Consider the following 144,179-nt stretch of genomic DNA (forward strand, 5'->3'; position numbering starts at 1 on the left):
ATCCGCGTCGGTACTGACCTGTTTGTAAAACTTAGTTGGGAGTGGGCCGGTGTTCTGTCAGATTTTTCACCCCATCAGAAATTGGAACTTTGCTGTTGTATGAATGCGCATAACGTTACAAATGGCTGCAAATGCAGTGATTCCAAAATAAACAGCAAAAAATTTCATTAAAGAGAGTGTACGATACAGTGTTTCACAAAAGTGAGTACACCCTTCACATTTCTGCAGATATCTGAGTATATCTTTTCATGGGGCAACACTGACAAAATGACACTTTGACACAATGAAAAGTAGTTTGTGTACAGCTTACATAATATTAATTTAGTTAATTTATTTTCCCCTAAAAATAACTCAAAATATAGCCGTTAATATCTAAAGACCTGGCAACAAAAGTGAGTATACCCGTTTGAAAAAATGTACATCCCTAAATGTCCAAATTGAGGACTGCTTGTCATTTTCCCTGCAAAATGTCATGTGACTTGTTACAGAAGTCCTGTCAGCATTGCTGCAGCGACTGAAGAGGTGGGGGTTCAGCCTGTTAGTGCTCACTCTACATCAAATTGGTGTGCATGGCTGTCACCCCAGGAGGAAGCCTCTTCTGAAGATGGTACACAAGAAAGCCCGCCCGTCTCATCAGACCATAGGACATGGTTCCAGTAATCCATGTGCTTTGTTCACATGTCTTCAGCAAACTGTTTGCGGGCTTTCTTGTGTCTAGAAGCTCCTTTTGTCTCTTGAGCATTTTTGTTGTTGTTCATTTCAGACTCAAGTGTTCCTGGTTTAACAAAATCATATTATATTCCCTTGAACCACCAGTAGCATTAGTAACACTCCACATTTGACTTTAAGTTTCAAAACATTTAAGAGTAGAGTCTTTGGAATGCATACCTAATGCATTTATGTAGTATACTTGTTTCGTTGTGATTGGACATGATTGGGTTTTCTCAAACAACCACAACTGTTGAAATGTGAGTCACAGATGTTTGTGTCAGATTTTAGTCATAAATCATCAGCATAGAGTTGCTATAGCGAGTGAATGTGTGTGTTAATCAGAGGACAATCAGAACACTCAGGTCTCCTTTAATTGACAGCCCTACATTTCTATGCTTAATTCCTACTGTGCAATTAATGATTGCAATAAGATGCCTAGCTATCCTGCCTCACAAATACAATGTTCAGGTATTCACCGTAACAGCCCTGTATTCATTTAACACATTGTCTGTCCGTATTACTTCACTCATGTGGAATGGAGTGATTGCTCTTAGTTATGTTTTTTTAACCTCATCGGAAATAAAACCCTGATAGCATCATTAAGATTTTATTATATATATTTTTTGTTTTATATTTAATAGGGAAAGTGCACATTAATGAACATCTATTTAGACACATCGAAAAGAAGGAAATATGCCGGATTATAACAAAAATGCTACTTAAATCCATAGTCCCTAAGCAGGTAACGGAAGAGAAAGACACAACAAGTCAGAAAACACAAGAACACACAAGAAAAGAAAGAACACAAGAAAACACAGGAACAAAAGCTAGAAAAGAAAGAACAAATTTCATCATATTGCATATTTTATCAATCGAATTCTCTTAAAAGTGAATTCCTTGCAAATCAACCTAATAATGTGTCCAGCGAGTATTTTTTCTGTCAGTGTTGCAGTAGCCTTTTAGTCAGTTTCCAAATTTTTGCACTGTACACACAATAAACCCATTCGTTTAATATTGCACAAACAATGCAAAATAAGATTTCACAATAGGAAAATATAGATTATAACATGTACTACACCTATTACGTTGTACATATACTGTATTAAAATGTGTATTTACCTTCATTTACTTATATGATGATTATCAAGACATGATAATTAAAACATTTTACAAAAAAAATCATATAAGGTTGGCAAGAAAAGAATGCCTAAATTAAACTTATGGCACTTTTTATCATTGTTTTTCTTCACTTTTTTTTCCCCTCTACCGACCTATATTAATTCTAAAATCGCTGATGGAGCACTTTGTGAAGACATTTGACAAGATAAAAGCAATATGAACCTTCACCTTGTAAACAAGAGCAATCAATAGTGGCACAATTCCATTTTATGTAACCAGCTGTCAGCAATACTGTGCACTGGTTTTGAACTGTGTTACTTAGAACTTGGGCCATGTCCTTGGTCATATTACACGAAATCTGATCTGCGCCCCTTTTTACAAAATTTTGCCAAGGGTCTAGCATTTATTTCGATTCACTTTTTTTTTAGGGCGACGTTTTAGGGAATGCATAAGTTGTGCTAGTTCTAAATTCTCCCTCTGCGTGCAAACTTAACCACACTGTGGCAAAGCAAATGTATTCCAGCACAAGGCTAGCTTTTCCATCTGAAACAGATGTGGCTAAGATGATTGGTAGTCTTTTTTTGTATTACATAAGACTGAAAATCCAAAACAAACTCTTCTCTTTGCTGCCTGATCATGGGCAAACTTAGTAGAATGTTTTGTTTCTTTCAATAGTCAGCCACTTTGACCCGAATTATATAATGTATCCTTAAACTTTGGCTTATACAAATATATTATCATCAGGGCCATCTCGGTTGTATAACCTGAAATGTTAGGCACATCTGTTTGTTGACAAACAAATACTTGGGACTGGGAAGTATTTTACACGAATTGAATGAATGCATTTTCAAAGTGCAGACAAGACTCTTTATGTTTTTGTGATCACTTTAGCTTCTTTGTGGGAGTACAGTGGCTATAGCTAGAAGAATCATCTCTTGAGGCTAGATAAAATACTGGTACTCTTTACACAGTATGTGGTATTGGTTTTAAAAGGAACCAAATTTGTTAAGGTTTTCCCTATTCATTTTCATAGTATACTGGCTCGAGGCCAATAGTAGCTCTTCCAATACCATAAAACTAATGAACCAAACTTGCAAACTTTCTTGTTGGACACAAACGGAAACTTTTCACTTAGGTTGTATACCAATACAGACATGCAGTCATGAAGTTCACATATTTTTCTCCCAATTGGTGTGTAGTCAATTATGCAAGCACTCTTATACTTAATTGGGTAAGCTTATCAACTGTTCAAGAAGATTGGTGGACAAAAAAATTAATTTAGGTATCGCTATATTTGCCTGTTCCGCCATTTGTGAATAGACTTCTTTCTGTTATGTGTAGGATGAAGTAAAACCTGACAAATGGGTGAAAAGTGGTCGCTTGCAACAGATATGGCTGTTCTAAAAACCATAGATGTCACTATCAGTTGATGAGAGAGCTCCTATAGATATTGCGCCACGGGTTCCCGTATGGGGCTGTGCCAGGCAGAGAGTCGTGGCAGCTTTTAATCTGAACTCAAACACACGCTGTGTTCTAACGCCAGATTTGGGTGGAAACAGGACAAAGGTTTTAGTGCATACAAGCAGGCAGGAGTGTCTCAAGAGTGAATTGGTCGAGGATTCAAGGTAAATATTATATAAAATAGCACCATGCATGCACTTTGAAACGCTGTGGAAAAAAGTTAAATGAATGGAAAACATTTGCGTATTTTTAGCTTGAAATATTTACGTAAAATAACTGAAGGATGCCCGTTTTTTTTTTTTTTTGGTTGTTTTTTTTTTTTGTTGCTTTTTTTTAACCAAGAATCTAGACTGTTTTACTTTCATATCTATAGAAATTCCAGGATTTCGGCATTTATTTAGAAGACTTTTTAACCGTAAAACTCTTTGTTTTGTGATGGCTGCCAGGTTGGATTTTGCATCCATACACAACAGTGTAATTTTATGTTCAAATAATCAGGTCATTTTCGGTCAACTGCCTGTTTATTGGCAAAAAAAAACAATTAGTAATTTAGACATTTATGCATCCTGTTAGAGGCAGGAATTTGAGCACTACTTGTTTTGGGGTGCAAAGGGTTAATGAGTGTGTGTGCATGGGGTGGGTGTGTCACTGTCACTCTGTCAACTGATTAATACCACCTGTGACTACATGGGAAAGTTTGATTGAGGTAGAAAGAGAGGAGGCAGGGTGCCAATTTTCTGTTGACCGCTAACGCCAGCATTGCATTTAGTATTCCATCCCATCGTATTAGATTCGCTCTATACGCTAATATTTGATAGTTTATGTTCGGTTCAACTTCACTTTAAGTTTGACACGATCACGGTGACGGTGCACACTATTGCGATACAGCGTATACGAACGTGTCACTAGTTCAGCTTAAGCGGACGTGAAAGTGACAAATTTAAAAGTAGTAATGTGACCAAAGTTTATTATACACGCGATCATATTAAGGAATTAGACAAATGGAAGCCATCGGATGACCGACCCAGCCTCACCCGAGTCGTCGTGGATGCAGCGCGTCAGACAGAGCCCCGCTCTCCTCTCTATGTGAGTAATTGGACACTCACACAATATTGTCAACAGAAAACGGTGCTTACCTATTAGCGCGGAAACTTCGTTGGATTGCCACTCGCAAAATAATGGACCACGCTGGATGTTGACTGTGAGTAAATGAAAAAGATTGACTGAGCGCAGCGCAACCCATGGTATGTGGAAGTCTTTTTATTCATACTGTGAACATTCACATGCTTGGACACAGTTGATTAATAATAGTGACATATTGGATGTCTTTGGATGCCGTGGTCGCTGTGACGTCATCTTGATCTCCCGTTAACTGACGAAGTGCGTGTGTGTGCGCGCTCATTAACTAGGTGACAATTGGTGTCAAGAGTTGCGTTAACGAGGGCTCATAAATTTCTTCTGCAACTTTGTGTGCATCGTTTGCTGGGTTTCAAAATGAATGGATCAATGCCTGGTTCAGTTGTGAATGAATCAAAGTCAGAATCAAATGAAACAAAAACTAATGAAGCTGTGAAAAGGAAAGTCATTCTCACTGAAAAGGCTTTAATGTGTAAAATGGAAAAGCTTCAAAAGGAACGCCAAACAAAGGTGAATAAAATGAAGAGTTACATTATTGCTCTTAAAGAGCTAATGGAGAATGATGACAACGCATCACAAGTCCAAACTCAGTTAGACATCTTGATGCCATTGCACGACGATGCAATAATGCTGCATGAGTCACTAATGGAAATAATCCCTGATGCTGAAAAAGAAAAACAAACAGCATGGTTTTCAAGTATTAATAAATATAACAAAAGGTTTATTGAAGATGTGAAACAATGGCTGTGTGGAATTAAGAAGCAAGTTGCAAAGCATGCGTCAAATGAAATGGACCCAGATGACATTCAGCTGAATGACAGCATTTCAAATGTGGGAAATAAAAAATATGGATCAAAATCTGGGAGTTCAACTTCTGGCTCTTCAATTTCCTCTTCTCGGGTCAAAGCAGAAGCGGACATGGCTGCTCTTCTCGCGCGTCAAAGATTGCTCAAACAAAAACAAGAGTTGGATCAGCAAGAAGAGGAAATAAAGAAAAGGAAAGAGAGACTTGAGCTTGAAATGGAGATAGCAGCAGCTCAGGCAAAGATGGATGTCTTAAAAGTCTCAGGAAGCTGTGTTAAGGGCAGCAGAAGCAAACAATCAGATGGTATGGAATCCTACTTTGCCAGAGGGGCTCTTGCTGCTGTCAACGCTCAGTTGGATTCTGTTGTGCCTGGTGGCCATGTACGGTGTGACAGTCTGATTTCATCCAAGTCACACAAAATAAAATTACAGAGGGCAGTTCCTGTTGATGGTGGTCCTCAAACAGTCCAGCAGATACCATTTGTATATCCAGTGGCTCCGGAGGTCCAAAATCTTGTGGCAGCTTCTCAATCTGCAGCCAGACCACACGTTCATATGCCATCCGGTGACGATAGTCAAAATTTATTGTCCGTAATGGCAAAACAAAATGAAATATCTGCTCTGCTGGTACGACAACATAACACCTCTCATTTGCCGAAAAGAGAGATCCAAGTATTTGATGGAGATCCTCTTCATTACCACACCTTTATGAGAGATTTTGAGCATGCTGTTGAAGAGAGGACAGGAGATGCTCGGGATTGCTTGCACTTCCTTTCACAATACACAAGAGGAGAACCACGAGAGCTTGTTCGAAGTTGTCAACGAATGCCTCCAGATAGAGGATACCAAACAGCAAAAGAATTGCTTGAAAAACATTTTGGGAATGAACAAAAGATAGCTTCAGCTTATATGGATAAGGTACTTGCATGGCCAATGGTTAAGGCAGAGGATACCAAAGCTCTCCAAGCTTATGGTCTTTTCTTGAGAGGATGCTGTAATGCTATGGATGACATACAATATATGGATGAGCTTAACATGCCTGCAAATATGCTGCTGATGATTAAGAAGTTACCATACAAGCTCAGAGACAAATGGAGGTCAGTAGTTTGTGACATTCAAGAGACCTGTCAACGGCGAGTAACTTTCTCTGACATTGTAAGTTTCATAGAGCGCCAAGTGAAAATCAGTACAGACCCTGTATTTGGCGATATACAGGATACTTCAAAGACAAGTCAAGTCAGATACAGCATCAAGGATACCAATCGTCAAATACGAAATAAAGGAAGCAGTTTTGCAACCACGACAGCAATAGGTGATTACAAGACTCAAGTGAAAAGGCAAGAAACCCCATTGGGAAAAAGAACCTGCATATATTGCAAAGCCCAACATGCATTGGAGTTTTGTCCCCAACTAGAGAAAAAGCCACATAAAGACAAAATAACTTTTTTGAGAGAACATGGAGTCTGCTTTGGTTGTCTAGCAGTAGGCCACCGAAGTAAGGACTGCAGACGGCTCCTATCTTGCAAAACGTGTGGAGCTAATCACCCTAGCTTGCTTCATATTCCCACAAAGACTAAAGACCAAAATACAGATGGAGCAAGTGCAGAAGACTCATTCGTTCCAGTGGACAGCTCTCCAGTGCTGGTACAAAGCAGTGGTCTCACTGGGGCCGGCGACCATGACTGCAAGCTTCCCATTGTGCCTGTCAAGATAAAGTCAAAACGGGGGCAGAAGATTGTTGAAACATTTGCCTTTTTAGACCAAGGTAGCTCCAGCTCCTTTTGCACGACAAACCTCATTAACAGACTGAATGTGTCAGGAACAGCGATAAAAATTCTCCTGAGGACTATGGGTCAAGAAAAACTTGTGAAAAGTCGAGTCGTAACAGATTTGGAAGTAGCTGGCCTAGAAGGTGACCTGTACTGTGATTTGCCAGATGTTTTTACACAGGAAAAAATGCCTGTATCCAGAGACAACATCCCACAAGAGCAGGATTTGGAGAGGTGGCAATATTTGCAAGGATTACATTTGCCTCAAATTGATGCAGACGTTGAATTGTTGATCGGCTTGAATGCACCAAAAGCTTTGGAACCAGTGAAAGTGATTCCTAGTGAAAATGGAGGCCCATTTGCTGTGCAGACGTTGTTGGGTTGGACTGTAAATGGACCAATATCAGGTGAAACTGATTTAGAGCAAACTAGCATCACGGTTAACCGCATATCTGTTTTGAAATTGGATGAACTGTGGAAGCAGCAGTTTCAAGTGGACTTCCCTGAATGCACGTATGATGAGCAAATGGGCCCATCAAGGGAAGATGGCCAATTTATGCAACTGGTCGAAAGTACGGTTAAGCTGGAGGATGGTCACTACACCATTGGTTTGCCTCTGAAGAGAAGAAATGTGCCAATGCCGGACAATCGTACATTAGCAATTCAACGAATTTCGAGTCTCCAAAAAAGGTTCCAAAAGGACGCCAAGTTCCACACAGACTATGCCACCTTCATGCATAGTATTATCTCCAGCGGTTATGCTGAGAAAATCCCTACTATTGAACTGACATGCAAACCTGGCAGAACATGGTATATTCCACATCATGGTGTATACCACCCACAGAAGAACAAGATCAGAGTGGTGTTTGATTGTGCTGCATCATTCCAAGGAATATCGCTAAACTCAGAGTTATTGCAGGGACCTGACCTTACTAGCTCTTTAGTAGGCGTTATCACCAGATTTAGAAAAGAACTGGTAGTTTTGATGGCAGATATTGAAGCCATGTACCACCAGGTAAGAGTACCACCAGAGGACTGCGACCTACTAAGATTCCTTTGGTGGCCAAGTGGTGATTTCAGGCAACCTCTTGAGGAGTACAGAATGTGTGTCCATCTATTCGGAGCAACCTCCTCACCAAGCTGTGCTAATTTTGCTCTGCAGAGGTGTGCGAAGGACAACAGCAACTCCTTCAGTCAATCGGTGGTGGACACCATTTTGCACAACTTCTATGTGGATGACTGTCTCGTGTCAATTCCGTCAGAACACGAAGCCATTGCTCTTTACCATGATCTTCGAGCTATTTGTGCTAAAGGTGGCTTTCAGCTAAAGAAGTGGATGAGTAACAGCAGAAATGTCCTTTCTAATATTCCTGAAGAAGAGAGAGCAACGGGTATAAAAGAGATGGATTTGGACCATGGTATATTTCCAGTTGAGAGAGTACTGGGTGTGCAGTGGTGAGCACAGTCAGATGTGTTCAAGTTCAAAATTTCAATTCACAATCGACCTTTGACCCGTAGAGGGATTTTGTCAGTGATCAGCTCTATTTATGATCCACTAGGAGTGCTTGTCCCCGTTGTGTTAAGAGCGAAGCTGATCTTGCAAGACCTCTGTAGGAAAGGCATTGGGTGGGACGATGTCATACCCACAGCCAGTGCATTGGAATGGACAAACTGGATGCAGGATCTCCACATGCTGGAAGAGTTCAATATCAGAAGATGCTTTAAGCCAGATGACTTTGGTAGCATAGCGTCTGCCCAGTTACATCATTTTGCAGATGCTAGTGAAGCTGCTTATGGAACTGCTACTTATCTGTTGTTGCGTAACGACGTTGGAAGGCTGTGTAGCACCCTCGTAATGGGAAAGGCAAGGGTGGCTCCTTTAAAACCAGTTACCATTCCCAGACTGGAGTTAACAGCAGCAGTACTGGCATCACGCATGGACAGGTTATGGAGAAAGGAGATGCGAATGACATTGCTTGACTCTATTTTCTGGACTGATAGCACGTCAGTGTTAAAGTATGTGAAAAATGAAACCACCAGATTTAAGACATTTGTGGCAAATAGAGTGTCCGACATCCTGAAAGCATCCTACGCATCTCAATGGAAATATGTAAGCACTTCATTAAATCCAGCAGATATAGCATCCAGAGGACTTGGAATGAAGTGTTTCCTAAAGAATGAACAATGGTTGTGTGGCCCACAATTCCTGATGGCAGATGAACAATGGCCCACAAACCAAGACTGCATAGAAGAGCTCTTGGAGCACAATGATCCTGAACTCAAAATGAACATCTCTGTTAACATTGTTACAGCAGCAGAAGTTGATTCAATTTCTCGCTTGATTGACCGGTCCTCATCATGGAACCATCTGAGAAGGGTGATGAGTTGGATTTTAAGATTCAGACAAAGGCTCTTAAGTCTCATGAAGAAGAGGAAGGAGATCAATGTACTGCTGCGGGACTGGAAAAAGGATGAGCAAGAACAGAACGAGATCATGAATAAAGAACTGCAGCATGTCAAAGACTTGTTCCAAGTGTCCCTCAGTGTAGAGGACATCCAAGAGGCAGAACTAAAAATAATTGAACTATGTCAAAGAAAAGGATTTCCAGAGGAGTTTTCAAGTCTCCAAAAGCATCAGTCTGTGAAACAAACAAGTCATATACACAGACTTAATCCAAAACTTGATAATGGCATTTTAAGAGTTGGTGGAAGACTCAGCTGGGCAGCAATGCCTGAAGAAGCAAAGCATCCAGCCATATTGACCAAGGATATTCATATCTCTGATCTAATCTTACGACATGTACACAAGGAAGTTGGTCATGGTGGTAGAACCCACATGTTGGCTAAACTACGACAGAAATATTGGATCATTGGGGCCGGTATGGCTATACGCAAGATTCTGGCTAAATGCGTCGTTTGTCGACGTGTTTTGGCTGTGCCAGCTAGCCAACAAATGGCGGACCTACCACGGAACAGGATTTCCCCTGATGAACCACCATTCACCTCTGTGGGAGTTGATTGTTTCGGTCCATTTGAGGTAAAACGTGGAAGATCCAAAGTTAAAAGATATGGCGTGATATTCACCTGCTTAGCTCTTAGAGCGGTCCATATTGAAGTGGCTGCATCGTTGGAAACGGACTCTTTTATCAACACCCTACGTCGCTTTATATCACGAAGAGGCCAAGTCAAAGAGCTCTGCTCAGACAATGGAACAAACTTTGTGGGCGCTGATAGAGAGTTGAAAAGAGCGTTGGAACTATGGAATCAGTCTCAGATCCATGATGAACTCCTGCAGAAAGGTATCAAGTGGAAATTCAATCCTCCAGCCGGGTCCCATCATGGCGGAGCTTGGGAGAGATTAATTCGATCTATCAGGAAAGTCCTCAACTCAACATTGAGAGAGCAGGCTCTGGATGATGACGCTCTTCACACCGTGCTGTGTGAAGTGGAAGCCATTCTTAACAGCAGGCCATTAACGAAAGCATCACCAGATACCAATGACTTAGAGGCCTTGACTCCAAACCATCTCCTGCTACTTAAAGGCCAGCCATCTTTTCCTCCTGGTGTTTTTCAAAAAGAGGACTTGTATGCTGTGCGTACATGGCGACAAGTACAATACATGTCAGACTTGTTCTGGAAGAGGTGGACGAAGGAGTACCTCCCACAGCTTCAAGAACGTCACAAGTGGAATACAATCAAGCGGAATTTCATTCCTGGAGACATTGTGCTCATTGTAGATGATTCTGCACCTCGCAACTCATGGATCATGGGCAGAGTTGTCAAGACTGTTCAAGATAGGAAAGGACTTGTTCGACAAGTCAAGATTAAGACCAAGACTAACTATCTGGACAGGCCTGTCACAAAAATTTGTCTCCTGCAAGAATCTGAAGTAACCTGATGATTCCGTGCTGACATAATTGATTCATCTTATGGCATTGACTTTGATTTACTAGGCTCCATGAATTATGGAACCTCAAGCCTAGTGATTTTAAGAGCACGTGATGATCCCCTTTGCTTACGGGCACTGATGGAGTATTGTATTTTAGAAAAAACAAAATGAGAAAAAAATATGGTGTTAATATTGCATGCGTTTTGTATTCAATTTGGTCTATGCCTCTATTATAGTTCAGTAATTATTATGTTAATAATTAGGGGCCGGAATGTTAGAGGCAGGAATTTGAGCACTACTTGTTTTGGGGTGCAAAGGGTTAATGAGTGTGTGTGCATGGGGTGGGTGTGTCACTGTCACTCTGTCAACTGATTAATACCACCTGTGACTACATGGGAAAGTTTGATTGAGGTAGAAAGAGAGGAGGCAGGGTGCCAATTTTCTGTTGACCGCTAACGCCAGCATTGCATTTAGTATTCCATCCCATCGTATTAGATTCGCTCTATACGCTAATATTTGATAGTTTATGTTCGGTTCAACTTCACTTTAAGTTTGACACGATCACGGTGACGGTGCACACTATTGCGATACAGCGTATACGAACGTGTCACTAGTTCAGCTTAAGCGGACGTGAAAGTGACAAATTTAAAAGTAGTAATGTGACCAAAGTTTATTATACACGCGATCATATTAAGGAATTAGACAAATGGAAGCCATCGGATGACCGACCCAGCCTCACCCGAGTCGTCGTGGATGCAGCGCGTCAGACAGAGCCCCGCTCTCCTCTCTATGTGAGTAATTGGACACTCACACATCCTAACAAAAAACACAAATTCGACTTTTACTTATTTATTTTATGTAACATTACAATCTAAGAATGACGAGGGCCAGATAGTCTGCAAAAGGTGCTGAGGCAATAATGACATTGGAATTTAACCTAAATAAGTTGTGATTCTATATACAAAAATGCAAAATTTGCTTTTGTTGAGTAAAATTAAGATAATTCCGCATGCTCTCCTCAAGTTTTAAGTTTCTGATGTGAAAACGGAGTGATTTATTAGCTGTTGGAAACGTATGTCAAAATTGCACCAAAAAAAAAAAAAAAGTCGCTATTTCTGGGAAAAACTTTATATCATAAATTAAATATTGCTATTGATCCTGAAATTATTGGCGATTATCTCTGCATTTGGTGATTTTTGTGTATCTAGCGTAAAATCTGAGAATTTTATAACTATTTCAAGTATTGTTATACTTTCCCGTCAACTTACAGTGAAGTCTAAGTACCGGTATAAACCCAAAGGGACAGAAAAAAATATATAGAATTAATGATAATCAGGTACAGAAAGACGTTTGCTCAAAGTATTGAATCACAAATTTCTTGACCTTAGATTATGAAAAAATATATATCCAAACAAAAAAATGGTACCTCTTTTGAGCTCAGACATGTATTGCTGTGTTGACTATGATGTCAGTTATGCGCACGCGCACAGACACTGATAGACTTGAACAAAAGTGCATGGGACAATGGGTTTTACTGACATTAAAAGGAATCCGGGTTGCTTGCATTTCCTTGGCTAAAGTAGTACCAATATTATTACCGGTAATACTGTATGTCTGCCCGTTCTAAGCACGGCCATTCTTATTGTATGTTTTTATTTTAAACTAGATTCTTTCTGCTTGAATGCACTTACCAGTATATGAATGTGTTGTCCCATGAAATTTTTGCTTGAAAATGGTTATGAGTCATACTTTTAATACATTTCTGGTAAGTTTTTAACATACAAAATGCACAACCCCTCAGTTGTTCCTTGCAACAAATAACCCATCCTTTCACTTATAAAAGTTAAAATTTCAATAAAGGAACAAAATAACATTGTTTTTGTGGGTCTTTGATCTTTGGAAGTTGTGTTTGTCAAAGTCTGCTGTGAAGTCTCTGCTCAGTGTCTCGGATGGATGACAGTCTTGTGTAGGAAAGCCACAACATATTAAGTTACACATCAGCTGCATTGACTGGCTGCCAATATGTCTGAGGAAAAATGCTCCTCGGACAAGTTACTAAGATTGCAATCTACTGGAATCAGCATTACTTCACTATAATTATGGCCACCTTGCTTCTCACACTGGAATTAACGACTGGTTTTGGAAGTTGTTTTCATCAAAACTGTCTAACTCTATCAGATTGTGAAATGTGTCTACATATTATGAAAAGCTATGAACTTTGTTTTTATTAAAGCTGATTCTTCTGAAGATTGGAGGCCCATGGCCTTGTGCGTCACCCTGCCTGTATTTTATCCATCACATGCTTTTTATTGTTCGACACACTGGTGGCAAACAAAGTTGTTTGCAAATCCACATTTTCCAAACATGTCACAGTGGCGTTCCTACTTCCAGGAATGCAAGGTTTGTTATGCCTTGATGGATATTGTGAATGTCATGAACCGTTGAACAGATCATTTGATTTCACAGAGGCTCAACAGCACAAAGTAAAGTCAGTATACAAAGTTTTTTAAATATTAGCACCCAAGACTCTTTGATTTTGGGAACAGCACAAGAGCTGGTGGGAAAATTGATTGGCTACACTTAATTTTCATCGCCCCTTGGATGAAAAAAAAAAAAATTATTAAGGTAATGAGCTCCAAAGCTGCGTTCAGACCAGACACGTTTTCTTAATTTTCATCGCCCCTTAGATGAAAAAAATAAGTTAAACTAATGACCTCCAAAACTGCGTTCAGACCAGACACGTTTTCTTAATTTTCATCGCCCCTTAGATGAAAAAAATAAGTTAAGCTAATGAGCTCCAAATCTGCGTTCAGACCAGACACGTTTTTTCCTCGTCGCACAATTAATTGCTATACAAAGTCAATACAATCGCGAGTTTTAGTGCTACAGACAGCCTCGCGACAGGTGACATGCGTGGCGCGATGTCGCCAGTTTGACCCGTAATGTCGCGCATTCAAATTTCGCGCTGCCGATAGATGGCCGAGTTGAGCTGAATCGCTATCCTACAAGAACGAAGTCATACATTGTAATATGACGAGATTAAAGCCGTAATATTACAAAAAGTCCCATATTGTAAAATTAAATGATTAAAATTGTAGTATTACGACACTGAAGTCATGTTGTTGCTTATTTTAATGCTACGTGAAGTAGAAGTTTTTGGGTTTCACAGGCTGAGACATCAAAGTTTTTATCAACACTAATCTACTTTTGGAATAATTAGGTGAAAATAGTAAAATTATGAGATTAAAGTCATTATTTTACATATATGTTATGTGAACCGGAGATAGTCAGGGCTACGTGGACTTCAACTTTTGTTGACATAAAAGTCTGTGTGAATGCTGAACAGCATTAGGTAATGAAATAAATGTGTACAATCTCAACATATTTTAACACAATGCTGTCCAGTACAGATTAGGTCAGTTTGACTGTCATGTCTTGTCAAGACCTATACCACGATCACACTAAAGTGTTCTAATTCAATTTTATTCATGTAATTTATGATGTGGTGAGCACAACCCAATTTTAATAGGATTTTTCACATTACACCGCAGACGATACTTTTTAAACCTACTGCGCAATCGTAAAAGAAATGTCAACAACAACATGGGTCAAATTAAGACAAACAGACAGTATAAGTAAACATATGGTTTATTGCAAATGTGCAGTTGTATCCAAAGAGTGTAACAAACAAATGTTTTCCGGATACTGTACAGCTATAATACCATTATCTTTACAAAACACAAGGTTTTAGAACTAACTCAAACACAACTTATCCCTGTGAATTTTAAACACATGGTCCTGGTAGTTGGCTCCTCTTTCTGCTGTTGTGATTAAACAAATTAAAAAAAAAAAAAAAAAAAAAAAAAAAAAAAAAAAAAAAAAAAAGGAAAGGAAAATAAAATCTTTGGTAGCTTGAGAAAAATAAAACCGCATAAGCAGAGCTCTTAGAAATGCGTTTCTCTCTTGTACTACATACAGGCACTGTTGTCATGCCATCGTTATTAAAATGGCAAAAGAGCAACAAAATAGCAGATGGATTGAAAACATCTGAAATACCACTGCTTGCCTTGCCTTCAGTGTCAGGAAAACAATCTCAGAAAAGCATTTACTTTACAAAACAACCGATTTTGTCAAATAACAAACAACAAGAAATACGGAATAGGGCAGGTGAATTACCCCCATTGGCAGCAAGCCCCAAGTGCAGATAATACAAGTTATTAATCACAACAGAATATGAATCAGTCCACCAACTCAATTACATTGCTCTAAGCTTGACCTCTGCTCATCTTGTTGATTACTTTTGTTAATGTGCGTCAACAGATAATACACAGAGGATAAGTCCATGTTAATGTGCAGCTGGGAATCCTTGACACTTGCATTTGGGTATCCAACTGATCCACGAGATGGGGGGCTCACTGCTTGTCAAAAAATCTCACGCGGGCCAACAGGAAGTAGCCTCACTTGCGCTCACACGTTCCAAATTAGCACCGGCAGGAACAGCCCAATCGAGATCAAAAGGACAATCACTGGGTAACTCTGAAAGCATCGCTCATTTGTATCCGGTGGGTCTGCTCTTTATTCTTAACGCTCATTTTCTACAAGACAATACAGCGCAGAATTGGACGGGATGAGAGAATAGTTCGACACAGCGCTGGTCTGAAGTTTTGTGCTTATCAGAGTCATGTGTTTGTCCCATCGGGCATTTACGGACAAAATGCCAAGCCCTCAGCGCCACTATGGTTTTTCAGCGGCAGTAATTCTGTAGCGCAAAAAAAGCATGGAGGTCAATTGCTGAAAAGGGACAGTGGCTCTGCCCGCCCCAAGGCAGAGCCACTTACACAGCAGAGCCTGTATTGCGACTGCAGGTCTGCTGCTCTGACATCACCTGGACGCTCTGATTGTCCAGTGGGAGCAGAACATCTGTGGGGATTCGAGACTGGAACTTCTCTAGCTGCTCCGGACTTGCCAGGTTCTTCAACAGGTAGTTTTCCCTCTCCAACTGGTCGTTTTTTTCCGCCAGCTCTTTGATCTGCTCCTTGAGAATTTCGACTTCCTCCCGCACAGCGTACATCAGGTGGTTCTTGACCAGGTCCTGTAATGTTGACGGGAGAGAAGTGTATTAGTTTACTTTGTTAATCCATCATCTGCAGCTACATCATGTGCAGTTAGGAGCATGAGACTGATGCTACAAAAGCAGTGCTCCAGACTGCTATGGGAGGCCGTTTGAGAAGTAAATCATACTTGCTTTCGCATGTAACATCATCCTCTCACACATGCACAACTATACTGTTACACTTACACTACTATTCTCTCTCACACTTAGTAGTATAGTCTGTCACAAACAGTACTATACTCTGTCACTCACACTAGTATACTCTCTCACACATAGTAGTATAGTCTCTTATTCACACTACTATACTCTCACATATTACTATACTCGCACACACACACACTAGTATAGTCTCTCACACACACTACTATAATATCTCACACTCACTACTATACTCCCTCACATATAATAGTTTCGTCTCTCACACATAGTAATATAGTTTCTCACGAGCACTAGTATAGTCTCTCACACACTCTAGTATAGTCTCTCACACACACTTCACTATACTCGCTCACACGTTGTAGTACAGTCTCTCACATGTAATAGTATAGTCTCATACACTGACAATTATACTGTGCACAATTAGGAAGGAAGATGATTTAAACACCCCTTAAAGATTACAGCCCTAAAAAGACCCCTTTTCCCAAAGTTCAAGTTGTTTGGGGACATTTAAATCAATGAAAAATTATTATTATAACTGTGCGTATACAAGACTATAGTTGTATGTGTACGAGACTATAATAGTGGGTGTGAGAGACTATAGGTGTGTATGTGAGCGAGTATGATTGAAACGGAACTGAGTTTGATTGAAACGGAACTGAGTTTGATTTCTCAGTTTCTGATTGGTCGTCTCAGAAGGGAGGTGATATTTCCTCATGACCCGCCAAAAATCTGTCCATCTTACCTGACCAAGATGGATGGTCGGGAGAAATTAAATGAGGCCATCAGCTTATTGAATGGCATTTTAAACTCTCCAACTGCTGTGACAACGAAGTCAGAAATGCTGAACCAAAGTCGCCAGCCATCCACGCCTGCCTGATCTAATGCGGCCATTCAAGAGGAAATGCAACAACTTTTCCGAGCTGGAAGCAGTTCATCGACTCGCGCCACAGGCACTTCCTCAAGAGCGAGTGCTAGCATGAGCCAAGTAATGGGACCACGGTACGAAACTCGGCGCATCTTTGCTGGACGGTCTTTGTGGAAAAGGTAAATTCTTTAAGATTCATTAAAAAACAAACGAATTAGCAGCTGGTTAGTTTTTCTTATTGTGCGTGGTGTTTAGATAGCGGTGAGATGTACAGTATGTGAATAGTACGTGACCGATTAGAATGACCATTGCATATGGTGTTCGGCCCAATAATATTAGAAGTGGGTTTTGCACGTGTCGCTCTTGTTTCCTGCTGTCCACAAATATTAATTTACACACAGTTGATGGTCGCATTTAGTCTGGTCAGACTAGTCGGATAGAAGGCACGTAAAGTTGTTTTGTTGCGTAGCGCAAATGTACTGAGTGAATTTAAAGTAGTTTACCGCGAAACAGAGGAGCTTTGCTCCAGTTTAACAAATGTTGGTGCAAAAACTACCTCAAAGAATAACAAGCTCTCAAAGTACAATATTTTTGTCTTCGCTGTATGATGGTAAATGTCCAAACCTTGTTTAAAAAGTTAGGGACACCAGCAAATATTGAGATTTACATAGTAAACTTAATATATGCTTGCTTTCAGATTGGAAATATACTGATTTGATTTAGAAAAAAAAAAAGTTAATTTGTGTCATCTCTTGGTCATGTTGCATTGACTCCTAAACCATATAATAGGTCTATATTAATTGGGTTATACAGTATTAGTAAAATGAGTGATGTAAACCATGAGTAGTTACTTTTAACACTCTTGATCATAAATAAATTGCAGCCCAAGAAAATGTGTATTGCAGGCAAAGATATTCATGGAGGAGTGGTCCTTTAAATGTCTTTTTAATTTTTAGGCCTTCTGCCCCAAATCATCCTACCTTCAACAAGGATGTCATTCTTGTACCAAATTCATCATGGGATCATGTTCTCAAACATAAAACAAAAAGAAGGCTTCACGAAGGTGGATATATATTAAGTGCCTTTGAAATTAGGAAAACATGGGACTACAGGACGGTTATCGCAGAGATAAGGGAGGCCTTCAAAGACAAAATTCCAGAGGATGTCAGGTAGTATAACTCATATTTTATTGTATGTTTATAGTTCATTTAATATTAAGGGTTTTCTTAGGTATGTTGAAATCACAGTGGCCTAATCTTAGAGCAATGTTACACTGATATTGTTAAGGATCGCGGAAGTGGTGGGGGATCCCAACGCAGACAACAGGGAACGTGAGTGGGGAGATGACAAGTTTATTGAACACACGATGATTACTCAGACGGAAGGAGGAGTTGTTGCAAGTTGAAGCCAACGTGAGATGTCGGCGGCTGTCGGCTTGAGCGGGTCAGAAGATAAGCTGAGGTATCCGACGAGGGGCGCGCTGATCAGGTCCTGGAAGCGAGACAAAGAGGTCATGAGCCGAGAGTCAAAATCAATGTGTACAATAGGGGTGCGGGATACAACTGACTGAGAAGAAAGACAAGTTGATCTGGCGACGTGGTGGTGCGTCCGCTGGGCTTTTAAAGCTGGCTGATTGTAACTGCTCACAGCTGCGGCCACTCCACCCGTCTGACCTGTAATTAGGAAGGAGGGGCAGAGGCCCTAACAGGACCCCCCCTCCCACGGGCGCCACCTGGCGACCGACGGAGAGCATCGGGATGGGCGCGGTGGAAATCCCGGATGAGGGCCCGAGACAGCACCCACCGGGACGGGACCCAGGAGCGCTCCTCAGGACCATAGCCCTCCCAGTCCACGAGGTACTGAAGCCCCCTGCCGCGGCGGCGGACGTCCAACAGCCGCCTCACTTGGTACGCAGGGCCCCCATCTACCGACAGAGGAGGAGGAGGGGGCGGAACAGGGGGGGACAAAGGACACGAGGAAACAGGTTTGACCTGGGAGACGTGGAATGTGGGATGGACGCGGAAATGCCGAGGGAGCCTGAGACGTACGGCTGCCGGGTTCACCACCTTAACAATCTCATATGGGCCCACAAAACGGGGGGTGAGTTTAGCCGTACCCGACTTCACCGGTAGAGACTTTGACGCGAGCCAAACCTTCTGGCCCACAGTGTAGACTGGCGCTGCTGTGCGGCGACGGTTAGACTGGGTGCAGGAATCCTGTGAGGCACGTAGAAGTGCAGTGCGAGCCGTGTTCCAGACCTGGGAGCACCGGTTGACATGAGCCTGGACCGAGGGCACGGCGATGTCCTGTTCCTGTGTGGGGAACAACGGGGGCTGGTAGCCAAGGGAGCAGAGGAACGGGGACATACCGGATGAGGTATGGAAGGGAGTTGTGAGCGTACTCAATCCATGGCAAATGGTCGCTCCAGGAGGCAGGATCGGCCTGCGTGGTGCATCGGAGGGCAGCTTCTAGTTGTTGGTTGGTGCGCTCGCACTGTCCATTTGACTGTGGATGATAACCGGAGGAAAGACTCACCTCAATGCCCAATGCTGAGCAAAAGGCCTTCCACACCTGGGAGGTGAACTGCGGTCCCCGGTCTGAAACTATATCTGCTGGAATGCCATGCAGACGGAGGACGTTTCGTGTGAGGAGGTCAGCAGTCTCTGAGGCGGTAGGAAGCTTGCGGAGAGGAATGAAGTGGGCTGCTTTGGAAAACCTGTCTACCACTGTGAGGATTACCGTGTTGCCTTTGGACGACGGGAGACCGGTTACAAAGTCCAGGGCGATGTGCGACCAAGGGCGGCTCGGGATGGGTAATGGGCGTAGGAGTCCAGCGCTGGGTCTGGTTGTCGTCTTGCTACGGGCGCAGACAGTGCATGCAAGGACGAACGCTCGGGTGTCTGTTGCCATGGTGGGCCACCAAAACCGCTGGCGTAGCACCGCCAGTGTTCTCCTAATGCCAGGATGACAAAACAAGCGTGAAGAATGCGCCCAGTCCAGTACCTGTGAACAAAGGTCTGGAGGCACAAAGAGGTTTGGCTGGTCCCCCTCACGAGGGTCTGGGTGTGCTCCGTGCGCTTCTTTAACTTTAGCCTCGATTTCCCACTCGACCGAGGCGAGGAAGCAGGTTGGCGGGAAGATAGTCGGAGGTTCTTCTTGGGACTGGTTCTTTTGGAATTGCCGGGACAGGGCGTCTGGTTTTGTGTTCTTGGAACCTGGAATATAGGACAAGGTGAAATTGAACCGGGAAAAATACAAGGCCCACCGTGCTTGACGTGGGTTGAGGCCTTTGGCGGATTTTAGGTACTCTAGGTTTTTATGATCAGTGAGTACGACAAACGGTAATGATGCCCCCTCCAGGTGATGGCGCCATTCCTCCAGGGCCAGCTTCACCGCAAGGAGCTCCCTATCGCCAATGGTGTAATTACGTTCGGCGGGAGACAGCCTACGGGAGAAGAAGGCGCAAGGATGCACCTTGCCGTCGGCCCCGCGCTGGGACAGCACAGCACCAACTCCTACCTCAGAGGCATCCACTTCCACTATGAATTGAAGTGCTGGGTCAGGATTGGCTAACACAGGAGCTGAGGTGAAACGGGTCTTGAGTTCATGAAAAGCCATACTGGCAGAGTGAGACCAGCGGAATGGTGTGGCTGTGGAAGTGAGGGCAGTGAGAGGAGCAGCAATCCGACTGTAGTTACGAATGAACCGACGGTAGTAATTTGCAAAGTCCAAGAAGCGCTGGAGCTGTTTACGGTCTGTGGGAAGAGGCCAATCCTGAACCGCTGAGACCTTAGCTGGGTCCATGCGTAACTGGCCTTTGCCGATTATGTAGCCGAGAAAGGTGGTTTCGGGGACGTGGAATTCGCATTTTTCTGCCTTTACGAAGAGTTTATTCTCGAGTAGACGCTGGAGCACCTGGCGGACATGACGCTCGTGATCGAGTTGGGTGTTAGAGTAGACCAGGATGTCATCTAGGTAGACTACCACAAACTGATTGATCATGTCACCGAGAACATCATTCACAAGGTTCTGGAAGATCGCGGGGGCGTTAGTGAGACCAAATGGCATGACTAGGTATTCGTAGTGACCTAGGGGTGTGTTAAACGCAGTCTTCCACTCATCCCCCTCTCGAATGCGGACAAGATGGTAGGCGCTGCGGAGATCGAGTTTGGAGAATACAGTGGCCCCCTGGAGGGGGGTAAAGGCGGAATCGAGGAGCGGTAGAGGATATTTATTCTTTACAGTGATATCGTTCAGGGATCGGTAATCGATGCAGGGACGTAAGCCGCCATCTTTTTTCGGCACGAAGAAGAACCCCGCACCCACCGGAGAAGAGGACGGCCGTATAACTCCTGTTGCCAGGGATTCCTTGATGTACTGTTCCATCGCCTCCCTCTCAGGTTGAGAGATGGAAAACAGGCGCCCCCTGGGGAGGGCTGCTCCTGGTAGGAGGTCGATAGCGCAGTCGTATGGGCGGTGTGGAGGGAGCGAAGCTGCGTGCTCCTTACTGAAGACCTGTCCGAGATCATGGTAACACTCGGGTACCGCGGAGAGGTCTGGTTGTTCAACTTTCCAGACAGGGCAGGACGGTGTCAGGGAGGATTTGAGACAGTGTGCATGGCAATACGGGCTCCAGGCGGTTATTTTGGGGTGGGACCAGTCAATGGACGGATTGTGTCTCTTCAACCACGGCAGCCCAAGGACGAGGGGGGTTCGAGGGCTCTTGAAAATGAGGAAAGAGCTCACCTCCTGGTGATTACCTGATGTGAGGAGGTTGATGGCTTCCGTCTGATGAGTCACCTGGAACAGGACTCGGCCGTCCAAAGCGGTGGTATGTAAAGGAGCCGAGAGAAGGTGTGTCACAAGCCCCAATTGATGGACCAGTTCCCCATCGATGAAGTTCTCATCTGAGCCACAGTCCACCAAGGCGGTGACTGTGCGTGACTGGCTCTTCCAGGAGAGGGTAGCTGAGAGTTGAAGTCGGCGAGAGGGAATATTATTCATATGGCTCATGAGTCGCCCCTCGACTACTGGTGAGTCAGTTGGTCTTTCCGGGCGTATTGGGCAATCGCGAAGGAAATGTCCCCCAGTTCCACAGTAGATGCATAATCTGCTATTGAATCTTCGCTGACGTTCTCCAGGTGTTAGTCTGGTTCGGCCCAGTTGCATGGGCTCCGGGTTGTCAGCAGGAGGTGCGTTTGCGCGCACACACGCAGTGCTGGGTGCCTGGCCGAGAGGCGGAAACGGCTGGGGGGAAGAGACACGGGCGTGAGGAGGCTCCCGACGCTGTCGCTGGCGTTCCCGAATCCGATTGTCCAATTTGATCGACAGCTCGATCAAACGATCCAGCGAGAGGGAATCATCTTGTGTGGCCAGTTCGTCTTTGAGAGACTCGCTGAGAGCACGCGTAAACACTTCCTGTAGAGCCTGGTCATTAAAACGGCTTTCAGCCGCCAGTGTTCGGAATTCAATGGCAAACTCGGCGACGCTCCGGGCTCCCTGGCGTACCGACATGAGTCGCTTAGCAGCTTCCTTGCCACGAACGGGGTGGTCGAAAACTTTCTTCATTTCCTCGGTGAACTCGACGTAGGAATTACACACGGGGGAATCCTGCTCCCAGACAGAGGAAGCCCATTCCAAAGCTACACCACGAAGGCAGCCTATCAGATAGGCTATTCTCGCCTTTTCATCCCGGTAAGTAGACGGCTGTTGTTCAAATACCAAGCTACATTGCACGAGAAATGCCCGGCAGGTTCCGAGGTCGCCGCTATAGGGAGCCGGGGCGGGAACGAAAGGCTCGCGGAGATCGGCTGTGGCGGGAGGAAAGTTTGGTGACAGGCGTGTGCGTGGTTCGACCGGGCGATCCGGTTGAGGGAGCGGCGTAAGCCGTGCCTGCACTGTTTGGAGTGTGTGCCCGATATTCGTTACCATTTCGTAGAGGTGCTGGATGGCTTGATGGTGTCCGTCCAGCCATGCGGGCGGGAAGCTGGCGTTGTCCGCGGGATCCATTTGGCCAGATCAAACTGTTAAGGATCGCGGAAGTGGTGGGGGATCCCAACGCAGACAACAGGGAACGTGAGTGGGGAGATGACAAGTTTATTGAACACACGATGATTACTCAGACGGAAGGAGGAGTTGTTGCAAGTTGAAGCCAACGTGAGATGTCGGCGGCTGTCGGCTTGAGCGGGTCAGAAGATAAGCTGAGGTATCCGACGAGGGGCGCGCTGATCAGGTCCTGGAAGCGAGACAAAGAGGTCATGAGCCGAGAGTCAAAATCAATGTGTACAATAGGGGTGCGGGATACAACTGACTGAGAAGAAAGACAAGTTGATCTGGCGACGTGGTGGTGCGTCCGCTGGGCTTTTAAAGCTGGCTGATTGTAACTGCTCACAGCTGCGGCCACTCCACCCGTCTGACCTGTAATTAGGAAGGAGGGGCAGAGGCCCTAACAGATATTCTTTTTCTAATCCTAGTCCATGGGTGTTTATCAAGGCATACACAATTACACATATATATATATACACTCTAAAAAATGATTCATGAGGCTAGTTGGTATGACTTGAAAACATGAGTTTTTTCAACATAAAAATGACTTTTTTTTTACTATTCATTGTTTTTTTAAGTTAGTAACTTCTTTTATGGAGTTAATCAAAATTAAATATTAAGAAAGACGTATTAACTTAAAAGTATACAGTATTGTTTTTGAATAAGCTTTTCTGCTTTCACGTAACAAAGGGAAAGATTAAGTGAGTGAAATTTAATTTCTATTCCATTATTAAGTTGGTGCAACTTCCTAAATTCCCATCACATGTGCATATTACCACGGGAAAAGAATTGGCCATTTTCTGCCTTCCAATATTTGCAGTCAGAAAGAAAATGAAAACAGATTTCATTACCATGCATCAAGCAGCATACTCAAAAAATTACAAAAATGTTTACAACATTTAAATAAATTATCTTAAAACAGGAGTTACTTTTCAATCACTCTATATTGTTTGTACATTTGCAAACATTTTGTTGTACACTTGTTTTGCACTGTGTGTTGTTGTGCCATATCTGTGTATCAAAGTACTGGAAGTACACTTTTCGTTTATACCTGCACCTGAAATGAACTGTTGACAATGTTTAGGATGTTTATATTGGTTTTGCTCTGCACTTTCATTTTGTCCATTCTTTTGAGTTTTGAAATATATATTTTTTTCCAAATAAAACTGGAGTTGCCATGTCCAATTTATTTCAGAAAAACAAGTTACTCTTAGGCGGCACGGTGGCTGAGTGGTTAGCACATCCGCCTCACAGTTCTGAGATCAAGGGTTCAATCCCAGGCTTCGGCCTTCCTGTGTGGAGTTTGCATGGTCTCCCTGTGCCTGTGTGGGTTTCCTCCGGGAACTCCGGTTTCCTCCCACATCCCAAAAACATGCATGGTAGGCTGATTGAGCACTCTAAATTGTCCGTAGGTATGAGTGTGCCTGAATGGTTGTATGTCTCCTTGTGCCCTGTGATTGGCAACCAGTTCAGGGTGTCCACTGCCTACTGCCCATAGTTAGCTGAGATAGTCTCCAGCACCTCCGCGACTCTCGTGAGGAAAAAGTGGCATGGAAAATGAATGAGTTGCTCTTACTCAATAAATTTAAGTACCATTTTGCATCAACTTTTGAGTTGAGAAATTAAAATGAAGGAGTTATAGCAACCTAAATGAAGTAGTTTTATTTCTTATTAATGCTATAAAAATTGAGTTGGTTCAACACAATAAAGCTTGTGGAGGACAATAAATAATGATGGTTCAACTATACTAATTGAGTTAGTCCAGTTAGAAAATTTATAAGGGAAGTACTCAATCATTGCTTAGCTGAATTTACTTAAAAAATTAAATGCAAATTGTTACAACAATTTTTTTAAGTAGAGCCAGTGGATTTTTTTTTAGAGTGTAGAAGCACAAATAACATCACACATACCTTGGACTCATCACCATACGACCTAATTCTTGCTAGAATGTTGAGGGACACCACACCACAAGTGCCTATTGATTTGTTTGTAGTGTACACCCATCCAGTCTTCTTTATGTCTGTTTAGTCTACTAGGAAAGTTATAGGTTGATTGTTATTGATTTGCTTTCAACTTTAATTGCTTTATTTCTTGTTTGTAACTGTTTCAGTGTCGAACTTTTGATGGCATGCGGAAACAGACTGGTGTCGCCAAAATTGCGTGATGGCCAGGAACTAAGTGGCTTTATAATTCACAAGGTATTCAAATCGAAGGCAGTGTACATCAGGCCATCAAACGAGCTGGGATTTCCGGTAAGCATTTGATAAATAAAGTGACAGTGTTTCTATCCAAACTGGATCATACAGTTGGATTAACGTGTAGATGTTTTTTCTATGTTATATTTTAGTTTGACAGTGCAGATTCAGAAGACAGTTCTGTGGAGGTTCATGACACATCAGCATCTAGTGACCACAATTCTATTACTGCCAGTCAAACCAATTGCATGATGACAAGAGCAAGGGTAAGCAAAACTTACACAGAATAATTTTAAGTATCTTTTCACAAGGGGCTCCAACTAAACCTGCCCGCTCCACCACAGCAAGCATCCAGTGCTGCCACAGCCCCAGCTAACGAGCACTTTGCACCACAGCAACCGTTCAGTGCTGCCACAGCCCCAGCTAACCAACACGCTGCATCACAGCAAGTGATGACGATTACTGACCTGGAAAGTGATGCCACAGTGAACCAGACTCCAGCTAGCAATGACAACTATGCTGCCTACCTTTCAATTGTGGGGTCCATCTCTAGCCCTTCTTCTGAAGATGAAGAACTAAACCATGCTATTTTGGCCAGTCTTCAGAGTGTTGTGTAAGTAAATTGTCAGTATGACATGTTTAAGTAAACTCATTGCAGATAAACAGTCACTCTTCTGTTGTGAATCAGACAGATCTATGCCTCATTTCCCAAAGTATCTAAAATTTAGGACGATATTTGCTCATTAACATCCAACTACAATAACAGCAGTCACCAGAGCTCCTGACTAGAAAAAACATCACAGTTTGTAAGCTAAGCCCTGTGGTTCTGTGGAGGGGCTCAATACCTCAAGTAATTTGGTAATAAAGCAACGTGTTCATCTGATTTCTAGGCACCTAGATAAATCATCTGCTCATACTAGGTTACCGTATTTTTTCGGACTATAAATCACATTTTTGGGAGAAATGTACTTGATAAAATACAACACATAGAACAGATGTGTCATCTTGAAAGGCAATTTAAAACAAAAATACAATAGAGAACAACACGCTGCATAGGTGCACAGTATGATAATGTTACAGGATGCATGAACAGCGAAATGCGAACATGGCTGGTATGTTAACGTAACATAGCTATTAAGAGTTAATCAGATAACTATAGCTTAAAGAAGATGCTAACAGGTTTACCAATCCATCAGTGTCACTCCAAAATACATAAATAACATGTGAAATGATTTAACAATGTGTTAATAATTTCACACATAAGTCACTCCAGAGTATAAATTGCACCCTCAGCCAAACTATGGGGGGAAAAAAAACTGTGACTTATAGTCCGAAAATTACGGTAATTTGAAATGCCCTCCGGCAAAAATAAATTAAAAAAATGTTTTTTCAGGTGCTTAAATACCACGGTGAGATGTAAACCTGCTAACTCACTTCCCCATTTTAAGATACTTTGTGGAAATATACACAAATAAACGTGTAAACCCTGGATTTCCCCCCCCCCTTTTTTATATCAACACAAATCATTTTATGGTTGAGTATTGCCAGTTGTGAGAGGATAATGCATTGTCTGTGAAATATAATTTTAAAATATAATTTTAATGTAATTTTCATCTTTCTCAACAGGGAATCTGAGCATGCAAACACTAAATCACCACAGGACTTCTTAATCTTGCATCCCAAATTGACAGTACCCAAAGATGCAAGTTCAACATTAATAGGTCCTACGTACTGGATGGCGCTCTGTGGGGCTTCAGACGGCTGTCCTATAATCCGATGTACCAGATGTGCATCAAGCTTTCAGATGATTTTGGAGTGAGTGAAGAGGCTGTGGACCTTGGTGGCCCTAGGAGAGAATTTCTACGGTTGACCATAGAAGCCTTAGCAAGGTCACCTATGTTTGAAGGAAGAGATGGCAAACTGAACTTGGCCTTGGATAGTGCAGGTATTTGCTTTACTCAATGTAAATGTATTGTTTTTTTCTTTTATGGTGCTCAAATTTAGTCATATGTTGTTGGCCATCAACATGTGCTCTTTTTCAGCTTTAAGAGAAGATCGATACTTTTTTGCCGGCCAAGCCATTGCTGTCAGTCTGGTCCACGGTGGTCCTCCACCTGGATTCATTGCACCAACGCTTTACTCTTGCATAGTGGGGGGCAGTTCCTCAGCAAAGCCTGTCTTGCAAGACATTGCTGATGCAGACCTCTATGAGAAGGTTAAAGCGGTAAATATTCAACAGTGTCTAAACCTGCATACTAAAATAATGATACAGCTGATTCAACACCTCCGTTTTGTTTTGAAATGGCAAAGGGGTGTTGCTGATGTATCATACATATTATGTTTTTTGTCTGACACATCATGCATCAATTAATTGTTTCTCTTCTTTTGTATGGTATTTTTAGGTGTCTCAATGTACCTCTTTACATGACCTTTTAAATGCTACAGAGCCTCTGCAAGATTACATGGCAAATGCTGGGTGTCTAAGGCCATTGAGAGGCATTGAAGACAGAGACCTCTTGGTTTGTGATATCCTCATGTTTCAGGTGGTCCACAGAGTCAGTGAGGCATTTGAAAGGTTTGTGTTACAATTGTTAACAAGCCAGATTTGTGAAATAGGTTTACATTTGTAACAGCTTTAAATAAGTTTTTTTAAAAAACAATGAATTCCCTTGAACATGTACTAGATATTTTTATTTGTTTTAACCAACAAGGCACTGTAACGTCAGTTGACTGTCTTCAAATGAAGTGTAAGTGTAACTAAAAGAAAGTGTTTAAAGACTCAAGTTAACTCTTAGCACTACAAAATAACCCGCTGAAGTATGCACACTATAACTACTGTACAGTATTTAACTTCTGACACCCCACAAATACAAAACCACATTTCAAACAATAATAAGTTAACAACTATTTTTGTAGTTCTTCTAAAAAAAGGTAGCTAAGTTGTTCATCACAACTTTACTGGTTTTGAAATTATGTTTCGCAATTCTGAAGATTTTACATTCCCAAGGACATATAACATATTTCAAATGTCAAAGATATTCCCCAGATTTCTCTCTAATTTCTTCTGGCACGTTTGATATTGTAGCTCTTATTTTGTATTAGTGAAATCATCCCTCCCCACTTGCTTGCGTAAAAATATTTAAAAACAATTCAATCCAATCGGAAACAATTGTTTTTCTCATGTGTCTCATTTTTATAGATTCAAGGAGGGGCTGAAGACACTTGGTGTTCTTGAGGCAATCAGAAAGCATCCAGACAGTTTTAGACCCTTGATGTGTCATGAACCTTCCCCACTCACTGCTGACCTAATGGATCAGCTTTTCCACATCCGGTTGTCTGCAGTAGGAAGCAACAAGAGACAGGCAGAGGAACGTGTTGTTCCATTTTGGAGGGATTACCTACAGGATGTTGAAGGTAACCACTGTATTTCATGTAGATATGGGTACCTCTCAAGTTTTTGTTTGTATAGAAATTGTACAAATACTGGTTTCGGAAAAGGTATTTGTAGACACTTACTTACAGTACATTAATTATCATCAGAAGAAGTTGGATTTGTCATCAACCTATGTACAGTGGGGAGAACAAGTATTTGATACACTGTCAATGGCAGTGTATCAAATACTTGTTCTCCCCGCTGTATGTCTCAGTACCTTCTATACAGCCCATATGTAATTTCTTATTCCTTATATTGTATTTTTTTCATGTTTTCCTTGGTGCCTTTTTACAATTTCATCCCTTTGAATTGTGTTGTTTCATATGCAATCTTAAAAAAATCACATCTTTAATTTCTTTCTTGTGAGTCTTTTTATATGGTACTTAAACTTTGCTTAAACTATGCTGTTTGTTTTGTTTTCTGTGTTAGAGCAAGCAGGACCATCAAAGCTTGATATAATCCCAGCCTTTGCAACAGGAGCAAATACCATCCCTCCAGTTGGCTTTTCCCCTCAGCCGTCACTTGAGTTCCTGCATGATCAGTCCATCAGCCCTAGATGTCGTTTGCCCATGGCAAACACCTGCATCAACTGCCTTAAGTTGCCACTGGTTGACACATATGAAGAGTTCATAGAAAGTATTGACTTTGCATTGGGAAACACACAAGGTTTTGGCACAGAATAAGTTGCATTACTAGAAAAAAAGTAGAAAAAAGGCTGTCATTTGTTGTTGTTTGCCCAAACATTCAATGTTTCAAACGGTTTAGTTGATTTACTTGGATTTTACTGTTCACAAAGAAAATTCACCAGGCCGAGAAATAAATCAATACCATGGTTGTCATCATTACTCAATGGGCCGACTGCAATTTGAATTCTGTTCATTAATGTTTGATTGACAATAAAGTCATTTTGTGGAACAGTATTATGGTTGTTAGTTTTTATCTGTTCTAGGGTATATTCATTTGTTTCGATGGCATCACTTCCTGCAAAAATGTCCTGAATTGCACCATCTCCAGCACTGTTAAGGACCCCTCTCTGCCACAGTTGGAGAGGTGTTTGTCCTCCTTGTGTTGCCAATCCATGGTAGTTCCACTGATTTTGCAATTCTGCAACTGCCCTTTGAATTCTTGGCAAATAGATGTAGTGTAGACAAAATAAGTGGAGTTCATCTGTGGAATCCAATATTCCCTCATTTTCCATGAAGGCAAAGAGATTACTGAAGTGGTAGGAGACAACTCTATTTAGTTCAGCCCACAACCGTTCTATTCGCTGATTGTGGACACTGCGTCCTGTTATAACACTGCCTCTGTTTAACCCAGCATGTATCGGGCAACTTCTGTGTTCTCCGTGCCATTGTCACAGCGTACTCTTAACGGAAGGCCAAAGCGCTGTACACCAGTGCGGAACAGTTCCAGTACACTTGATGCCCTGTTGTTGTTTAGGCACTGCAAGTATATAATCGTCCGACTGAAGCCGTCAACACATCCATGGAACACCATTCTCCACCTCACTAGTTTATGGTTGCCATCTATATGCCTATGGAGACAAAAGTTATATATTTAATTCTGTGTTCAACAGACCATCTGTGTAGGGCAGTGGTGTGATCAATTTTTTTTTTCCCCAGCACTTTGTCCATACAATGTTGAGGTACTTGAACTTCTTTTATTGCATGAATTTTATATTCGTTCATACTTATATTCCACTACTCTTTGGAGACAAATACATTATTCATACCTTTCACCATATTACTCTGGGTGGCACGGTGGCAGTGTAAGTCTGCCACAAAGTTCCAAGATCAGGGGTTCAATCCTGGACACTGGCCCTTCTGTTTGGAGTTTGCATATTCTCCCCATGTCTTCATGGATTTTCTCCAGGTGTTATGTTTTTCCCCAGCACATTGTCCATACAATGTTGAGGTACTTGAACTTCTTTTATTACATGAATTTTATATTCGTTCATACTTATATTCCACTACTCTTTGGAGACAAATACATTATTCATACCTTTCACCATATTACTCTGGGTGGCACGGTGGCAGTGTAAGTCTGCCACAAAGTTCCAAGATCAGGGGTTCAATCCTGGACACTGGCCCTTCTGTTTGGAGTTTGCATATTCTCCCCATGTCTTCATGGATTTTCTCCAGGTGTTATGTTTTTCTCCATCATTCAAAAAAAAAAAAAAAACCCTAACGTGCATGCTAAGCTGTTTGAGTACTCCAAATCACACAGGGCGGAAAACCAAAAGTGTTTTTTGCCATGTGGCAAATTTTTTTATTGTCATGTGGCATTTTTTTTGTTTTTGTTTTGTTTTGCCATGTGGCAATTACATGGCAAAAAAATTTAGCCACATGGAAAATACCACTTTTGGTTCTCGCTGTCTCCCCCAAATCGTCCCTAGGTGTCAGTGTGTGCGGTAACGCTTGTCTGTCTCCTTGTGCTATGCGATTGGCTGGCAACCAATTCAGGGTGTACCCTGCCTACTACCCGTAGTTAGCTGGGATATGTTTAAGATAAGCAGCATGGAAAATGAATGAATATTATTCTGACACAATACTGTAGTTACTTAACATAATTATATTCTACAACTATTACTTATGCCACCATAAATACTGTAATACAATATCACTGCTTTACAATAACTTCTTCCAACACTACTGTAACGACACATTTAAAAAGTGTGTCTATTATTTAGGCTTAATTTGAACTTAATGTTAAATAACTCACCATAATTGATTGGGACTTTGAACATTATAAATTCTTCGGCGAATTGCCCGTCGGTGACGGAGGGCCCGTCCAATTGGGTCCAGTTGTTGCAGGCAGCGTCTCACACGGTAACGTTGTACTCTGATGCTGCGCGATCGAAGGCTTCCTAGCACATACCGCTCTCCTGCATTTGGGGTGGTTTGAAGGATCCCATGAACAATGTCAGTCAAGGCCTCATCAGACATTACTGTATAAGTCAGGGGTCCAATATTAAGTTGCTGCTTGTGGTTATACAGTGTCCTCCTACTGATTCCAAAGCATACAGCTATCCTTTGCCAACTCATTCCAAGGGACAAAAAGTAGGCAATTTGTTCTTGACATATGCTGTATTGAGGGCCGCCAGGATGACTGGTTCTTATTGTTGGTGGTACTCTTGAAGTAAACAAATTCCTTTGCCCAATTTCTACTGATCGAGAGATTTCATATGAATATAAGATAGAGCAAAAACATGCATACAGTGCCTCTAGTGCATCCAAAGTTCCTTGGTTGTTCCTCTGTTCTAAATGCTGACTAACTGAGAGAAAAATTGAAATTGTCCTTGTATATCCATTGAGCTCACCAAATAACCTCTCCAAAATCATGCTGTCATGTCCCACACTGTCAGTTTCTCTTACAATACTCTGAACACACCTCATTGTTTCAGTGAAAAAAATTGTAATGTTCTCCTCGTTGCCCTTTACTTCCAAAAAATAATGACTATGAAAAAGTAGGTAAATAAGTGTAAAAATCATGGTTACTTTCAAAGTTGGCACTTCCAGATTTAAATGCTATTCCGCCGCTTGAGTTTTGCTGGTCTTCATTTGTAGGGTTTTAAGCCTTGAAAGAGTATTGAAATCAACTTCCTGTTAGAGCAAACTCACTTCCTGTTTAGTTATGCATCAGTATATGAAACTATACTACAATGTGTAAGAGAGTATAGTAGTAGAGTGTGTGAGAGACTATGCTACTACGTGTGAGAAAGTATAGTAGTGTGTGTGAGAGACTATGCTACAATGTGTGATAGAATATAGTAGTGTCTGTGAATGACTATGGTGCTACGTGTGAGAGAGTATGATCGTGTGTGTGAGAGAGTATAGTAATGTGGGTGAAGGAGTATAGTAATGTGTTTGAGACTAAAGTATTGTGTGTGAGAGAGAGTATACTACTACGTGTGAAAGGGTTTAGGAGTCTGTGTGAGAGAGTATAGTTGTGTGTGTGTAAGACTATACTACTGTGTGTGAGAGAATATAGTTATGCGTGTGTTAGAGAGCATATACTAGTGTATGTAAGAGACTATACTAGTTTATATGAAAGACTATACTACTATGTGTGAGAGGGTATCGTAGTGTTTGTGAGATAGTATATTAGTGTGTGTGAGAGAGAATATTAGTGTGTGTGTGAGTATAGTTGTGCATGTGAAAGCAAGTATGATAGTGTGTGTGTGAGTATAGTTGTGCATGCAAGAGCAAGTATGATTTATTTCTCAAACGGGCTCCCATAGACTGCCCCTAAAATTTGACAAAGTGAAAGTCAGCTTGTTTCAATTTGCTATCTACTCATGTATGCACGGCCAGTAAATTAGCTATATACAGTGGGGAGAACAAGTATTTGATACACTTCCAATGGGAAACCATTGGCAGCCAAATGGTTTCCCATTGGCAGTGTATCAAATACTTGTTCTCCCCACTGTATGTTGTTGTTGCTGTTATCATTAAATACGCCACAAAAAAGGAGGGCTTTTAAAGTATTATTGAGTGAAAATGTTTTCAGAGAATTAACTGCCAATATCTTCAACTCACATGATGAATCCACAACAGAAATAGGAAAAACATTTCTAGAAAATTCCATGTGCGCAGTTTGGGCGAATTAAAGTACTATGTTTTGTAATGTTAAAGGGAAAAAGCCTAAACTAAAAGGTCTGAAAAACTTTGCAACTTTATATCACATTAAATATATTTAAAATACAGTGGTACCTCTACATACGAATTTAATTCGTTCCAGGACCTTGTTTGTAAGTCGAAATGGTCGTATGTCGAGCAGGATTTTCCCATAGGAATACATTATAATTCCATTAATTCGTTCCAAAGCCTAAAAACATATACTAAATTCTTAATAAATACTGCTGGCACTGTTACAAATGGCAATTAAACATAGAAAAACAAATAAGTTATAAATAAATCATTCAGAATAATATAATAATAAGAAGAATAATTAATAATTATTCCTGTAAATAATGTAACGAATCGGATTCTAATATGGCGGACACTTTTTACTGTCCCTGAACGCACCGCGAAGTGAGATAGGTCGGTGCGGTAGAGATAATACTTTCGTTTTCTTGAGAGCAGTCAACTGCTTAAGACAATGGGCGTTTTGTGTTGGATAAGTTCTTAAATTAATGATAAAAACGTGACGAAGCTGGCGATTTCCTTGGCAATGTTACCACAATGATAATTTTCACCTTAACTTATAAATAGTGGCGAACGGTGGTCGGAAGAGGACCACGGAGCTGTATTGTTGAGCCAGTTCAGGCTTTTTACTGTCCCTGAACGCACCGCGAAGTGAGATAGGTCGGTGCGGTAGAGATAATACTTTCGTTTTCTTGAGAGCAGTCAACTGCTTAATGGGCGTTTTGTGTTGGATAAGTTCTTAAATAAATGATAAAAACGTGACGAAGCTGGCGATTTCCTTGGCAATGTTACCACAATGATAATTTTCACCTTAACTTATAAATAGTGGCGAACGGTGGTCGGAAGAGGACCACGGAGCTGTATTGTTGAGCCAGTTCAGGGACACGCACCCCAAGCTCATATTTTTCTATAACTTGCATCCTCATTTCAAAGGTAAGCATCACTTTTTTCCTTGTTTCTCCAACTGTATCAACTTTTTTTGAAAACTGTGTTGATTTCTCACACAAGAAAATCCACCGTGCGTTCGTTTGCAGTGCTGTCATGTCGTCGTATTTCGAGCAACTCGTCGGATGTAGAAACAAATGGCGGCTCAAATTTTACGTCGGATGTCGAAAAGATCGTGTGTCGAAGTGATCGTATGTAGAGGTACCACTGTACATTTTTTTTCTTATCGTTTGGCATTTTGTTATATTTGCGTGTGTGTTTTACTGTAAGCTTACCATTGCCTGCTCTATCTTGTTGTCAATAGCCACCACGCTAGCACCAGAGGCACTGCAAGAGAAAAAAAGAAAAAACGTTAATCTCCTTTTAAAACAACATATTTGTAGACTTACAAGAATACAAAAATACATTTATACAGCACAACTGCTAAATGCACAGAGGGATGCAGCACAAAGGGGAAAAACCTGCAACAACTGAAAGCTCTTTGATCAGTTCTTTTTTCTTTGATGTAACGGTCACACATTGTGGCCTACTTGGCCGCATCCTTCTTTCAACTATACAAAATGCAGATAAAAACGCATTCCTTGCAGGGATTTAGGACGTATTTCGGATGAAATTATTAACTTTGTTGCACGACTACTAAGACTAATCGTCACTGGTTCAAACACAGAAATATTTGAAATGGCTAACACCCTCTGACTTAATAGTTCGACGGGATGAATTTTACCTATTGTCAAGTTTGACCGACACAACATCTCCTCCGAGTAGCGAGGAGAAGAAAGATATGGAGAGGTTGTGCAGCTGGTAGACGGCAACCTCCATTGACGATTTAGCAAACATCTCCGTGCTCATAGTCAGTCCCAAACTCGTTTGAAAAATGCTACTGTCTCGCTAACACTACTGACTCTCAGCCAACATGTCTACAGCTTGTCCTTAAAGCGTCACAAAGAACAACTGAGAACACAAACATGTCACAAATTTTACCTTACGCACACGTCTGATTTTATATTTATTGAGCAATAGTCTGTAACATGTATTTCTTACATTTTTTTGATGCATTTAAATGTATTATAAAAGATATGTCTGAATTTTGGGGCACTTCAATCGATTACGATCTCCATGTTTTGCAACGTGACGCTTTGTTTTGATTAACCTGCGCATGTCAGACGGCAGTTGTCAAACGTCCTTTCGGAATAAAGGCAGACACATGTAAACGCTGGATCGGAATAGATGAAGTGACATGTACCTAAAGAATACATGACAAGGGGTATTTGAACTCATGTCCAATCAGTTGCCAAACGGCATTGTTCCACCATGGGTCCCGATTCTCGAGCTTCGTGTCTTGTGCCCCCCTTGCCCCAAAATTCAAACTCGGCCTATGCGTAGACAGGGATATGACGTCAATGGTGTCAACTTACATAAGCGTCAATGGAATCCAAGTACATTGGCATCAATAGAATGAACAAACATGAAGAAATGCCATTGGAAATTAATGGGAAGTTTGGACGTCAATGGCATCACCCTCCATAAGCGGCAATGCAATCGGGGACATTTGGGAGACACGTCCTTTTTGTATCTAGTCATTTTCTGTTGATTTGGGGGGGGGGGGGGGGGGGGGGGGGGGGGAATTCCAATTGAAAATGGAGACTCGATTGTAACAATAGGAACCATTGTTATTTGGGTTTGAGTTCCCCGAGAGACAGATATAGTTGACGGACACAGGAAGTCTGTGTTGTGTTACGTTTGTTATGGTCCGAGTTGCGGAGCTGCAATAAACGTTAACGTGAAAATGCTTGGTGTAAAGAAATCAAAGCCATTAATGTGTCATCATCTTGCATGTGTAATGTTTCAGCTAGTAATGTTCAACAGGGGTTATACAAAATGTTTTATTTTCTTACAGACCTTTGAAGGAATTTAGTCCTCCCAGCCCAAACCGCACGGGGAGGCCGGCAACAGAACGGAGATGTGCTCCGCCACTCGACGCCCCCGAGCGGAGCCAGGCCAGGAGGAAGCTAAACTCCGCGCGTTCCTGTGTTAACGCTTTGCACACTGACTCCATGTTTCAAAAGCTTGAAGAACACTCGCCGAAAACAGGTTGACAATTTATTCGTCGACAATGGTCAAAAAACAAGGCAAAAACAGACGACGGAGGGACAATTCTGGATCCAAAACAAGGCTACATGTTTCCGAGCAGAAGAAATCTGTCTTATCTCAGTGTCCAGTCTTTTTGAAGTCTTTGCTGACGTGGGTCTTGTCGAAGGCGTTTCTGGGCGTTGCTTTTTGATCTTCCCCTTGTTGGCCGGTTTGAGGCGGCTTAGGTTCATGCGCGGATTGGGACGCACGCTATCAACTTTGCTGTCCGGGCTGGTTGTGCTTGTTTTAGGACAAAGCGCTTTGTCCTTGGAGTTTGCTGGGAGAGCAGATTTGCCAGAGTTGGTGCGTCACTCCTGTGATAAGACGGCATTGTGTATCTCTTCTATTTCTTCTCATTAAACTATCGTGTGCTGTTTATTTTATATTAGTAGTGTAGTCCTACCGTAAATATGAAAATGATACTATTTCCTGATTAATTATATTGCGTGTGTTAGACTAATGCAAACAGTTAGACGGTGCCTACGAAAACCTGTACCATATGTGTTAGACTATATATGTGTTAGACTAATGCAGACAATTATATGGTGTGTGCGATGACGATATCGTTTCCCCTTCAATCCCCCTCACGAGCCCCGACAGGGGATCGAAAAAACATGGATGTGGCCTTCGAACTTAGCTTTGTCAAGTGGTGGAAGAAATGTAGCAATTGATGAGCAGTTTAAACAGGGATGTGCGAAATTTGTCCCCCTCAGGACTCCTGTTAAGTACTCTTTAAAACAATATGATACCGCCTCAAAGGGTTAATCCTTGGTTGTCTTCGGTCCCGTGGCTATAGGCATCAGCTCACAGTGCCCTCTTTGTACAGGTGCATTGAGACCGATTTTTCATGATCAAATAGACGGGCTACCCATCAGGTTATTCCTGTTGCTAGGAAAAATGAGATATACATACAGTTAAATTAAATTAATTTAAAAATAAAGTTAATCTTTAGTTAAGAAAAATGAGAGACACACTAAGCTAAATTTGGTCCATTGAATAACAACCTTTAAATCAGGAAAAGTGAGAACCGTACTGAGTTAAATTTTGGTCCAGTAAATTAAAATTTAAGTGCCCCTCTTTTCACTTCCGTAACGTTAGGGTCAACCACCACCTGTAGTAAGAGGGAACTGTGCGCAGCCCTGAAGAAAAAGGAATGCAACAGTGTGTCAAACATCTCAGAACAGCTTTTAAATGAAGAAAAACAACAGCACTGCCAAACTACTACATCTACAAACATAACAGCAAAAAACATTCCCCCATTGACTAGAGAATGGTGGAAAAGCGGTACTGTACAAAAACGGAATGTTGCAATACAGAAAAACTTGGACACCATGAACTCGAAACTCGAAATAAACGTCTTCACCCCTTACCAGTTGTTGAAAATGATGGACACAGACGCCTGTAGGCAAACTTTATTCCACCCCAATTAAAGAAAAACTTTATTCCGCCCCATTCACCAAAAAATGAATAAATATCCTAATCAAAAGTATATAAAAATAATAAAAGTTATATTCTCCACCCCAAATGACAAATATGGCTAAAGGCTAAAGAATAAAAACTGGGACTTAAAAATGGCACAAATCTACCGAGTACTATGATTTAGAACCTAACGAAAAAATAGTAGTCTTTGAACAAAAATCCCAAGAACAAAAATGAATCTATGGTGATTGTGGAAATGTAAAACAATCCAGTGAACTTATATGACATGTGTCGTGGAATTACAAAACCCAAATGTGACTGCAGAAGATCGAAAAAATGTGACAGAAAAAATAAACCCCACTACATAAACAATGTGTATTCCCACCACCTACCAACAACGTCAGGGGCACCTTTCCACACCACATTTCTAACAGCAACATCCGCATGTGAAATCAATAAAAGGGAAAAAGGAAAGAAAATACAAACCTTTTAGCGAAAAATAATATTAAACAAGAACAAATCAACAAGAGCACTATAGCGACAGGGACCATGACACTAAACCTATTTATTTCCATAATCAATTGTCGCTTCCTAGGACATGGGTCGAATGGGAATTTATTTATTTTCTCCCAGTCCGGATCCGTCATGGTTGTCCCCCCCCCGAGTGGATCCTAGTGTAGCTGTAATCTGTTCAACTCAAAAGAATACAGAGCCTCCAACATATTTTAAAACACTCCCTAATTAAAGCATAGAACGACTTTGCCTTTGTGTAGAACACAAACAATGAGTTTAAGGTGTCTAAAATATAATGCGGTACCTACAGGAAAGTTAATCATTAGAAAGTGAAAATAAAATAATAAAAGTAAAGAATCTTAATCAAATACATCTGGGACTATGTGGTGTACTTAAAATATGTCACGTACTCACATGTTTTAGTTTTTTCCTAATGCTTGTCGAGACGTCCGAGGCACGGTAATCTCTCTAACATTTAAATACTTTCTCAAACTCAAAAAGACCAGAAAACATTCACCTCGACGAAACACAGCATCGTCAGCTGGGGTGAGTATAAAACCGTGGGGACAGTCGTGACGGCTGTCCCTTGGCGATGAACCATTATTTTGTGAGCACCTGTTCTCACACAACCACCAGCTCATGGCTCGTGCGGTACCGCAGTCACAGCCCTGAGGGAATAGGTGGGGTCTGGAATCAAACCTTTGATCCTCCAACCATTGGCGATCCCTTCTCCCACCCGCGCAACCGGTGGTCCGTGTGCCGGTGCGATGGCTCCGCTTGTCACACCCAGCTCCAGCTCTGCTAGCGTTCAGGGTGAATGTCTTCCCATCCTGTCAACATACACATCTGGTGTTTCAGGGGATCGATAAATAGAAATAAGGATAAACTCAAGAATAGCCGATTTGTCATACTTACTTATCATAACTGGGCCTATTTGTAACCTTACCACCTGAAACGTCCCAACAGCACCCGTCTCAAAACTCCAACATGTGATGTGGTAGATTATTATCCTTAAACCTTGAAATCTTTTGGGAAAAAATGTGGTCAGGGAAAACTTTAGATCGTTGTAATGGCCTCTGCGTGCTCCTAAAATGTGTCGTGCTATTAAAGCAATGTGTCAAACTCCATATATCTAAATGAGATTATGAATAGTATTATGTTTATAATAATTTACTGTTTGTTGGGCCTAAGAACTGTATGTTTAGAGTTGAACAGACTGTACAAGTCAATAAAAATTTACAGTTGTCCGCATCCATATTAACTTTCAGTAATAATGTTGGTGTTATCTTGACCCACTTAACTCAAAGTGCATAATGAATACCCAGTACATGTTCCCAATTTACATCAACTTGTGTGATCCCCCAATTATCTAGACCAAATCAAAAACTATCCCCTATGGTGGTCTAAATGCCATTATTTGAGATTCTAACTCTTCTTTTTTTTTATTTTTATTTTTTTTTACCAATAAGCTTTATAAATAATATTGATCGTCAACAACCCTAGTCACAAGGAATCATTTTGTTGAAAGATGGGAGTTAAACATTCATTACTACGGTGTGTGGTTGTCTACTACACGTTTAAACTGTTCAATGGTTACCAATGCAACAATCAACACAAAAACATTTATATGTCTTATTATTTCCAGTTTACAAACCCCTCATGTCCAATTCAGATCCAAAACAAAGCCACTTAGCAATAATTAAAATATTTATGTCTTGGAAGGTGATGCCTTTTCCTTTGTTCTTTATGTCTTTCAAAATATGTATCTTTCTCCCTTTTTGTGAAACAATTAGGTCCCCCGAAAATAATTGCAAAATAACAAACCAGTGAATAGGATCAATAGAATAAAGGCAAGCCAACCAGTTTGACTTTTTATAAAAATGGAAAAAGAATAGAAATAAATAAATAGAATTTTTAGAAAAATTCTAAAAAAAAAAAAAAAGAAAAATACAGTTAGCACAGACATGGAACTACACAACACTTTCCACTCCTCCTTTTTTTTTTTTTTTTTTTTGGAAAGATTATTCAAGTCCTTAAAGATAAAAAATCTGTTCCATAAAGGTGTCCAAAGGAATGGAAAAATATCACATGAGAGTAATTCATCAAAAGATCAAAAACGAAAATCAAAAATTAAAACATAAAAATTGTCTTATACTGGGGAAATTGTATTTATAGGCAGTAGACTTGGAAAGGTATTCTGAAATTAAATTAACTCATCTCTAGATTCTGTCTCATTATCGTTGTATCGTTCGAGTATTATTCTTAACTTTTAACATAAGCCATTTCCCCAGCATAATAATTTGCATTTGGCACGATGCCCATGTTTGTTTACGTTCTCAAATTTAATTCCTCCCCTCTTATGTAATTTGTTAATTCGATTTCTACTGTGGTCTTTCTCTTAAAAAAAAAAATGGTTGCTAATTTCCCCTATAATTTCAAAGCAACAAAATTTACCTACATTGGTCTTGTCTTTTCATCCCAGATCATGAAATTGGTGAAAATGTCTTATTCCCCTTTTTTTAAATTTTATTTTATTCATTTCTTGATTTCTTTTTTGCAAGGATAGCCCAATTCTATCCGCAGGTGACCCAAAAGATTATATTTTAGTGAAATCTGGCATTTTCAAGTCTTTTTTTTAAAAACCTAAATCCACTTTTACATTGTCCCGTATATCAAAATTAACACATATAGGAGATTCTCCCTCCGCATTCTTCTGGGAGTCAATAGTGGCTAGGGAAGGACTGTCTTACCTATTGTTTTACCAAAACAACCAGAGACTTGAGCTTGAGATGACCCACTTTAAAACTTTGCTCTTTCCTAAACTTTAACCCTTTAGGCAAGGCATCTCAAACTTAAATTAGCTTCTATAGACTCCAAATTAAACGGAACTACAAAATAACTCCAAAATCAGTTTTACGAAAGTGCAAAAGGAAAAGAAAATATACTAAATTAAATTATTTCCTTCAAGGGTCAACAATGAAAAGCAAATATCCAAGTTAAAATAAAAATAAAAACTAATAAGACTTACTATTTATCTCATTCTGGGAACGTTATCTCCGATGTAAATTTGGAATCGTGATAAGTGTTATGAAAAAACCATTTGCTTTTTTTTTTTTTTTTTTTTTTTTTTTCAAAGATGTTCTAGTTACTTTAAGGGGTGTTATGAATGTCAATTAGCTCAAATATTTACAATTCTTATATTGCATTGTTACATGTTTTATAGTCGCACCCTATTTGATAATTTGTCAATTAACTTTGGTCATGGCCTGTCTCGACAAAGTTGGCCACATATTTCCTACTCTATTTTCATAACAGCAAAAATTAGTTCAATTTTAATTGTCTTCTTATATCAAAACTAAAATCAATAAAGTTATCCTGTTGTTCTTTGGATCCCAGCTGAATTCACGACAGCCAATTCTATCAACATGTGATCCAAAAGTGACACTTTCCCCATATTCATCATGCTCGAATCCCCTAAAAATTAAATTTCAAACTATTCGTTATACTAGAAGCGAGCCATGATATCAATTCCCCGCTACTAATTTTAAGGTGTTCTTTGCTTGTTCGGTTTGCATGTTTGTTATTCTAATAATTGTAAGTTCGTGGTTGAGCGCATCACTTTAATATTCTTTTGTTTCTCTACATTCTTTTGTGAATAAAAAACATCTTGTTAGAAAAAGCTTTTTATTTTTTATTTTTTTTAATCTATAACTTTACCAAACATCCAGGGACTTCAGCCCTCCTTGCTCTGCTTGGCCTGAACAAGAGCAAGAGGGGCCTCCCGCCCATCGGCCCGCGCACCTCATTTTGAACACTGTGTTCCTTTTCTAATCAGATCTACTGATTTTTGGGAATTTTTTACATGTTGTCCCTCTTTGGCTCCCACTTTTATCTTAAATTGTTAAACAAGGACTGGAAAATTCCCAGCTTCAATTCTAGCCTCCCCTTATAATCAATTTTGGCAAAAAACCCAGCGGATGCCGTCAAGGACCCCATGTTGCAAATAGGGGCCACCGCCAGCCCGCACTCCTTATCTTGAACACAGTGTTCTTTTCTAATCAGATTGCCCAACTCCAGGCGCCATGCCAACGGCTGTCTCCCAGAACATTAGCAGGGGCGCTTCCTATTTTTTCGGCTTCATTTCAAACAACACTAAGCAAAACAAAACGTCCACTTACTTTAACAAGAGACGACACGACACCATAGCAACTTAAAGGGCAACTGAAGACCTTTCCGGATTTTGGTGTAATTTTATGAATATAAACTTGGGACAAGTTCGTCAAAACAACCATGACATTATCAACACGTAATTGTAAGGATAATTTGCGTTTTTTTATTTTTTTTGCACTCCGTTAATGGTCCCTTCGCAAACCCGGAAGTGTGACGTAGGCAACAGAAGACTACTCACAGCTAACATAGCAGCAACAACGATGTCAGTGATATTTCCACCTAAGGTAACCATTCAGGATCGCTCTTTCGTGACGCTACCGATGGCAAAGGCTCCCAGGAAAGATGAACTACAATTAATCCCTACATGTTTGAACCTGAGGCGTCAGATGACGGCGATTTACTTTACACAGCAGATGGCGTCTGCTGCAGGGGCTTGTTTGAGTCCGACACAGGACAAATGGAACCACTCCATTGAACAAATTTTCTTTGTCAAACGATCCAAGAAGAGAGGTGGTGACCAATCGGGATGTGTTGTCAGCAGGTTTTCCTAGGAACACAACAGGTAGGTGAGTCGTAGTAGGCGAGCATTGCTACCGAGGCAGATTTACACAACGGTGTAAAAAAACAAAAACGTATTGAAACCAAAAGTGGATAAAGCGTTCAACTTACAAGAGTAGATAGAGATGACAGGAACACACTCTCATTCCAGCAGAAATATGATCATAGATGCTTTTCCGACGAACCGCTGCAATCCAGCCATCCGTCGTACCTTCGTGATCTGATATTTGGTCCTCCATGCAGGAAAACGGTGAAAAGTGAGTCCATTTTTCCTAACCCCTTTTTTTGTCGTAGGAGACGCCGTTGCACCCGGTAACGCAACAATAAGCACCCATATTTTCTTTCTAAAACACCGAAAGAGTTAGCTTAGCACTACCACACGTTACAATCCGCATTGACTCTGCCGGCCCGGAAGTGAATCATATTGCCAGCATGGAGGCGCGTCCAAACAATGACGTAGTACGTCCCATTCCCTATTGACAGCTCGACACTTCTCGAACGGGAGAGTGAGTGGTAAGTCCAGCATCGTGATTTTTTTATTAGAATGCGATTACATGGTTGTATATTTTTCCATGCTCTACACATAGCTAAAACTGGATATTAGGTAATGGGACAGCTCCTACCGACCTAAATATGATAAAGCTAGCCCAAATGTGGCTAAATGAATGCTCTACACATAGCTAAAACTGGATATTAGGTAATGGGACAGCTCCTACCGATCTAAATATGATAAAGCTAGCCCAAATGTGGCTAAATGAATGCTCTACACATAGCTAAAACTGGATTTTAGGTAATGGGACGGCTCCTACCGATCTAAATATGATAAAGCTAGCCCAAATGTGGCTAAATGAATGATATGTTATTGATATTTCAAAATAAATGACAAAACCATTTTATTTTCCAGGTGTTGCTGTAAACCGTCAAGTAATTACCCTTCCAAGAGTATGCCTGTGTCATCAGGAGATCCCAGACGTGAGAGCCAAACTTGCGGAGGCTGAAGCACTGACAGGGGCATGAATTTCATTAAAAAAATAAAACCATAAATTGTTAACAACATTGACACATTTTGTTGACTGTTTAATGTATTCTATTGGTGTATAATATATTGTAATTATATTACATTCTGACAAAATATTCAAAAGGCCGCAATAATAAATGATACCAGGTTTATGTTGAATCAGCATTAGCTTTCGTTGTCAGATTGTGACACAACATGTTATACCAAGCACACAACGGCACACATCAAAGAGCATAATTTTAGTAAGCAACACAAAGTTAGGATAGCAACGGACTAGCGCAACATTGAAAAATGATAATGGCAGTGGGAAATATGTATTTACTCTTTTCTGTAGCATGAAGTGTTCTCTATACAAAGATAATGCATTATCATTAAAATATGAAGGTAACTTGATTTTTCTTTTAAAAAATGTGTACTGTATATATGACTAGTTTATGATTTCATGTCATCAAAATTTGCTACATTTATTTCTCCTAAATCATCGTCATCTGATGTCGCAGACGGAAGAAATTCAGCATCTGGCAGGCCTCATAGGATCTCTTCAGTCGTCATCGCTGGACACCGCATCACTTGGGTCATCGTATGACTCGACCCACTCTCTCTTGATTTTGGGAAACTGGGTGGCAACTGACTTGCTTTTTTCATCGTGTTGAGGGTTTCCGCCACTTAATTTTTTATGTTTGGATTCCTGGAGGGAAAAAAAAAATCACAGCAGCATGAAGATATTGGATGAATCCTAATTTTAATTTAATAATAATTTCTTGGTGATCAAATAATAATGCCCCAGTCACAGCAGCATCTATTTGATGCTATTGTTCCCTCTTCAAATAGGCAGACCTTGATGTTGAAATATAAAAAACGAGCCAAGGACCTATTTGGTGCTGGGGACATTTGAATTTACATAACACCTATTGATATAGTAATAAAATCACATGAGTAGACGACATGTCAGCCAACCTATCTACTTATGACAGGCCAACAGCAAAAAAAAAAAAAAAATGTCGCACTTCAACAAACTGGCAGTAGGAGTCCCCCTAGTATATAAAAAAAAAAAGCCATTAATGTTCTACTTACGTCTTTGGAAAACCAAGGTTGCATTGTTGTAGGTTTTCAAAGCTGTCGTGGCTGAAATGATGAAAACAATGAGCCGATTGGGGACCTGTATGCATGCTAACAAAAACGGTCCAAACCTTTGCAGGAGAAGTTTTTTTTTTGGACCACTCCTAGAGTCTCGAGTCTTCCTGTGAGTAATTCATATCGCTACACATCGAGATGGCATGACGAATCCCGCGAGTAAAACCCAGAAAATGTTTGCAATATATGGCGAGGATAGCGTGGTGCTATATTTCCGTGTTCAGAGTGGTGGCGAGGCTTCCTGGAAGTTACGTCACGAGGTAGGGGTCGGCAGGACGGCGCGTCCCTCGTTGCTATGGTGTTGCTATGGCCATAACTCAAAAACTACGCGGTCAATTATTTATTTATTTTTTTTAAGTGACTTTTTGAGAGAGCGAATGACGCATTTAATACAATTCAACTGAGTAAAACACTTAAGAGCGAAATCTGAAAACCTCTTCAGTTCCCCTTTAACATTGAAACAACAACAGTGGCAGTCCACCCCGGCTTCCCCATTTTAATTGTCATTTTTTTTTTTTTTTTTTTTTTTTCATGGTCAATCTTAGTGCATTTGTACAACCATCCATCCCGGGTCCCTAACCTATATTTCCGCTGGGCGAATCTACTCATGGCCATGTTTTTGCTACCACAGCAAATTCTCTCGAGGCTCTCTCTGCTGCTGGGCGTCACTCCAAGCGCGGCCTTAACCTATTGTGTTTTGTCGTAGGAACCTGGGGCCCTCGTGAGCCACAAAAGGTGGCTCAAGACGCCACAGTGTGCCTCCCGACGGGTCTTGCACCCACCTTTTAAGGAGGGACCACTCCCTAGGGCGCCTCCACCCAGCTCACAATCTTCCGCCTCGTCAGACGCGAGGTGGGGAACCGCCACGTTCCAGTCCCGGTGAATTTGACCCGGCCTGACGCTGCCTCGCCAGTCAATTCACTTCCTATGGACAAGTATATGTCTATCCATATAAATATATATGCGCAATTAATCACATATATATATATATATATATATATATATATATATATATATATATATATATATATATGTATATATATGCATACACATACTGCGGGCCACAGCCCCCGTGTCAGATCGGAAACCAACAGTCACAATGAGCTTGCAACTGCCGATCCCTCGCGATCCTACTAACACTCGGGGGGGGGGTTCTCACGCACTAATCTACTAATCTAATCTACAATTCCATATACATGCCCATACCTATCCCATACACATATATTTATATGTATATGCATACATGCGCATGTATATATTACGTGTGTCCCACCAAATCAAATCAGGAAAACAACAACAATCCGGTGATTGTGTCGCCCAGACGCCAACCAGCATTTGGAAGGGAAGGTTGGGGTTTGGGGAGGGAGGGGGCGACTCACAACCCCTTCTCAATTGCCGTCTCTCGCAATTTAATCGGATTCCAGAGGACACCACGCTTACTAATCTAACGTATATTACGTGTGTCCCACCAAATCAAATCGGGAAAACAACAACAATCCGGTGATTGTGTCGCCCAGACGCCAACCAGCATTTGGAAGGGAAGGTTGGGGGTTGGGGAGGGAGGGGGCGACTCACAACCCCTTCTCAATTGCCGTCTCTCGCAATTTAATCGGATTCCAGAGGACACCACGCTTCCTAATCTAACTTGTCCTTTTATTTTACTTTTTTTTTTTTAAATCATTTTTATTTTTTAAAGTTTTTTTGTGTGTTTTTTTGATTTTCTTTTTTTATCTATCTTTCGCCCAGCCTAAACTACGCAATGGATGTTGTACTTCATGTACAAATCTATAAAATACCCCTCTAGTGTTAAGACTATTGTTACCAAACTAATTCCCCCTATGCCAGAATGCAACATTCACCGTTAGACAAAACACAAAATGGTCGAAGGTCGCTTCAAGTCAACTTTCACCCGCCTTAAATTATGACAAAACGTCTTTTTACCTTTTCGGCTTTTGACGGTGCACCTACAAGGGCTCCAGTTGACTCTTCCGCAGCCGTTCGTCCATCCCCTCCGTCATCTGGGCCTATCACGTTGTCAAACCATCACGTCGGGGTCACCAACTGAAGGAAATTAGTCCTCCCAGCCCAAACCGCACGGGGAGGCCGGCAACAGAATGGAAATGTGCTCCGCCGCTCGACGCCCCCGCGAGCCAGGCCAGGAGGAAGCTAAACTCCGTGCGTTCCTGTGTTAACCCTTTGCACACTGACTCCATGTTTCAAAAGCTTGAAGAACACTCGCCGAAAACAGGTTGACAATTTATTCGTCGACAATGGTCAAAAACAAGGCAAAAACAGACGACGGAGGGACAATTCTGGATCCAAAACAAGGCTACATGTTTCCGAGCAGAAGAAATCTGTCTTATCTCAGTGTCCAGTCTTTTTGAAGTCTTTGCTGACGCGGGTCTTGTCGAAGGCGTTTCTGGGCGTTGCTTTTGGGCCACCCCCGCTGTGGCCGGTTTTGGGCGGCTTAGGTTCGTGCGCGGATTGGGACGCCCGCTATCAACTTTGCTGTCCAGGCTGGTTGTACCTGTTTTAGGACAAAGCGCTTTGTCCTTGGAGTTTGCTAGGAGAGCAGATTACCCGAGTTGGTGCGTCACTCTTGTGATAAGACGGCATTGTGTATCTCTTCTATTTCTTCTCGTTAAACTATGGTGTGCTATTTATTTTATATTAGTAGTGTAGTCCTACCGTAAATATGAAAATGATACTATTTCCTGATTAATTATATTACGTGTGTTAGCCTAATGCAAACAGTTAGACGGTGCCTACGAAAACCTGTACCATATGTCTGTGTTAGACTATATATGTGTTAGACTAATGCAAACAGTTATATGGAGTGTGCGATGACGATATCGTTTCTCCTTCAATAGATTGTTATTAACATCACAGCATTGTACAAAAATAAATAAATAAAAATGAGTGAAAATTTAGGAGGAAACGGGTGGAGTAAGGCTGAGTACATTACACTCCTTATCTATCACACTAGACAGAGAGTTGTGGGGGTCAAGGAAGGAGATTAGATCAGTAAGAAAATAAGAGAATGGCTAAGAGAGAAAGAGAATAAACAATGTTTTGAAAAAGGAGAAACATGAAAAGATAATCTAGAGGATTATAAAGTTAAATTGATAATGCAACTGAAGGAGAAAAAGGAAAGCGTGCCCACACTGCTGAACAGATCAGCACACAAGAAAAAGGTACATGAATTAGAAGAGGATGTAGCAATGGTGAACAACCTATTGGCTTCAGCCTTACAAATTCGGCCCAAAATGACCCAACAAAATGATCCGCCACCATATGAGTCTGCCCTTCTACCCTCCATGCCAATCAGTCCTCCTATTAATTTAATCTATCCGAGAGAAATTAAAGAGGAAAAAACAAGTGACGACCTGCTCTTAACAACCGATGAAATTCATAGTAAATCAACTCCAGTAATCAATGTGACAGATGACAGTTCACTATGCGGTCCACCAATGACATCGAAAATGACAAGTACGCTTTCTCCAATGATACCGTCTTCAATGCAGCCGTCATATAACAGCAGTGACGCGGTAAATGTTAAAAATAAAATGACAAACGATGTTGAATGGAAATCATTGGCATTGCACTTTATGAAAAGACAGGTGGTAAAAGTTAATGCAGAAAATACTGAACTGCAAGAAATGCAAATCGAACGTGTTCAGCTCCAACTAAGGGCCGCTGAGCAAGAGCAAGAAGATATTAAGAAAAATGTTATAACTCAGGTAGCTCAGGGGACTCAAGCTTTTGCATCTGCCCCCGATGTCAATGTAAATAGTGTGTCCCAACCCCTGAGGGGAAGAGGGAGAGAAGGGGGACATGGCCGAGTCACTCCAATTCGGTTGTCTACCCGAGGTTTTAGACGCGGGAAATGTTATAACTGTCAACAATATGGACATATTACTCGTGACTGTCCGAATCTACCATGTTGCCGTTACTGCAACAAAGAACATTACTCCGACACATGCCCTTTGATGCCTTGGACAATGAGGGCAGGACAGATACGGCCAATACAGGCTGTTCTATATCAAGAGCGTGCTCCGCAGGGAATGGCCCCTCAACATAACAATAGGGGGCTTCAAGCACCTGGTCTTCATCATTAGGGGGGCCCCACGGAAATGGTGTCGTCTACTGCTGAGCCATATGTCGATGTGTTTGTTGATGGCAAACAGCTTCGGTTTTTGGTAGACACTGGTGCGACTTTTTCAACTTGTACGTCGCCACTTCCAACACCTTCTTATAAAAAGGCCATTTCCGTGGTGGGGGTAACTGGCCAAGCTGTCTCAGTGGCCTTTTCGCCCCTGTGACAGTGCAACTTGGTTTATAAACTTTCAAACATGAATTCCTTATTCAAGAGACTTGTCCCGCTAATTTGTTGGGCAGAGCCATTCTGACTAGATGTAATATCTTTGTTTTGTGCTCGCCTGACAGTTTGCGAATCACCTTTCCTGATGGATATACAATTTTGGCAAATGGACATAAAAGACCATCTTCTTTTGTCCAAGTGGATGTTTCGTCAATCACACCCATTGCTGACATTTATTGGGGACTAATAGACACTGACTTTGTCAATGCAGCAAGCATTCTTCACGTTTTGGCGGAATGGAAGCCCTGGTTTGTGGCTTTGGGTCCTTTCCTGCCTTCCCCCGATCCTCCTCATTGCACGCTGTTTTACGACCGTTTCTGTGACTTACACAATCAGCACCTCTTCTTTGAGGAGATGGCTGGTCACAATGCAATTTGCCTTGTAAATTCATTTACATAGGCAAACAGGGGGAGGCTGCAGATGTTGAATTGCCAATGGTTTAAAATGCCTTTATCAGTTTCACACATTTCATTGGCGCTGCATGCAAAACATGCAGCCAAAGAATTAAGACCTATGATGAAAGAAGCATTGACTCTTACTGATTGGCAACTAACACAACTACCACAAGTCGAATTTTGACCAGAAAAAGACATGTACAGAATTAAGTGTGACACCAATGATACAGTTATACGAGAACATTGAACATTAACGAGACACCAGGTTGGGGAACTTGATGATTTAGAGGGACCAGAGAAATAGAATAGAATAGAACAGCCCTTTATTGTTATTATACAGTTGACCAATGCAATAGTAGAGCATCTCTCTTTACAGTGTACAAGTAAAAAAACCTAAAGTGACTTGCAAGAATAAAAGTATAACATCTAAATAAATGTAAAATGTGTGTGAGGTAGTCCTATAAGGCAGTGCAAATAATTGGAGTAGCAGCAGTTGAAAGTGAAGACATTGAATGTTGCGCGTTAACATAGCACGGGAATAAGTATTGCACATAGATTATGTGTGAATTAAGCCTGAACGATATATTGTTTAAACATCGCCATCGCGAAATGTTAAAAATGTTATAAAGAATAAGTACATATATATGTTTGGTACAAGCACGGTTTAACACGTAACATTCTGATTGTGGATGTTTTGTGTTTATGTTACTAACAAGGGGTTAGTCTAAAATAGGGAAACAAGTTGTTACAGGGAGTGTATAAATAATGATAACAAATCAAAGTTGGTATTAAAAAACATTATAAAATGCACATGGAAAGCAGATAATTCTACCAACCTGGGGTAAGATACAAATGGATGTTTTTTTAGTGCACGAAAAAATATTCTTTGTTCTCCTCTGGACTGCTGAATTATCTTCCATTATAAATTATATGGATGTCAATTAGAAAAGTATATTTATATTAACAGCGCTAGATGAAATCATGATCAGAATTAAAGTTTGAATTGATGAATGGTAAGAGGTAGTGTTTAAGTGTTAAATAACAGCAGAGAAGCCACTGTGGAATAATAATAAAAAAAACTTAAAAAATTAAGAAATGTGAAGTGAATTGATCCTAAAGAATTAGATTTTCACTAAAATAAAGTACTGTCGCAAGCACGCCAAATGTTGAAATGTATATTTCATCCACACTTTGTGAGTGAGTGGAAGTGTCAAATGTAACCTGATCAGTTCATTTGATCACAGGATCTGTCCCTTACAATGTGTGGAAGGAAAACAAGATGTTATCTACAAACAGTATGGGGGAGCAAAATTGAGTGAAAAGGAAGGTAAACAGTAATAAAAGTTTATGATCAAAGTTGATCTGGAAGGAAGCTAAATAGTTGTAAAACTTTATGACAACTGACGTGTCTGTAAGATGTAAGAGTAACATGAAACAATAAAGACTTGAGTGGGTATATATAAAAAAAAAAAAAAAAGAACAGATAAGGTTCCTTAAAAGAGTGTTGTCGTCCCACAACACTCTCCCATGCAAATGAAAAAGTTTGCCTGGGTCAAAAAGTCAGATTTTGACTTATGTGGACTACACACTGTGACATGGAAAATTAAAATTCGAAATATAAAATTTAAATTGAGTATTAAATTTACCCAAAAGATATCCTGGGCCTAGATACTGAATTTGCCTTAATCAATCAAGTAAATTATAATTGCGTCGATGAATCGTAATTTTTGCATTATATGTTGATGAATCTTCAACAGTGACTTAAAGAAGGTGAAAGAACATTTTGTCAGCTCTAATTAAATTCCGAAACAAAGATAAATTCCAAATTTTTAATCTTGAGTGGAACATTGCGCGATATATTAATGCCACTGCAAAATTCAATTTACTGATTAAAATGGGAACTGACTAAATTGATCATAAGCAATTATTGGCATTGGGCCAAGTAGAATTATACTGCGAAAATTGTAATATGAAGAGTCTGAGATCAAGTTTCATATTTGTAATACTCCTATATAGGACAGATTTATTAAACTGTTCTTGTATGGAGCTGTTACTACGGGGTGTTATAAAGGTTAATCAAATGTTATGTAATTTTACGGAAATTCAATATAATTTTATGGAATTTAGAGGAATAGGTTGTTTTTCTTTGTGTTTGTCACAATTTCCAAATTAATCGTTTATGATTACAATTTTCTGAGTATAATTCAAAATTATATATATTTTTTCCTTTGTACTTTTTATTTATTTTTTGATTCATTTTTTGGCGAATTAGATAAATTACTTCAGTTTCATACTATTTTCACATTTACAGAATTGAATTTAGTTCGTTTGTGGTTTTGTTTTAGTTAATGATTTTGTTAAAGTCGATTTGCAGATGTAGAATTGATCTGTCACTTGTTTATTGCAGTAAATTTTAGAAATTAAGACTACGTTACTGATACAGTACATGGGGCACTGATTGATCGATACAGTCTATTTATGTTTATAGTAATGCATAATTTCAAATGACATTGTTATCTATTTATGAGATTCTTGAAATGAATATGAAATTGATGGGTTTATGTACCAGATGTTGACTAACAAATCCATTTTGTGTTCCAGATGACTGTGTTGGTGAATAGAGACCCAACACTCACAAAGTCTCAGCCCGAGGGGTTTGAATTTTTTGTATAGTCTTTTAAGTCTATATTGGATTAACTGCTTTGGATGGAAAAATGTAAAACTAAATTGTCCAATTTAAGCTCCTTAATTGACATTTACATTTTTTTTTTTTTTTTGTTTAGTAGGCAAATTGGGATAAATAGAAGTGTGTTACTGTGGATTTGATCATCACTGTACATGCACTAGAAAATGTGTGAGTTGATTCAAGATAACAACGGTAAAGATTATTTGTGTGTTAGCAAATGTAGATATTTTTTAGCCCTGTGTTTTGTTTTGTAAATTCACATGGCTAAACAGAGGGAGTTAGTTGTATAGTTATTGATAACTTTACTACATACATTTTTGTTCTGTTTTGGTCTGATTGTAATCTTTGAAAGATTTTAATGGGAATTTTAGGGGTTAAATTCCAATACCATAATATTTTTATTTTTGCAAGTGGGCTTTTTTAAGACTTTTTCAATTATGATGAAAGAATGTTGTGTTTTCAAGCAGTAAAAATGTTCTCAGCAAAACATGCAAATGTGATCAAATTTAATTTTGGATATTTGCGGCTAGCATAAGCTGTTATAGGAAGTGTAGGGTTTGAGAATTGCACGAGGTGGGGGAAGAGTTCTTGGATTTCTTGGATGCAAAGGAGGTTCACACTTCCCCAGAGGACCAAGCGAGCTTCGGACTGGTCAGTATGGTCACTCGACATCTCTATGCTGCTCCCTTCCCCCACAGACATTGCAACAGCCACCAGAGGGATTTGAAAGGCTCCGTCCCCAATGCTGTCTTCCATGCCTTGGAGGAGAATGTGACTGGCACCATGGCAGCAGTAAAGCGAGGACCCCAACAACAGCCGCAACCAACCTGTGCTGCTGTGATTGAAAGCTGGCTGTCACGCCAGTGGAGATGTCCAGAGACTTGGTGAGGAGGTAACACCGTCATCCTTATCTCCGTAAAGGTGGACGTTTGCATGCTGGTGGACACGAGTCCTCCTCAGTCAAAATCCAAGCCGTTGTAGGACAGCAGCAGCAGCAATCTGTCTGAGGGGAACCCCAGTGAATCGGGGGGGGACTGCATTTAACTCACCAATGCGGAAGACAACATGTTCTGCAGCCTGGATGGACTGACCATCTTGTTCGTGGATGGACAAGAACTGCATGAATCGACAACCATACAAGGAGTGGTAGTGTCTACAGGCCCTTTTGCGATGAGGGTCCATCGCCATCATCCTCGTGACATCCCTACCTCGTGCCGCCTCAGAGCTTGTTTTTAGTTTTATTCCAGTTCAAAGAGTGATATATTTGTGGGATTTTTTTGTTTTAAGTAAAGTACAGTGAAATTAGATTTATATTATTTTTTTGTTAAAATCATCTAAATTTAGTTTCAAAGTAGTTTTTTTTTTCAAAAGGTTTCCAATAAAAATGTAGACTGGATTTAGACAGTGAAAGTTAGACATTTTTTAGTTTTTTAGGTTTAGTTAATAGGTCGTACACATTTGTGGGTTTTGCTGACAGCAATAAAGTCACCGATACATGTTTTGATGATGTTTAATGATGGGGTTTTGTCATTTTGTTACACAGCTTCACTGTGTAAACAGGAGGATTGTTATGTACTTACATTTATATGTTTACTTGTATGCATTATGTAGTCTTTTATTTTTAGTCAAAGCAATCATGCATTCACGTTCTTGTTAGTTTTAACATATACAATTTGTTATCACAAGAGTAAGCTAATTCTATTTTAGCCCTTTGAAGATGATAAAGGTGTAAAATGAACCCCACAGTCTATTCAAGTCTTTGTTAATCTAAGCAGGGGAGGTCACAAGACATCCCCCAGAACTGTTCCTTGTTGATCACTGGTTTGAATGAGTAAAGTAAACGCCCACTAAATTGTAAAATGTGAGGTATATATTGGAGTCAGATGGTGTAATGTGTGTGCCTCATTCATTAAAACTTGTGTTTGTTGTTTGACTGCACCCTGAGACTCTCAGCCTTTTTATGTCGACTCCGTCTGTAGTAAAGCCTCCAGAACAGAAAACGAATGCGCGCCGTTGTAAGTACAAGGTCGAGATCCAACGCCAACAACACCCATAATTTCTAATACACCGAAGGGATTAGTTTAGCACTACCACACGTTACAATCCCCGTTGAGTCTGCCGGACCGGTAGTAAAGGATATTATCAGCATGGAGGCGTGTCCAAACAATGACGTAGTACGTCCCATTCCCTATAGACCCCAATTACGTGACGTCACAACTCCCCCCCTCTGACTGGTGCCGCCATATTGTCCGTCAGCTCATCGTGTTTACATATTACCGCTACGTACATTCCTCCGATTACTGCGTGTTTTTCTGCTTGTGTAAGGAATCACCGCCTAGTAAACGAACCCCAAAACCTTCCTGACAATCGTTAACACTGATTAATCAAAATGGTGAAGGCATGTGTGGCGGTTGGTTGCAGTAACAGAGAAGATAAACGATCATTTTAGTAGTTGCTGTGTTCCCGTTGTTAAAAGGGCAAATCTCGAAAGCAGCACGGTTTGTTTTATCTCGGTCCAAAATGCGTTTGTGTCGACAGCCGTTAGACAGCGGCGAAAACATCAATATGATGCCAACACGATCACAGACATCATCAGACGGAGACTACGAAGTTCTTCGCCACGGTCGCACAGCAAGAAGGTGAGCGCAACACAGTGACGTGCGGTGAGGTTCATGGTTGGTGAGGCACTGACTCCTTTAGTGTCAGATTTCCAAATATATAAACCAAAAAGGGTAGCTTATTCAATTGGCTACTGGTTATTTCATATCTCATCAGCATTCTTCACAAAACACGCTCACACGGTACATATTATCGATACGTAAAAGCAGCGTTGTTAATAACGCCGTTACATTATAACGGCGTTATTTTTTTCAGTAGTGGGTAATCTAATTAATTACTTTTCTCATCTTGGCAACGCCGTTACCGTTACTGAGGACGGAAAGGCATGCGTTACTATGCGTTACTATATTGGTCGAAAAGTCTGAGGGAGACGGACTCACCGAGACGACAGAGCAGAGCAGGAGCGGGGAGGAGGCAAGAAAGTTGTAACGCCGAGCAAACGCGATGCTAGGTAGCTCCAATAATACATGTTGTAGCCGATAGCCGACAAACTACGCCCGCATGTTATGGTAGATATGGTAGACATGGTAGATATCCGATGTACTGTATATAGATATAACTAGATGCAAAATGACAGACATGGCACTAAATGCGTTAGTAGACAGCCGCCATCTTAAAGCAGTAGGCTTTTTAGGACGGCTCTGTTGTAGAGAACCTTCCAAGCGAACCTAAGTAACTTTTTATCTAAAATACTTCCCAATCGGCAAAATCTTGACTTGAATCTATCTTTAAATGATGAAACAGTTTTAAAACTTCCACATTTCGAAAGTAGAGAGAAGGGAACTAATGCAATAATGGGAGCAATTTTAACAAGTTTTAACAGTTGATTCAGGGTAAAGGGTAAATTAGGGTAAAGAATGGGGCTCGGGCCAATTTTACCAAAAACCTCCACAAAAAACTTCACATAGTGTGACCAATGTTTTTTTTTTTTTTTTTTTTTTTTTTTTTTGAGGAAAAAAAAAAAGTAACTATCACCAATTACTTTGTCAAGTAACTAATTACTCTTACATTCAGGTAATTGAGTTACTAACGCAATTACTTTTTGGGAGAAGTAATTTGTAACTATAAGTAATTACTTTTTTTCAGTAAGATTAACAACACTGCGCAAAAGTAACATGCATTTGCTCTACACCCTCAATGTGTTGGCCGTCACAATTGTATAATTCATGCAACATAAATGAGGGTAAAGAGTGGTGTACAAAACCACAGAATTCAATTCTGACCTTTTGTGAAATATTCAATTGTTTTAAAAACTTTTAATTCTGATATGTTAATCAATTTATTACAGATTGCTAAACAAAAAGTGTGAAAAGAAAAACAGAATATCTTATTTAAGGCCAACATTTTTTTTTTTTAATAAGATTGAAATGAAAACTTTGTGGTCTTGCGCCTGTCCTTCACAACAAAAACCGCCGTTACTTTGGGAGGGCATAGGTTTGGTCTCAACATTCGTAGGGACGATATAACAGCATAACTTGTATGTAGGTACACTTTTTGCTGGGGACGGGACATTAATAAGACCAAACAGATTGGATGAAGGGGGCAAAGGGCCACATTTCTCATGTATATGAACCTAATTAATTAATAGGCAAAATGATCAATGCAAAATAAATCCTTATCTACTGATAATAACTTTTACGTGCATTGGTTGAGATGATGCACTGTTCGATTCAAACCTTTGTTTTCAAAAAATACTAAAGAAACATTTTGATAACTTCCTGAATAAATGTCTGGTTTTTATTAGCAAACATAAACATAGTGAAAAAAATTCACTTAATAATGGTAGGGTCAATTCTATCCATACAACATATGGAACTATTGAAAGATCTAAATTCTCTATATAACTGAACATTATATCATGCAAAAAAGGTAAGATTGCTTAAAAGTTGGTGGGGACAATTTTAGCATCCTGAAAAGTTGGTAGTGTTATGTCCCTACCGTCCCTATGCAAACCTATGCCCTTTTTGTAAAAGTCCTCCTTATTTTCCTTTACTTTAAAAAATCTCTCCGCCTCAATTGAGAGGATTGCTTCAATTAGATCGTTCTGTGTTCTGTTTGACAAGCCAGAAAACACAGTGGATGTGTCCAAATGTCTAGCTAACCTTTCATCTTTCTCAGCAAAACCATGTAATCGTTCTACATATGTGCCACGTTTAGAAGAGCTTACACGCTCATCGTTACCACGAAATGTTAACTCCTGTTTAGCTAGGATGCAGGTTGCATTAATGAGGTTAGGCCTGTCGCGATAACAAATTTTAGTGTGCGATAATTATTCTCATAAATTATTGCGATATGCGATATTATTGCGCCCCCCCCAATTTTTTTTAACCAATTTACAATAACACCGTGCGAATACAGTATATATTAATAGATCAAGTACACCCATTTAAACACAATAAATATTTACTCTTAAATTCAAATATACTTTTTAAGAAATCACAACTAAAAACAATAGACCCTGCCTCTTAAGTAAAAAACAACAATATTGATACCGCACAGAAACACAGAATAAATAAAATGTGTTTAAAAAAAAAAAAAAAAAATTGCACTTAATAACTTAAGCATTTAGGAAAATGAAAACATTTCCACTCATAGCTTCTGCAATGGTGTTCCATAGGGATGCAACGATACAGTTAAGTCATGGTTCGGTACGAATTTTGATACGGGGGACAAGAATTTCGATCCGATTCAATACATTTAATGCTCTGTAAAAAAAAAAAAAAAAAAACAATTGTATTTTTTTTTTTTTTTTTGGCTAACAAGCAAATATTAAATTGCCATCATATAAACATGCATTTTATTGCATAATATTTACGTGCTTACTTCTTACTGATATGAAAAAAATTTGTATAAAAGGGCTGAGAACATTCTTTACTGTTTGTAAAGTGAGGCAGGGCACACCGTTGATTGCTACAGCTCTCTTAGTAGCTAGGTTTACTACATGAGCAAGTAGGATGTCTATTTATGGTCCAAATCCATTTGTGTCACGTACTGAATTAACAATATTTGCAACATTATCTATAGTCACTGGTATGGATTGATTTGGCCTTCTTAACCTCATGTGACAAATGACAGTTTAGAATTCATCGATGTAGTATATGGACTAAATGTCCCATAATCACTCTGGGCTCACGTAGCCAATGGCATGGAACGTAGCACATCATATTGCCATTTCATGATATCTAGTGTGTGCGCGCAACCGTGCATTAAAAAAGTTAGCAAGCGCTGCTGAAGTCACGTCTGCTCATTACTACACAACACCAGCATATGACGGCTTTCATAAACAGGACGAGTTTGAAGCACAGCGCTCGTAATTTCATTCAGCTGTTCGTTGTCAAAGTGAGGTTATTCGTAGCAGCCAAGTCGGTAACAATGTTTTGGTGGAAGTCGTTGTAAATATCCAGCGTTGTCCTGAAAAATGGCCGCCCCGCGTGAAATGTCACTCCTAAAGGGAGCGCCCACACGTCAACAACACCGGCGCACCATACATGGTCCACAGTCACTCTGGAGCACTGACACGGCCGGTATACGTCGAACAATAGGATACAATGGGAACGATTGACTCTGGCGCTAGTTTTTGCCGGACCTGGAATGAAGATGCATTTTGCGCAGTTGGTAACAAACTTTTAACAGCACGTCTGCTGCATGCGCGCACACACGTGCACGCGAGGCGATAAATCACAGCAGAAAAATTACCGCCTTCATTTTTATATATCGCGCGATAAATGGAATTATTGCATATTGCGACAGGCTTAAATGAGGTCTTTCAAACTCTTTCGGTTTTCCTTTACCTTAGCATGGTGGATGCTACCGTTGAGCTTCCGCTGTTCGTCAAAGCCAAATCGATCCTTGAGCTTCCAAAAGTTTTTAAAGCAATCAGGCTTTGAATGTGAGTGGTCGAGCTCTCATGTTTGCTGAGGTTTCGTGGTAGTTTTTTAATGTCACAATATCTCCTGTTTGTCCAGACATTGGCACAAGTTTAGAAGAAAAGGCAGGGAAAGCAGCAAAGGCGATTTTTCGCCAGTCTTTTCAGGTGTACCAGTCCATTTGAAAAGTGCGAGTTATCTTCTGTCCTGTAGTTTGAAGCAAACCTTTAAGCTCCGGTGTTGTGTTAATCGCGTCCACTTTTGACGGAAAGTCCAGTTTCACGCACGCCCCCTTTCAGTGCGGCAGTGTACTATCTGCCGCAACCTGTGCCTTTTCACTGCGGTTTTATTTCCCATCAGCAAAACTAAATGTGTCGCTAACAAACATTAAACTTTAACGGTTAAATACATTAGCCAGTTTGTGGAAAATCAGGTCAAATAAACGTACCTGGAAACATTATAATGGCGACATGCAGATGTACGGCAACCAGCACGCTCCAATTCCATGTATCAACCCAGTTTGTTATGGATTGCACATTCAGAGGTGTGGCTTTACTCGTTGCTGCCGCACCTCTCGTTTCATTTCTTTATTTGAACAGGAAATGGGCAAATTCAGTGATTTTGACTATAAAAAATGTTTGAAATGAGTCATACATAAAGAGCAATGGACAAATATTAATATATATATGATCTTTATTCCGGAATCTCACAGTGGGTCCATAGCACACACACACCAACAAAGAAAAAAAAAAAAAAAAAAAAAAAGAATACCGTACATACGGAGACATAATAATAAAGTGACTTGAAAGAAAAAAAAAAAGAAAAAAGAAAAAAAACAACAACAACAACAACAAGGAAGCACTGGCAATCAGTGCACAACAAACAGTCTTTTGTGGCAATGGCACCACAGGCTCGAACTAAATCTAAAGCTCATTGTAGGGTCTGTTAAATTCATTATAATATTATTTCCAGACTCATTTAGCCGACACATAAAGCTGTACATCAATTTTCTTAAAAGCGCTTTAAATGTGGGTAATCCAGAGCTAACAAATAATTGACTGGCGCTGTACCATCTAGGCACACGCAGTAACAGCCTCAGGGCATCATTATAGGCTACATTTAGCCTCTGCATGGATTTAGCTGTGTACCTTGACCACAGGTGAGCTGTGTAAAATGGAGTGCAGTATGCCTTAAACAGCGAGGTCTTAACATGGGGGGAGCACATAGAAAATCTTCTTTTGAGCATATTTGCCTGTGCATAAAGTTTACAACATTGACGATGAATATCCCTGTCATCCGACAAGTCTTCAGATATGAAGTGGCCGAGGTATTTGGCTTCATTGCAAATATTCATAGCTATTTTGCCAAGAAAGAACTGAGGGAATATAGCCGCCCTATCTTATTTAGAACGGACAATCATGATATTACTTTTCTCTGCGTTATATTTGATGTCAAAATGATCACCAAATTCGGAACATATCGAAAGTAACTCCTGCAAGCCAGCACTGCATGGGGAGAGCACCACCACATCATCTGCGTACATAAGATGGTTAATGACAGTGTCTCCTACAACACCTCCCGTATTACACTTATTGAGTCGGCTTGATAAGTCGTCCATGAAAACATTGAACAAATATGGAGAGAGAATTCCTCCCTGTCTTACACCATTACCTACTTTAAAGCAAGCAGTGACCGAGCCACCCCATTTTATGCGAACAAGTTGATTTGCATACCAGAAGGCCAGAATACGGATTATGTATTTGGGCACCCCTCTTTTTGCTAACATAAGAAAAAAGTTTGCTGTGATTGATCCGGTCAAAGGCTTTCGATGAGTCAATGAAGCATAAAAACATTGTTGAGTTCAGGCTTCGATATTTAAATAATAGCTCCTTCAGAGCAAATATACACATGTCGGTTCCATGTTTCCTTTTAAACCCGAACTGATTGTAGCATGTCGAAATAAATGAAACAATTCTGCCCAGTATGATTGACTCTAGAACTTTAGAGAGCACACTGGCCAGGGCAATAGGTCTGTAATTATCTTTACTATTGATTTTACCAGCCTTGTCTTTTAAGATAGGCACAAGTTGTACTGCCATCATAGAGTCAGGTAAGATGCCATGCTTAAAAAACCCGTAAAAACACAAAGCAAGAAGAGGGATTATTTTCTGACTGGCATGTTTTAAATGCTCATCTGTAATACAATCGGCACCACCAGCCTTATTGTTTTCTAGTTCAGTAATAGCTTTGTGGATTTCATCCGGGGTTATCACTAAAATCTCACTGAGGTCAACATTATCCGGTATGTATATATCACTCTTAATACAGTTAAACAGCTCATAGTAGTGCTGTCTCCATAATTCCGCAATGTTATTCGAGCCACATACTCCGTTAATGTTAAAAGGTAAGGGAGCTTTACAATTATTCAATATTTTCACCTCTTTCCAAAAGTCACAGTATCTATGATTACTAAGTTTGCCAGCAAGGGAGTCTGCCCTCATACTGGCCTCATTCCTACTAATAAAACGTACAGCAAGCTTAAACCTTGCATTTGTGCGCTTTTTATTCTCAAAAAGAGGCCCACATCTAATTCTGCCAGATGCCGCCCATTCTTTAAAGGCTTGCCTAGCTGCTGAGTGAAGTTCAACCACATAAGAATTCCATCCAGGCTTGGCATGATGAATTTGCCCAGTATTGTTATTATGTAAAGTTTTACCAGAGTCATATAGGCATTTAACGATGAAATCATACAAGCTGCACAAATCTTTGCGATGATGTATGTTTTTGCAGTTTATATCGCAACATAGTAGAGTTTGCTTTGGTAATACCACGGAATCTAACAACATATCCGTTTTTAAGGTGTACTTGCTGATTATCTCATTTGTTAGGGCTGACCAGTTAAGTTTACTAAAGCTGGCTCTGCTTTCGTCTGCGCTTATCATTGGTATTTTCTCCACTTTGACACACATTAATAACGGAATATGGTCAGATGTAGCTAGATCGTAGCAAATTTTCATACTCATCAGTGAAGCATGGGCATCTGCCGTGGATACGCAGTGATCAAGCCAAGATACAGTATGCCACACATCACTAATGTACGTGTAGCTGTTTGCAGGCAATAACAGTTTGCTGGAGATAAGCAGGCTATTATCATTGCAGAAGTGTAGCAAAAGTTTCGCAAAATTGGAAGAACCATCAGAGATGTCTGCATTATAATCCCCTACCAAGAACACGCTGGTTGAGCCACATCTGTCAATAAAAGCATTAATACTCGCCAGTCTGTTACAGTATTCGTCCACATTGCTATATGACTCATAAGGCGTGTAGATATTAATAATAATAAATGATCTCTCCATGCTTTTAAACTCAATGGCTATCGCCCAGTCAACATCAAGTCTTAACACTGACACAACTGGGTCAAGTGTGCAATTCCACAGTATTGCTACGCCCCCAGGTATTCTCCCACGCACGAACTTGTCCCTGAGATCGGTCGTTGACTCTCCAGCTCCGTGGAAGTTTGGATGCAGCGCATTTAGCCCATCAAGTTCTTGTTTAGCTAACCATGTCTCCTGTAGGCAGAGAATATCACACTCCTCTAATAGCTTGTCTACAACAATACGTCGCGATTTGTCCGCTGCACTTTGCCCAACGCGCAGACCACGCGCATTATAGGACACAATCCGTATCATAGTTACGCGGATACGAGCGCTGGGGCAGCTATACCCGGCATCCGATCATCCTCGGCTGGAGAGACTATGGGCTTTCTAGGCTCAAAGTAGCGGCGTATAAACATCCCAGCTGGCCATAGCCCCGGATCATACATATCAGCCACTTCCGTACACTCCGCAGTTACCTGAAAGGAGCTGAATCTGGTCTGGGCGGTCGCGATCTTCCGGCAGATGACCACTCAAACCTTTTTCTCAACCAAGTAATCCTTAAGTGTATTGGCTTCAAGTTCAGGGTCAAACCTAGAGGCGAAGATGTTCACCAACTTAGTTTTGACCACCGCGATGGTAGAGCACCCACTGGTGCCGACGATCCCCAGCTTCCTCCTCTCCCGTCTGGCAGGCGCCCCACCGGTCCGAGCCTCGGGTCTGGCGGCTCCTCCAAGTTCGGGAGTTTCCGTTGGTCTCTGCCGCCGTCTTCTTACCACCTCAGACCATTGTGGACGTGAAGTGTCGGTGTCCCCTTGCTCCTGCACGTCGATGGTATTCGTTGTTGTTGCCACAACGGCATCCGGTTGTGGGTAGCCATTCTGGCTAACGTTATGCACGGCTTCAATCGCAGATACCCGACTGGCAAGTGATACAGTCACATCTCGCAGTTTTTCACAAGCGCTCGTTTGAGCCTCGATGGCACTTTTCACCCCGGTCATGTCCGAGTTCAGCTGTTGTATCCGTCCCAGTAGTGAAGAGACGTCAATGTGATCGTAGCCGATAGGCGGTAGCTCGTCCAGGTGATATGACACAAAGCGTGGTATGTTGTCCCCATATTCGTTTAGTAACCTCAGACAGGCTTTAATATTGTTCGAGTCTTTTTGCGGTCCTTTGTGTGAGACACAGCGTTGCGTGGTGGAAGGGCACAGCTCAAACAAAAGTTTCTTGGAAGACTCGATCCACTCCGTGCTGAAATAGCTTGTGGCCAACATGACAATATCATCATGGCCCAGAGTTCTCATTTTTATGACGAGGAAGTTTAGCAGTTCGTCCTCTACGATAGTTTTACCGCTGGTTGTTCGGTAGATTTCAGGTTTAGCTCGCGGCGAGACAGCAGCGGAACGGCCTGCCGGCGGCGCCATCTTTTTCTCTTATAAATTTTCTAATATAAATTTGATGCTATAATTATTTTTTTGTCATGATGACAGGTGAGGCTCTGCCTCCCCTGACCGCACGTCACTGGCGCAACAACAGGTGTTGTGCCGAAAAATAGCCGCCCTGCGTGATATGTCACCCCTTACGGGAGCGCCCACACGGAAACGACTTTCTTGTACCGTGAATATGTATTATTTTACTCTGCTTGAGCTAATAAATGTCACCTGTGTGATTGTCATTGGGATATGGTTGTGAAAACAACTAATACATTTCAGTTCAAAGATGGTTATGTGGCCCATCCACGATTTGTCACTAAAATACAGGACTAATATTTTGTGTAATTTAATTATTTAAAACTGATCTTACAGTCGTAAATCCATTTCTGTATGGCGTCCATGAAAACAGTTGATGTTTTCACGCGTTATAAATAAGCGCTCCCGTCAGGGAGGACATTTTACGCGGGGCAGCTATTTTTCGGCACACACCGGCCCGTTGTCGATCAAGTTTCATTTTACAATCGTGACAAAGGTGATGCTCAGCTGACCAAATGTCGGTTTATATTCGTGCCGATTTTGGGTACCCGACTCTTCATCGTGACATAAACTGGAGTATGATTGGAAATTTTGTGGTCTCAGGACGAGCACGGGACCGGACGGGGGGAAACATCGGTTTGGGCATCAAATATGGATCTGGCGACTGGATCGACCGAAGCTTTTCCAAATAACGGCTTTTATGCAACTCATCCAATGAGTTTACAGCGTCTGAAAGCACCGGGGCTTCCATAATTTGCAAGTGAATCCACCTTTAGAAACTACGATTAGTGACAATACGGACACACAATGACTGACAATATGGCGGCACAATACAGCGATCACGTGATTGTGTGACGTTGGTGATTGGGGTGTATACGACACCGCTTGTTTTTTTTTTTTCTTTCTTACTTTTCATTGTCCAACGTGAAACAGACAAGAACGCTACTAGAAGGGCCTCATTTAACAATGACCCCCCCCCCCCCCGGGTGCCAGAGTAGAAAAAATAAAAAATCTTAGCTAATCTGTACCCACAGATTACTAAACTGTACCCACAGTTTACTAATCTGTACCCACAGATTAATAAACTGTACCCACAGTTTTCTAAACACAGATTAATAAACTGTACCCACAGTTTACTAATCTGTACCAACAGTTTAGCAATGACCCGGAAACTGTAGTCACTAATGTTTGGCGGGGACTCCAAACACCGAGGGACCGAACGAGCAAGCATCTGCACCTTTTGCCCTCGGCGAACAAAGGGGTTTTAAATGTTAACTATTGCACGTTTTCTTTGGTAGCCGTCTAAAATTTCACTTCCAGGTGTCATCAATCAATATGGCATGTTATGTTTGCACATTTTTTCTGCTGCTGTTGTGTCCATGCGTGCTTGATTCAACTAGAGTTTATTAGCTCGTTGGCTATATGCCTCTCACATAAGTGGCCGCATTAGCAGCGACCTGCTAAAAGTAGCCTGTATTCCTATTCACCATCCATGCGTTTAAAGATTCTTTTCTTTCAACATTTTCTCACTGCAGTCACACTATTAACATCATAATGGCAGCTCTTTTGGTAATGAAATGTTGTGTTTGCACATTTTCTGTGCTGCTGTCGTGACCATACGTGCTTAATTCAACTAGTGTTCATTGTTCGTTCGCTATGCCTCTCCCGTAAGTGGCCGCAGTAGCAGCGACCTAATTAAAGTAGCCTAAGTATTTCTATTCACCATCCATGCGTTTAAAGAATGTTTTCTTTCAACATTTTCTCGCTGCAGTCAATTCATATCATAATGGCAGCTGTTTTTTTGTCTGAGACATGGTTTGATTTTATGCCGTCTTCCTTATGCAGTCATCCCTGAAGGAGAATTGTAGTGTCAGTCAGCTAAATCTGTGTGCAAAGGATCGAACACTGTAAGTAATCAAGCCAAAAGTTATTTATGACAATAAAGTGTTGTGTTTATTTACTACAGTCTTTTCTTCTTTTTTTATTTTGACCAAATGAAAGTGAATCCAGTTGGGGAGAACGGGGTTTGTTGTCACATGGGGGGGTTGGTCACTCTTTTTTTTTTTTTTTTTTTAAAGTAAATTTCAAAAGATTCACAACTCAATTTTTCAAGTTTTCTTCAGTCACTTATTTTGAGTAGACAATTCACTTATTCACTTAAAGTATTTTTGTTATCCTAGGATGGATTGTTGAATTTCCAGCAACCTTATTTTTGTTTCATAGGATGGATTCAAATTTTAGAAAATTTATTCAAGAGCAGCGAATGTTAGGTGAGGATGTGATTGAAACCTTCATTGAGGAGAAGGTATGTACAAAACATCGCCACACACCGCCGTGGCATCTTACCGAAAAGCAATGCAACAAACAATACTGTTCTATGGCGCACTTCCCGGTGTGACGTAATTTCCGAAGATTTCCGAAGAAAAGCATTTTCGTTGTCAAGGGCGTTGCTATGGGTTAAACAAAGAATCTGGAAGGGTTGCATTGGAAAAATAACGAAAATATGCATATAACTGTTTAGCCATTTATATTATTCAAAAACATGGTTGGCCAACCTTACTTCACATTACTGCTTTGAAAGAAGGATGGAAACACAATCACAAAAATAACAATAAAATTTAAAAATAAAACAAGCATAGAATTAGAAGTTAAATTTGTGTATAAGACTCACATTTACAAGAGAAGAAGACAGACACAATAGTGAGAATAATAAAGTATCAATACATTAAAAGCAGATCAGTACAGATGAGGTTTTGGAGTAATTTAAAGGAAAGGAGAATTAAGACAACTCTTCTGTTCTTGAGGTGACGTTAAAGGGCTATATCGTTGTAAGGACTAATGGTAAACAGGATGGTGTGCCGATCAGAGCACAGGTAAAAAGGTGACATGAATCCACTGCTGAATTTAAATGGCTTTAATTTGCTTAATATTTATCCAAAGCTTCCTTGATGTACAAAAAATGAGGAATTGTAACTCCACAGGGCATAAGGTATGAAATCAATCTGTAAACAATACAATAAAAAAGGGATATGCTAAATAACTATCATAAATTTCAATTTAATCAGGAAAATACAAATTCACACATTAACTTTCATGCATATTATGACTGAATTGGCTTACAACAAATGGACGAATGCTGTCATCTAGCGGACGAAATTGGAAACTACCGTCAATGATATCACGGGCCCCAATACTAATTTAACACAGCAAATAATACAGATCATGCAACATCAACTTTGTATATGCATCGCAAAGGCATAAAGAACACATACAGAGCAAATATACACATAGGCAGATCTACTTGCCACTTGGCACGGCCAGACTGTTCTCCCTGTATTTTTCAAACACTGTGAGAACAGTCTGGGACCCAGCCCATTAACGGCCTCTCGAGCAAGGACAAAATCAACCGTACAATAAGATTCGTTTATTTGCATGACGTGTTCTTAACGAGCAACGTCACTCTTCAGCGTTGGAAGTCGTCTCCAGTCTCCACAACAACACAGATGGCGAACAGGAGAGCCGAGGGTATGTTCCCATCCATGGTAAAATCAGTTTTAAATTACCAAAAACACATCGACACAAGTCATTGACAACAGTCTGTCTCGCGCTAGCCATGGTGAATGAACTCCGCTCTCTTCGTATGTTGACTTCCACGCAGAAGTCCATCGTCGCGTTTCTGACATCACATCCGCCCGTCGCTGATTGGTCCACTCCACTGTCTGTTTGCTGTGGCTTGCTCCGCCCTGGAAATTTTATCCGCTTAATGGTGGCCAGACTCAATAGCTGGAAAGCGGTGAGTCTGGAGTACCAGGCTACAGATCTACTATTAAGGCAAAGTAGGCGATCGCCTTAGGCCCCCAACCAGTAGGGGGCGCCCAACCGGCTGCCCTTGCCCCAACGAGCAAGGGCCTGGGCCACCGGAGCCAGCAGTATCCCCAACAATTGTCATGTATAATTATGTCAGCATACCAAACAAACAAATAAAAAAACAGAAAGCCATTTGAATGCTGCATTTATATTATCCCCCATCCCCCCTCCCCCAACCCACACATGCACTACAATGGACTGTTCCATGACGACGGACTGAGCGGCCAGAAAGTTGAACATGGGCCAGTTCATTAGATTGCAGTAATGCAGCTTTAAATTGGTTTGCCAACCGCCATCACACATAGAACAAGAGGAAGTTGTGGGTTTGTGAAATTGTGAAAAGTAGTTACAGTACTTAAAAAGAAGCATACGTACAAGAGCGGGTCTAAAAAGAGAAAACGGCGGTAGGATGTAAAAAAAAAAAAAACATTTCAACATTGCCAAAGGCCTCGAAATTCTTTACGATGTCGTCGGCAGACAAAGATGTCAATGAGCCAGAGCTAACTGTCGCGGACTGTGAGCCGAGCTCCAGTCAGCTAACGAATGCTACTGTGCTGGATGCTGCGAGCCCAGTGATGAAGGACAACTGGATGGAGGACGAGATGCGAGTGCTGCTATGCATCTGGGCTGATCGGTGTGTCCGTAAGTGCCTTAAGAGCGCCGTACATAACAAGTACATCTTCCAGGAGACTTCCGGCCAGATGGAACGAACATTTGGCGTGGTGCGCAACTGGAAAACGGACCACCAGGTAGCAGCCCGAGAAGGTACATGAAGTTTTTCCACGAAGTAGGGGCCATTCTACTGGACCATGGCCTGGATGAGGTTTCGCTGCGTATGAAGAGGTTTTAGGATCAGGAAAAGAAGCCAGCCGCCTCAGAAAGTGAGATCGTCATCGAGTTTGATAATTGGGGGTATGTCGTATTGTTTACTTTGACTCAAGGGAAGACAAACGCTCAAGATGAGGGGGAAAACCAGCATCTAGCAAAATGTTAGCAGCATACAACAAAGCTAATGGAAGTTCCATTTGAGGCGTGCTTATTTGGCTTCACATGATGGAATCATATGCACATTGGTGTGACGCTGTTCCTAAGGATTTGACAAGTTTAAAGTGCGTACGACAGGATAAAGAAAAGTCTTAAATAGGATTATTTTGTGAATTTGAATCATATTTTGAGACAATTCGACTATATACAACAATTTAGCAAAGCGCAGATGACGAGGAATTAGTCTTTTAATCTGCCGGTTAGCCACGCCTACCATTATAGACCTCATTCAGGTGACGTCACAACACCGCCCTCCTGACTTGTGCCGCCATATTGTCCGTTAGCTCATCGTGTTTACATGTTACCGCTACGTACATTCCTGCTATTACTGCGTGTTTTTCTGCTTGTCTAAGGAATCAACGCCTAGTAAACGAACCCAAAAACCTTCCTGACAATCGTTAACGTTGATTAATCAAAATGGTGAAGCAGTGACGTGCGGTGAGGTTCATGGTTGGTGAGGCACTGACTCCTTTAGTGTCAGATTTCCAAATATATAAACCAAAAAGGGTAGCATATTCAATTGGCTACTGGTTATTTCATATCTCATCAGCATTCTTCACAAAACACGCACACACGGTACATATTATCGATACGTAAAAGTAAGAAAATAACATGCATTTGCTCTACACCCTCAATGTGTTGGCCGTCGCCATTCTATAATTCATGCAACATAAATGAGAGTAAAGAGTGGTGTACAAAACCACAGAATTCAATTCTGACCTTTAGTGAAATATTCCGTTGTTTTTAAAACTTTTAATTCTGAAACTTTAATCAATTTATTACAGATTGCTAAACAAAAAGTGTGAAAAGAAAAACAAAGAATATTTTATTTAAGGCCAAAATTTAGTTTTTAAATATTCTATTGTATTTTTCTTGGTCTACGCTCTTTTTTTTTTTTTTTTTTTTTTTAAATAAGATTGACATGAAAACTGTTTGTGGTCTTGCACCTGTCCTTCACCACAAAAACCGGCGTTACTTTGGAAGGGCATAGGTTTGGTCTCAACATTCGTAGGGACGATATAACAGCATAACCTGCATGTAGGTACACTTTTTGCTGGGGACGGGACATTAATTAGACCAAACAGATTGGATGAAGGGGGCAAAGGGCCACATTTCTCATGTATATGAACCTAATTAATTAATAGGCAAAATGATCAGTGCAAAATAAATCTTTATCTACTGATAATAACTTTTACGTGCATTGGTTCAGATGATACACTGTTCGATTCAAACCTTTGTTTTCAAAAAATACTCAAACATTTGGAAAACTTCCTGAATAAATGTCTGGTTTTTATTAGCAAACATAAACATAGTGAAAATAATTCACTTAATAATGGTAGGGTCAATTCTATCCTTACAACATATGGAACTATTGAAAGATCTAAATTCTCTATATAACTGAACATTATATCATGCAAAAAAGGTAAGGTTGCTTAAAAGTTGGTGGGGACAATTTTAGCATGCTGAAAAGTTGGTAGTGCTATGTCCCTACCGTCCCTATGCCCTTTTAGTAAAAGTCCTCCTTATTTTCCTTTACTTTAAAAAAATCTCTCCGCCTCAATTGAGAGGATTGCTTCAATTAGATCGTTCTGTGTTCTATTTGACAAGCCAGAAAACACAGTGGATGTGTCCAAATGTCTTGCTAACCTTTCATCTTTCTCAGCAAAACCATGTAATCGTTCTACATATGTGCCACGTTTAGAAGAGCTACACGCTCATCGTTACCACGAAATGTTAACTCCTGTTTAGCTAGGATGCAGGTTGCATTAATGAGCTCTTTCAAACTCTTTCGGTTGTCCTTTACCTTAGCATGGTGGATGCTACCGTTGAGCTTCCGCTGTTCGTCAAAGCCAAATCGATCCTTGAGCTTCCAAAAGTTTTTAAACACACCTAAATCAAATGATCAGCTCATCAGCAAGCTCTGCAGGAGCCTGATAATGGTCCTGATTATTTGAGTCAGGCGTGTTGGAAGGAGATATGGACAACAAGCTGGATAGGGGCTCTCAAGGACTGGACTTGGGCACCCCTGTACCAGACTGCTTTTGCTAAGGTGCTGATCTTCTTCAAATATTTGACAATGGTAAAACAGTTAATTTGTTACATGTAGAGCTGAAACGAATACTCGAGCAACTCGAGTAACTCGAGTTTAAAAACTGATCCGAGTAATTTTATTCACCTCGAGTAATCGTTTATTTTGACAGCTCTAAGCATCACGTTTTGCTTGGGCTACTTTTAATGCGGGACAACGCGCTGATGTCACGTGCGTAGAGGAAGAAGAAGAAAAAAAAAAAAAAAAAAAAAAAAAAAAAAAACTTACTGCAACCGAAAGCCGCTCCAAACGACGCCGACGTTGTTAAATACTAGCCCGCAATATGCTACGTTGGTAGCAAGTAGCCTTTGATGAGTCTCATAGAGATCACATGTATGTTGAACTAGATGCAAAATGACAGACTAGGCCGCGTCTGGGCAGCGTTAGTAAACAGCCGCCATCTTAAAGCAGTAGAGCGCTAAGCGCTAATAAAGAGCGCTAAGCGCTAATAAATAGATTAACGATACTTTCACTAGCTCAAGTAACGTTAGCCCTGCGGAGGGCTAGGTCTCTATTAAATATGACCACTTTCGATGCGTGGCTAACGCGTCTTACATACAGGCTTTAACATAACATAGCGTTGTGGAGTGATGAGGGTGTAAAATAAAATCTCAATAATGCAAACTATCAATTTGAGCTCTGTAGTATTTGCTGGATAAAACTAGGCCTGTCGCGATAACAAATTTTAGTGTGCGATAATTATTCTCATAAATTATTGCGATATGCGATATTATTGCGCCCCCCCCCCCAATTTTTTAAACCAATTTACAATATCACAGTGCGAATACAGTATATATTAATAGATGAAGTACACCCATTTAAACGCGATATTTACTCTAAAATTCAAATATACTTTTTAAAAAATCACAACTAAAAACAATAGACCATACCTCTTAAGTAAAAAACAACAATATTGATACCGCACAGAAACACAGAATAAATAAAATGTGTTTAAAAAAAAAAAAAAAAAAAAAAATTGCACTTAACAACTTCAGCATTTAGAAAAATGAAAACTTTTCCCGTCATAGCTTCTGTAATTGTGTTCCATAGGGATGCAACGATACAGTTAAGTCATGGTTCGGTACGAATTTTGATACGAGGGACACGATTTTCGATCCGATTCAATACATTTAATGCTCTGTAAAAAAAAATATAACAATTGTATTTTTTGTTTTTTGCTTGTTTTTTTTTGCTAACGAGCAAAAATTAAATTGCCATCATATAAACATGCATTTTAGTGCATAATATTTATGTGCTTACTTCTGATATGGAAAAAAATTGTATAAAAGTGCTGAGAACAATCTTTACTGTTTGTAAAGTGAGGCAGGGCACACCGTTGATTGCTACAGCTCTCTTAGTAGCTAAGTTTACTACATGAGCAAGTAGGATGTCTATTTATGGTCCAAATCCATTTGTGTCACGTACTGAATTAACAATATTTGCAACATTATCTATAGTCACTGGTATGGATTGATTTGGCCTTCTTAACTTCCATTCAGTCATGACAGTTTAGAATTCATCGATGTAGTATATGGACTACATGTCCCATAATCATTCTGGGCTCACGTAGCCAATGGCATGGAAAGTAGCACATCTAGTTTGCCATTTCATGATATCTAGTGTGTGCGCGCAAGCGCCGCTGAAGTCACGTCTGCTCATTACTACACAACATTACACCAGCATATGAGGGCTTTCATATACAGGACGAGTTTGAAGCACAGCGCTCTTACCGGTAATTTCATTCAGCTGTTCGTTGTCAAAGTGAGGTTATTCGTAGCAGCCAAGTCGGTAACAATGTTTTGGCGGACTTAATTGTAAATATCCAGCGTTGTGCCGAAAAATAGCCGCCCCGCGTGAAATGTCACTCCTGACGGGAGCGCCCACACGTCAACAACACCGGCGCGCCATAGATTGTCCACAGTCACTCCGGAGCACTGACGCGGCCGGTATACGTTGAACAATAGGATATAATGGGAACGATTGGCTCCGGCGCTAGTTTTTGGCAGACCTGGAACGAAGATGCATTTTGCGCAGTTGGTAACGAACTTTTAACAGCACGTCTACCGCACGCGCACACACACGTGCACGCGAGGCGATAAATCGCAGCGGAAAAGTTGCCGCCTTCATTTTTATATATCGCACGATAAATGGAATTATTGCATATTGCGACAGGCTTAGATAAAACACCAAGTAGCACTGGTTCCTAATGTGCTCCAATACAGCCTGTATCATACATTTATTTTTAACACTGCAAAACTCGAAATCCAATCAGGACTTACAGTATAGACTAACGTAAAACTTAATTGAACTTAAAAATGGCTTGACACAAATAGAAATTCAATTGAAACACTTGGGAAAAAAATCCTAACTTTTAAGTGATGTGTGTTATCAAGCGTAACAGCATTTTTAGGTATATTATATTTAGTCATAAGATCTAAAGGTTTTTTGAGTGAAAGCAGTGAATTAGTCTTTATTTATTATAGTTACATCTGAGATGCAATTGTTGGCTGTTTTCAACAATATACATCGAAAATAAAGAGATTGATTGACTGAAAATGGTTCAAGATTAGATGAAATGTCTTGTTTTCTCATGTATATTTATAATTGCTCTTCACCTAAAAATATATTGGGTTTATCCGATTACTTGATAGAATTTTCAGTCGATTACTCGATTACTAAAATATTCGATACCTGCAGCCCTAGTTACATGTTCCCTGTTCAATATGGAGGTCCAAAGCCACCAAAATTAAATTTTTTACCTTGATGTATTTCCATATATTTCATCTTTGAACCTTATGTTTCAATCATTGTCGTTTTAATATGCACTTTTATTTTTCCTTCATTTTTAATTTTTGCAGCTGTGGTCCTCCATAGTACAAATGTTCCAAGAATTGCTCATGAAAAATGTTGGTGAAATAAAATGTTCAAAAGGTACGTCATGTTTCCCCCAATTTAAGGGGCGTTTAATGAAATTATACATAATCAATTTACATGCATTACAGTGTCATAAAAAAATGTCTGCACCAAGATTACTTGATGTTAGTGGGTCCAAAGCAGCAGTCAATCAAGCATATTCTGCAGTAGTGAATTGGCATTCAATATGTGGTATGAAAATTCCAGCGTTTGGCTCACTTGTTTTCCCAGTCAATCTGGAATATGTAGATCCTGTTAAAATATAATGCACCAATTTGAGCAATAACACAAGAGGTAATACTGTATATGAGCAATGTGACATGGTTAAGTTGCAAGCAAAGTGCCAAAGACAGCCATGACAAAATTCAGTGCATAATCATGGCAGTCATATAGTTTATACACAAAAGTTGAATATTTACCAAGGAAATCATTCTTTGTCAATGATTTATTTTGCTTTAGTTGCATTATTGAGTAGCAAACTAATACACATGCCAGGCAATGTTTAATGAATGCAGAAGAACAGTAGAACACCTGTGTGTGAAAAAGCTTAGCTAGTTACGGTACACGTCGTCGTTCGCTACTTTCTATCAAATGTTTTTCCAACTTCTTCCCATCCTTCGCGTACGTGTCACCTAGGACCTTACCAAGTTGCTGTCCGTGGCCATGCGAAGGCAACATAGCTAACCGTGTCTAACTGGCTCGACATCGATGTTCGTGCCCTTCTTCAAATGCAAAATCAACTGATATTGAAATTGGGATTACTTTAGCTTGAAAAATCCTTTTAGTACATGACACCCAAGAGAAAACAAAGTAAACTCCTTACCTAAGGTGTTTCGCCATTTCTATTATCTGCCGTAATATGGAAGAGGAAGCAGCAGCAGCCAGCAGGTTGGCAATGGTGTGTCCCGCCCTCCTCCTGAACAATCGCCGTTCTGATTGGTTAGAATTTAGGCTCACATGTTTACCCCGAAATCTAAAGACAAAACACCCGAAGAACTATTCACTAGATTGTGTTCTTCTTTTTTTGACCACGACTTGGAACAGAGGTTGCGCTAGACTTTTTCGTTGTCTGTCATTTTGACTGACAGGGTCATAAAAATCCGGTCATAATCTATTTTTACCAGTCACTTAAATTTTTTAAATGATGTTAATGACATTGTGGTGACCCTTTGTCTGGCATAATTCACCTTCCGTACTTGTGTGTCCATTTGGCCGAGCGCGTTACCGGCTACGACACAGTCACGTGACGGAGACATTTAAGAGCCGCGCGCGTTCCGGCGTAAATAGAGAGTTCACAGAGAGCAGCAGAGCTACAGCGGTTGGACACAGCAATTCGAGCTAACAAGACTCTTAACATTGCATACCGCTTCAACAGTATTTAGTAGTGATGACCAAATGAAGCTTCATGAAGCAATGAAGCTTTGCAGCCAATCGGTTTGCACATGTAGCAAAGCTTCATTGTGCTTCATTTACTCTATGGCGCCATCAAGTGGTCTACAACAGGGGTCCCCAACCTATTCCACTAAGGCCCACTGTGGGTGCAGGATTTCATTCTTACCGAACAAGATGACAACACTTTTTCCCCAATCTGGTGTTTTACAAGTGCAATCAGTTGATTGCAGTCAGGTGTGGCTTGTTTTAGCAGAAGCCTCATTGGTTCAACTGTCTCTGCTGGATCAGCTGGAACAAAAACCAGGACCCACAGTGGGCCTTGAGGACTGGGTTGGAGACCCCTGGTCGACAAGCCCAAGTGGTCAACATTGTTAAGAATTCAATGGTTATTTGATTATGACAAAGATATGAATGTGCTTATGTTAGTAATTTAGTATGTGAACAAAATACAACAAGTGCTAAGGATAATTTGTTATTCAATTTTGTTGAGAAATAATAGCTTTGCCACAGTGGCTGGCTACACTAATGGATTGTTCATTCTGTTGATGTTTGGTTCAGATAGGTTCACACACTCACATTTATATTAATGTAGTTCTTCTCCCTAACCTTATTGAAAGCAATCAAATGAAAATGTTCCCATACAAGGGAGGGTCGCTTTTTTTGCGCAGTTTCCATCGCAAGCAAAGGACAAGGCTCGAAAAAAGATTGCACTGGTTGCACTGTTGCGCACAGATCATGCAACAAGTACAGGAGCCCGAAATGCACAAAATATGAGATAACAGGCGATCGCCAATTTATACCGTAGTCTGTAGCCTACTGTCTTTGCAATGCGCGCCGAACGTCGGATCACTTCCGAAGCATTCATTAGATTCAACCGGCCGGCGAGGCTTTTCACGACATCATTTCCGGGTTCTGCCGAAATGACGTGCGCCACGCTACAAGCTTCGTGGAAACACTCCTCCCATTACTCGACACAAGCTCCGGAACCTCGGCCCATTTCGTCCCATCACGAGTATTTAGTTTTCATTCAAATTAATATTCTGTCCGAACAAGCTTAACAGAGAATCCACACCCTGCCATCACACATCAAGCAGAAGAATATGTAACTTTTTCTCCGCAGTGACAAAAACAGCTGACTGTGGCCGAGGTCGGTATGGAACAATGAAATTAATAGTTCACCTGCTGTGGCCTGAACGCAGTCTTCCTCCTGGTGCGCATGGACTTGAATTGCGTGCCCGCTTGTGCAGTCCCTGTTTTTTTCACCTCTTTTATCAACACCATCGTCGTTTTGGGGCTTTTTGAAGAAACTTCGGACACTCAGTTGCCTTGACATTTTTCAGAGTAAAGCCAACGACGTCATGCATCAAGAGAGACAATGGCTAATTAATATGCCCACTCGCCACCCTGTGGTCTGGGGTGTGAATTGCAACCTGTCAAAATGACGGATGGACTTCAGTTTTTTCCGTCACCGTTTTAAAAAATCGGTCAACGACGGAAAATATTCGGTTAACGCGACCCCTGACTTGGAATGATATTTTTGTGTTTTACAACAGATTATATCGATGTACAAGTAGTTTTTTTTTTGTCTGTGGTTACAAGTGACTTTTGTCTCTGAAAATGCGACAAGGGGGAGACAAAACTCGTGAGGTTGTAATTGGTGGTTTTTAACCTGTAGCAAAGAAAAAACACCCGTAGAACAAAAAAATCACTTGTAAACAGAAAAAAAACACTTGTAGAATTTTTTTTTTACATTGTGTTTTTTTCATGTTTATTTCACAACGCAAAATTTGGAGATACAAGTTGTTTTTTTGTTTTACAAGTTAAAATGAGTCATTTTACAGGTATTTTTTTAAAATTTATTTTAAAACTAGGTTACGAGTATCTTTTTTGGTTCATAAAACTCGACAAGAATGTGACAAAACTTGTGCACTTGTAATTGGTAATTTTTAACCCGTAGTGAAGGAAAAAAAACACCTGTAGAACAAAAAAATCACTTGTAAACGGAAACAAAACACTTGTAGAAAGTTTTTTTTACATTGTTTTTTTAAATGTTTATTTCACAACGCAAAATTTGGAAATACAAGTTTTTTTTGTTTTACAAGTTAAAATGAGTCATTTTACAGGTATTTTTTTTTATTTTATAACTAGGTTACGAGTATCTTTTTTGGATCATAAAACTCGACAAGAATGTGACAAAACTTGTGCACTTGTAATTGGTCATTTTTAACCCATAGTGAAGAAAAAACACCTGTAGAACAAAAAAAAACAAAAAAAATACTTGAAAACAGAAAAAAACAACCTGTAGAACAATTTATTCCTTCGAGCTTTTTTTTTTTGTTTTTTAGTTAAAATTGGTCATTTTACAGGGATAATTTTCATTTTACAACCTCACATCTTTTGGCACTATTCTATCTCCATAATGCCGGATAGTTTACGTACTAGGCTCCTACAAAGACAACGTTCTGTTTCGACTACTGTGTGTGTTAGGAGTTTTGGTATTGGAAATAGAAGTGCCAGTGTATGATAATGCAAATCCCAGCAGCTAGACGGCGCAATGACACACGAACACATTTGAAAGCTAAAGTCCAATAAGACTCGGTTTAACACCCCAAATTGCACACAGATAACCAACAGCGCTCTACACAGCGGAAGCTCAACAGCAATAACAAATAATACTTTAGCTAAAAAAAAAAAAAAAAATTTATCCTCCCTATTTGAAGACAACAAATATAGATTTCCTTTCTGGACTCCACAGTCTAAATCTGCAGCTAACTTTTCCTCACTGTGCACTATTACAAAACTATCATCATAATCCTAATCATTTTCGACTTTCAATTGAATTTTATATAATTTCACAGTTTTTGGATACTAAAAAATCGTTTTTGCGCCATGGTAATGCTTCCTCTGAACAGTGAACTTTTTCGTTCCTATAGCGCCTTATTCAACTTTACCCTTGTAGTAAGCAAGGTGTCAGGTGGTGACCATGTTATTAACAAACAAAAACATTTTCAACGTAAATTTAGTCTCTAAAGTTAAATATACAATTTTTTGTACGTTTTATGTATTACAGTCGAGACTAATTTTTTTCAAAAAAATGATATACCAAAACTTTTTTTCTCTCTCCCCAACACCGTTTTTCTTTATTAGGCACTCATACTCCGTTGTAACATGCCTCCGTCAATCACGAGTAGGAATGTAATAGTAATTTTAAAAAATGAAATATACATTAATCCCACCACAAAAAATTAATATGTGAGCCAATATTTCTTTTACTATTATTTTGCAACATTGAACAATATATCCTCATTTTCCATATTTCTTTAATGACATTATTTATGAATGATTTTGAATTTTTGGAATTTGGGGTCTGCCGTTTCAAATAATAAATGTGAAAAGTATAGCTTTAGAGGGAGAGTATTATATAAAAAAATGCTACTTGAGAGAGTTCAATCAGGTGAGGTTTTGGCAATAGGGTGGATGCACATCATACAACGATTGGACTGAGCAAGGAACTAAACGTGCCAATCCTCAACAGGATTTAAGAAAGTTCAACGGAATACAATCGTCCTGGGTGCAAGATCTGATGAAGCCAGGATGGATGACAGGCAAAATAAGTCATTTGCCACTGCTTCCCACACCAACACACACGTGTCTCTTTATCCAATCCTTCCGAGCGAATCTTTGACCACAAACGGAGCAGGAAAAAGGTTTTTCACCAGTGTGGTTTCTTTCGTGACTCTGTAAGGTTTTTCTCCGTGCGAATCCCTGACCACAAACGGAGCAGGAAAAAGGTTTTTCTCCAGTGTGGATTCTTGTGTGAAGTGTTAGTTCTCTCTTTGAAGATAATCCTTTGCCACAAACTGAGCAGGAAAAAGGGTTTTCGCCAGTGTGGGTTCTTGTGTGTTGTTTTAAGTGTTCCTTCCGAGCAAATCTTTGATCACAAACCGAGCAGGAAAAAGGTTTTTCACCAGTGTGGGCTCTTAGGTGTTCTTCCAAGTATTGCTTCCGAGAAAATCTTTGACCACAAACTAAGCAGGGAAAAGGTTTTTCTCCAGTGTGGGTTCTTGCATGACTTTGTAAGGTTTGCTTTTTAGCGTATCTTTGACCACAAACTGAGCAAGAAAAAGGTTTTTCTCCAGTGTGGGTTCTTGTGTGAATTATTAGATCGCTCTTTGAAGTGAATCCTTTTCCACAAACTGAGCAGAAAAAAGGTTTTTCGCCAGTGTGGGTTCTTGTGTGTTGTTTTAAGTGTGCCTTCTGAGCAAATCTTTGATCACAAACCGAGCAGGAAAAAGGTTTTTCGCCAGTGTGGGTTCTTGTGTGTCCTTTTAAGGTTTGCTTGAAAGCAAATCTTTTAGCACAAACGGAGCAGGAAAAAGGTTTTTCTCCAGTGTGGATTCTTGTGTGTCCTATTAAGTGTTTCTTGCAAGCAAATCTTTGATCACAAACTGAGCAGGAAAAAGGTTTTTCTCCAGTGTGGATTCTTGTGTGAAGTGTTAGTTCTCTCTTTGAAGATAATCCTTTGCCACAAACTGAGCAGGAAAAAGGTTTTTCGCCAGTGTGGGTTCTTGTGTGTTGTTTTAAGTGTGCCGTCCGAGCAAATCTTTGATCACAAACCGAGCAGGAAAAAGGTTTTTCGCCAGTGTGGGTTCTTTCGTGTTTTTTAAAGGTATCTGAACGACTGAATCCTTGACCACAAACTGAGCAGGAAAAAGGTTTTTCCCCGGTGTGGGCTCTTAGGTGTTCTTCCAAGTATTGCTTCCGAGAAAATCTTTGACCACAAACTGAGCAGGGAAAAGGTTTTTCTCCAGTGTGGGTTCTTGCATGACTTTGTAAGGTTTGCTTTTTAGCGTATCTTTGACCACAAACTGAGCAAGAAAAAGGTTTTTCTCCAGTGTGGGTTCTTGTGTGAATTATTAGATCGCTCTTTGAAGTGAATCCTTTTCCACAAACTGAGCAGGAAAAAGGTTTTTCGCCAGTGTGGGTTCTTGTGTGTTGTTTTAAGTGTGCCTTCTGAGCAAATCTTTGATCACAAACCGAGCAGGAAAAAGGTTTTTCGCCAGTGTGGGTTCTTGTGTGTCCTTTTAAGGTTTGCTTGAAAGCAAATCTTTTAGCACAAACGGAGCAGGAAAAAGGTTTTTCGCCAGTGTGGGTTCTTGTGTGTCCTTTTAAGGTTTGCTTGAAAGCAAATCTTTTAGCACAAATGGAGCAGGAAAAAGGTTTTTCTCCAGTGTGGGTTCTTTCGTGTTGTTTAAAGGTATCTGAACGACTGAATCCTTGACCACAAACGGAGCAGGAAAAAGGTTTTTCTCCAGTGTGGGTTCTTGCATGACTTTGTAAGGTTTGCTTTTGAGTGAATCTTTGACCACAAACTGAGCAGACATAAGGTTTTTCACCAGTGTGTATCCTCATATGCATACGACAATTTTGCTTAGTAGCAAAGGTTTTCCCGCACTGAGAGCATTTGCAGAGTTTGTCGTCACCGCGAGATGTCTTATGACCATCATCCTTGTAAGTTGAGTGTGACGTGGCGCCATCTCTGTCTGATGGAGGAATGTAAATATCTGCTTGCAATCCTTCTGTTGAGCTGCTGCGACTCCCCCCTCTGCTGGCCTCACTCGGACCATCTTCACTCTTCAAGGGCTCACCAGTCAACCTGTTGATATGCTCCTCCTCTTTACCAAATGGCAGCTGGTCATCCTCCTTTTCGACTGGAAGTTGCTGTTCTCCCTCCTTCTCCTCCTCTCTGATTTGGGGGAGCTCAACATCCTCTTTTATGCCAGAAGATTCTGGCTCAGCACCAAGATTTCTTCTGAAACCTGCAAGACACAATAAAATATCTGATATATTTTATGGACCACCACCGTGTGATCGGCCTTCTTTTTGCAAAGAACGAGTACAGTTACCCCTCACGACTTCACGGTTCACGCAGCGCGGATTCAGTACATTGCAGGGTTTCCAAAAATATTCAATGAAAAACAAAAGTGAAAAAATCCACATCGTTTCATTTTGAGACACAAGAGACATTGTTTCGAATAGAGATGCAAAACTGTCCGCTAAATACGTCAGCTTGTAGGTTGGCAGCAAATATTAACATTCTTTGCCAGCTCTCCCACTTTTAATGAATTTGACATCAAGTGTCATCAATGGCAGCCAAGGAGTTTATATAAAACACTCAACAGGCCAGTTACAGATGCATTACCTATTTTTCATGGTCAAGCCAATATGTGTTGAATTACAACATGCATACTACAGTAAATATTCAGATACTCTTGTCGTATATATAATACTGAATATTTTAATTGGATTTGTAAATGCATCCCTCTCCCCCTATCCAGATCCCTGAGGTCGAAATGCCCCAAGAGAACAAGAAGAACAACAGGATACAGTCGTCTAGTATTGCCACAGTGTCCAAATACAAGCCAGGCTCGTTGGAACAATGTGCCAAAGAAAATGCGCTTGCTCTTTGGATTGGGCGTACCGGGCTACCTGCTTCCACAGGTGAGTTGCTACAGTGCAATTCAATTTGGACTTGTTCTGAGTGGGCCAGGAGTCGGTTATTAGTTTTGTGTTGTTTAACGGTTATCAGGGTTTGGCCTATTTTAATTTCCAAACATGTTATGTATGCCTCCTAAAGTTGACTTGTCCAACCCTGCAAAGTAGTTATTTTATTTTCGTGCATTCATTGTGTAAATTTCACCAAAATAAAGCTTGTGTTGTGAATATATGTGTTTACTTGACTGTCAATGTTCATTCGAAATTGTTGGCAACCTTTTAATACTAAAACTTTGTGTATCTATCAACCAATGTTAGTCTATAATTTTTTTGAGTTTTCGTCAGCTAAAACTAGACTAGAACTGTTACGTTTTCGTCAACTAAAACTTGTTTGAATATTCATCGACTAAAACTAACCAAAAGACTAGACTAAAATTAAAAGTGCTGCCAAAAACAACACTGGCAGATATGCAAATGTATTATTATCGTTTTTTTAAATTTAACGTTTAAAGCTAACGTTTGAGTGTGTTTGGGCGTATTTTGGCTGCTGGGCCAAGCTACCACTCAGCTAGTGAAGATGCTTCAAGAGGAAAGCCTCGCACTTCTGCGTGCACAAAGAAATAAAATCTGACTAAGAACTTTGATGTAAAGTTATGTGTGCGCTCGAGTGTAGTCATGTAATTCTATAACTTATGTGCATATATCCCGTTTTTATTTCTTCATTGTACTTTATCATTGCAGGAGAGAAAAGCAACAATCCTCTGTCATCTGATTACGTAAATATACTTGTATAGCGCTTCTCCAACTTTCAAGACTCTCAAAGCGCTTTACACTACATCACCATCCACAATCGAACTCACAACCTCCTGGTTGGGGGACAACTACTCTACCACTGAGCCACGCCATCCATCTTTAGCTATGTGAAGACTACAGAGAAAAGAAAGACAGGTGTATCGCAGACCTTCAACCACAGACGCCAGCAAATGAAGACATGCATAAGGCAGACGGTGGCTCTGCCATTAAAACTTTTTTTTTTTTTTAAATCTGTGCTGTTCAGCTGATTGACACGGCCGATTGGTCTGAACTAGGGCTGTCCCAAACGACAAATTTTCTCCCGATTAGTCAGCAGACTATTTTCATGATTAGTCGACTAATCATATAATTAAAAAAAAATTTTTTTTAAATAATTTAGCAATGAAATTTTTGTTGACGCTTATCAATTCACAAAAACATTTTGGACACTTAAATTCTTTATTGAAGTACAAATAAACAGATGAATAACAATAATAAATCACAAATAAACGATGACTTCAAAATGCTGATAGAATTAACTTGAGCAAAAGACTGGAATATAAACAGATTCAGAACACCGACTTCTCCTTTCCAACATGATTCAAAACAATTCTTAAAAAAATACCTAGCATTAATATTAAGTATACTGTAGTACTATATAAAATAGTATTATAATTATTCATTGCCAATCAGACTTTTCATAAAGTGTGTCATTTTAAAGGTATTCTTAGTGTAGAATCTGAAGTGGATTAACTCCAGAAATCGTTATTTATATGACGAACATGACCTGCTTTTATTTTGAAATGCTCACCAGAAGTACGTTCGCTAAACCGCTAATTTAAGCTTTACACTCCGCAAAAAAAAACAAACACTTTTTGTGATTGCATGTGGTGTCAGTAATAGATTTTTTTCCTTTTGCAAATGCTGTTAACCAGCGATTTTTCATGTTTGAAGTGTCACCTTTTAACTGCAAGTTTTGGAGAAGGCTGCCTGTTTTATAGCCGGCTAAAGTACGTCGTCTTTTTTCCCCATTCACCTCAATGTAGCAATGCTAACGTATATAGTGTTTAATAAAGATGTGTTTTCTTATTTTGTATGTCTGAACTTTAATTCTACAGCGTGTTGATGAGAGAAAAGAACTGGAGTCTCATATGCCATCAGCACGCACGCATAAATGGATGCACGCGCGCGCAGCGATAAAACGCATCCGTGAAAATGACCGGCCTCATTTTTATTTAGCATGTGATACATGGACTCATTGCATATCGCGACAGGCTTAGCAACTTTAATAATACATGTGATTAGTTAGTTAGATGGACTTACAATCTCCTGTCGTTATCATTCACGGCCGACGTGCAGTCAAGCTTGGCATTGAAGAAACAGAACACAACAGTGTACCCTCCTTTGTTTCTTTAAAAAATAAGCCAATGTTTTGGACTCTCTGGTGCGCTTTTTTTTGGCTTTGTGCCGCTTTCCCCGCTTGCATAGCAAGCGTCTGACATTCTGACCTTTCCATGCATATATTTTTTTTAACCCTTCATTAACCGTCGACGAGCACAACATCCCGTCGACCGATTTACGTCATCGATGTGATGACGTCGACTATGTCGACTACCCGGGACAGCTCTAGTCTGAACAGTTTTAATGTCTCAAATGGGAGTATGACATACTCCCATTGTGATTATACAACGTGCATCGTTTATTAGGAGAAAGCAGTGAATAGGAAGAGGTTATGGGGGGGACAGAAGAAAAGAGAAGCAGCACAAACAACAACAAGAACGACATTAAACGCCTGCACTAACTACAAATTTGTTAGTGCTATCGTTAGCTAGTTGTATTTCCGGTTGACACCATGCAGGGGGCCTGATGAACACAGAGAAAGAGGAGGGGGGGAAGAGTAAGAAAGATAAGTGATTGGGAGGAGTGGACTGTACTAGGGCTGGGCGATATGGCCTTAAGTAAGTATCACGATAAATTGAGCAGATTTACCTCGATAACGATAAATGACGATAAATTCGCCCAAGCAAACTGTTATATAATTTGAAAATTTGAATCAATGCATAGAATACAAATTAACAGTTTCTCGTTAAATTTATTTACCAGCTTTCAATTTAACAATTGCACATGCAGTCTAAACATTAAGTATTAAAAAAAATCTTGTAAACAATAAGAATTCTTGTGTGAACATTTATAACAGCTTGTATGACTTGAAAAATATCATCACTTGAATTTCATTAAATTCATTCCGCATTGTTATACACTAGATCAGGGGTCAGCAACCTTTTTGGTGTGGAGTGCCACTTTCAAATTTTCTTGTCAATCAGTGAGCCACCCCAAGATTAATGACGCGCATCCGAATTTTTATATTCAGCAGAGCTGTAATTTTACTCCAAATTAAAAAAAACATGGACATACGTTTAATTTGTATAACTACCATTCGTCCTCATCAATTAACTAAAAACTAATGCATATTGTCGAAAATATCAAAACTTGAAAATAAGTGCAACAGTAATAACAGCTGTACAGCTGCACCATTTTATGCAAACATATCACACACACACACCCCAGCACGCAAAGGGGAACAGGTGTGATTCTCAGTGCAGGTCTCTCACAGTACAGACAGCCTTCAAAGTCACAACAGCCGATTCTTACATTTTGTCTTGTTCACTAGCAACTTAAACAGTGAATTATATGCACAATTTTAGATCTTATATTACAAATATAAAAGATACCTACTTTAATGTTCCTTGGCCCTGCTTTCTATGAATTTTCATGTTTTGTCTCGTAGTGGCGTTTGACACTTGTTGTGCGACACACAACTCTCTCGAGGCATAATGCACAAAAAGAGCTACCAGAAATAACCAGGCAACCAGTTGTTACCGGTATCCCCAAGGGGCCGCTGTCCCCTACAATATGATCGGCTTGCTAGTTAAGCGTAGAAGAAGAATTGGGCGTCTGGGCGAGAAAAAGAGAGGGAGCGAAGGAAGGTGTTGAGAGAGAGCGGAGAGCGCCGTGAAAAGGAGAGAAGAGGCTGTGTCCCCCGCTGGTTTTTGTTTTGTTTAATAAAAGTCTCCAGTAAAAACGCCATCCAACGCGTCACAGTGTTTTTATACACATTGCCACCTCTCCGAAGTAAGCACCGGACGAATCGACGGCAACGAGCCACGTTAATCGCCGGTCCACTCCATACTACAGTGCAAGCATCGCTTCACCCGCTGCCCTGACCTGACGGCTGGCAATCGGGTTTCAACCGGAGTGTTGCGATGCGCCGGGACAGGGGTGTACAGCCCCGTATCTTAAGCGACCGGCCTCCGCGCCGGGGCGAGGGTGTGACATCGGGATCTCAATTCAAAGTTAAAGCGACGGGGCTCCCGGCGCGGACGCCGGCGATTCGCCGGCTGTCTACTCGCTTACTGGCCCGCCGGCCTCCACGCTGGGGCTTGGAGTAACAGTACCAAAAAGTGCAGGATGGTAACACTGTACTTCCACCAGCTCTCTGACTGGTTGGTTTCGTGACACGTTAGTAGCGGGTGCTGAATTGAGCGCGCAGAATTGAGCGCGCAGAGGGAAAAAAAAAAACGACGAGCGCAGGAATCGAGAAATTGAAGAGCTGGAAGTGTGCTCAAAATCCATAATTGTTCGCAAATAACGCTATAGGCAGAGGGGTCGGGAGGGACGCTCCTGTAAAGCCCTAAATAACAGGGCGTGCAACTAAAAATGTCTTAATTTCAGGTTAAAAAAAATATATATATATATATATTATTTTGCCATGCGCTCGCGTGTCACTGGTTAACCCTTCGCGTGTCAGTGCTGACACGCGTGTCATAGGTTGCCGACCCCTGCACTAGATAGTGGCATACGTTTAGATATTTAGAATAGATACAAATACGACACATCCACCCGCCCCCCAGAAATGATACTTAATTAAAAAATAAAATGTTTCACAAACCTTTCTTTTATTCGGCTCAATTATTTACATCTTATGATTTTGGAAATCCTTACAGTATGCACTAAATAATATTCCTGTTCCCAAGCACTGTGCTTACTGTACTGTAATTTTTACAAAAAATAAACAATACATAGTTACTCCCCGTCATCTAGGACGAGCCACTTACAAGACTAGCACTGTCGTGTATTACAAATACTGCTTTGAACACATCTTCACAGACAAAAGCAATGACACAGGCTTAAAGAGGTCAACTTTAATTGTGTAAATCACACTTAATGACGACACGATCTCCTGGTTGAAATAGACGACATCCACTTAATTCTATTGAAGATATGTAATGGTGAGGCAATTTGTCAACTTTACTTTTAAAAAGAAACGTGCACTGTTTATCCAGTAGATGGGGCTCTTGCAGTGTGTCAAACAGTGATTCAATTTAGGGCAATTGTCTTAAAAGTGGTTCATTGTTTCAGAAAGCCTCGGTTTTTCCATCCCTATCTGGAACCCGTCAAGAGTTTACTTAATGTCGGGTGAAAGTTTGGCGAAGCTAACTTAAGCCCGACTTCAACCCGTTTACTTGTAGCGTTAGCAGCTAGCGTTAGCCTACCGGGCTTCTGTTTGATTGGCTTGCTGAAAACCATGTGACTCCAAACGTAAGCTCACTGTCTGCTTTCTTAAAGGGGAATGAACATAGTCGAACAACACAGAGTCAAAGCGGGATGAAAAGACTATATTTTCTTCCTTTATTAAATTACCGAATTTACCGACATGGTCAAAATTACGTCGGTCATCGTGAAGAATTTCGGTAACGGTAAATTTTCGGTTTACCGCCCTGCTCTAGACTACAAAAATCAGCCATGTGAGGCGTAGAACCCAGTATTTGTGTGAATCCCTGGTGAGTGTGAGTATGTTTGGCATTCTACTCTACGCTGCCTGATCGCTAATCCTGACACCGAATGTTTCTAATTGAGTGTTTCTAATAGCGTACCGCACGAATTCTATTTTAAGACCGTGCGTCACCATCTTAACCCAGAAGTGGGTCAACATAGACACTAAGCTTGAGAACGATAAACCGATACGACCGGATATCCGGTTTTACAGGTGAGAGATACAGCTGTATCGATAGCAAAGTTACCATTTGACAGTAATTAGCCATTAAATATTCAATGAACCGACAGTAGAGATACAATTCGGCTATTGCGAGCACAAGAATCGGCTTCTAATGCCTAGTTCAATGCATTGCTCAATATGATAATAATTTCGCTTTTACCTCAAATGCTGCGCTGGGTCATTCACCACACAGCGCACTTAGATTGTGACCGCCGTCGTGGTTGCCTCAAATTCCCATTCATTTTGGCAGAACCGCTAGTAGTCGCCGTCATTACCCGATCGTCACGGGCGTGTCATAACAACGCGAGAGCTAACAAAACCACTGTAACGCACGCTCCGTAGCGTTCTCTTTACAGCCCAAAACGAAACTAGTAGTTGCAACGAAGCAACATGCTAAAACAATGGACAGTTTGCGCACTCCGCCAGCGACGTGCAGCGATTGATTTTCAACGCACCCAGGAAAACAAAAGTCAGACTTTGAAGTGACGAAGGCAGCGAGATCTGTTCGCATGGGACAGAGCTAGTGTGAAGTGGTACAGCGATCGTGAGTTTTAACCCTGAAAAATAACCCACTACAATGGTGGAAAGGGCGGCATATTGTTTCCACGAAACGCAGTCTACTTAAACATGAACATGTGGATCAGTTGATCTTACTCAAGAAAAATCTGCCCTTCAAAAAAGATATGGACAGTGATGAGGAATAAAAAAATGTGGAAGCACAGGCATAAGTGAATGACTTTGCCGTGTATTAGTGACGGGAAAAGTCGTTCACCTGAGGAAACGAATCAATTCCGGTTCGTTCAGTAAAAAGATTCGTTCAAACAAATCGTTCAACGAATCGTTCGCCCTCCTTATCCGCCCCACCCACCCACAACTGCCCAAATAAATCGTTCGGTCAGTGTCTTATGACATTTATTTGAGACCTGACCCTGGTCAAGACTCAACAATTTCAAAAGGATCGTGAAAGATGGGCACTCAGAAATAACTACACAAAACACAGAGTTGTTGCTAACAATCAGCACTTTATTAGACCAACAACAATGTCAAAGCAAGCATTTACTCAAGTGTATTAAGCTCGTCCCTTTACCGTGTGCCAAAGGGAAGGAGAGCTAACATCCCCGGTAGAGTGAGCTTCAATACCAGCTGGGCGTTCGTACGCAACCCGCAGCAGACTCTACCGAGCGTGTCTCCCGTGTCTCCTTTTATCCTCTATGAGCGTGTGTGAAGGGAGGGGTGAGTGGCCAACTCAGCCATCCCGACACCACGCTAAAAGTTGTTTATCTTGTCACGGTATGTTCGAAGTTGCCCTATTCACCTGCTCGCTGTCGGCAGATGTTTCCTGTTATAGCGCCAACCGCATTCGAAATTCCCCTATTCGCTTGTATGCTGTCGGCAGGTGTTAGCGCCAACCGCATGCAAAAGCAAGTCGTTTGCAAAAGCAAGTTACAGAAGCATTCAAGCACTTTGCTCGCTGTCGGCAGATGTTTCCTGTTATAGCGCCAACCGCATTCGAAATTCCCCTATTCGCTTGTATGCTGTCGGCAGGTGTTAGCGCCAACCGCATGCATTTGCAAAAGCAAGTTACAGAACCGTTTGCAAAAGCAAGTTACAGAAGCATTCAAGCACTTTGAGCACATAATAACAGTTGATTAAGGTGAAAAACAGCACAAATCAAATATATCCATTTCAGTCAATGAACGGGAAGTGACGTTGCCAAACGGATTACCAAAAGACCGCTTAGCATATTTAACAGAACAGGAAGGCTTGGTCCCTCCCCCTCTTGCACAGTAGATAGGCTTTTCATTCGTAGATTCAGAAGTGAGTGACAGACTGTTTTTCCGGGGGGTTTTTCCACTGCCTCGTCTTTGCCGGCGCCCGGGTCTCCCCAGCCGCTGCAGCAATGAGAATTTCCGCGTCTATCATATTTCTATGGGATCAAAGCCATGGCTTGTGCTTGCCTCACTTTGATATAGGAAACGGTTAAACATTTCCCCCTTTTTTTTAAGCACAAACTTTTTCAATCACGCTAAATTGCGTGTACGCTCCCTTCCGTATTCGTAGCTTAAACGCGTGTTTACGTGAGCTGGCTGCTCGTGAAAGCCACCTGATATACCACCAAATCATTTTGGCTGAAGAACAAATAAATGTGGAATTTAAATAAACTGTCTTCGGCTATTTTTTTTCGGTTGAGTGAGATTTATTGCACACAAATAAGAAAATATAAAAATTATTAAGAAATAATCAATTTATAATGTATATTAATAATATATTAAATCAGCGTTATAAATAAAAGTTATTATTATTATTTGGCTTCTCTGACACGAAAATAAATAAATAAAACAACACTCGAAAAAATATTACCTAAAAATCGTGTTGAAATGTCATTTTTGCACTGGTATTAATATATAAATAATCCCATCAACTCCACGCAGTCATCCCCTCCCGATCTCAGATCGCCAAATGCTGACGAAAAAAAGAATTGTTTGCTCTTTACAATGTAACCATTCCACTCTCATTGGTATGTTAAGAAAATGGAGACATACATGTATATATACACATCCTACGTCCCCGCGTGTAATTTTTGGATGCTTTAGTCGCACAGGATGGACTGATGGACTCAACGTTAATTAATTTGCGCCCCAACCCGACAAGCTGTGACACGGGGGGAAAAAAAAAAAACTCTCGGGAAAAATATGTCATGAAACTACCGTTTCATAGCAAATCAGTATTATGGTGATCATACTAAATAGTCATTTTCCATGGGCACAGATTAGATAAATTTCGCTGCCACGAAGTCCAGCTAGTCTCTTGACAGCTTTCTCGCCCGCCCCCGCGATGTCTCCATAGCTCAGCCTTATCGCCTTGTAGCTACTGGCGAAGGTTTTAACGTACTGTAAAGTGGATACAATGTCGTCATATGTAGTCTCGAGTCTGTTGAGAAAAGCACAGTAAACTTTGCTCACTGTGTTTATGTGGTGATTTTTGTGCATTTGAGTAGCATATGATAGGCTCAACATGAAAGAATATGTGATAAAGCCCTTTCCTTTCAGTCCTTAGCTCGTTCGTTGCCGCAGCGCTGCTGCGTGACTGCCGGTGTAGGCGCACTATAAAGTAGCGTAGCAGTCTAGCAGAACAAATCATCTAAGCATTCTCGGTAGGACGGAGAGTCAGTGAACGGGAAGTGACATAACTCAGTCTTGCCCTCTGCCTGCACGCTGGCTGCTTATTGGCCACACGTGGAAGTGAGTGACAGACGCCCTGATTCTGTTTCCGCTCCCTCCCCTGCCCGCGATGAGGCTGGCGTCTGATTGGTAGTGTGTGAAGATTTATATTTCCATTTATTCACAATAATTATATATGGACATTGCATTCTCCCTCATAAGACAGTGTATGCCTTCGAGTAGCAACACATCTGGAAAATATTAGCTAGGGGTTCACAATGCACATTCCAAGGAAATTTACCCACCCCCAAGTGAGGGAGAAAAGGACTCCAAGCAGAGAGAGAAACACTTTTGCTCTCTCGTCTCGTCCGGCGCCATGTCTCGTTTATTCTGTCTGTGTGTCTTTCAATGTAAAGTCTTTGTTCTTTTTCATTTCCGAATTCTATGTCATCATCTCCTGTTCTTTATAAGAATAAAACAACCTGTAACAAGGATAAATCGACTATTTTCCTTCAAATGGCGTTGTCGGGCAGGATTCTTGAAGCGGGGGAGGCGACACAGAATTTGGAGAACACAAGCCACTTTGGGACAGACGGTGAGGGGCCAATATAAGATAAGGTAATTTTATTTTTTAATAGCGGCACGGAGGCTGAGTGGTTAGCACTCCTTCCACATTCCAAAAACATGCATAGTATGCAGATTGAACATTCTAAATTGCTGGGATAGGCTCCAGCACCTCAGCGACCCTCGTGAGGAAAAGCGGAATGAATGAATATTTTTTAATATGCCGATGTCCCAAAGTGGATTGAATTGATGTTAAGAAAATTAATTAATTATTAATTGTGTTATTATTGGTTAATTAATGAATTAATTAAATGTGTATGTTATTTATTTATTTATATATCGCGATTACAAAATGCATGAAGTAACACCCTATGTGAGGTAGTTCCGGGAGTCTTTGACTGCCCATTTCGTGTAGTAATTAAGAACTCCCTATGTGAGGAGTTCCGGCCGTGTCAAAGCGGACCGATTTGCGTAAACCAGGGGTCCCCAAACTACGGCCCGCGGGCCGGATACGGCCCGCCTCCACATTTGGTCCGGCCCCCATAACAATACCAGAGAGCATTTTGATTTTTTTTTTTCTCCCCCCCAATAGTGTTATTTATTTCCTGGCTTTTTTTCTGTGAAGAACCTAGAGAGGGTTATTTGGTTATAATCTATTTCATTAATGGTGTTATTGTAGGAAAGCCCCATTGCATGTTTGTGCTTTAGTTTAATTGTTACTACACTGGCCCTTTAAGAAAAGCGACGCGCGCACGAGTCACTTTCTCTCCTCCCTTCATTGGCGCGCACGAGTTACTGTCTCTCCTCCCTTTACTGCTGGTGTACATGAGTCAGTTTTTCTTCCTTTCACTGCCTGCGGTTCGTTCGTCAAGCTGGCGTCCTGTTTAGTGGTATTCCAAGTGTTGTGTGTGAATGACAGAGATGGGTATATCGCAGAAGTGTGCCTTGGCAGTGCATAAACACGTTTGGCAGATTAGTTACCTGCTTAGGGTCCCTTGTATTCGTTAGCCGCCACGAGCTAACCGCTAGCCGCCGTGTGCTAACCGCTAGCGCTAATCGTTGGCCCCTTTGGCTACATGGTGGAGTCTGAATTTTGTTTGTTGCCAATTCACTTATCTAAATTGTTAGTTATTTTCCTGCTTAATGTGTATGCTCATTAATGTGAATGATTAGCATTGTATGCATTACGTAAGCAGTGTATTTCATTTCTATTTAATGTTGTTACTGTTAATATTGATATGTTTATAATACAGTATATGTTTATAGGTTATATATATTATATTACTGACATGTTACATGATTATCTTGTATTCACAGAAAACACAATACAACAAAATAAATCTCATACTCCTTTCGTCATCATTAAAGGAAACAAATAAATCCTGAACGTCCCCTGTTGATTCTCTGATCGGAGTCACAACTCCATAGCGTCGCTGGCTTTATACCACACACCCACAGAGGGATCCTCAGTCAAATTAACCCTCTTTTTCAGTTATTATTATTTATTATTATTATTATTATACAATATAATATTATTTTATTTACTTTTGATCCGTGAAGAATCCAAAAAGTGTTATTTGATTGTGGCTTTCTGAAAACCAATACATTTTTACATTTAGGCACTCCTGCAATCATCACACTTTCCTGTTAAAAACTGACCCCGGCCCCACATCAGAGAAGGGAAAAGTTATGTGGCCCCCACAGGAAAAAGTTTGGGGACCCCTGGCGTAAACCATGATGAAGTGCATTTTGCAGCGTTTAATATATGAACGCTGGTCCTAGGGACGAGGGCATGAGCTACTCAAATTTGTTCCGCAGATGTTTGTTATTTGTCGTTGGTTTGTGTGAGTGTGTGTGGGGTGCCCCAACTTTTCTCTTCCTTGTCCTCTTTCTTTTCTTTCCTCTAATTGTGAGTGAAGTGAGCGCTCCTTATTCTGCTCTCGTGAGTGGAGAGGGAGCGCGGACAAACAAAGTAATTATTTTTGAAATACTTAAATATCGAGTATAGGATAATAAATGAAGCGCCCTTTGTTCACATTCTGGCAGGCACCCGTGTGTGCCACGTGGTGCCTTTGTTTAAGAAAAGGGGGATGGTGTTCAAAATTTAGGAGAGCGGGCCGCTGTGAGCCCCCCTTGTTGTGTTCTGGCCAAACACAACAACGGAGACTGAAAATATAATTAAGCCCTCTCTTTTTACTAGAAATAATATCAAATTGATAGTAATGGGGAACAACTGATTATTGAAATAGAATTTATGAATGAAATGAAAAGCGAGTGAGGTGAAATAAATAATAAACTAGTGAGCTTAATTGATATCGATGGTATGATCTTTAGAGCTCAAAATGTTTTGTTAAACAACCTTAAAAGTAATGACATTTGTTTAATTTGGCGGAAAATGACATGTCGAGACAATGATTATATTGTTTGATAAAATATGTTTACCTTAAGTTTTAAGACCAGCTAATGAGCTGCTAGACGACATTTTTTCTCTAATGTGTTTATTTAGCTCTAAACTAATGATTTATTCATTCACGAGCTCATAGATTAAAATAGGTTTAAATATCTGATTAAAATATGGAGCAAGGATTGTTGTGATTTGTAAAAATATTGTGCTAAGGAGGTAGTATTCTTATTTAAAATAAAACATCGGTGGGAGATAATTTCACATTTGATTGATCAACAAATGTCGAAATTAAACTCCATCCGAGAACTCTAAACCAATAGCTTAATAATAATAAACTTCTCTGGAAGGCTGTTGAAGCGAGACTAAATCGGCAAAATCTTAACTGTAATCTATCAATTATGAAGAAACAGTTGGCACAGCTGTTATATTTATGCTAGAATTAAATAAATATTGTAACAGGAGAACTGCAGAAGCAGTGAAAAAGGGAGGGGGGGGGCAGCAGAGCCCCAGCCCAGAGGATGACCACGATAGTTGACACAGACTTGTTTTCACCCCCTCCCCTAATTGAAAGCAGATGGCAAAGGCCCGTCGGCTGCTATCCTGTGACCAAATCCAAAAAAGATCCCAGACAAAGACTAGAAGTTGGAACTTAAATAGATACACCCTAACACCTGGAAATTACCTCATGATTCCAAATCAATAAGGTGAGTTAATTGACTTCTTTATTAATTATTTATATTATTATTATTATTATTATTATTATTATTATAATTATTAATATTATTATTCTGTTATTAAATGATTTTGAATTTTTGCAGAAACAACTGCCAGAGTTGGCTATCGACGGAGAGGTTTGGATCCAGGTACGGAGATAATTTATGGCATGCGGTGCTGTAGTGAGACTGATATGTACTTGTTTATTTTTCACCAATTGGTTGACATTCTGTCTTATCCTAGGTTTAAATTTGTTGTACTTGAACATTTTGTCTCCTGTTACTCCATTGTTTGCTGTTTTCCGAGACAGATTCCCATCTTCCACACCAACCACTAAAGCTCCCCGACTTCTAACCTATGATGCCTACCAGATCTCACCTCGACTAATGCATAAGTATTTAGATTGATGACTAAGACACGAAGCTCAAGAATTGGGACCCATGGTGGGACAATGCCGTTTGGCAACTGATTGGACATGAGTTCAAATACCCCTTGACATGTATTCTTTAGGTACTGAATGTTTTTGTATACAGGTCACTGTGATCCGAGGGACCTGCTGTCATTGGACTGCATCACGGTGAATCCAATCACATTTGAGGTAGCTTTGAATGGTTTTATTAACGTGCCCTAGCACCCCTGTAACCAGGAGGCAACCAAGGGCATCACAAAGACGCTCAAGAAACTCCAGTGTTTATGATTTAATTCAAAGGTGGAAGTGACAAAGTACTAATTAATTTTAATGTAGATTGGACACTGAGAGGTGGAGGCGTGCGATATTTTAAGATTTTCCGCGATTCGGCTGGTGGTTTGGATGGACAAGTAAGTTGAAAGAGTGAAGTGTTTGGCGCAGTATGTTAAGTTTTTGGATAGAGGAACAGGAATGTATGAATAATTTTACAAATATGTGTACTCATACTTGTTTTTATATATTGTTCCATTTTGAAGTTTGCATGTGACTTACTCCTCATCCTTAAAATTAGGCTGTTGGGTGTGTGAGGTCTCCTCACCTTGCTTGGGAAAGGGGCCAGAACAGGAGAAGGTAGAGAGTCAGATGTGCAGAGTAGGACGCAGAGTTTGAGTTAGTGAAAACTAAACAGGTAGATTAATATGGTAAAGTGATTAGCCATTAATGAATTGTTGCAAGAGGGGAAGTGGAAGCAGCTGAAGTAAATCTTAAAATTGACAAAGAGCAACTATTGATTCACGAAAGAATGAGAGGGGACCTGTCTTGAGTCACGTTCGAAATATCAGACGATATGCAATCTAATTTTGATTTTTAAGGACTTGAAAATGCCAAATTTTGCTAAAATGTAATCTTTTGGATCACATGCTGATATAATCTGGCTATTTTTGAATTCAGCTGTGACCAAAATAATGGGATGAACGTTTTTATTAATTTCGGAATCTGGGATGTGAAGAGAAGTCCAATTTATGTAAATTTTGTTGTAATGAAATTATAGTGGGAAATAAGTGGCCAGTTTCGTCGAGAGATGCCACAGCCAAATTTAATTGACAAATTACTAAAGAGGGAGCAAACAAATTTGAGAGAGGAAATAAACTTTATTTGGTATTACGCTAAACGACGTTATTCTGGGAAAATTGTTAATTTTGTAATCATGTAAGAATTTTGTTTGTAAAGTTGGGAAAATTGCGTTTTCGTATGGCTTATGATGATTTCAAATTTACATTGGAGAGAACAAATTTCCCAGAATAACGCCAATTTTGATTTTTCATTTTTTGATTTTTCATTTTTGATTTTTGATTTTTCAATTTTGATTTTGATTTTTTCATTTTTGTTTTTATTTTTCATTTTTAAGTTCGAGTGGTTTTGATAAATTGAGGCTCAAGTACTTTTGTTTGGCTAATAGCAAGTACTATTGATTTTTCGGTTTCCGATTTTTATTCTTTGGAATTTTTTAGCTTTTCATTTTTCTTAACTTTGAAGATAAGTTTCAAATGATCTCTTTCGCTTTTGAAATTTTGTATAATGAATTTTTGAAGCTGATTTCCTTTTAATATGTTTTCTTTTTCTTTCGCGACTTCGGTTAATCTTACATTTTTATTTAGTTGTGGTTATTTATTTTTTTTTTTTAATTTATAGAAGCCATTTTTTGATTTGATATACCTTGCTTTGTGCGTTTAAATTTAACATCAGGCAAGGACTTCGTTAGGTCTACTCAACCACTTTCTCCATAGGTGGGGTAGAGTGCCGAAATTAGCTTGAGCCATGGTGACCTTAGCAGGCCTCCCTTGAAAGACTTCCGGTGGACTCCAACTGGACCGGAGCAGGCTGGCTGAACCGTATTCCTTCTATCAGACTGGCAAAGACCCCATTAGGCCAGGCTATTTATCCATCCAGCGACATACTGAAGTCCTACTAAGAGTTGGTTGAATCTTTCTGATGATATCGCGGAACAGAGGTTGTTTCACAGCCGGCAGAATATACTGGACCTTTGCTTCGTCTGACCATGGGGGAAGGGCATTCAGCTGTTGGCTCTGGAATTTGTTGCCAGTTGACCTTAGGAAAACTGACTCTCTTCGCCATTTCAATACTGATTTCAAACTAGCCTTGTTGGACTTGCTATCTTTTCTCCGTCTTTGAATTTGTCACCAGTTTTTCTTATGTTTTCTTCTTTTAATATTATATTTGGTAGGATTGTTTTCATTTGATTACATGTTGTTCCCGAGTGCCAGAAAGGCGTCTTCAAATGGATTAGATTTATTAACGTTGGTAATGTTTGCCTCTATGGGGTTTGCTCATTTTGTTTTTGTAGGGTATAATAATGATGATGTATTTAGTAATTTATACTTTTGAAATAATATTTTGTTTTTTAGTTTCCAAAGAGGGATCTTTCAATTTTGTTTGGATTTTTGATTTAGCTCGCATACTGTTATAAATTAATGATGATTGTTTGGATTTTTTCATTACAATGTATTTTTGTTTTTACGTTACCTAGTGGTGTTATAGTTTTATGTTATATATAGCCATGCTTTGATTTGTAAGCATGGCTAAAAGAGGGTAATCATCATCATCATCATTATTATTATATACCTATGGGGGGTTGTGTTGATTTTTAAACTCTTAAAAAAAAAAAAAAAAAAAAAAAAAAAAAAAAAAAAAAACATGATTATATTTTTACGTTTTGTTAAAAATCGCTAAAATGGTTCAAACCTGTCATGCAATGTGGTGTACAAATAGCCATTTGTCGCAATGTAGTACCCATGACTTCCCGAACACCAGAAAAAGAGCTGGACTACGCAGACAATGAGTAAAGTTCGTCCGTGCTAAGAGGGCTATTTTTGCAGACCCAGCCTCCGGCACGGTTTTGTGTGGTGCGCATTTTACACCTGAATGCGATTCGAACTCTGGACAAATGAAATCAGGTTTTGCTAAGAAATTGCTGCTGAAAGCAGATGCGGTGCCCACCTACACCAGCAGCCATGTCCCGAGATATCAAGCAAGAGGACAACGACTGGCTCTTGATGAGACCACCCCACCACACCAGGCAAAGCAAAGGAGGGAAATGGCCAGAGTGAGTATTCTTTAATAATAAAAAACATCACACATTGGATATAGGACTGGACACATTTATAAATTATCACTCATAAAATATATAGAACAAATCCTCTAATCCCATTCATACTTGTGTCGGTTGGCAGAGCGAAAACCTATGATAGCACAATAAATGATAATTATTCGATACATTATTTTGCGGCCACGGTGTATCAGCTTCACAAAAAGAAACGCAAAACAAATCATTTGGTGTTCCCACACGAACTGTTGCCGGCCGGTGTTTCATCAGTGTGATTGCTCCCCGCAATGATCCTTTCATTAGGCTGCGTTGGCTTTCGTTTGGGCTCAAATTAATAACCCAAACAGAAGTCAACTGCTTTAAGATGGCGGCTGTTTACTTACGCCAGTGAGTGTGTCATTTCGCATCTACTTCTCTATACATGTGCTAACGCCGCAGAGTCTGTCATTTCGCATCTAGTTCTATATACATGTGATATCTACTGTAGCATTATGCGGGCGTAGTTTGTAGCAACTGGGTGTAGTTTGTAGCGGCTTTGGTTTTTTTTTTTTAATCTAGTGCCATGAGTTGTGATGGACTTTTACTCTAGGTCCATTCCTTATTGCGTTCCGAAGACCGCGGTGACTGTGTTTTAGTTCCGCTGTGCTTAGCATATTTAAATAAAAGGAATATGGATGTTTGTAATTCATTCTCGAAACTTCAGCGGCCGAATCGTGAATAATCTAGGAATTAGAAATTTCACACATCTTTAGTTCCCTTCGTACAGCGATTCTTGTGGGCTGGGCTGAGTCAAAGTCCAGGGCTGCTTTTTAGTCCCAGTCCGCCCCTGGTTGTCAGTGTGTTTGACACAGCGTTACGCTCTTGTTTGCGCCATTCAGTGTGTCTGTTTTATACTTGTAATATATCTACCTCATGTAATTACTTCAAACAAAGTAAATTTGTTAACAGAGAAAGAAATCTTTCAATCTGCAAACACTCGTCAAGTCGATACCTTTAATGTGAACAGACTCTTCCTCCTTGATGTATGGCGACTCTTCCTTCTCCTTGGTGCATGGACACTCTTCCTCCTCCCCCTTGACGCATGCAGACTCCTGGTGCTCAAGACGATCTGCAAGACCACAAACACACGGGCCAAATCTTATTTCTTCATTTGCAAAGTTGTTCAAACTTGATAAGCTCAAACCTCGTCCATTGAGTTCGATGAGCCAATGACAGAATTATTTTATGCAGTTACAAGGGGAACGAGAGTGCAAGAATGGAATAAATTTTGAAATGAATGAAAAAATATTGAAATACAAATTGGAATAAATAGCACATCAAATACAAATTGTTCCTTTATACTCTCTATTTTGAAAATCACATCAGTTCTTCTTTTGCAAGCTTGTGCCTGACGATGTCATCGCAGAGTTGGAAATCGAGAGGAAGATCCACAGAATGGCATTTCAAGTTAATGAATGTAATTCTGTTTGAGGCCTGTGAAAACGACCTTAATTTTGACATTCAACTAACAATTACATTCTTTATGGGGTGCCTTTGACCCGAATCGTCGCGTGCTAGCCATGCATTTGTTCGTTGCCGACGTCACTGGTTGTAATTTCAGATGAGTATTTTGTAAAGATAAAAGTTGCCAACGTACGAGGGTCTGTTAACTAGTGCTGCAACGATTAATCGATTAACTCGAGTATTCGATTAGAAAAAAATATTCGAATTCAATTTTGCTGCTTCGAGTATTCGTTTAATTAACCCTTTAACACCTAAGCCTATTTTGGCCGAATTTGCATGCATTTGATGGTGCCTTTATATTTCAAAGAAAAAATTGTTCACAATGGCCAAGTTGGGTCCCTTTTTTCAGGACACCTTGAACTTCATGTCCAAACTGTTGTTTTCTTCACTGACCAATTATAATCCACATTTTGGACCCAAAAAGACAAAAAAATTCCAAAATATTTTTTCAAAATTTGTAATGTTGGTGTCCCATTGACAACCAAACATGCTCGACCAACCGTTTTGAAGCTTGATAATATTTATTCAACTTGTTAGGATAAACAGTTAATAGAAAAAAATAAGATTGAATAATTTTACGTTTGACTATTCAACACAAACAGCGGGTATGGTCATAGGCGTTTTTGGCCTTTACACATACTATGGTCAATACAGGTTATATACAGTGCAAAATAGTGAGAAAAAAAAAATCATCTAACACAAAAAGGGTTTGGAGGATATCTCTTTGTGAAGTTTTATTATACCCAACACTAGGGCTGCAGCTATCGAATATTTTAGTAATCGAGTAATCGACTGAAAATTCTATCGATTTGACATCTAGCGTCGTCAATGGCATTGAGTCATTAAATCTATTGAAATGGGAGGGTTAGCAAAGGAATGGATGTTCATTCTGTCACCACACCTATTTTAAATGGATTATATGTCTGCTGGTGATATATAAATTCACAGCAGAAGAATGAAAAGAGCCACGTGGTTATACGTCTATCATTGTCAATGGCACTAAGAGTTTAGGATTTGTCGAAGTCTTTTTGCACCACTGCATGTTAGGCAAGTAGTAACCCCCTGCACCTTAAGAGTTCTGAGGTTGTGGACTCAAATGTGGCCTTGTCTGTTTAGTATATGTTATTCTGTTTATTAATATGCCAGTTCTCACCAGGTACTGTTGACCGGTGTTCAGCGATTCCTTACTACGCGGCGGAACGTCCTAAACAATGCTCAGCGCGCTTGCGCAAGCATTAGCACGTATGCGCACTAGAGGTTAGATTTTGTGCCCGAACCCGACCCGACCCGAATGTCGGGTCGTGCCCACAATTTAAGCATTCACGTTCGGGTCAGGCCGCCATGCCGGACTAATAAATTATTTAAAAAAAAAAAAAAAAAAAATGGAGAGCATGCTCTCTGTATTGCGCTTTTGCTTGTGCGTGTGCACGAACGCCGTGGCGCCGGCCGCTTTTTCTTCTTGTCCTCCCGCTGCACGGCCGAGGCGCCGCCCTCTCCTGTTCCCTCTCCTTGTCAGAGAGGCGCGTCCATGTGAGAACAATATCCCACACACTCAGAAATATGTTTAACAAACTTTCCCAGCGTTATTTCGTTGTGTGAATGCTTTGATAATTCTAAAAAAAATATGTAGATTATTTAAACATTAAGAAAACTTATGTTTTTTTCTGCCAACTCGAAGAAATGAAAATAAATTGCTGCTGCTGCGTTTTTTCCGCGTCACTCAAAAAAAAAAAAAAAAAAAAAAAAAACGGGTTTTTCGGGCTCGGGCCTGCAAATCTAGTTAAGTGATCGAGCTCGGGCCGGGTCGGGCCTCAATACCAGCGGGCCGTGTCGGGTCGGGCTGGATTTTTTAGGCCCGAACTAGGCTCTAATGCGCACATCGGTTAGAAGTGGCGAGTAAACACTATTTTTGTTTTTTAGTACCTTTTTATTGCCTCAAAAATACTGTCCTTATTACTACATTTAAGTTTTCTTAAGGCATTTTTTTTAGTATGTTCTGCCTGTATGCATCTAAACAAAAGTTGAAAGCGCAAAGTAGTACTTTGGGTGTCAAATTCGACTCGTAGAACATTTCGCCGATGTAGGAAATTTTGGCAGAAACTGGTACTTAAGTTCTGAGAAGCACCTAGCTTTATTTTTTTCTCATGATTTTTAAATCATTAATAAAGTTTTCATTGAGAGTGCCAGACTTAATTTTTAACTCATTTTTCTAGTATATATGTTTTTAAACATTCCATGTTGCTATGCATGTACTGGAAAATGGTATTCATTAACTGTACATTTTCAAGTCAGCCAATACATACAGAAATTAACTACTAATTTCACTGACCACAATCATTTAAATACATTTGAATACATTTACTCGGAAGTGGCCTAAAATTCTTTGTGCTTAACTTTTTGGGTTTCATAATAAGTACCAGGTAAAATGTTACCATAGCCAATTTATTGTGAGGAAAGAAAAGTCACATATTATGAGCGAGTTTCAAAAATACTACAACCCAGCTATTTCCTTCAGAGTAAAATACAATTCTGTGGGTGACTTCCAGTCCTGTGGCCGCTGTAGTCAATTTTGCTGAGCAGCGTGCTGTAGGTATTCTTCAATATTTGTGTCGTTGCACAAGCCTACGGTTTGCCTTGCCTCAAGAAACACATCCAGTTTCCTCCCAACAGGAAATCCACCGTCTCTGGAACCATATATGCAAAATGAGAAAATATGATTAAGGTTTCCTTACACAGATCAAATTAGACGTCAATCTCAGACATCACTACTAAATGAGTTTAAATTGACAGCATTTCCCCCATTTTGTTTGGAAAATCAGTTCTGATTAGGGATGGGAATCGAAATCCGATTCCAATTCGGAACCGGTTCCTCGACATCACAATTAAAAAGCCTTAACGATCCCTTTAACGATTCCTAAAGACGCGTATTGCGTCGTGACGTGTCTTGTTGTCCAGACGCATCAAACTAGCATGGCGCCAAGAACCACTCGCTCCAAAGTTGGACTACACTTCACCAGGAAAGAGTGTGAGAATGAAAGGTTACGACGGGTAAGCACGAGCATTGCAGCCATAAACATAACAATGACAGCACGTAGGTTCAAACGCTCGAAAGTGTGTCTTCACTTCACGAGGAAAAATTACAACAAAGCGACTTGCAGTCATTGCAAGGTGGAGATAACTGCATCGGGAGGGAATAGACTGCACTGTCCTCACAGAGACAGCTATACAGCTAGCTAAACTCCGAAATGACGATACAGAAGACGTTGGTATAATTTGCTGACTTTATTCAACCATCACTTGAAGAGTGAAACTAAAAATAGAAATGAAACAAATCAATTTCGTCCCCAATAACAAACAGGTTTGCATCAACGTAAATCAGCGATGATTAGCTGCTAATAACAGTATGGTTAGCATTCGTTCGCTAGCATTAGCACATCGTTCAAACCACTACACATCTGGATTTAAGTGTCCGATCGCGAGTGGAAACACAACAACAACAACACAAAAGATTATACATACAGGCGTTGCCTCTGTAGATATTAACATTAACAAAAAACGTAGGCTCGTAGAAGTGTTTCCCTCTCTCACTTCGCACGCTCAGACGCTTGGATGCGGCATCTCTTCGGGTGCCCAAACTGCGGCCCGCGGCCCAAATACGGCCCGCCTCCACATTTGGTCCGGCCATTTTGATTTTTTTTTTTTTCTCAATCGTGTTATTTATTTCCTGGCCTTTTTCCTTGAAGAATTCAGAGCGGGTTATTTGGTTATTATCTATTTAATTAATAGTGTTTTTATTATTAATTATTATTATTATATTATTATTTTTGTTTTATTAACTTTCATTCCGTGAAGAATCCAGAAAGGGTTATTTGATTGTGGCTTTCTGAAAAACAATAATTTTTTACATTTATGCACTTCTGCAATCGTCACACTTTTTTTGTTACAAACTGACCCCGGCCCCTCATCAGAGAAGGGAAAAGTTATGTGGCCCTCACAGGAAAAAGTTTGGGGACCCCTGCTTTAACACATATTGCCAAACGCAGAACAACAATCTATCTCCCAATATATACCAATATTTTTTATTTCTATTAGATAAATGTTTCAGTAAAATGTTACACATTCTTGTGTATTTGCCACTTATTGCCACAGTTAACATTGAGGCTTTGGGCCTCTTTTGATCTCGTTGTGAGTTTGTAAGGTTGTGAGTTCTGATTAAACAAACTCGATGCTAATCAAAACGTTTGTTGTTCTTTCCCCCCAAATTAGAATCGATAAGAGAATCGATAAAGAATTGAATCGTTAAGCAATATCGATAATGGAATCGGAATCGTAAAAATCCTATCAATTCCCATCCCTAGTTCTGATGGAATCATTTAACTGTACTTTGATATATTTCAGAGTCCCAAATAATTGCGTATCAGTGATGGAATAGTAAACTAAAGGAGAGCACTTATTCTTAAATTGCTTTACCCATGTATACAATTCACACACTTTGATAGACTAATAATGTGTATATTTTATGACGTAAAATGTGATACAATTCAACATGAAACAATTACCTATGGGGCAAGAGATAGTTCATTTGATATCTCTACAGGACAAGATGCAAGACCGCTTGGACGAATCCTGTGCTTGTTCCAGTGGTCCTTGAGTTCATCCAGGTCTTTTTGTACACCACCACTGAAGCAAAATCCTAGCAGGCAGTTCGTGGCTTCCACTGAAACTTCCATAGTCTCTCAGGTCTCCAAAGAAGTCTATCCCAAACTGAGACCCGGGGATACATAAGATTTTATGTGGCCATTTATAAAAAAAAAAAAAAAAAAAAAAGATTATAATTTGAATGACTTGCTTTTGGTATACACAATTTTGTTTAAAATGCTGTCTTCTTCTCATATACACACTCACCTTCTGAACAACGACCACCAGGATTTAATCCGCTGATTGCCGATTGATGATCCATAAAGGTGGGTGGATGAGCCGGCATAAATGGCGTTGACGGAGGGCACACTGTATTGCTGCGATTGTCCCATTTTCCGTTCCGAGGTCTGTTCGCATTCTCATTGGGATGGCACAAAGACCCGTGACGCAATTAATATAATTGCACGCGATTACAGACAGATTGTTGTTTGTTGCGCCACAAGCCAGCCACATTATTCTTCTCGAGAATCCATACACCCAGAGCCAGGCCAAAGGGTTTAAGTTTATCGTAGCCATCCATGTGCCTGTTGTAATTTGGCCTCATGGTGTGGTACGTGCGTCTCACAAACCTTTTGCGAGTATGTCCAATAGGACTTCATACGTATGCCCCGAAAAAAAATATTCTTTTATAGCGGCAGCCATGTTCGCATCTTCGGTAAGGCTCATTTTGAAATTCCACGCCAGAAGCGGAGAAACTTTCTTGTTCATCAGTACTACGCTTTCCGGTGGATTCGTCCAATCAGCGATGAGTTAACATTAGGGCTGCAGCTATCGAATATTTTAGTAATCGAGTAATCGACTGAAAATTCTATCGATTAATCGAGTAATCGGATAAAACAAATATATTTTCAGGTGAAGAGCAATTATAGATATACATAAGAAAACAAGACATTTTCGGTCAATCAATGTCTTTATTTTTGATGTATATTGTTGAAAACAGCCAACAATTGCATCTCAGATGTAACTAGAATTAAAAAAAAAAAAAAAGACTAATTCACTATATGTATATTATATATATATACACACACCTGAAAATGCCTTTACGCTTGATAACACACATCACTTAAAAGTTAGGATTTTTTCCCACGTTTTTCAATTAAATTTTTATTTGTGTCAAGCCATTTTTAAGTTCTAGTAAAGTTTTAAGTTAGTCTAAACTGTAAGTCCTGATAGGATTTTGAATTTTTGCAGTGTTCAAAATAAATGCATGATACAGGCTCTATTGGAGCACATTAGGGACTAGTGCTACTTGGTGTTTTATCCAGCAATGACTACTGAGCTAAAATTGATAGTTAGCATTATTGAGTTTTTATTTGACACCCTCATCACTCCACAACGCTGTTATGTTAAAGCCTGTATGTAAGACACGTTAGCCACGCATCGAAAGTGGTCTTAATTAATCGAAACCTAGCCCTCCGCAGGGCTAACGTTACGTGAGCTAGTAGTGACAATAACGTTAATCTTATATATTAACGCTTAGCGCTCTTTTTTAGCGCTTAGCGCTCTACTGCTTTAAGATGGCGGCTGTTTGCTAACGCTGCCCAGACGCGGCCTAGTCTGTCAATTCGCATCTAGTTCAACATACGTGTGATCTCTATGAGACTCATCAGATGCTAGCTGCAACTAACGTAGCATGTGCAGGCTAGTATTTAGCAACGTCGGCGTCGTTTGTAGCGGCTGTCTGCTGCAGTAAGTTATTTTTTTTTGCTTCTTCCTCTACGCACGTGACATCAGCGCGTTGTCCCGCATTAAAAGTAGTCCGAGCAAAACGTGATGCTTAGAGCTGTCAAAATAAACGATTACTCGAGGTGAATAAAATTACTCGGATCACTTTTTAAACTCGAGTTACTCGAGTTGCTCGAGTATTCGCTTCAGCTCTAGTTAACATTTTGACTGGTCCCTACCTTTTCCGGTTGCATAAAATGTAATTTCATTTCGGATTTGTCGTTTTGTTTTTCTTAATGTTATTTTGTTATGTGATTTGTTGTTGTGTTTTTTCATTTGTTTTTTTGTTTTGTGATTTGCAATGGTGTTTTTTAATTTGGCGTTGTGTTTTTGAATGTTTTTTTGTTATGTGATTTGCAGTTGTGTTTTTTAATTTGGCGTTGTGTTTTTCAATTTGTTATTTTGTTATGTGATTTGCAGTTGAGTTTTTCTTAATGTTTTTTTGTTATGTGATTTGCAATTGTGTTTTTTAATTTGGCGTTGTGTTTTTTAATTTGTTTTTTTGTTATGTGATTTGGCGTTTTGTTTTTTAATTTGTTATTTTGTTATGTGATTTGGCGTTTTGTTTTTTAATTTGTTATTTTGTTATGTGATTTGCAGTTGTTTTTTAATTTGGCGTTTTGTTTTTTGATTTGCCGTTGTGTTTTGCACTTCAGAGCCACCGTACTCATCACTCCACAACGCTATGTTATGTTAAAGCCTGTATGTAAGACACGTTAGCCACGCATCGAAAGTGGTCTTAATTAATTGAAACCTAGCCCTCCGCAGGGCTAACGTAAGATGAGCTAGTAGTGACAGTAATGTTAATCTTATATATTAGCGCTTAGCGCTCTTTATTAGCGCTTGGCGCTCTACTGCTTTAAGATGGCGGCTGTTTGCCAACGCTGCCCAGACACGGCCTAGTCTGTCATTGTGCATCTAGTTCAACATACATGTGATCTCTATGAGACTCATCAGACCCTAGCTGCAACTAACGTAGCATGTGCGGGCTAGTATTTAGCAACGTCGGCGTCGTTTGTAGCGGTTGTCGGCTGCAGTAAGTTTTTTTTTTTTTTGCTTCTTCCTCTACGCACGTGACATCAGCGTGTTGTCCCGCATTAAAAGTAGTCCGAGCAAAACGTGATGCTTACAGCTGTCAAAATAAACAATTACTCGAGGTGAATAAAATTACTCTGATCAGTTTTTAAACTCGAGTTACTCGAGTTGCTCGAGTATTCGTTTCAGCTCTACTATCTAAAGTATTCGTACATGCAATCAAGCTTCTCGAACACACATCGATATAAAAATTGAAAAGATTCATAGTGAAGAAAAAAATATATATAACGTTGAAAAAAAAGTATTTTCAAAGATATTGACAAGTAGTTCAGTTCAATTCAATTTTTTCAGGCATGCGACCCGATAGTTTTTTTTTTTTTTTTGCGCACTCAATAAAGTTTGTTTTTGAACAGGTCACCGAGCTGTGTCACATACAACGTCACACAGCCTACTCTTCTGCCGTTTGAGCGCTGCTGTCACTTCTACTCGCCGAGACGCCGACTAATCCGAGGCAAACAACGACAAATGCAGCTCATCCTATTCCTTGAGTTGATGAAAAAATGCATTAGCTTGCGCTAAATTCAGTTTTCGATTCATTCTGCACGTTTTAAAGTCGCTCGCGCAATCCAACCGGTGTTCATGCCTCCTTTTCCTTAGTTGGGGCCTACCTCGGCAATTTATTAAAAATGTTCACATTCGGTTCGTCCTTCTTGACATCACAACGGATCTTGGGATATGTAGTCTTTTGTGCTGCTTTCGGTTTCGAAAAAGGACAAGAAATGATGGAAATATGGAGATAGATACATGGTACATGCAGCGTTTTAATGCATATTTATGAGTGCAATAAAACTATAAAACTCAAATGACATCATCTCCCGTTTTTCTTGCTCGATTGACTTCAAATAAAAACCGATGTGGACATCAACTTCCGCACTTTCAAATGAGACTAACCAGCGGCACGTGGGTGACGTAATTACAGCGTGACGAAGCTTCAAAGACGACACGCGTAAACGAGTCGCTGCCGACACGTTCGGTGTTAAAGGATTAAAGTGACTTTGTAACGGTTTATTTTGAAAGTGTTTGCATTTAATTTTATTGAATTGGGTGGATACACTGCCTTCTAGTCTGCCTCAATTCACATGCCTGAATCCAGGTGCTCCCTGTTAAGACCAACATAAGCTAAATTTGTTTGAGCTAATGTTTTTTTTTAATGCATTCGTAATTTAGTTTGTAGGTATATTTAGCCAATTTTTGTGGGAATATGTGTATGAACCATTTGTTAAGAGCATTGTAAAAAAGTTAGCATTTTATAACATTTAAACTAGCGGACTTTTGCGATGTAAGTTAGCCAATTGTTCTTTTGTTGTACATAGATCCTCATTTATTTAGTTTTTTATACCATTTGAGGCTCAGCTCAGGTAATTTGATTTTTCATGTTCCTTATCGAATTATCCGAACTAATGGTTTATCGATTAATCGACTACTAAAATAATCGATAGCTGCAGCCCTACTGTTAACAGAAGGACTATTATTGTTGTGGTGATATCGTACGGCAGAGTATTCGGGCCAAGTAAATTTAAAAGGCAAAAGAATGACTAGATTAAAGTCGTACTATTGCTAACAGAAAAAAAAGTCGTGTCATTATGTCAGGGTAATGTAGCTGTAAGCTGTTACGTACTGTGCATACATTGTAAACCAGTCGTCCCCAACCTTCTTTGCACCACAGACCGGTGTGATGTGGGTCTTTTTTTCCACGGAACGGCAGAAAAGTACATTCTTCATTCATTTTCCATGCTGCTTTTTCCTCACGAGGGTTGCGGAGGTACTGGAGCCTATCCCAGCGAACTACGGGCAGATGGCAGGGTACACCCTGAACTGGTTGCCAGCCAGTCGCAGGGCACAATGAGACATACAACCATTCACACACACCCCCATACCTACGGACAATTTAGAGCAGTCATGCCCAAAGTCCGGCCAAATGCCGCCCGTGGTCAAATTTCAACCGGCCCCCAGCCTCTGTCATAATAATCATTAACGTCTGGCCCGCACACAGACTTCATAAATTGGTCAGCAGTACTGCTACCAGCATATGAAGTAGCTTACACAATAAATGCTGCTCCTCATTTACCAACTAAAATGCAGCAGCACTCTAAGAAACATTACCCTGTGTGACCCTTTACTCCCAATTTTCTAAAATGGCGACAATCAACAACAACAAAAAGTTGACTGCGACGGCCGACGCTTCAAGGATAGGTGGAAATTGGACTATTTCTTCACTTAAAATACGCAACAACTGTGTCTGCCTCATTTGCAAAGAGACAATCGCTGTTTTTAAAGAGTTCAATGTGAGGCGATATTACCAAACAAATCATGCTGACTTTTACGAAAAGATTACAGGGAAGATACATAGCGAGAAATTGAAGCAACTGGAAGCTAGTTTAATTTTACAGCAGCAGTATTTCGCAAGAACCCGAGAGTCGAAAGTGAACGCCACAAAGGCTAGTTGCGAGATTGTTGAAACTATTGATTAAAAAAATTAGGGCTGCAGCTATTGATTATTTTAGTAGTCGATTAACCGATGAACTAGTTAGTTCGAATAATCGAGTAATCGGATAAGGAACATGAAAAATTAAAATATCTGAGCTGAGGCTTAAACGGTATAAAAAATAAATAAGGATCAACAAAAGAACAATGGCTAACTTACATGCCAAAAGTCTGCTAGCTTAAATGCTATAAAACGCTGACATTTTTTTTTTTTTTTGCTCTTGACAAATGGTTCAGACACATCCCACAAAAAACAAAAAACAAGAAACTGCTAAATATACCAATAAACTAAATTATGAATGCATTTAAAAAAAAAACTAACTCAAATAAAAGCTTGGCTTATGTTGGTCTTGGAGCGGCTGGATTCAGGCATGTGAAATGAGGCGGACTACAGGGCAGTGTATCACTTTCATTAAACGAATACTCGAGGCAGCAAAATTTAATTCAAATCTTTTTTCTTTAATCGAATACTTGAGTTAATCGATTAATCGTTTCAGCACTAAAAAAAAAATAACAATGAAGCAAATGTGACACTCAGAATGGCTTGCTAAAATTTGCTTAAATATATTATTCTACGTAAAGGATGTCAGCCAAGGTCGGCCCCCCACATTTTTACCACACCAAATCTGGCCCCCTTTGCAAAAAGTTTGGACACCCCTGATTTAGAGTGTTCAATCAGCCATGCATCAATCAATCAAACAATCAATCAATGCATGTTTTCTGGACGTGGGCGGAAACCGGAGTTCCCGGAGGAAACCCACGCAGGCACGGGGAGAACATGCAAACGCCACACAGGAAGGCCGGAGCCTGAGGTTGAACTCTTGATCTCAGAACCGTGAGGCGGCTGTGCTAACCACACAGCCACCGTGCCCAGAAAAATACAGTAAATATAAAATACACGACAGGACTAAAAACGATCGTTAAGTGCAGGGAAAATGTAACTTACTACACGCTGAATCAACCAATTTTTTTTTTTTACAGCGGCCTCTCATAAAACTTGACGGCAAATACCCTAGGTCACAGGCATAATCAATTCCTCTCCAGTTGTGAAAGGTTTCTTGGCTTTAGCATTATGGTTCGCCGCGGGGTATGATGCTCTCAGTGTATTTGCATTTGTTGATTGGAGGCCCTCACTAATTGTTTCTGCCCTTCGTGTTCGTGCTTTTTTGTTTCAAAAATTCTAAAGGCTTATCCATTATTTCAGGGTGCTTTGTCTCTATGTGCCAAAGCAGCTTTGAAGGCCTCATTGCCGTTGTTTGCTAACTTTTGGTCACATATTATGCAGAGTGGATTCTTTTTCAGGTGGCCTTTTCCCCGTAAAAAGCTGTCCAAAGACGTCAGTATTTTTAAATGGCAAATGGTGTTATACTTGTATTGGGCCTTTCCATAGTAGTATATCCATAATAGTGGGCCGCGCCCCCCCCCAGGAGGGCGCAGAGCGATGCCATGGGTGGCGCATGTGACCTCGGGGAACATGCTTTTTTTTTTTTTTTTTTTTTTTTGCCATACTAGAATTAAGTGTACTTGCGTATCCACTAAGTGGGTGGCAGTGGCGCTCTCATTTTCAAAGTTTGCGCAGTATTTTTGAAGTAAGCAAGAGCACACAGAAGAGAGATATGAAGAGTTGTGTGCAGTTTTCGAAAGCTGTTTTCCAGCCGGACTCACGCAGCGACCCACTGTATTCTCCGGTTCTCACGTGTCCGCCCGAGAAGTGCCATTTTCGGCTTGGCATCGTCACGACGACCGCCCTCACCTACGGTTCTCCCTCGGCCGCAGAGAATGCGCTTTTTTCGGGCCGTTTACCTTTTGGCTTCGACATTTAATACAGTGGTAGATGAGGACAGACCACTGTTTACTGTGTCTAAAAATGATTTTAGTGGACAGCCGTAAGCCAAATCAATTAAGACACCACTTAAAGACATTAGACCCCAATCTCATTGATAAGCCGCTTGGTTGTTTTTCAGCGAAAACGTGGCGAATATTGCCAACAATCGTTCGCTTTGTCAGTGTTATACAAGTAAACCAGTGAGCCCTGTTAGCATGCTCAGTGCAAAATAACCCCACACCATTGCAAACTGGAGGTGATACTGTGAGCAGCGAAAATAAAAACTGTCCTTCTGTCCAAAGACACTTTTTTTTTTTTTCCTTCAGTTTTGTTTTTTCGGTCAAATTTTTTGGCATATTGTCCTCATGAGTTAATCTTTCTAATCAATTTGAATGTGTTATTATTTACTGATTTTATTTTTCAGTATCAAATGGTCAAAAATGTACCTTGAGTGTATTTTTACAGTTCGGATGTGACTTTTTTTTTTAATTGGCAAATTGATACGCGTTAAAACAATGTTGATGAAGTTATACTTTATCAGTTGATCTCTGTTATTTTCTCTAATAGAAAAAAGGACACAATGTGAGGCAGAGGCGTACTTATAATAGTAATATTTAAAGATGTCCCGATCGATCGGCATCATGATCGATCGGGACATCTTTAAATAAATTCGATCACGTCATTTTCAAAGTATCGGAACCGGCAAAAAAATATCAGACATGCCTTTTTTTAATATATATATTTTTTTTATTTAAATCGTTTTCTAATTGTATTTAACGTTACAGACAAAATGTCTTACAGTCATCCAGAGTAGGCTTTAAGTAGGGCTATCAAATTTATTGCGTTAATGGCGGTAATTAATATTTTTTAATTAATCACGTTAAATAATTAACACATGCGCTGCATGACCCACTCATGCATTGTCTCGTTCAATCTATAAAAACGCCGTTTTACCTATAGATAGCGCTAAAAGGTAGCGTATAATAAGTAGAGAGAATTTTGACAGCCTTTGGAGCCATTTTTTATGTGGCTAAAGCCTTAAAATACCTCTCTCAGCAATTAAAAATAACGTGGGAGGCAATGTGGGGAAGAAAGGTAGTAGTTGATCATTTTAGTAACACCCTATGTTCTTTCCCAACGCAGAGAAGATATATCAATTGGTGCCCCTCCGCACAGTCATGGTTGCACTTCCCATCATGCATTTGGGCAGAGGTTAAATGGCTGCAGTATCATTTACTGAAAGCTCAACAAATACACAAGATGGCAATATTTAGTCACAATATACAAAGTCACATTTATCCTCATTTAAGTCTTTCTATCTGTGGATCCCTCTCACAGAAAGAATGTTAATAATGTAAATGCCATCTTGAGGATTTATTGTCACAATAAATACAGTACATATGCACTGTATGATGAATGTATATATTCGTCCGAGTTTTATTCATTTTTTTTCTTAATGCATTGCCAAAATGTATATGATCGGGAAAAATTATCAGGTATGATTGGAATTGAACCGGGAGCAAAAAAACAAAACAAAACAAAAAAAGCAATCGGATGGGGAAATATCGGGATCGGCAGATACTCAAACTAAAACGATCGGGATCGGATCGGGAGCAAAAAAACATGATCGGAACAACCCGATTAAAAGAAATGATACTATTTACAGTGGAGGCAAAGTTTGGGGGGGCACGAAACATTTACATCTTCCTTGGGGGGGCGTAACAGAAAATAATTGAGAAGCACTGGCTTTACACTATCTCGCCATCCACCTACTGTTGACACACGAATGTGGGGTTCAGTATCTTGCTCAAGGACACTTAAATGAGTTAATCAGGGCGGAGAATACCACAACCTCTGGGTTGGGGGACAACTACTCTATCACTGAGCCACGCCACCCCCTTTTAGTCATCTTTGCTAGCTTGTGGGCTCATCATTTCCAGTAACAAATCTGATGCGCCAACGTTATACAAATAACGACAAGGGCACATAGATATATTTAAAAGAAAATAGATTCTAGCTCCAATAGATTTCTATGATAACATCCTGTCCAGTTTTATTATTATCGCTATATTGTGATTTTCTTTCCTTCTGGATGAGCATCTGAGCAAAACAATTGGAAATACCCCGTACGGCATTGCTGCGATGGGCCGCCAGCAGTGGGCAGCTAGCGTTATTGTTTACATTGACTGACGCTGGGCTAATTTCTAGTGATGTTACGCTCGAAGCAGACGCTCGAGACAAGTGTCGAGCGCTCGCGGCAGAAGTATCACGAATCAGTCGTCCCGATGTCTCGCTGGATCCGGTGGAACAGCTAGTGACGTCACGCTCGAAGCAGACGCCCGACAAGTGTCAAGCGCTCGCGGCAACAAGTATTCCGATACGTTGTACTGATGTCTCGCTTCATTCAGTGGAAAAACACCTTGCCATGGAAGCAAAGCGTTGTGATGTCACACGCGTGTCGGCCGTGACCGTGGACGTGTCACTCAGGTAGCGAGGGGTCGAGTCAGTCAATTTGGTTCAGTCAAACTCACAATGCTTATAAAAAGGGGAAATATCCCTCAAAATGTTGTGGGTTGTGAGAAGAGCTTTTGCGCGCATTACGTCATATTGAAAACGAGGGAGAGTAAAGTGAAATTAGATCAGATTACACATTAATTTTCAAATGCACATAGTATAGGCATTCATTGACACACTATACACTGATTTATATAGTATGCACACAAACACACGCACCCCCCCCCCCCCACACACACAAGTTACTTTTTGTGTCTGTCAGTCAGTTTTTGTGTTTGTTTTTGTGTCTGTCTGTTTGTCAGTTTTTGTGTTTGTATTTCTCAAAAGCTGGAGGTCATTAGCAAAAAGAGGAACTGGCTGAAACCAAATGCTGCTGAGATGAGTTTGTTTTTAAATAAAAATGTGTGAAACACCCAAATCCCCATCCCAGCGTCACTAGCATTCTATAAACCTACCATCAAGAGTTCCCTATTCCACAAGCATTTCCGTTTTCCATTTAAAAGTAACAAAACAGCTTTTTCTTTGTTTTTGCTATTAATATTATTATTTTTAATTAAGCTGGGGAAGAATAAAAAATAAATTTAATGCTAGGGGTCAAACCCACAACTGGTTGCACACTAGGCAAAGTATGTAACCACCATACGACCCACATATTTAGTTGCTCAGATGCAGTGTTGTTAATAACGGCGTTACAATATAACGGCGTTACTAACGGCGTTATTTTTTTCAGTAGTGGGTAATCTAATTAATTACTTGTCTCATCTTGGCAACGCCGTTACCGTTACTGAGGACGGAAAGGCATGCGTTACTATGCGTTACTATATTGGTCGAAAAGTCTGAGGGAGACGGACTCACCGAGACGACAGGGCAGAGCAGGAGTAGGGAAGAGGCAAAGTTGTGACGCCGAGCAAACGCGATGCTAGGTAGCTCCAATAATACATGTTGTAGCCGATAGCTAGTACAAACTACGCCCGCATGTTATGGTAGATATGATAGATATGGTAGATATCCGATGTACTGTACATAGATATAACTAGATGCAAAAATGACAGACATGGCACTAAATGAGTTAGTATACAGCCGCCATCTTAAAGCAGTAGCTTTTTTAGGACGGCTCTGTTGTAGAGAACCTTCCTAGCGAACCTAAGTAACTTTTTATCTAAAATACTTCTAAATCGGCAAAATCTTGACTTGAATCTATCTTTAAATGATGAAACAGTTTTAAAATGTTCATATGTCGAAAGTAGAGAGAAGGGAACTAATGCAATCATGGGAGCAATTTTAACAACTTTTAACAGTTGATTCAGGGTAAAGGGTAAATTAGGGTAAAGAATTGGGCTCGGGCCAATTGTACCAAAAACCTTCACAAAAAACTTCACATAGTGTGGCCAATGTTTTTTTGTTTTGTTTTTTGAGGGAAAAAAAAAAAAAAAAAGTAATTATCACCAATTACTTTGCCAAGTAACTAATTACTCTTACATTCAGGTAATTGAGTTACTGACGCAATTACTTTTTGGGAGAAGTAATTTGTAACTATAATTAATTACTTTTTTTCCAGTAAGATTAACAACACTGCTCAGATGACACTTGGTTATATGAAAGTTCAATATATTTTTGTCCAGCAGATGTCATCAAACTGAACTGTGTCAAATGCTTCGTAGCACTGAACCATTTCGACACATTGCTTGATATTGATTCACTGCTTCAGAAAGCTTCGGTTTCTCCATCACTACTAATTTCCCTGAATGAGCAGCTACGTCCTTTAGGCTATGTAGCGTGTTGCTGCCTCCGTTAAAAATCAACAATATTGAAGGTATCTTGTGTTTTCGAATCCGTTTTACAAATAAGGAAATCCTTCATATTTTGACTTTGACTATAAATAGACCACCTATTGCCGATTTCCCTAATGAAAGAGACGTCAAATTATTATTATTTTTTTTTAAACTAGGAAAATCAAGTGTTCCCAGGCAGAATGAAACTTTGCAAATAGATCTTTTTTTTATGGTTCTTATTGGAAAAAAATTAATATTGTTCATAAAAAAAATTTTGTTTTAATTCTCATTTGTCTTGAAATGAAACAATTTTGCCACGGCACGACTTGGTGTAGCTGATCACCTCTGAAGGAAAATAGTCGATTAATCCATGTTACAGGTTGTTTTATTCTTATAACGAACAGGAGATGATGACACAGAATTCAGGAATAAAAAGAACAAAAATTTACATTTGGACGCAGACAAGACAAACACCAGCGCTGGGGCACAAAAAACTTCCCTTCTCCCCGCCAAAATCCCTTTTTCTCCCTTCTCCTTGGGGAGGGGCTGTTGCTTGGAATGTACAACCCCCACCCTGATCAAATTACAAGTGGCGGTAAGAAGACAAAAGGGCCTGTGAATAAGTTAGAAAAGTAACATTTTCAGGTGTGATTATTATGAATAAATGGAAATATTTTCCAACACCTCCGATGCAGCCCACCACGAGCACCACAGCTTCAAAAATCTTAGGATAAACCCTGCAATGTAAACAGTAACTTTAGCTGTGTGCTGCGGGCGACGACGTCTGTGGACAGCTTTTTTACGAGGAAAGAGCCAGAAGAGGAGCCTACAACAGACTCCATCCTAAAAGCTGGCAAACGAGGCAACAAAACCGAATGCATGGAGAGTATCGTACCTCGTGGCATCATGCCAAGTCAAGTTTTAGGAAAGGCCGCTGTTTTAAAAAAAAAAAGGTCAATTCCGCGTATGGAGATCTACATTTTCCATGCACTTATTGTTCGTTTTCAGCCCCTTGGTGTTTATTTTACCGTCATTTTCTGCCACACCAGGAAAATAAGGCCCACATCACACTGTTCCGTAGCGCAAAAAGCTTAGGGAACACTGGTGTACAGTAGACGTATCATCGAAAGTGAACCAACCTTCGAGTCTGCGAAGAACAACCTTTGCGTGCATCATTTTGCACATAGTCGAGTCTTCGTGGCGTGGGGGCTCCTCTTTTACTCCACAAAGTCACTCCTGGAACTTTTCTGCAGCCGGCATAGTTCTCACGAACATATTCCCCACTTGATCTCTGAACGCTTGACGACGTGCCTTGTAGAGTTTTGTTAGCGGTTGTCCAGCTCGACTAGGATAAAGTAGACAAAACTTCAACGAGCGCCCAGACTTGAAGACTGATGTTTGAGTCCGTAATGTGGCTAATGCTGGACACGTCGTCGAGACTTCGATTTAGTTAAGTGACTGAAATAGAGGAAAAACAATACGTGCACAAAGAAAAAACTGCTCCACCTTGGCCAGCCTTTTTATTTTCCGACCAGCATTGCATGATGGGAAAGACAGTCTCCCGCCCAATCACAACGTAAAACCCGCCAATTTCAATAACAAAACAAAAACAGCTCAAATTACAACTTCCCTTTCAAAATAAAAATATTTCTGTTATACAATTTAATATATATTTTGACATGACATAGGGAAAAAAATCAACAGTGGGATCGTAGTTTTATCATTTCTCCTATAAGGATCATGGGAGGTGTAGTTCTTTACAGGAATCATTCACTGTGTTCAGCACCGCTCTGTGGCGCTTAACGTTGCATTCGTCGGAATAATTGACGGAGAATAAGTTTTCTTTCAGCCAAAACTCGGCGTGTTTAATTTCGATCGACAAGCGTACTTTTTAGGCCAGGGTCTCCGTACGTCGGACAATGACAAGTAAGCAAAAAAAAAAAAAGCAAGCTGACACGTGTACGTGCTTGCCATACGTCATTACGTAGAGGACGTGAGTGGCTGGAGTAGACGTGCAAAGGTTTTAGACAGGACACCCGCCTAAAACATTTGCATATATATATATATATATACATATATATATATATATATACATATATATATATATATATATATATATATATATATATATATATATATATATATATATATATATACATATATATATATATATATATATATATATATTAGGGCTGTCAAAATTATCGCGTTAACGGGCGTTAATTAATTTTTTAAATGAATCCCATTAAAAAATTTGACGCAATTAACGCATTTGGCCCAGCTCAGACAGATTTAAGTGACAGAGGAGTGAAAGGCCCACTTGTTAATTGTGTTTTGCGGAGTTTTGCTGCCCTCTGCTGGCGCTTGGGTGCGACTGATTTTATAGTGTAAGTAATTATTGCCATCAACAATGGCAGGCTACAAGTTTATTTTTTTATTGAAAATTTTACAAATTTTATTAAAACGAAAACATTAAGAGGGGTTTTAATATACAATTTCTATAACTTGTACTAACATTTTTCATAAAGAACTACAAGTCTTTCTATCCATGGATCACTTTAACAGAATGTTAATAATGTTAATGCCATCTTGTTGATTTATTGTTATAATAAACAAATACAGTCCTTAAGTACCGCATGCTGAAAATATATATATATATATCCATCTTGCGTCTTATCTTTCCATTCCAACAATAATTTACAGAAAAATATGGCATATTGGATAGATGGTTTGAATTGCGATTAATTGCGATTAATTACGATTAATTAATTTTTAAGCTGTAATTAACTCGATTAAAATTTTTAATCGTTTGACAGCCCTAATATATATATATATATATATATATATTATCAAGGACAACAATAGACACATCACTTTCAGTTTTCATCTGACAGTAATAATGTCACTTGTTTTTTCTCAGCTATGAAGATTTGATGTTTAACATTGGTGTCATTAACATGAACAGCCTATGTGGTTTTGTGTCTAAACAGATTTCAGAGAACAGCAAAAAGGCAGGAAACAAAGATGTGAAACGATGCAGCCAGTGCTCTTCTTCACCTCCAGGACAGCTGCAAGCACACCCACCGCCGTGGACATTGTACAACCAGCGTCTCCTGAGGGTCTAGCCGATACTGATGGCGCTGAAGCATCCACCAGCTCCATCGTCCAAGTGACTCAAGCCCAAGTAGACAGTGAAGCCCAGAGACTCTTATCATTACGGGCAGAGCTGGAATCTTTGCTGTTGATAATGCTGATGAAAATGCAATGAATGTACATTAAATATTAATTACAGAATATAGTTTTTGCACATTACAGTTTTCTGCAAATGAATTACAAATGCAAATAACTGATGAAATGAGTTCATTTACATGCACACTAATTATCTGATTATTAACAGACCTCTTCAGTTCTTCAAATCAAATCCTAATCAATAACATACAGCCTCCCCCAACCCCCTGGTTGGGAGGTAACAACAAATGTAAACAAAAAATGTAAACAATAACATCAGATGTGGACTGCCAAAAACGATTTTGAAATTATAATATCTTGGTCACATATGGTGGTCAGTAGTGAAAGTATTTGAAAGAAACGTCATGATTTATGTCTTGTGTAAATTTTATGTTATGATTTAATGACATATTGAAGGCTCTAACTTGTCCATATTGAATATTCCAATTTAAATGTTTTTTTTTGTGTGTGTGTATATATATATATATATATACATATATATATATATATGCAGATGACAGTTAATTTTGCTCTTAGCACAATATTACTTTTATTGTCCATAGAGGGCATCAACAATAAATAAATAAATAAAAACTATATATGTATGGCTCTGATGCCACCGGACCATTTGAGTGATGTCAAGCAAAATAATATTCATAAATGACATTGATATTACACTTCAAAGCAACGTCCCAAAATGGGACTTTTTTTTCCTATGCGTCGCAAAAACAAATCAGCACACAAGGGTTAACAGGAGGACACCTTGAGCTTAAACGCGTTTGTGATTAGGTCATGTGCATCAGGTACGTGCATCAGGTCACGCTGCCATTCCTGAAGTAAGTCATTTATAAGTCCTAAGTTTCGTTGCAGTTGTTAATGCCCGTAGTAGCGAGCGTTCTTCCAACAAACATGGCGGACCTGAAGTGGCAAATTTTATCATGGGAACGGTGTATTGCTTTGGAAAAGTGGTGCTTTGCCTTTGAAGTCAATCCACTTAGCCCCACGACGCAATGTAATCGACTGAAAGGTGTCAGATATTTTTGGACAGGAATCCGTTCAATCTCGCTACTGCTTCGAGTCGTTTGGGTGCACGTTGAAACTTTGAGGCCTGCTTTGTTAGCCTAGCCTAGTTTAGCAGCTAACAAAGAGAAACAACGCGCCTGGGATTAACACGTTGCCAAGCAAGCAAACGTCAAGCCCCACAATGTTAGGTGAGTAAATTCACTTTTGTCTGAACTGCCTCGCAAATGCTATAGACCAGGGGTCAGCAACCCTGGTCCTCGAGTGCCACTATCCAGCTTGTTTTCCATGTCTCCCTCCTTTGACACACCTGAATCAAATGATCAGCTCATCAGCAAGCTCTGCAGGAGCCTGATAACGATCATGATTATATGATTCAGGTGTGTTAAAGGAGGGAAATATGGAAAACAAGCTGGATAGTGGCACTCGAGGACCAGGGTTGCTGACCCCTGCTATAGACCCTACTCACATGACGTCACAACCACGCCTCCGCGCCATATTGTCCGTCAACTCGTCGTGTTGACGCATTACCGCCACGTAAATTCCTCCTATCGGTTCTTGTCTCGTGACGTTTCTGGCGCAATGCATTGTGGGTTTTCGTGTATTGCACAACAACAACAAGCCCGCGACGTGGTCCTTTGCTCGGCATCCATTCTGCGTGGTAATCATTGAAAATGGTACACTCGTGTTGTGTGAAAGACTGCCATTCTAGGTCCCATGATAGAAACGAGTGCAAAAAGGATGGGTTACGTTTTTTAGCATTCCCGCCAGGAAGAGAAAATATGGAACTTCGATGAGTTGACCAAGAGGCTTCGAATGGTTGCAGCGGTGAGAAGAAAGGCCATCGCTTTTCATTCATCAACTGAAAACATGTCGGTCTGTTCCCTACATTTCCATAAAGGTAAGTAACTGGAAGTGTTAATGTTCTTCGGACGCTGATACTGACTGCATTTAAACGCTTATGGCGTGTGGTTGTGTTGCTTACTTTGGCTAACCACGCTAGTGTCTAAGAGAGGCTAACTGTAGCCCTACTGGCTAACTGTGCATAAGCCACAGGCGTTCACCGTACGATACTAGTACACAAAAAACAGTTAAAAGGTAACAAAGTAAGGGTGGTAATGAAGATGTAACAGCACACCATGAATGATTATAAGTATGGGAGATGTGTTAGAAAAAAATGCTATATTTACCTCCCGCTTAGGCTACTGATATGCTTGACCAAGCACTCTGTGGAGGAGACTACAGATCTACTAAATCACCAGAAGAAATCTTCTGCTTGTTTGTTATGCCTAATGATCAGTTAAACTTAAAAAAAAAATATATATATATATGTTGCATACACATCAGTGCCATATGAAGGCAGTTCCCATCAGTTTAGACACACTACAAAGCTTTAAAATTCATTTTAAGTAACTAATGTTAACCTGTTGTATGACTGATACGACTTTTGTAATTGCAGGAAAACCAGCATATGAAATAAATGAGGCAGACCCTGACTGGGCACCATCCTTACGCCTGGGACACACATGTGTTCAACCCACCAACGTGGACCGCTCTTCTAGATGAAGTAGGCGTGAGAAATTGAGGATGGAGGAAGACTTTGGTGAGCTACAGGAGGAGCCTTCAGCGCCCTTCAGATGCTCCTTCTGACCTTCATGCGCCTGCGTTAGGACCTGTCTGCACTACACATTGCACACATATTCCATGTTTCCTGTAAGACTGTGTACTGAGTGTTTAATGACATGGTGCCCGTTTTACATGCTAACTTGAGACGAGCAATTGTTTGGCCCAACAGACAAACACTCTATAAAACAATGCCTCACGAGTTTGTTGGTCAAAAGGTTGGGGTGGTCGCACAATTGACAAACATATCACCTTGAACAGTGCTTTGCTTAATAACCTTTTGCCCGGGGACATTGTCTTGGCTGACAGAGATTTTGATATTCAAGAATATGTGGGTATGTTATGTGCAGAGGTCAAACTCCCTGCGTTCACAAAAGGTCGCTGTCAGTTAGCTGGTAAGGATGTGGAGGAGACTAGGAAGATGGCACATTTGAGGATCCATGTTGAACGGGTAATTGGTAATCTTTGCCAGAAGAATAAGATCCTAACAGGAACTATACCTATTAACGTGGTTCTGCCATGTGACGGCGAAGATTGCACATTGTTGGATAAGATTGTTTATGTATGCGGTGCCCCTACAAACCTTTGCCCAACTGTTGTGTAGTTTGTACTGTTATACGTGAAAGGTACGCTAACAGTTTCAGCCTTTCAAATTTACCTGTTATTGATTTTTTGTCTTTTGTTGTGACTTGATTGTACTTAATAAAACATATTAAGTCATCTTGAAAACTATTCTTTGTAAGTACAGCATTTGTGTCAATACTGTATTATATATATATATATATATATATATATATATATATATATATATATATATATATATATATACATATATATATATATGTTAGGTTTTCTGTTGGTTTCTCCTAGTGTGACTTGTCCCTGTGATTACCCATTGCTCTCACCTGTGTGTGTTTTCCCAGTGTATCCTGCAATCTGCCTCCACCTGTGTTACCCAGCTGTTCCTCCTCTCGTTACCCCTTGTCTGCGTATATAATGACCCAGTTTCTTGTCACTCCTTGTTGCGTCATTGTCAATGTACTGGTCCACGTCCATGCCTGCGTTCCCCCCCAGTTCCTCGTGTTACTCGCCCTGCTTTGAAAGTAAGTTTTGTTTGAACCTTGCCTTTTGATCCCTAGTCCTTTTGTTTGTACTTTGTGCTTTTGTTAGTTATAATTAAAACCATTTTTTGAGTTCTCTGCCACCTGCCTTGCATTATTGTTTCACTGCATTTGGGTCCACACAACCTGCCTGCCTGCCCATTCCCTGACAATATATATGTATACACGCATGATAATGTTTATACAAAGGACGACAGTTTACTACTTTGGCCAGGTACTTTTAATGTTGCCAAATTGTCAGTTAAAACAAATCACAAACTACCAATAACCACTACAGTGGAGAAAAGCGAGCAGAACCAACATATGTCTTTAGCTGTGTCATGCTGTGTAGACCAACACAGGTTAAATAATAATGGGGCAGTTCTCATTATCACACGCAACCATGTCATCTTTGGTCTCCGGACCACGGCAGAGGCACCATAACTGACGTCATAACTGACAAATACCGATCTCTCGCTTCCTTTTCAAGCTTCTCCACATAAGGAGTCTTGTCGTTCTTCTGGATTTTTTCCATTTTGATGTGACATTCGCGTGGCTGCTTCCACGCAAAACTGTCAACAAAACAAACGTGACTGACGGATGTAGTCCAGGTCACTGAGATACACGAAAGATGGCGGCTCAGGTGGTCGTGATGACGTAGGTGACAACAACCGATTATGGCGTGTTTTTCTGCTCGTTAACATTAATAATCAAAATGGTGAAGGCGTGTGTGGCGGTCGGTTGCAATAACAGAGAAGATAGACGGAGAGACTTGAAGTTCTACCGTATTCCGAGAGACCCGGAGAGGAGAGCGAGATGGACTGCTGCAATTCGACGAGAAAACTGGGCTCCAAACGATTACCACAGATTATGTAGTAGTCATTTTATATCTTGTAAGATGCATTTAATATATATTTAGAGAGTTTTTGGCTGACAACCACAATTGAGATCATTGCTAGGCTAATCACCGACAACATACACTCAGACGTTGTGAATGAACTACCTGAAAATATATAATTATAAGGGGATAATTAGAAAGTTGTCATACAATTAATTTACAATTCCACTATTGAGGTCAAAAGCCAAAAAATAAATTCAACTAGGGACAATCTGGAGTAGTGGTATCGCACTTCATATTTATTACATATTATATATGTATGTAGTGAGAGTGCTATCGCTAAACCATTTAAACATTAAAAGCCCTAGCTCCATTGACAAATGACGTGAAATACATTAGACTTGACAGTGGATGTTAGCAAGAACAAAAGATTTAGAATTGAAAATTTCGTATCTCACCTTCCCAAGCACAAGATAGATTCCTGCCGAATTTTCGTGGACGAGCACGTTTCACCCAACCAGCAACGAAGTATTTATAAGCCTCCAAGCTCTTAAAGTTTTTCAAATTTCGTGAGAATAGGCTGATTTTGTGTGGTCAAGATAGTTGTAAATATCAGGGTAGCAGATGTCAGGCAGAGACGGCGAAGACAGTGGGTCGAAAAACATCGATTTAGGCATCAAATATGGATCTGGCGGATGGATAAACTGAAGCTTTTCCACATAACACCTTTTATGCAACGCATCCAATGAGTTTACAGCGTCAGATAACACCGGGGCTTCCATGAATTGCTCTATAAATTGCACGACTAAGTGAAACCATTGAGAATAGGGCTAAAAAATGACGGACAATATTGCGGCCGGATACAGCGACACGTCATTTTGTGACGTAGGTGAGTAGGGTCTATAGACACTGCTGCTGTGAAATTAAAGGGGATGTAGTGCCCTGGGAAAATTTTAATATTCCATCATTTATCCATAAACGCATGCCTTTTGTAGTCATATCATGCCACTTCGTGTAATTACACACAAGAAAATGAGAGAAATTTGGCTCGATTGTCAAGCTATAACGACCGGCGCCCGAGATCTGGCAGATTGTGTGCGTGACGTCATGACAAGTGAAGAGAGTCCCACCGGCCACTAGGGGGGCAGCGCCTGTCTGCATCAATAGAATTCCTTCTAGTGAGGGGAGAATTAGGTGTTTTCAGCTGTTTATGCTAATGCATTGTGTTCGTCCTGCACATATTCCAGGTTCCCTCATGAAGAAACACCCCTCGTTGTCAATAAAAGAGAATTCAGAATTGACAGTGAGGGGTGTTTCTTCAACAAGAAAAAGGCTCAGTGCTTTAATACTGAATGGCGGCGATGATGGCAGACAATTTCGTTTCTAGTTTCAGCGACGAATCCGACGTAGAAGGACGTAACGAATGTTCATCTAATGGTGACGAGGAGAGTTACGAAGCTTTAATCTTAGGTTACCAATTTTAGCCCAAACGAACGCCAATGCAGCGTAATGAAACGGTCATTGAGGGGAGCAATGACACTGATGAAACATTGGCAGCAGATTGTGTGGGAAACACCAATGATTTGTTTTGCATTTCTTTTTGTGAAGCTGATACACCGTGACTGCATAATAAAGGAATGCATAGAATAATTATCATTTATTGCGCTATCATAGCTTTTCGCTCTGCCAACAGACACAAATATGAATGGGATCAGAGGATTTGTTCTATATATTTTACGAACGATAATGTATACATGTGTCCAGTCCTGTATCCAATGCGTGACATTTTTTTATTATAAAAGAGTACTCACTCTGGCCATTTCGAGCTTGGCTGCTCCCCTCCTTTGCTTAGCCTTAGCCTCCTTTACTAGTCTTCATCCTCTTTCTTGATATCTCGGGACATTTAGGTCGCTGCGCGTGTATGGTCGGCACCGCATCTCCTTTGAGCAGCAATCTTTTAGCAAAATCCGATTTCACTTGTCCATAGTTCGAGAAGCTTTCAGGTGGAAAATGCGCACCACAGAAAAGCGTGCCGGAGGCTGTGTCTAGAAAATTAGCCCTCTTTGCACGGACGAACTTTACCCATCGTCTGCGTAGTCCAGCTTTTTTTTTCGCGTTCGGGAACTCATGGATACTATATTCCGATAAATAGCTATTTGTACACCACATAGCACAGCAGTTTTGAACCATTTATGAGATGTTTTCGTCAAACAAACCCCAACGCTACTCTCTCGTCATTAAAAAACAATGGCACCTGGCTCCGCCTCGACTGTCAATCACTTGTCGTGACGTCGCCGCCCCATTCGGCTGTTTCCGGAACACTTTCGGGAATGTTCGTCATTTTCGATCTATTTTCGATAATTGCTCATTAATGTGATTGTTTTTTTTTGTTAACTTTATCAATATTTGTTATCTTGGCACATAACGGTTCTATTGATGTCTCACACCCCCTTTGCCGCTACATCCCCTTTAAATTAGCTTCAAGTTGCTTTAATTTCTCATTGCATATCTTCCGCGACTGTCTCTTTGCAAATGAGGTAGACACAGTTGTGTATTTTATTGAAGAAATAGTCCAATATGCACCTATCCTTGACGCGTCGCAGTCAACTTTTTTTTTTGGGATTGTCGCCATTTTAGAAAATTGGAAGTAAAGGGTCACACGGGGTAATGTTGCTTAGAGTGCTGCTCTTAAAGTTTTTCAAACTTTCGTGAGAATAGGCTGATTTTGTGTGGACAAGATAGTTGTAGATATCAGGGTAGCAGATGTCAGGCAGAGACGGCGAAGACAGCGGGTCGAAAAACATCGATTTAGGCATCAAATATGGATCTGGCGGATGGATAAACTGAAGCTTTTCCACATAACGGGTACGTGTCGCTGTATCCGGCCGCCATATTGTCCATCATTGTTTATCCGTATTCTCAATGGTTTCAATTTGTCGTGCAATTTATAGTGCAATTCATGGAAGCCCCGGTGCTTTTAGACGCTGTAAACTCATTGGATGAGTTATTTGGAAAAGCTTTGGTCGATTTAGTCGCCAGATCCATATTTGATGCCCAAATCGATGTTTCCTCCCGTCCGGTCCCGTCCCGTGCGCCCTAGCTCGTCCTGAGACCACAAAATTTCCAGTCATACTCCAGTTTATGTCACGATGAGGAGTCGGGTAGCCAAAATCGGCACCGGCCCGAATATAAACCGACATTTGGGCAGCTGAGCGTCACTGTTGCCACGATTGTAAGATGAAACCTGATCAGTGGTTCGATGACGGGCCGGTGTTGTGCCGAAAAATAGCCGGCCCGCGTGAGATGTCCCCCTTGACAGGACCGCTTATTTGTAAAGCTTTATTGAGGTGAAAACATCAAATGTTTTCATGGACGCATTACAGTAATGGATTTACGTAAAATAATACATATTCACAGTACAAGATTTTTTAGTTCAAGCAGAGTCAAATAATACATATTCACGGAACAATAAAAGTCGTTTCCGTGTGGGCGCTCCCGTCAGGGGGGACATTTCACGCGGGGCGGCTATTTTTCGGCACATCTGCACAACACCTGTTGTTGCGCTCACCTTCTTGCTGCGCGACCCTGGCGACGAGCTTCGTAGTCTCTGTCTGATGATTTTTGCGATCGTGTTGGCATTAGAGCTGGGCGGTAAACCGAAAATTTACCGTCACCGAAATTCTTCACGATGACCGACGTAATTTTGACCATGTCGGTAAATTCGGTAAATTAATAAAACAAGAACATAGTCTTTTCATCCCGCTTTGACTCTGTGTTGTTCGTCTGATCATCAGGAAGCCAATCAAACAGAAGCCCGGTAAGCTAACGCTAGCAGCTAACGCTACAAGCAAAACGTGATGGAGTGTGGCTTAAGGGAGGTTCGCCAAACTTTCACCCGACATTTAGTAGACTCTTGGTGGCATCCAGACGGGCTTTCACCCGCTGTCCTCCCTTGTTCTCACGATTTCCGGAGATGGTGCTTTCAGTGCTTTCTACTAAGCTTGAGAACGATAAACCGATACGACCGGATATCCGGTTTTCCAGGTGAGAGATACAGATGTATCGATAGTAAAGTTACCATTCGACAGTAATTAGCCATTAAATATTCAGTGAACCGATAATAGAGATAGAATTCGGCTGTCGCGAGCACAAGAATCGGCTTCTAATGCCTAGTTCAATGCATTGCATAATATGATAATTTAGCTTTTACTTCCCATGCTGCGCTTGTGTCTTTCAGTGAATGGCACAAGTGCGCAACATTCTCCACACAGCGCACACTTAGATCGAGACCGCACGCATGATATAATATGGACAAGCACTACTCACAGTCGTGGTCGCCAGAACTTCCCGTGCATTTCGGCAGAACCGCTACTAGTCGCCGTCATTACCCGATCGTCACGGAAGTGTCATAACAACGCGAGAGCTAACGAAACCACTGTAACGCACGCTCCGTTGCAATTTCTTCAAAAAATAAAAATAAAAAAATAATCCACTACAATGCTGGAAAGGGTAGCATATTGCTTCCACGAAACGCAGTCTGCTTAAACATGAACATGTGGATTAGTTGATCTTCCTCAAGAAAAATCTGCCCTTCAAAAAAGATATGGTCAGTGATAAGCAATAAAAAATGAGGAAGCACAGGCATAAGTGAATGACTTTGCTGTGTATTAGGTTCAGGTAATGATTATTGACCTGTCTAAAATGCCATGTTTTTATTCCTCCAATTATACTAGTCGTAAAGCATAATTTATTATTTATTCATGTTAACACTAGCAGGTTTAATTTTTTTTCATGAGCTGCTGCATATAATTAATATTTTTTGTGTGTAAGATATTTACAGTGAAAGTTTGCACTTAAATTACTTACCTCTTGTGTTAAAAACACCAGGAAATACAGTAATTGAATTACTGCACTTTATTGTTATCTATGACTGGAGTTTTATTGTATTATCAATCCCATCCAACAAAATGACAGTCATATAGTAAGCCTTATTTTTTTTCTCATAAAAAGATAAAACATAATATTGGTATGAAATTTTGTTAATTTTGCTATTAAAAAAAGTGGTCTTTTTTATATTTTTAAAATACTGTACGAGCACACACACAACAAATGTTTACTATCGTATCGTTTTCACTCTGTATCGAACCGTATCGTTCTTAAACTGTATCGAATCATATCGAATCGCTCGGCCTTAAAAATATATCATTTTTTAATCGAATCGTAACCTGTGTATCTAGATACATATCGAATCGGCTTCATGCCAGAGATTCCCAACCCTACTTTCTACTGGTAGCCTGGCCACAGGCTAACGCTAATGGCTAACGCTAGCGGCTAACGCTACAAATGAATGTGATAGAGTCGGATAGCGGCTCAACCTTGTCGAAACGGCTGAACGTAATGAGTGGATTGGGCACGGACTGCATCTAGCAATTACTATGTCGCGTTATTTTGTATCTGACCGTGTGTGATTTCTCTGATAGCTTTTGTGATGGTAAAGCATTCAGCATAATAATAATAACTAGGCCTGCAAGCAGGACTGAACGGGCCCTCGCGATCTAGCGCAACTCGGACGTCACGCAACTCGGACTGTGTGCAGGTCAGGGCGGTGGCAGATCCTCCTCTCTAATCATCTCATTAGAACCTAACATGCTCGAAAGTCGCCTATTTACATTCCCACACCCAAGAGATAAAAACCCCTATTGGAGAAAGTACTACAAAAAAGGAGCCACTACTGAGCTGTGCAGCCAAGCCCTTATTCAAAACTAAAATTAATCTTCTAACTGGGCCAATTCGACCAAGTGTGCCAACTATTGTGGCTCTATAAGCTGCCTGAGTCTCTGAAAAAAAATATTTCCTTTAAATGGCGAACAAAGGGTCGTCACGGCAACAGACAGAGACACGTGGACATGGGCCGTAAATAAGTATTTTAATAGGTCTTGAAACTACAATGACCAACCTGAAAAGAACTGGACATGTATTGGAAAAACGAGTGACTTTCTATTGCCACTAGTTGGCGCTGTAGGGTTGATGCAAATGACCCCTACAAGGCCCTTCAGGGTATGACTCTCAACAAGCACGGGAAGTTTGGCGCAGATATGTTGTATATCTGCCGAGTTATGACTGTTCAAAGTTTTTGGAGAGAAAAATTGTTGACAGTCATTTTCACTTTCCTGTTTGGACCCCTCCGCTTCAACGAAACTTCAATATTTTTCATCAGGCACCTGAACACAGGTCTTAAGGCTTCCCTTTTGCAGGTTTGAGGTAGATTGATTTTTTCCCTTTAGAGGAGGAGTGTGTCCCGTAAAAAAGGGCATTTCCTGTTCCCACTAGGAGGCGCCAGGCACAAATGGTAAATTTTCAATCCAGTCCTGCTCAGGCTAGTATACCTCACACACATGCCAGATTTAAAATAGATTGAACGTTGTATGAGGGAGTTATCAGTCATTTTCCGAATTCGGTGTTTTGGCGAAAAAATGGCCGACTTTGGCACCCCGCCCAGGTCAGGCCCGTGAATGAAAACACACCATTTTTATAACTTAAGATTTCATATGCCTCATGAACAGGCTCGCCAATTTTGAGAATGATCAAACTAATTCCCTAGGTGCCAAGGTGTAAAATGTGCACACTGTAAATCGATAAAAATTTCACATTCAATCCAAAATACCCGATTTCCTGTAGGATTTGGAATGTGTGTGCAAGAGACTTTTTGGAGCAGTTTTGCACAAAGTTTTGACTCTCCAAATTTCATCACTCTATGTTAGAAAAACCTAAATGGAGAGGCCTTTTTGAAAATTTCAAGGGGGCGCCACTGAGCCATTTTGTTAAATTTTTTCGTAACGTTGCAAGATTATCGAACGTTATCCAAAGCCGCATGTATGTGCAAATTTTGGTGAGTTTTTATGCATATTCAAGCCTCCAAATGTAAACTCTTACTGTGAACCCATGAAAATTTCACATTCGATCCAAAATACCCAATTTCCTGTTGGATTTGGAATATGGGTGCAAGAGACTTTTTGGAGCAGTTTTGCATAAGGTATCTACTCCCCAAATTTCCTTGCTCTATGTTGAAAAAACCCAATAGGAAAGGCCTTTTTTAAAACTTCTTTCTTTCGCCACTAGTTGGCACTGTAGAGTTGATGCAAATGACCCCTACAAGAACCTTCAGGGTATGACTCTCAACAAACACGGAAAGTTTGGCGCAGATATGTTGCATATCTGCCGAGTTATGACTGTTCAAAATTTTTGGCGAGACAAATTGTTGACGGTCATTTTCACTTCCAGTTTGGACCTCTCCGCTTCAACGAAACCTCAATATTTTTTATCAGGGACCTGAACACATGTCTTGAGGCTCCCCTGAAACAGGTTTGAGGTCAATAGATTTTTTTCCCTTGGAGGAGGAGCCTGTCTCGTAAAGAAGGCCATTTCCTGTTCCCACTAGGGGGCGCCAGGCCTAATGGGTAATATTTCAATGCAGTCGTGTTCAGGCTGGGATATCTCATATACATGCTAGAAATGAAAAAGATTGAACGTTGTATCACGGAGTTTTTAATCATTTTCTGAATTTGGTATTTTGCCCAAAAATGGCCGACTTTGGGACCACGCCCAGGCCCGACCCTTGAGTGAAAACACACCATTTTGAAAACTTAAGATCTCATATGTCTCCTGAATACTCTGACCAATTTTGAAGACGATCCAACTATTTTCTTCAGCGACAAGGTCTCAAATGTAAATCGATAAAATTTCACATTTGATCCAAAATTTCCGACTTCCTGTTGGATTTGGAATATGGGTGCAAGAGACTTTTTGGAGCAGGTTTGCACAATGTATCGACTCGCCAAATTTCATCGTTCTACGTTGAAAAAACCTAATAGGAAAGGCCTTTTTGAAAATTTCAAGGGGGCGCCACTGAGCGATTTTGTTAAATTTTTTTGTAGATTATCAAAATTTACGCAAAGTTGCATGTATGTGCAAATTTTGGTGAGTTTTCGTGCATGTTCAGGCCTCCAAATGTAAACCCCAACTGTGAACCGATAAAAATTTCACATTTGATCCAAAATATCCGATTTCCTGTTGGATTTGGAATATGGGTGCAAGAGGCTTTTTTGAACAGTTAGGCATAAGGTATCTACTCCCCAAATTTCATTGCTCTACGTTGAAAACCTGAGAGGAGAGGCCTTTTTGAAAATTTTAAGGGTAAAGGGGGCGCCACTGAGCCATTTTTTGACATTTTTTCAAAACGACACAAGATTATCGAAATTTACGCGAAGCGGCACGTATGTGCAAATTTTGGTGACTTTTCGTGCATGTTCAGGCCTCCAAATTGGCCATTTTCATTTGCCCTGAAAAAAGAAGAAGAATAATAATAATAATAATAATAATAATAATAATAATAATAATAATAATAATCCTTTGCAAAACAATAGGGCCTTCGCACGTCTAGTGCTCGGGCCCTAATAATACATTTTATTTGTAACACACTTTACATTTGGAAACAAATCTCAAGAGTAAAAGCAAAACAGGCAGAAGCACAGATAAAATCAGATACCAATCAGATAAAAGCACAATCCAACGGTGAAACTTCTAATATGAACGAGAAATGGCCCCAGCTATTTTTCTGTATGCGCTTAATTCTGTGTCATTATTGCTATCATAAAATCTTAAGTGTTTCATTTGTAGAAGATCAATATAGCTTTAATGTGTGTCTTTCTGGCTGCCTGTTTGGGGGTTCACGTATGCGTACATTTTTTTTAAAAAATGCACTGGGGGAAAAAAACCCTGAAACCATAAAGTAAACACTTGTATTGAATAATTATGTCACAGCAGCCATTAACAATAAATTGTCTTTTTGAAGTGTACTATTCAAGCTGCAAGTCATTTGTGTTACAAATTGGCCTCACGACTATTGATGTTTTCACCGCTGTCTGACGGCTGTCGACACAAACGCATCATGGACCGAGATAAAAAAAACACAAAACGTGCTGCTTTAGAGATTTGCCCTTTTAACAATGGGCACACAGTAACTACTAAAACGTCCGCTTCTTTCACTTGGTCCCAGCTAAATATTATTAAAAAAATAATGATGGTGGAAGAAAGGGAAAAAATAAACATTTTGAATTTGAAACAAACTGTAGTGTATGTTTTCGGCGATTAGCTTCGCAATGATCTTAATTGTGGTTATTTGTCAGCCCAAAACCCACTAAATATACTGTATATTAAATGCATCTTACCAGATATAAAATGACTACGACATAGTCTGTGGTGAGGTTACTGCAACCAACCGCCACACATGCCTTCACCATTTTGATTAATCAACGTTAACGATTGTCAGGAAGGTTTTTGGGTTCGTTTACGAGGCGGTGATTCCTTAGACAAGCAGAAAAACACGCAGTAATAGCAGGAATGTACGTAGCGGTAACATGTAAGCACGATGAGCTAATGGACAATATGGCGGCACAAGTCAGGAGGGCGGTGTTGTGAGGTCTATAATGGTAGGCGTGGCTAACCGGCAGATTAAAAGACTAATTTCTCGTCATCTGCGCTTTGCTAAATTGTTGTATATAGTCGAATTGTCTCAAAATATGATTCAAATTCACAAAATAATCCTATTTAAGACTTTTCTTTATCCTGTCGTACGCACTTTAAACTTGTCAAATCCTTAGGAACAGCGTCACACCAATGATTCCATCATGTGAAGCCAAATAAGCACGCCTCAAATGGAACTTCCATTAGCTATGTTGTATGCTGCTAACATTTTGCTAGATGCTGGTTTCCCCCTCATCTTGAGCGTTTGTCTTCCCTTGAGTCAAAGTAAACAATACGACATACCCCCAATTATCAAACTCGATGACGATCTCACTTTCTGAGGCGGCTGGCTTCTTGTCCTGATCCTAAAACCTCTTCATACGCAGCGAAACCTCATCCAGGCCATGGTCCAGTAGAATGGCCCCTACTTCGTGGAAAAACTTCATGTACCTTCTTGGGCTGCTACCTGGTGGTCCGTTTTCCAGTTGCGCACCACGCCAAATGTTCGTTCCATCTGGCCGGAAGTCTCCTGGAAGATGTACTTGTTATGTACGGCGCTCTTAAGGCGCTCACGGACACACCGATCAGCCCAGATGCATAGCAGCACTCGCATCTCGTCCTCCATCCAGTTGTCCTTCATCACTGGGCTCGCAGCATCCAGCACAGTAGCATTCGTTAGCTGACTGGAGCTCGGCTCACAGTCCGCGACAGTTAGCTCTGGCTCATTGACATCTTTGTCTGCCGACGACATCGTAAAGAATTTCGAGGCCTTTGGCAATGTTGAAATGTATTTTTTTTTTACATCCTACCGCCGTTTTCTCTTTTTAGACCCGCTCTTGTACGTACGCTTCTTTTTAAGTACTGTAACTACTTTTCACAATTTCACAAACCCACAACTTCCTCTTGTTCGATGTGTGATGGCGGTTGGCAAACCAATTTAAAGCTGCATTACTGCAATCTAATGAACTGGCCCATGTTCAACTTTCTGGCCGCTCAGTCCGTCGTCATGGAACAGTCCATTGTAGTGCATGTGTGGGTTGGGGGAGGGGGGATGGGGGATAATATAAATGCAGCATTCAAATGGCTTTCTGTTTTGTTATTTGTTTGTTTGGTATGCTGACATAATTATACATGACAATTGTTGGGGATACTGCTGGCTCCGGTGGCCCAGGCCCTTGCTCGTTGGGGCAAGGGCAGCTGGTTGGGGGCCCCCTACTGGTTGGGGGCCTAAGGCAATCGCCTACTTTGCCTTAATAGTAGATCTGTGGCCTGGTACTCCAGACTCACCGCTTTCCAGCTATTGAGTCTGGCCACCATTAAGCGGATAAAATTTCCAGGGCGGAGCAAGCCACAGCAAACAGACAGTGGAGTGGACCAATCAGCGACGGGCGGATGTGACGTCAGAAACGCGACGATGGACTTGCGCGTGGAAGTCAACATACGAGGAGAGCGGAGTTTATTCACCATGGCTAGCGCGAGACAGACTGTTGTCAATGACTTGTGTCGATGTGTTTTTGGTAATTTAAAACTGATTTTACCATGGATGGGAACATACCCTCGGCTCTCCTGTTCGCCATCTGTGTTGTTGTGGAGACGACTTCCAACGCTGAAGAGTGACGTTGCTCGTTAAGAACACGTCACGCAAATAAACGAATCTTATTGTACGGTTGATTTTGTCCTTGCTCGAGAGGCCGTTAATGGGCTGGGTCTCAGACTGTTCTCACAGTGTTTGAAAAATACAGGGAGAACAGTCTGGCCGTGCCAGGCAAGTAGATCTGCCTATCTTTATATTTGCACTGTATGTGTTTTTTATGCCTTTGCGATGCATATACAAAGTTGATGTTGCATGATCTGTATTATTTGCTGTGTTATATTAGTATTGTGGACTATTAGTATTGAGGACCGTGATATCATTGACGGTAGTTTCCAATTTCGTCCGCTAGATGACAGCATTCGTCCATTTGTTGTAAGCCAATTCAGTCATAATATGCATGTAAGTTAAAGTGTGAATTTGTATTTTCCTGATTAAATTGAAATTTATGATAGTAATTTAGCGTATCCCTTTTTTATTGTATTGTTTACAGACTGATTTCATACCTTATGCCCTGTGAAGTTACAATTCCTCATTTTTTGTACATCAAGGAAGATTTGGATAAATATTAAGCAAATTAAAGCCATTTAAATTCAGCAGTGGATTCATGTCACCTTTTTACCTGTGCTCTGATCGGCACACCATCCTGTTTACAATTAGTCCTTACAACGATATAGCCCTTTAATGTCACCTCAAGAACAGAACAGTTGTCTTAATTCTCCTTTCCTTTAAATTACTCCAAAATCTCATCTGTTCTGATCTGCTTTTAATGTATTGATACTTTATTATTCTCACTATTGTGTCTCTGTCTTCTTCTCTTATAAATGTGAGTCTTATACACGTTTAACTTCTAATTCTATGCTTGTTTTATTTTTAAATGTTGTTATTTTTGTGATTGTGTTTCCATCCTTCTTTTAAAGCAGTAATGTGAAGTAAGGTTGGCCAACCATGTTTTTGTTATAAGCATATTTTCGTAATTTTTTTTTAACGCAACCCTTCCAAATTCTTTGTTTAACCCATAGCAACGCCCTTGACAACGAAAATGCTTTTCTTCGGCAATCTTCGGCTATTACGTCACACATGGAAGTGCGAGGGAAGTCCGCCATAGAACAGTATTGTTTGTTGCATTGCTTCTCGGTAAGATGCCACGGCGGTGTGTGGCGATGTTTTGTTCTCACTCAGACGAAAAGTGTATGAGTGGCCAAAGGATAGCAGGGCACGTAAATGGACATCTTTCGTTCGCACGAAGTGAATGAATTTCACGCCATCATCGAGTAGTGTTCTCTGCTCTTCACATCGAAGATGCCTGCTTCCTTAGCCGGTCTGCTTATGATCAAGGATTTGCCAAAAAGTAAGTGTTATTTTTGGATAGATGACTGATGACTTTGTCAAAGCAGAGCTACCAACTGTTGTGGAATGAACAGTATAAGCTAGCGACGTTAGCTGAAAGTTAACTCGTGTCAATCCCCGATCATAGTTGTTGTTGCGTTCGCTAGGTTAAGCGTGTTTAAATTGTGCGTCATCTACGATCTTGTCCGAAATGGTTAATCCACTGTCAATCGGGAAAGGGGTGTGGATGTGCATATAAGCGGGTCGGCGTCGCGGTAATTCACAGTCACATTGCCGTAAGAGACACACACCGCCGGTGAGTTTGTGCACATGTATTTGTATTATGTATTTCCACCTTCATGCTTCAAGCATTGCATTGCATTTGTACGGTTCGGCGTTTCTTTCACGGTGATCGCTTGATAGCCTTCTAGTTTGTGTTTTACTGTACGAGAGCCGCTGACAGGTGACCCCAACAAGCATGTTGCTTTTAAAGCTGTAGTGTGAACTAATTTCTTCACATGCCAAATAGGGTCACAAGTAAAATAATTAAACATTGTCCACCAAATAACATGTATTAGCCAGACGCTAATCAGAATGCAAACAATGTACCTAGACTACCTGACATGGAATGGATACAAGACCCATCGAGATTACAACATTGGTAAGATATAGGCTGTTATTATTTTTATGATTTGAAGATGCAGGCATTTGCACATAATGTTATGTTTTTGTCTATCTGATGACATTGTTAAAAAAAAAAAAAAAATCAGACTTCATGTTCATTTCGGCAGATCCGGCAGCTCTCGTGCATATAAGATAATAATACAAAAACGTTGGGAGGAAAGAAGGAGAGTCGTTGTTATATCTTGACCGAGTGACCCACACGACACCTTTATTGGCTTTTACAACTTTACTCAACGTCTTGCCAATTGACTCTGAACAACAACGTTTCTCTCTTCGTGAAGGAGTAAGGCACAAACAATAACACATCTAAATGACATGCGTACACTCTACTGGTGAACTCCCGTATTACAACTAAATAATATCCACTATATCACAGTCGCCGATGACTTCTCCACTTTTTTGTGGCAGCAATAAGAAAACAAAGTGGCGTCTAATGGCGTGAGGAAATGTAGTTTTTTCACACAAGCGAACAGATTACAAAGCACCAATTCAGTGTTGTCCCGAGACTACATTTCCCATGATTCACTGCGTGGCCTGCGCGCTCGCTGATTCGCTGCGAGATTGACTCGATGGCTACGCTAAACCAACACGCTATTTTTCAGCTGTCACCTGTCAGCGGCTCTCGCGAAACGGCGAAACACAAACTAGAAGGCTATCTGCAACGTGACCGTGAATTACCGCGACGCCGACCCGCTTATGTGCACATCCACACCCCTTTCCCGATTGACAGTGGATTAACCGTTTCGGACAAGATCGTAGATGACGCACAATTTAAACACGCTTAACCTAGCGAACGCAACAACAACTATGATCGGGGATAGCCTCGGCTAACGTCGCTAGCTTATACTGTTCATTCCACAACAGTTGGAAGCTCTGCTTTGACAAAGTCATCAGTCATCTATCCAAAAATCACACTTACTTGTTGGCAAATCCTTGATCATAAGCAGACCGGTTAAGGAAGCAGGCATCTTCGAAGTGTTTGCAGCAGAGAACACTACTCGATGATGGCGTGAAATTCATTCGCTTCGTGCGAACGAAAGATGTCCATTTACGTGCCCTGCTATCCTTTGGCCACTCATACAACTTTTCGTTTGAGTGAGAACAAAACATCGCCACACAGCGCCGTGGCATCTTACGGAGAAGCAATGCAACAAACAATACTGTTCTATGGTGGACGTCCCTCGCACGTCTAGGTGTGACGTAATTTCCGAAGATTTCCGAAGATTGCCGAAGAAAAGCATTTTCGTTGTCAAGGGCGTTGCTATGGGTTAAACAAAGAATCTGGAAGGGTTGCGTTAAAAAAAATAATGAAAATATGCTTATAATTATTTAGCCATTGATATTATTCAAAAACATGGTTGGCCAACCTTACTTCAAAGTTCCCCTTTAATGTCTGGCAGTGAATCAGCGAGCGTGCAGGTCACGCAGTGAATCATGGGAAATGTAGTCTCGGGACAACACTGAAGTGGTGCTTTGTAATCTGTTCGCTTGTGCGAAAAAAACTACATTTCCTCACGCATTAGACGCCACTTCCTCCCGAGAGCCCCGAGCTGTGTTGTACTGTTAGCTCTATGTGTTAACAAAGAAACAAAGTTGTCAGCACATCGTGTGTTCGATACATTTGTAAACAAAAAGCTCATAACAAGACACTATGCACGATCCGTTTAAGAGACGCTGGAGTACTAGGAGGCGAGGAGGAGATCAGCGAGAAGCAAAACTTCGCGGTCGAATGTGGCGGCAGTCCGCTATTATTTTGTTTTCTTATTGTTGCCACAATAAAGTGGAGAAAGCCATCAATGACTCATCTCCTTCTTTCCCCCCAACGTTTTTGTATCATTATTTTATATAGACGAGAGCTGCTGGATCTGCCAAAATGAACATGAAGTCTGATTATTATTTTTTTTAACAATGTCATCAGATAGACAAAACATAAAATTATGTGCAAATGCCTGCATCTTCAAATCATGAAAATAATAACAGCCTATTTCTTACCAATCCTGTAATCTCGATGGGTCTTGTATCCATTCCATGTCAGGTAGTCTAGGCACATTGTTTGCATCCTGATTACCGTCTGGGTAATACATGTTAGGTCCAACATAAAATTCCAACCACCTCTTCTTCCACCAACTCTTCAAAAACTTGGATCTCCTCCCTTGCGCTCGATCTATCGCTTATATCGCTGTTTGAATCATTGTTTGAAGGGCTTTGTATGGCGGCCGTATGTATGGAGCTGCCATCGCTGTTCCCGGTGTGACGTATCACTTCCGGGTTCGTCCCCTTTCAGGCTTGAACTTTGGAAACGCGATTATTTTGTCAAATATACAGCATATAAATTATTTTTTCATTCTTTATTTGTTGGACAATTTTTAATTACTTTAATTGTGACCCTATTTGGCATGTTATGAAGTTACTTCTCATTACTGCTTTAAAGTATCATTGAGTTTCATGAAAACCAGGACTAGGTTGACAAATAGTAAACCCAGTTTATAATGTCGGATTGATCAATGAATTAATTTACGCGAATTGCATTTTTATTAAGATTATGAATCAATCCATATTTGTTGTTCATTGTTAACCTTTTTGTGAATGTGTAATTACAACCTTTCTCATGTTGTAACCTTTCACTGTCTTATTTAAAACCATAGCCCTCCATTTATTCCTCCAGGAGGCCACATCTGACAGCGGTGTCTCTCACAGCTCTGTTCGCTACGCTGTTAAGAGATCATTGGATAACATGGACTCAAGTGGGCTTCGGACACTAATCACGGTAAACTTGCATTACATCACAGACACATTGGTGAATTAATTTCTACTTTTTGTAAGGATGTGTTTGTGTGCTTTTTTTTTTTTTAATCGCTGATTGGGAGGCAGTGGATGATCTAGTGGCGTTTGTTGGCCTGAATTGAACTGTCACAGCATTGTCAACACATGAAATCTCCCAGATATTGAAGCTGTAGTCCCACCTGCATCCGTCTGACAAGGCTTCTCCAAAATATACATTAAACTCAAAAAAGAAAACCTTGCCTGGGCCCTGGAGAACTTCTCGCAAGTCTGCCGGTTCTGTGCCTGGCCAGCAAGCAGCTGAAAGGTTTGTGTGTATTTGCATGTCTCTCATCTGATCACAATATACTGACTACCATCTTCAATCAATCCAATTCACAGACTATTCCACTCTTGAAGACCAGGAGCGTGAGGCAAGAGGGGAAGCCCCAAAGAAAGGGCGATATAAAGAAAATTATCAATATCAGTGCCAAAAATGTAGAAAGGCAAAAAAACTGCTCCACTGCTCATAGCCAAGTAAAATGGAAATGGTATTGTCCTGATTCTGGCCAAACCATACAGGAGTGGAAAAACCCGCTCTAAAGTGCTTACTATTGTAAATATAATTTGGAAACATTATTGCTGTTTTTTTTAAAACTGAATATTGATCATTTTGCTTGTGAATAATTGCCACTTTTTTCTCTTATATATTTTAAATATTTGCTTGAAATTGCATATTGTAAATCGTGTTGGATGTGAATAATTCCCACTGTTTTCTTGCATAATTAATATTTTTGGATATAAATAATTATATACTTTTTGTTGTTGAATAATTTCCAGGTTTTATTATTGTTATATTTGTGGCCATGCATAATTGTTTTTTGTTTGAAGTGACATAATGCTGGAGGAACAAAATGTCCTTTTAATGTTAACGTTGTATTGTAAACATTTTTGGAGCTGCAAAATTGCAATTTCAAAAAAAATTCTTTTACAATTATACATTTTTTTGTGTTACTGGAATTCAAATTTCTCTTTACTAAATACAAACAGACACACACAACAAACACACAACAGTGATGACGTATTGTGTCAAGCACTGAAGATTTAATGGGGGGGGGGGGGGGGGGGTGAGAAAAAACACATGAGTGCAAGTCACCGCTGTTCTGTTTGGCGGTGCTTCGATTCCAGCTTGTGTCGCAGCTCACCTCTGTAGACATTTGCACAACCCCCCCCCAATTCTTCCTCCTCTTTCTTTTCGCTTCTTACCCTGCGTAGGCTGGCTTTTATGCCCTGGCTCTCTGACCCTGAAAGACCTGTTAGTCTGCCTATTAAAAGTCCTCCTCCACTCCATGTATTACTCTGAATGAAATGCACTCGTTTGAGGTCGATGGCAGCATAAAGACACCTGTCCACCCCGTCCACCCCATACAATCAGTAGGACTCAAACTTGTAACATGGTCAAGACCAAAGAGCTGTCCAAAGACACCAGAGACAAAATTGTTCACCTCCACAAGGCTGGAAAGGGCTACGCAGCAAATGCCAAGCAGCTTGGTGAAAAAACGTCCACTATTAAACCAATCATTAAAAATGGAAGAAGCGAAACATGATGGTCAATCTCAATCGGAGTGGAGCCCCATGCAAGATATCACCTTCTGGGGCCTTAATGATCCTAAGAAAGATGAGGATCAGCCCAGAACTACACGACAGGAGTTGGTCAATGATCTGAATAGTTGGGACAGCCATTTCCAAAGTTACTGTTGGTAATGCACTAAGACGTCATGGCTTGAAATCATGCATGGCACGGAAGGTTCCCCTGCTTAAAACACCATATGTATGTCAAGGCCCGTTTTAAGTCTGCCTTTGACCATTTGGATGATGCAGAAGAGTCATGGAATGAAGTTTTGTGGTCAGATGAAAGTAAAATACAACTTTTGGGTCATAATTCGACTAACCCTGTTTGGAGGAAGAAGAATGATGAGTACTATCTCAAGAACACCATCCCGACTGTGAAGCATGGGGGTAGGAGTATCATGCTTTGGGGGCGTTTTTCTGTGGATGGGACAGGACGAGTGCACTGTATTAAAGAGGGGATGACTGAGGCCCTGTATTGTGAGACTTTGGGGAACAACCTCCTTTCTTCAGTCAGAGCATTGAAGATGGGTCGTGCCTGGGTCTTCCAACATGACAGTGACCCGAAGCACACAGACAGGAAAACCAAGGAGTGGCTCCGTAAGAAGCATAACAAGGTTCGAGCATGGCCTAGTCCAGGGGTCGGCAACCCAAAATGTTGAGTCATATTGGACCGAAAAAACATATGTCTGGAGCCGCAAAAAAAAACCTCCTAATAATAAAGGCAACACAGGCGGTATGTATCTGTATTAGCTATATTAGGCTACTATCAAAATGACTAAGTCGACTAAAAATACATAATGAGCCTTCATGATTTAATGTTTATTTTCCCTCCAGTGCATTCAACGCACCACGCGACTACTGTGTTGTATGATACTACCTAAAGTCTAACTAACTTACAATATTATTTTATATTTTGTTCCCCCATAACCCTTTCCTGTTTGCTGCTTTGTCTTAATAAACGAGATATGTTGAATGATCACAATGGAAGTAAGTCATACTCTAAATGTGAAACATTAAAACTGTTCAGACCAACCGGACACTTAGACTCCCATTCTCCGTGTCAAACAGCTGAACAGGACAGGTTTAAAAAAAAAAAAAAAAAAAAATTACAGTATTAATGAATTGTTTCATTGTTTTTATGAAATTATAGAAATACAAAATGGAACATGCATAACATGCCCCTTATCTGGTTATGTCTTTGATTTTCTGTATTATCGCAGTTTGGTTTTTGAAGTCTGCAAATAGGTGTTCTGATATGTTGATGAATGTCTCCTTCATGTACTCACCATCTATGAACGGTCTTCCACGCTTAATTGTCTCCCAAGTTGCAACAAAACCTGCAGCAGTACTAATAGAGTTTGGCGATGCAATCCACTTCTTAAATCAATTTTTGTGCTCCTCTAAGTTCTTCAGAAGTAATGGAATCGCACTTTTTCTCTCACTCCTAACTGGGTACTCTGCTGCCAAATTGTTTACAATAGCCACCTGCCTGGCATCCCGCCCTGCTGATTGAAACATGTGTCGCAGGCTATGACGCAAATCTTTGTTGACAGAAATGTTGAAATTTAATATTTATACTGAACATTTTTACAGCATTGGAAAACATTAAGAATCTTTGTGTCATTTTTGTCCTCCTACAGAAACCATATCAAAACCAAAAATATATTTCCCTCAACCATGTTTTTCCATTTTCTAATATTTTTTGAAAATGCTCCAGGGAGCCACTAGGGCAGCGCTAAAGAGCAGCATGTGGCTCTCAAAACACGGATTGCCGACCCCCGGCCTAGTCAGTCTTCAGACCTAAATCCATATGTGGAGTTTAAGGGAGAGGGGGGCCCAGTAGCCAAAAAGTGTTATTGCATGTAATTGACTTTCCAATATATGATTTTTTTTTTCAAAGTTGTCTAGTAAAATATTATCTATAAACATTCCAAAGCAATAAAACAAACAACAAAAATGAATTAAATGAACCAATAAAAAAATATAAATATAATGATTATAATGATTAATATATGTAAACCCAACAGAAAATCTTTGGATGAAGCTCAAATTCTGTGTTTCTCAGGGACAGCCGAGAAACCTGATTGATGGGTGGGCCAAGATCCCTCCTGCAGTGTTGCAAACCTGGTGAAAAACTACAGGAAAATTTTGACCTCAGTCCCCTGTTTACCACTATCTATGGGTGGACCTCCTTCTGGAGTATCAGTTGTTTCTCACTTTACGTATAGATGAGTACAGGACCTGAGCTCATTCACATATCAACATCATTGGTGAATAGTCATAATAAAACACTAATAATAGTCACAACCTTTATTGACCTGTAGGAGTCAGAGCAGAGTGATAGACCGATTTGCCACCCTTGAAAACAGCATTTTTTTGATGCTTCAATTTACCAAGTAAATTGCAGTTGTAGCCATTTTTTCCTGTTGTTCTACTGTATTAAAATAGACAGACACCAATATTGATAATAATAAATAAATTATCAGTCTTTGTTTGTGAGGTTTTGTGCTTGTAGGCAACGTTCACTGAGATCCTGTGCATCTGCTGGGGGCTAAGCACCCCCGTTCATAAAACCTAGTGACGCCCCTGCTGTATTATATCGTCACCCTTCCATATCGAGGCGAATGATATAGTGAGTTGCATTGTCCCATCCGTTGTAAATTGGCTGCAAATGTGTAAACATTTGAAATAGAAATGGTTAACAACTATATCACATATTATCAGAATAAAATATGAAAAGTAAATTTAAATGTAGTGGACTGAATAAAAACAAGGTATTAATTATGAATAAAAATAAACAAGGGCGGTGAAGTGCAAGCACTTTGAAGCTCGAAGCAGAGATGAGATTTTCATCGGCGGGGGCTGGTACAGGGGCGCTGGAAGCTGAGAGTCTATTTTGCCCATCCAAAAACATCCGTTTCGATCCAAATTTCTATGTTATTCCACACAAGGCGTGCACGATGGCCGTACACACGCATGCCGGATAGTTTACGTACGAGGCTACTACAAAGACAACGTTCTATTTCAACTACTGTGTGTGTTGGAGCTCTGGTATTGGAAATAAAAGTGCAAATCCCCAAAGGTAGACGGCGCAATGACACACAAACACATTTGAAAACTAAAAGGTCCAATAATCCTTGGTTTAACACCCCCTTTTTTACAACACTAAAATAAATTTGAACACAGATA

The 144,179-nt window shown here is 40.3% G+C and overlaps 2 protein-coding genes and 1 long non-coding RNA gene across 4 annotated transcripts; all 3 read right to left on the reverse strand.

The window, feature by feature from the left end:
- Positions 1-14,750: 14,750 nt before the first annotated feature.
- LOC130927693 (TSC22 domain family protein 3-like) lies at positions 14,751-35,129 on the reverse strand. Its single transcript, XM_057853665.1, has 3 exons — positions 35,016-35,129; positions 34,567-34,618; positions 14,751-15,982 (listed from the first exon to the last, which is right to left on the reverse strand). Exons 1-3 carry the CDS (start codon positions 35,126-35,128, stop codon positions 15,725-15,727), a joined length of 423 nt encoding a protein of 140 aa, XP_057709648.1. The 5' UTR covers position 35,129; the 3' UTR covers positions 14,751-15,724.
- Positions 35,130-44,198: 9,069 nt separating this feature from the next.
- On the reverse strand, positions 44,199-45,589 carry LOC130927701 (uncharacterized). The gene is made up of 3 exons (XR_009066492.1): positions 45,290-45,589; positions 45,174-45,224; positions 44,199-44,787 (listed from the first exon to the last, which is right to left on the reverse strand). It is a non-coding gene; the product is annotated as an uncharacterized LOC130927701 (long non-coding RNA).
- Positions 45,590-77,532: 31,943 nt separating this feature from the next.
- Positions 77,533-117,111, reverse strand: LOC130927667 (oocyte zinc finger protein XlCOF6-like). Of its 2 annotated transcripts, none has more exons than XM_057853610.1 (3): positions 116,803-117,111; positions 99,039-99,155; positions 77,533-81,147 (listed from the first exon to the last, which is right to left on the reverse strand). In XM_057853610.1, the coding sequence occupies exons 1-3, from the start codon at positions 116,846-116,848 to the stop codon at positions 78,944-78,946; spliced, it is 2,367 nt and encodes a 788-aa protein (XP_057709593.1). In that variant the 5' UTR covers positions 116,849-117,111; the 3' UTR covers positions 77,533-78,943. The 2 variants fall into 2 exon arrangements, with proteins under 2 accessions (XP_057709593.1, XP_057709594.1); XM_057853611.1 differs by lacking the exon at positions 77,533-81,147 and adding an exon at positions 88,854-89,563.
- Between the last annotated feature and the right edge of the window lie 27,068 nt (positions 117,112-144,179).

The sequence above is a fragment of the Corythoichthys intestinalis genome, chromosome 13 (assembly GCF_030265065.1).
Source record: "Corythoichthys intestinalis isolate RoL2023-P3 chromosome 13, ASM3026506v1, whole genome shotgun sequence".
Taxonomy (NCBI): Eukaryota; Metazoa; Chordata; class Actinopteri; order Syngnathiformes; family Syngnathidae; genus Corythoichthys; species Corythoichthys intestinalis.

Coding starts and splice junctions, on each gene's coding strand:
- LOC130927667 (XM_057853610.1), bottom strand. CDS start 116,848: ATGTGCAAAATGATGCACGCAAAGGTTGTTCTTCGCAGACTCGAAG. Junction 99,156..116,802: donor TGTTCTTCGCAGACTCGAAG/GTTGGTTCACTT, acceptor GTGGTCTTGCAG/ATCGTCTTGAGCACCAGGAG. Junction 81,148..99,038: donor AGAGTCTGTTCACATTAAAG/GTATCGACTTGA, acceptor TGTGTCTTGCAG/GTTTCAGAAGAAATCTTGGT.
- LOC130927693 (XM_057853665.1), bottom strand. CDS start 35,128: ATGTTTGCTAAATCGTCAATGGAGGTTGCCGTCTACCAGCTGCACAAC. Junction 34,619..35,015: donor TCGGTCAAACTTGACAATAG/GTAAAATTCATC, acceptor TTTCTCTTGCAG/TGCCTCTGGTGCTAGCGTGG. Junction 15,983..34,566: donor ACAAGATAGAGCAGGCAATG/GTAAGCTTACAG, acceptor TCAACATTACAG/GACCTGGTCAAGAACCACCT.